The following is a 143,502-nucleotide window of genomic DNA, read 5'->3' as shown; positions in this document are numbered from 1 at the left end:
TCTCAAGGCCTCAGGCCTTTTTCTTATCTACCTGTGTCTTCATCATCAAACATAACGCCTGAAACAAACATAGGTTATGTCATCTGTCTTGATTAACTCAGGCCTTTGACAATGTAGCATTCAACTTCATGAGTTGGGAAACAGAAGAAAAAAAGTGTGAGTCTTATAGGAGTGTAGCTCATGTTGTGGTCCAGCTCGGGGGCGAGAGCTGCAGACCTCTCCTTCAGGCCGAGGTGATAACTACCCTGACTGAGGTCAAGATTTACCTCTGGGTCACCAACAACATCGAGGACTGCTCTCCACCTGCACACGGAACTCTGCAGAGCTGCACATAAGAAATGTTAATCGGATGAGCCACTGCACAGGTGTGTGTGTGTGCGTGCGTTTTGGTGTGTGTGTGTGTGTGTGTAATATGACACACTGTAGGCAGCTAGAAACCCTGAATGACATCCAGGTGGTGTAATCAAAGCAGGAAACTAGTTGTTCCAGCCTCTAGCAACTGTTCCCTTGTTCTCGCTCACCCAGTCAACTGTCAGAGCAGAAGGTGGTTTTTGTTGTGACATTCTCTATCTGATAAAACAATTATTATATTTTATAATCCTGCCAAGGCAGATAAGAGTCATCATGGCTTTTGAATCCAACTTTTTGGGATTCCCTGTCTGTCACCTTGAAACCACGACAACCGCTGAGACTTCCTGTCCCCTCAACATATTGTCATTGTGTGGTGACTGAGTTGGGTAAACCAGGGCTATTAATTTCATTTGAGCTTCATTAATCCACATTTGCCGCACGGCCCCTCTGTCTTCAATCATAATTGGTGGCGATGCCAGCCAGTACAGTGGCCTTCGCAGGGTCACACACAGTAACCACAGACCGGCACAAAATGGTCGCCAAAAACAGGTCATCCATCTCAATCACCCTGTCTTGGGCCTGTGTCATCATGTCCATCTCACTGGGGCCCAGGATGGAATGGCACCAGACTGGCTGGTCTGGGCCAGTGTGACTGAATGAATGAGTACAGCACAGATGAGGGCTTTCTTTGATACCGTACCACTTCTGTCTCGAATCCAGAGTTGAGTACCTCAGTGGTTGTGAAGCTCACAGCAGGCTCAAATATTTCAAGGGTCTGGTGAATGTTATCATAACAAACCCACAGCAACAGAGGAGTGCTGGATGCTGGATCAAGACACGACTATCAGAAGCATCCAGAGTGTTGCAGGTGAAGAGGAACTCGCTCCCAGTGAACAAGCCTGTTTGTCCTTATTTGAATACCAAATGGTTTCAATTTGCACTACGAGGGGAAAATACCACAGGCAATAGAGGGGCCCAACACACACAATGGAAAGTAGAGGAGGTAATCAGATGGAAATCTTTGACTGTTTATCTCAGCATTCAGTAAAGGTTACCCTGACTGCTATGTGGTTTTAACTGCTTGGTTCAAGTTCAATTCACTGTCTGTGTGTGGGTGTGTGGATGTGGGTGTGTTTGTGTGTGTTTGTGTGTGTGACGGTGTATGCTTGCGCCTGTGCGTGTGTCTATAAGTGTACCTGGCTGTGCTAATACCTCATTTCAGGTTTGCTAGTTTGCACTACCGACCACCAATAACACAACATTAGGAATGGAATTGCTTCACTGTAAACGCCTGTGACTTTTCCATCAAGGCCTTCTATAAAGCGAGGATGACCTCTTGACCTCCCCGAGGCTCCAGCAGTATGACTCAGACACTGCCTCCCCTGCAGTGCTACCTCCCCGCCAGCACAAACAGATCAGCCGGCCCATTCTCTCCGATGGAAAACACATTTGATGTGGCTAATGCAGCTAGCGCAGAGCTGGGGCTAGGGGACAGTGTGGGAGTGCCCCTCCGGCAGGCAGCACATACAATAACCAGCGGCCAGCCGCAGCCAGAAGCCCTTAGCATTGTGACAGAACAGATGCTGAGAGTGATGACAGTGGAGATTACCCAATAATTGTGGAAGCGTAAATCCTTTCAGTGAGGGGAGGGGGTATGGGGAGTGGAGTTGGGTGGGGACATGAGAGAGTGAGATAAACAGCGGGCGAGACTTAGAGGACGAGAGAGAGAGATGGAGGCAGGAGAGAGAAAGACAGAGGGAGAGACACAGATAAGAGATTAGATGAAAAGAAGGGAGAGTGAAAGATGGCAAGGGGAAGAGAGGCAGGGGGCGGGGGAGGAGAAATAGAACAAAGACAGAGAGCCTGTGCAGTCAATACAGGAGTTATTGTTGAAAAAATGAAAGGCTTTTGTCTCTGCGGCTCCATATTCCCAAACATTTGGCTGTTCATCTGTGGTGGCAGAGAGAGGTTCCAGAATCATCTCCATCCATCCCTCTATTCATCCATCCATCCCTTCATCCATCCGCCCTGCCATGCTGGAGAATACTATGTGTTCAAGCCTGTGTGTATTGTGTGTCTGTTTGGATCTAATCGCTGTGATGCAAGCTGTTGCCCGAGGGTAAGGATATAGGGCACGGGGACAAGGATTCTGATATGTCTCAGCTGTGATCCATCACTCCCTCCCCTTGCCCCACCCATCCCCCTCTGCATCACCCCCCCCCCCCCGCCTGACAGTCCCCCCATCTCCCCCTCCCTCATCACCCACCCCTCCCCCCCACCGATCTCCCGCCCCTGCCTCCCCACCCCCTACCCGCTCGGCCCCAGAAGTCTGCACACCTTTAAGTTTGCACGGGTCACTGGATCAGGTCCCCTGACAACCACAAACGGAGCCACTAATACTAATGTCCCCTCCTCCTTCCCTCTCCGTCTCCCTCTCTCTATCTCTCTCTGTCTCCCTTGTAGCCTTGATTGTGTAATAAAGTTTATTCAGTTGAGCGTGAATTATTGTTAATTGAACTAAAAAGTAATTTCGTTAATTGAAATGGAGGGGGGAGGGGCCACCAGATTAGCAATGTTAAGGAGAGTGCCCCCCTCTTCTCTTTCTATTTCTCTCCTCTCCTCTCAACCCCCCCTCCCCATCTTTCTCTCATTCTACTCTCACTCCATCATTTGTTCTCTTCCTGGGTTTTTCCTTTTTTCAAAGATTGCAAGGTCTAAAAATCAACATACCTTCATTCTACTGCAGGGTCTCACAAAATAACTAATGTAATACTTCCTGAGTTAGAATATTCTCATCTCTCTATGTTTGTCTTCCAAAATCCTCAGAATCAGGATTCTCACACACACTCATACACACACACACACACTCTCTCTCACACACACACGCACACACACACACACACACACACAGTGATGCTCTCACACGCCATCCTGTTAATATTGGAGGATGTCTGGCTGATGTGATCTCCGGGGTGTCCTGGGTTTCCTCAATGTAAATAATCCTAAAAGACAGCCAACATGGAGGCTGGGCTTTGCTGCAGCCCTCTCCTGCTCTTTGACAGCAGGACCTGGCTCTAGCACACATATAGACACTCATCTGGGAAGGTTTGTGCACTGGAAATCCTGATCTATCTCTCTGTCTTCCTTCTCTCTCCCTATTCTCTCTCTTTTCCTTCTCTCCCTTCTTCTCACACTCTCTCTCTTCCTTTTTTCTCTCTAATCTCTCTCTCTTCCCCTCTCTCTTTTCCTCTCATACTCTCTCTCTTCCTTCCTTTCCCTCTCTCTCTTCCTCTCTTTCTCTTCCTCTCTCTCTCATCCTCCCTCCCTATCTTGCTGGAATGCTTGCAGCTCTAATAGGCAAGAGAAACATCACTTTGGAGGAGTCTATGTCCACAAATATTAGTCCAAGTGGTTACATAAAACCCTTCATTTGTTTTGATTTCCAGCCCCACTATTCACTGCCTCCAGGGAGGGTCAGTAGGGCACATCTCTCTCTCCAGCCACTCTTGTGCTGCTTGAAGGCCTAGGTATACAGCACAAGTACACACAGGACCAACACTCATACACCACTATCACACACATACTGTATACACCACTATCACACACACATACTGTATTCAGCACAATCGCACATACATACTGTATACAGCATAGCCACACATGCACACACCACTAACGCACAAATCCAGACATACATCACTAACACACACGAGTACACATATATGTACATGTGTCAGCACACACCAACGCAGGTCCCCACCCCCCTCCCCACATCCAGAAGGAGTTCTAAGGAGGATGTTTCATATTATAAATATTTGAACGTTTTAATAATGAGCACCACAGTCCTCCACAAGAATGTTCTGACAAGAGGGAGGAGGAGCTATGAAGATGTGGGAAGGGGGGGTAAAAGTGTGGAGGTGTGTGTGTGTGTGGTATGTGTGTGTGAGGGGCAGGGGGGTTGGGGAGGGGGGGGGTTAAGGGAGGTGCCATTACCAGTGTTCAGAACCCGTGTCTTCCCCGGGTGAATAATTGCGCGTGACATGTCGTGAATAGAGGAGGGGACATTATCACACTGATCCCCACCCCCACCCCACCCCCCTCGCCCCCACCCCCCTCTTCCCGGGTAGCCTTACACGGCACACATTAGGGCCCCTTCTGAATGATTTAGGGAAGTGGGGGGTAGAAGGGGAGGATGAATAATGCAGGCGCTCCTACAGCTAATTAGGTGAGTAGCCCAAGCCGTCAGGCCGCAAGCCTCCAGCAGCACAGATATCAGTAGTGTCTGGCTCAGGTAGGCACGGGGAGTGGAGGAATGACTCCTCTCCCACCACTGGCTGTTGCACTGCCCTGGTAGCAGATCTGATTGTGGGTCTAATTGTGGTGTATTGGATTTGTCTTCACGGTGACTTCAGCTATTGATTAACCTATGGATTATAGGATGGCTAAATGAGAAATATCCCGGGGTGCTACATTTGTGATGGCGGGGATAGGTCAGGGTGTATTTCGAAGAGCTATCTGATGGGAAAGGATAGTGAGAATGCAGGCATGGAAGACGTGTTGTTGTGGCGTCTGGGTCCTGCTGAGGTTGTGACACGGACAAAAGTGAGGTTGAGTGGTAACAGTCTCTGAAAATCAATAGGAGAGATTTGCCCCAGGAGAAAGCAAGGGGAAGATGGACAGGTCTTTTCTATATCTCTGTCAGGGACACACTCTGTCACACACACACACACACTCACACACACATATTTACACGTGCGCATGCAGCCATGCACACAGAAGAAGTTTGTGTATTTGTGCACAAATACACAAACAGACACTCAAATACATGCACAGAAACACCCCAACATACAGACGCACAAATACACAAACAGAAACACAGAAATACACACATTCAAGAGGCACCCACCCACACTCACACACACAACACACTCAAAAGGACACACACACACAGCCTGGCGCCATGGCTGTCAGGTCCAGAATGCAGCACCAGGGTGATTAGAGGGAGACTCAGACCTCTCAGAGCACTGGGGAGCTAAGGCACTACCAGGACCAGGGTCAGGCTTCATCTGAGCTACATCCCCCCCCCCTCCAGGAAGACAGACATTCAGACAGAGACAGAGACAGACAGACTTGCTACAGATCTTTAGCCACTTGACAGATAAAAGGGAGCAAGTCTCCTGGATGCCTGCTTGACAGTGCTAAGAGTGTGTGGAGATCAAACATGAAAGGAAAAAACACTGGTAGACTTGTGTATTATGGAGAGACAGTGGGAGAGCAAGAGGGAGGGAGAGAGAGAGAGAGAGAGAGAGAGAGAGAGAGAGAGAGAGAGAGGGGGAGGCAGAGAGAGAGAGAGAGAGAGAGAGAGAGAGAGAGAGAGAGAGGGGGAGGCAGAGAGAGAGAGAGAGAGAGAGAGAGAGAGAGAGAGAGAGAGAGAGAGAGAGAGAGAGAGAGAGAGAGAGAGAGAGAGAGAGAGAGAGAGAGAGAGAGAGAGAGGGGGAGGCAGAGAGAGAGAGAGAGAGAGAGAGAGAGAGAGAGAGAGAGAGAGAGAGAGAGAGAGAGGAGAGAGAGAGAGAGAGAGAGAGAGAGAGAGAGAGAGAGAGAGAGAGAAAGGGAGGGAGGGAGAGAGAGAGAGAGAGAGAGAGAAAGACAAAGAGAGAGACAAAGAGAGAGAGAGAGACAAAGATAGAGACAAAGAGAGACAGACATTGAGAGAAAAATATAAACAGAGAAAGTGCTAGACAGAAAAGAGTGAAGCTGGCTGTTTCTTCACACACACCTCCTGTGACACAGAGGGAGGCCGAGGTCCTGACACCTGGGACACCATGACGTGGTACTTCCTGTCAGTAGAAGGTCACTCACAGGTCATCCACGGGGTCCTCTAGTCTACCACACCACTGACCCCAGCACACAGCCAGTGACGAAGGTCTACCAGAACACCATCCAGCTGGACCAGATAATTCTAGTTGTCTTTATTGTTCTCTGTGCTAAAGAGAAACCATCTAGAGCAGACCAGGCAGGCTAGTGACACAGACCCATTGTCAGTACAGTGACAGAGAGATGACCTTCGCAGTGTGTGTGTGTGTGTGTGCGTGTGTGCGTGTACGTGGGTGTGTGTTTGTTTAAGTGTGTGTATGTATGTGTGTGCGCGTGTGTGTGTGTGTGCGTATTTCAGTTCCCACAAGAATAGCCATGCAAACTTGTGTGTGTGTGTGTGTGTTTAATCAGACAGAAAGGGGGGATTAAGGGCCAGGCACCTGGCAGGTGGAGAGACACTCTGTACTCATCAGAGCCAGACTGCCTGTCCTTCTGTCCAACACAATATGTCACACAATCAGAATCCTGCTATTACTGCCACACTACTGCAACAGCAGTGTGGCAGAATCGGACAAATATATGGTTTACTCTGTTACTGCTCGCACAGGATGCTAATGTATTAGCAAGTGTTGTTTTCTATTGTTTTTCTATTGTCTAACCGGGTCTCCTGGTAAACAGCCTCTGAGTAACAAAGACAACAACCACAAACTCCACCCTTAAAACTACTAAAGCCCACCTCAACCCCTGTCCCTGTTCCTGACTCATCCCTCAAAAACAAGTGTGCCATCTGCTTCAGACTATCCAAACACAGTATCTCAAGCAGCAGTGATCAGTGTTCTGTTAGAGCAAACACAGCAATTAGGCTAATTAAGATCCTACAGATTCACCAGGATTTATAGCAAGGAGGAAAGGAGAGGAACAAAGTGGGATGGAGAGGAAAGGAAAAGAGAAGTGAGGAGAGAAAGAGAGAGGAAGGAAGGAGAGCCTCTGATGGGCTGGCTGTGTGAAGCCACGGGAGTAAATGGCTCTGCAGGCCCCTGTCACCGTTGAGGCCAGCATGGGACGATCAGTGATGATGACGGGGGCATGGACTGATGTCAACACGCTGGCCCCAGCTGTCAATCATCCAGAGCTGCCCACTGTGAAGTGGAGAGGCATTCTGAGTGCTGTTCAATCATGGAGAGAGGGAGAGAGAGAGAGAGAGAGAGAGAGAGAGAGAGAGAGAACAAATGGAATAAGAAAAACAAAGACGGAAACAAGACAAAAAGAGAGCGAGACAGAGAGAGAGAGAGAGAGAGAGAGAGAGAGAGAGAGAGAGAGAGAGAGAGAGAGAGAGAGAGAGAGAGAGAGTGTATAGAGTAACAAAAGGAGAAACAGACAGACACGGAAAGCGGACATTTAAAAAAGACAGAGGGAGAAAGTGTCCAGCTTGTTTCATGAGGAGGACACGACATCTTCATCCACGGGCTTTCACTCTGTGTGACCCTGTCCTTCCACAAGTGATGCTGTGTGAACTACGCTTAGTGGTCAGTTGTTGTGTTTGTGCTGCCAGAAGTTCTGTGTGTCAGAGCTGGACTGCAATCTAGGACCAAAAGCAGCAGCTCTCCGGGGATGTAGAAGAAATGACCAGAGGGGTTCAGACGTAGGGAAAGACACGCAATAACAGAAAGTTTTCTCTCTCTCCCACAGTTTCATACTATTACATTCCAACAAGCTGTTTTCAATTAGGGTGGATTCTAACTTTAGGTTGACTGTGTTTCTGCTGCTTCAGTTTGGAAACCTTTTAGTGCAGTGAAACGTTGTTTTGCAGTGTAGTTTAGCGTGACACCTGGCTGTGCTCTTCTCTGTCTCTTTATCTCTGTGTTTCTCTTTTCATCTTCCCTTCTTTTCTCTTCTTCCTCTTTGTCTCTCTTTCTCTGCTCTTTACTTCTCTCTCTCTCTCTTTCTCTCTTTTTCTCTGCCCATCTGTGTTCCATGATCTTGCCTACACTCAAAGTCTAGGCCACACAGTGAGCAGCTAGCATGGACCAGTCAGGTGGACCAGTCAGGTCGTTTCAGTCCTGGGCCCAGCTGTGGCGTCAGGGCCAGCGCGGGCCGTGGTGAGGCGGGCTGGACCCGACCTTGCACTCCAACATCCCACCACGCACGCAGATGTGGGTCATCTGACATCTGTTTCTCACCAGTGCCAGCCCCACCCATATTCTCTTTAATAACCACCCCTACAATCACAGGGATTACTCCAATATTAGTGAGCCAGCTCAAGTGGCCCCGCCCAGCCCTCTCCCTGCTCTGATTAAGGTATAGTGCTACATATGGTTGTGGAGGCTTGCAGGGAAAAAAGCCTCCAAAAGAGCCAGATTAAAAGGCTAAATGCAAGCCCTCCATAAATAATATTAGAAAATAGCTATGAGGAAAAAGAAGGGGGTTGGGGCCAGCAGAGGGGCCAGTATGACAAAGAGACTGCTGTGGCTGGAGGCTGGAGGCTGGAGGCTAGAGGCTGGAGGCTGGAGGCTAGAGGCTGGAGGCTGGAGGCTGGAGGCTGGAGGCTGGAGGCTGGAGGCTGGAGGCTGGAGGCTGGAGGCTGGAGGCTGGAGGCTGGAGGCTGGAGGCTAGAGGCTGGAGGCTGGAGGCTAGAGGCTGGAGGCTGGAGGCTGGAGGCTGGAGGCTGGAGGCTGGAGGCTGGAGGCTGGAGGCTGGAGGCTGGAGGTTGGAGGCTGGAGGCTGGAGGCTGGAGGCTGGAGGCTGGAGGCTGGAGGCTGGAGGCTGGAGGCTGGAGGTTGGAGGCTGGAGGCTGGGCGGTGTGGAGGTGAGGTGATGAAGGGTGACATTGAACGGCAGCTTGCAGGACATCGGCCTGTCATCGTAAACATGGATTATTGGCCATAGACAGGCTGTTTAAATAAAGATGGTACATGCATACACGCGTATTCACACACAAACCTCACCGATATGTGAATTTGTATATACACATACACTCACTCACACACACACACACACACATACACTCACAGAGCTGCAGGGCTGGAATCATACATGGGAATGGGTTGAGAATGGGTTGAGAGGATTAGCACGCTGTCATCCTCAGCATGGAGAAGCATACTTTTGCACTGTGGGAATGTGCAGAGTCCATTGTTGCAAATAACTGAATATATTATCATTCCAATTCAAGCTGATTTCGGAGGATGAGTCTAAAAATGCATACCTAATCTAGTAAGAAATGCAAAACATTTAATGTATTCATACTCAAACACATAGAAGTGTCTCAATATTTTTCAATCACGTCTAATCCGGGAATTAGTCATTTTTCTTGTCTTTTTCAATCTGTTTTTCTTTTTGTTTCTTGTGAAGTCTATTGCTATTTTTCTTTTTTCCCTCTGATTCTCTCGCTATTCTCCCTCATTTCCGCTCTCATCTGTCTATTTTTCCTTCCTCCTCATCCTTCCTCTTCCTCCTTACTCTCCATCTCTTCTCCTCCCTGCTCCGTTCGACTCTCTCTTAGAAGGCTATTTGTGGAAGTCATGGCCCGCTGCTGTTTACGAGCCTCAGTGGGCCCCAGTGCTGTCATTCTACCCTCTCCCCTCCCTTTCCCTTCTCTTCTCTCCTCTCCTACCCTCTCCTCTCCCCTACTCTCGTACCCTCTCTCATACTACCTTCTCCCCTCCCCTCCTACCTTCTCCCCTCCCCTCCTCTCCTCTTCTTCCCCTCATCTCCTCTCTTCTCCTATATCCCCTCCCCTCCTGCTGCCTCCCTCTCCTCTCCTCTCCTCTCCTCTCTTCTCCTCCTGTGTGCTACAACTTGCCCCTCTCTCTGCTGCAGCTGCATCTGCTGTCACCATGGAGACCTTGTTTATTACTTAAACCCCCCTCAGACATACACACGTTGCACGCACATGCACACGCACACTCAAACACGCACACATACACACATACACCCCCCTTTCCGTCTCCTTGTGGACAGAGGGTGAGGCAGGCAGCTCCTTGTTCTGGGTTTCTCTCAGGCATATAAAGCCCCCCGGATAAGGGACCTGCTGGATTCAAGCCCATATGCTGCCACACACATACACACACACACATACACACACACACACACACACATACACACCCGAGCTGACCTGGGCTGGGTCGGCTGGAGGATGCTATATAAGCACATAGCCTAATCACCTCCAGACTGGACAGCTAATGACCTTTGTGAAGGCTTTTGACTGGCACTGGATGTGTGCAGGCAGGCTGGCCTTCACTGACACACACACACAGGCATACAGTACATGCACACACACAAAGATACACACGCAAATACACACACATAGACACGCACACGCACACACAAACAATAGTGAAAGGCCAATCCTACTTAGCGGACGGCAGCAGACGGCAGCAGACGGTTTTCATGAGAGAGGGATCTGTTACGCAACATGTGAGGAGCTGTAATCTGCATAGCTCCTACTAGCTTTTCCAGCCTCTTCCTGGCCAGACCAGCGCTCGGCCACGCTTAGCCCCACACCCAGGTGGCCTTAATGGGCTTAAGAGTAGTCTACAAGTCCCTCTTACCTCCTAGCTTCCAGTCACCAGCCGCCAGCCTTCTGTTCCTGCATGTGACTGGAGACCTTCCCGTGAAGAGGTGTGTGTGTGCTTGATGATGCTCTGCTGGGCTTTTTAGACTTTCACTACCTGGACTGAAGAGCTTAGCCCCACGTGTCTGAAGCCTTGTCTACCTCTCTCCATTCACTTCCAACCCCTCTCACCCATTCTTATTTCCCCCTGTACCTCTCTCTCTCTCTCTCCCTGTTTTGGCCCCTCTCTCTCTCTTTCTAGCTCTCTCTCTCTGTGTTTTAGTCCATCTTTCTCTCTGTGTCTCTCTCTCTCTGTCTCTCCCTGTCTCTCTCTCTCTTTCTCTCTCTCTGTGGTGTCTACAAATACAAATATCCGGTGATCTGGGCTGAGGCCATTAGCGTCCATGCTGCCCGTACAGGATTACTTAGCCTCGTAGCATATGCCAGCGCCAGGCTCCAGGTGAGGGGGCCCTGCTGCCACGATGCTGTCTAATACCTGCCCTCACATGGGGCTGACACATGACAGGGCTGCTGGCCGGCTGCTCCAAGTAGACCAGTGGTCACTCGCATTGCACCACAGGTCATCAGAGATTACACCAGTTGGTTCCGACCAGGTACAGTACCAACCGGACTAAACCATAACCTTATATTTTGTGTTGAGATGTTTTATCTATTTAATCCATTCATCTGAAGCAATTCAGGTGGAAAAAGTTGGGTTTTGTAAAAAGGAAATACAGTAACCAGCTGGCCCAGATTAGCTGTTGGCTATCAGCAGTGTGCTGTTGATGCCTTTGAAAAGGACAGCAAACCGATAGTTTTTTACCTCTTCCATATTTGCTCCCGTTCTGCCTCTCAGACTCAGCGGAATGCTTGAAGTCATCCAGATAGGTGCCGGGCCTCACACTCTTTCTGCCATAAGAAACACACTGCGTGCACATGACACAATTAATACTTTGATGCCAGACCATTTGTAATTCAAGCAAAACAAACCTTAAAGTCATCCTCACAAAACGTCTTTGTGGCCCATCCTCTCAAAGCAAGACCAGAACGGAACGATTGGTTCCAGAAATGACTACTTGCTCCCTCAGGCATCTAAAGGAAGATGAAGAGGAGGTAAGAGTGGGCATGCGAGAAGAGTTGGTGAGAAATGAAGAGTAGAGATACACTGAAAACATGGAGAATGGTCAGAGCCATAGATAGCTGGGTTCGGGATTGGGAGCAGACAGTTAAGGAGAGAGAAAGAAAAAAAGAGAGAGAGAAAGAAAGAGAAAAAAGCTCTGGAACTGGTCGCCTCTGGTCTCCTCTCTTATCTCTTTCTCTCTTTCTCACTTTGTCTCCCTCTATTCCCCTCTGTTGCTCCATTCTTCCCTCCTCCTCTCCCTCTCTTCGACATCCCTCAAGTGAGTGCTTCATTCTCAAGAGGACCAGCCAAAATGGACCTGTCAAGGGTTTGGCTGGTCTCCAGCTCCTCACAACACCACCACAAACACACACACACATACACACATACACACACATGCACACACATACACACATCAGGCACACTCCCCATCTAGGGTGATTACATAGCCTTCCAAACTAATTTACACACACAGGCAGTCATGCTGAAAACTAATTTGTCCCAACATACACACAGCAAGGCGAGGTCAGGACAGGAGAGGAGGAACAATCAGAGAACACCCTGAAAACATATGTCAACACTTCTGCACAAACAATCTTCCTGAGTCACTGCCATGCTCATTTGACTGGGGCGATAATTGTATTAATTAGGATTTGACAGTCAGGAAATCGTAAAATTGTACAAGACATTCCCAGAACATCTTCAATCGAGGCAAGGCCGTCTAGACTTGGTTTTGATTTCCTCCGTAAAAGCGGAATGTATAAATTATGAGTGTATTCCTCCCTTCCTCCCTCCCTCTTTCTCACAGCTCCACCCCACCCCACCCCACCCAGCGCTACCCCTCTGACACAGCCACAGAGCTCGGCAGCTCCAATTTGGCTAGTTAATTAGTCATTATTAGAGTCCCATTATGTGAGTGTGTGTGTGTCTCTAACAAGCCAGCAGATGTATACAGGGAGCGGACACTCAGTAGGAGGAGAGTGCCTGTCGGCTGAGCATCCATGCAGGGCGCCGGGGGAAATGAAGACAAACTGCTGCCACTACGTATGGAGGGGTGTGTGTGTGTTTATGTGTGTGTGTGTGTGTGTGTGCGCGAGTGGGGGTGTGTGTGTGGCAGACAGAAATGAAGAAGAAGAGACAGACACATCTACAGTTGTGTCCCAGAGATACTTCCTGAAGCCATCTGACACCTCCTTCCTGTTTGGAGAACACAGCTCCCTGAGGCGACATCCAGCTGGGGACACATAACACACACACTCACCTAAACACACACACACCTACACACACACATACACTCACACTATCACACGCACTAGCATGAAGTCACCAGCAGACAGACAGCTACACATGTGTGATGACACACACAATCACAGACATAGGCTCACACACACACACACACAAGGAATCACATTCGAGGTCTCCCGGGACTTCAGTCTCCTATCCGGTAGCCTTGGTGACACAGTTACACTGGAGACATCCCGGCTCATGGTGTGGTTACATGAGTGTATGTGTGTATGTGCATGTGTGTATGTGTGTGTGTGTGCATGTGTGTGGGTGCGTGTGTGTGCATGTGTGGGTGCTAATGACTTGTGTGTGTGTCTCATGGTGTGTGTGTATGTGTGTGCCAAACAGCTCCATTCCAGCAGCGTCTTGTCACTTCAGTGAGACTATGTGCATGAGGCCCATAAAAGAACAAGTGGAGTGTTGGAGACAACAGCTGCAGCTCTTGGGAGGAGTCAACAGTCAGAGCAGAGAGACAGGAAGAGAGGAGAAAAGAGGAAGAGGGAGAGGAACAGGGAGGGGAGAGAGAGAGAGATAGGGAGAGGAAAGGGTGAGGATAGAGGAGAGTGAGGAGGGAGAGAGACAGAAAAGACAGAAAAACTGTGAGAAACAGAGAGGGGGAGACAGGGGGAGAGAGAGTCAAACAGAGAGGGGGGACAAAGAGAGAGACAGAGAGGGGGGACAAAGAGAGAGACAGAGAGGGGGGACAAAGAGAGAGACAGAGAGAGGGGGAGAGAGAGAGAGACAGAGAGGGGGGACAAAGAGAGAGACAGAGAGGGGGGGAGAGAGAGAGGGGGGAGAGAGGGGGAGAGAGAGAGAGACAGAGAGGGGGGACAAAGAGAGAGACAGAGAGGGGGGGAGAGAGAGAGAGACAGAGAGGGGGGACAAAGAGAGAGACAGAGAGGGGGGACAAAGAGAGAGACAGAGAGAGGGGGAGAGAGAGAGAGACAGAGAGGGGGGACAAAGAGAGAGACAGAGAGGGGGGACAAAGAGAGAGACAGAGAGAGGGGGAGAGAGAGAGAGAGACAGAGAGGGGGGACAAAGAGAGAGACAGAGAGGGGGGACAAAGAGAGAGACAGAGAGGGGGACAAAGAGAGAGACAGAGAGGGGGGACAAAGAGAGAGACAGAGAGGGGGGACAAAGAGAGAGACAGAGAGGGGGGACAAAGAGAGAGACAGAGAGAGGGGGAGAGAGAGAGAACCGCAATAGTCCAGTAGACTGGACATCGTAAGATGCTTCAATCAGCTTAAGAGCCCCTAAGCAACACACACACACACACACTCACTCACACATAATAAAAGCTGGGTATACCACAACACCACAAAACCGTGACATTTCCTTTAGGATTTGCCGGAGGATTTCACCAAAAAGGGAACATTTCACTCAGGCCTACCACTTTGCTGTCAGCACACAAACCCAGCAGCACCACATGCATTGTCAACCAGTACAGGAAGCGATTAGCCTAGCATAGCATAACAGCCAGTTCTGCCATGCTGCCATCCTTGCTCCAGGCCTGGAGGTAAGGAGAGATATGAGAACCTTCAGGACTCCAAAATCTTGTGCAGTAGGATTAGACTCTGTTTATACACTAAAGTCTTTAGTTACGGTTCAGGTTAAGAGCACGCACACACACACACACACACACACGTTTATGTGCATACAAACACACACACTAGCTAGTGCCGACCCAGTTGGTGTGGATGCTGAGGTCTGCACCCATCTGCTCCTGTGTGTGTGTTTTTGTGTTTGTGTGTGTGTGTGTGTGTGTGTGCGTGTGTGTGTGTGTGTAATCTGCAACAGCCAGGCCATGGAGCTTAGAGGGGCAGACTGCAAACACTGCACAGGGATGAGACACCTGCCACAGGGCTAAGACCAGGGCACTCACTTACACACACATACACACACACACACACACACAGACACATACAGATGGTTATGTTGTTCGGTCGGTCATGATTAAAATGTGATTTTTCTCAATGTTCATTTAGCTTGTCTAACTCTCCAGTACACCATTTGCTTACTGTGGATGAAGAAACTTTATGGAGTTGGATAGCAAGAAGTTAGCTATCCTCCTGTGCTCTCGGTAAGAAAGCTTTCGTCTTTGAATCAGACTTGGGAGAGCATCTGTTGTCGGAGTGTCATGTCTGAATTTAGAACGTGTCCATGCACAAGGTGGTGGCTGAATTCAAAAACACCAATGCTCAAAGGAGCCTCTGTCGTGCTTCAGCACGGCATGCCAACTCCGAGCTGGCTAGCAGCTCTCCATAGGAGAACAGATGGCCATTACTATCATTTATAACTTATTAGTGCCTATAATCCTACCTGCGTCAAACACAGACGAAACGGGCTGCTTTTCCCCCTCTTAGTTATTCCAAACAATCTCTTGTGCCAAATCATTCACCACGATTTAACGTCACTTTTTTTTTTCTTGCCGCATTGATATGTATATATGTAGGATAATGTATGGTTATCCTGTCCTTAGATCAACAGCCCACACATGGCCCATGTGTGTTAAGCCGGAAGAAGCCATCATTTCGGAAACTTCAGACGTGGTGTAGCATGTGGCAAACGGAGCCCGAGGTGCTGTAGGAGAATGGATGGCTTCATTACCTCCTGAACAGAGTGTGGAGAAGACTGTGCTAATCTGGGAAGCCTGATAGACTACAACCCTGCTGCATTAAATGAGGGGTGTTCTCCTGTCAGAGGCACTCCTAGGGGGTATTCACGTATAGAACTATAGTCGAATGGAACAGAATAGAATGGACTAGAATGGATTTGGTTTGCTCCAGGTGTGTAGAACCTTGGTGCTCACCAATAGAATGGAACGGAATAAAAACACAATCGAATCCAAAAGAGTTGAATGCGTTTGAACAAACAGAACGTGAACCCTTTCTTTTGCTTACAGGTGTGTGGGTTGCAGAACTTTTAACAATTACCCAAAGAATCCAACGGAACAGGACAGGATGGAATAGAATCCCTGCCTCCTGGCTCTCGGTGTGTAAACCTGTGATGGGTGCAGCAGGATGTTCAGTCAGCCTGGCAGATGTGACCGTCAATGTGTCTGTCTGCGGTGAACACGTTGCATCTGCCATGTGGCCAAGCAGAAATAGCACCAATCAATGTCCCCCCTCGGACACACACACGTGGGCACACGCGCGCGCCCAGTCACACCGACACAGGAAGACACACCTGGCCTCCCGTAGGGCAGGATCAATCAACGCAGGTGGACTGGGATGCCAGTCTAGCCTGCACACCTCCCCCTGTGCTGCCGTGAGACTGGAGAGCTCCACGACAACAGCCCAGACTGATATGTGGTTACACAACGCATTCAAGGAAGATGCACAGTAATGGATAGTTCCTATCCACGGTTTGATTGATAGAAAGGTGACAGACGAGCTGTCAGACAGACTTGGAGAAGGTCATATAGAGTGGTGGGGGCGTGTGTGCGAGCTTATGTGTGTGTGTGCGTGTGTGCGAGCGTATGTGTGTGTGTGTGTGCGTGTGTGGAAGCGGATGTCAAAACAGGTTGTGTGTCCCTGCAGTGGCAGAAAATGAGAGGATGGAAGCAGGAAGCTCTCTGCTGGAGACAGATGGAGGCCCATGCTGAGGAGAAAGAGAGAGAAGCAAAGCCACAATCACACAAGACTCCCTTCTCCCTACCTGTCCCACTCAAGAAGCACACATGGTACAGCACTGTCGTGCGCGCGCTTACACAGACTAACGCATTCTCTCTCCCACAAAATCATCAGTGCGATCACACTCAGGCACACACAAACGTTCTCTCCGCACACACAAACACGCACGTGGCAAGTGTCAGGTATGATGACAACCTGCTCACACCGACAAAGAGAGAGAGCTCCCAGATCTGCACCAGGCATAGTTGTCATGCCAGGTAGACATACGCACACATGGACATACTTACACACACTTCCATGCACAGTTTGCAAGAAGGGGCATGGAACGTGGGCAGGGGAGAGGTGGGGGAGGCCTTTTGGCAGCTGCACTAGCAGTGTCACACCGTGTGTGCGTGTGTATGAGAGACAAAAGCGATAGGAGTGTGTGTGTTACTCAAGGTGTGTGTGTTTATGTGTATGTATGTATGTATGTATGTATGTATGTATGTGCGCCTGTGTCGGTGTGTGTGTGAGAGAGTGCTTAGGTGTACGTGGGTATGAAAGGTGTGTGTGTGTGCTAGGTGTGTGTGTATGTGTATGCTTGTGTGTGTGGGTGTGGGTGTGTGTGTGTGCTAGGAGTGTTTCACAAGATTGCCAACACATTTCTGCTGCCTGAGACCCCCGCAGGAAGACAGACATCTGCAGTGTGAGAGCAGTCCAGCTTGCAGCTCCATCTCCTCAGGAGGAAGTGTATGTGTCTGTGTTTGTTTGTGTGTGTGTGCGCGGTGTGTGTGTGTGTGTGTGCGGTGTGTGCAGGTGGTTAGGTGGCGGGGGCGGCTGGAGGCAGGGACATGTTCACAGGAGTCCTCAGAAGTTCAAAGTTCCACCCCTCAGCTTGGGACTGGAATTAGTCTTAAAAAGGGCTATTAAATGATGTTCCAGTTTTGCAAATGTAATACAATAAGATATCCTTGTGCATGCTCTCAGGTACCCACTCACACAGATGAGCTCTCTCTAATCTCTGATTGGTTCAGAGGACAGGCCGCAGATGGGTTCGATGCACAACTCGTACATTTGAACCAATGAAATAAGGATTCTGAGATGTGGCCCTCAGGCACAAATATGACTCAAGGATGCGCTTGCTCATGTCATCGCAGTCTGAACAAATAGGCCTCTCTCCATTGTGTAGTCAAAGCTATTCACTCGAGCTTATCTTCCAAAGACATCTGATGGCAATGGGCTAGGCTGAATCTCCAACTCCTTGGGCAGAAAAGGCATTCTTTCTGCGACGTGTGTGCCAGCTGAGAAGTCTGGCACTGTGTTCTGATGTGATAAGATACAGTAGAAAGGTTTGCTGTTCATAACGGTGAACAGGCACATCTTCTTGTATTGTGGGACACAGAAAGAGAGGAAGACACATGGACAGAGAAAGAACTGGAGGGAGAGAGAAAGAGAGGGGGGGACAAGGGAGGGGGGAAAGGATTGAGCATTGCTCTCTACAGCTGGTAGAGGGATTCCCTGAGCCAACTGCCAGTGTTGCAGATCTTAACAACTTCACAGGCCAGAAGGAAGGGGGGGGGGGGGGGGTTCTGAGGAGAAAAAGAAAGTGAGGAGAGAGACACACAGAGAGAGACAGGGGAGAGTTAAAGAGAGAGATAAAGAGGAAAAGAAAGAGAGAGAGGGAGATAGTCAGTCTGAGAGGGTGAGGGGAGCTTGGGCTGCAGAGTGGCAGCTTTACAGAGGCTCCTCGGCCCTCACCACCAGCTGCTGCCAGGGTCTGGAGAGAACACAGCCATCAATCTGGCTGTGCGGGAGTGTGTGTGTGTGTGTGTGACGTGTAAGTGTCTGTACTGTAAGTGTGGCTGAGATCGACAATGAAAGAATGAACAAAGGAGAGGGAAATTGGTTTTGTTTATAACTTCCACATACATGGGCAACACACTCTATGGAGTGTAGAAGCCATTCACAAGAGATAGATTGTATTTACCCTCGAACTACTGCCACTGTTTGCTCATTAAACTCATCAGACATTTGATACTGTGAGGCTCCCAGTCTTTGACTATTCTGTGGCCCGGTGACATCTCTGCTGTGGGAAACAGGAAGAGAGAGACAACAGGAAGAACTAGACATCAAAAGCATGCATATTAGCCTTGTCCTTATTTATATGTACTGTACATCCAGAGTGCATCCACAGGTCGAATGACAAACTGTCTCAGGCAAATACTTGTTTGTTTGTTTTCTGGCGGCCTTGTAAATAGAAGTGGGAAGTAGGCTGGGGATGATCAAGGGTTGCTCATTATGCAGAGGATTTAAAGCCTCTAATTCTGGTCCACCAGCCAGATCCTCTAAATGCAGATGATTTAATATGAAATAGTAATTGGTTCTTTTCCTCTATTCAGATTCTTAATCATTATTATCCCGCTTTTCAACTAAACCCTGGATGGAGTGGTGGCGGTGTTGGGGAGGGGGGGGGGATGAAAGCAGGATGGGAAGGCGGAGAATGGGGGGGAGGTGCAGGAGGTGGAGGGTTGGGGGTGGGTCAGTTGTGGAGGAGATTCCATTACAGTTGATCTGCGTGTGTGGCGGGACTCGGTCCAGAAATGTGTTCTTGCTCTTTTGTCTCTCTTGGCTTTTCTCCTCTCTCCAGTAGCCTCTCCCTGTTGGAGCGCTCAGATGTGTGCCCCGGTCCAGCATGTTTTCAGGGGTCTCTCTGACAAAAGAGCTTGGTGAGGATCACAGTCCTTTCCCACCATCACTATGCGTACTAACAGACGGCATTAGCATTTCAAGGAGCCTTCATTAGAGACGGCAAGAAAAGCTGCTCTCCGTGGGGGGAAATCCATTTTGTCCTCGCTCCCAACATCTGTTCCAAGCAGAGCAGCCAGAAGGGGAGCCAGATACAGCCAAAGAGGCTGCTGATTTACAGTAATGACATCGCTGACCATCTCTCTGCTCTGACGCCTGGGGGTGGGGGGGTGGGAACAACATACAAAGACAGAAAACAACTTTGTGAGCTCGATAATTCCCCCCCAAAGGCTATCACTGTAATATTTGTTTTACTTAATCTATGTTTTACCTTTAACCCATTGTAAGAACAACATTTTAAATCTGTAGGATTCCAGAGAATTAAACAAATTACATCTCACTGTAGAGCAGTAATTTATGTTCTTGTAGATGGACATGCAATGCATATGCTTTCAACGTCATTGTGCACTGCTAATAATAACTAAATAACCTTGCTGGCAATGCAGAGAGAGAGAAAGAGAGAGAGAGAAAGAGAAAAGATAGTGGGAAGCAGAACCTTAATCTCACTCCCATCTGGCCTCCTTAGAGCGCTCTCTCCATTTATCTCTCTCCCTCTCTCTTTCTCTCTCCAGGGGGTCTGTGTGACGTGGCTGACCCTAAACCTCCCCGGTCATCTAAAGCCTGAACAGCATGAAGGTGATTTCTACCAGGCTCCAGCCTGTCAACCCACTGCCCTACCAGTCAGCCAGTCAGGTGTCAAAGCCCCTAGCAGGCTTCTGTACACCAGGCGTCTCTGGCCTTCAGAGGCCGCAGAGACAGGGACCTGGGAGACTTGGGTGCTGGGAGACAGGGACCTGGGAGACTGGGGTGCTGGGAGACAGGGACCTGGGAGACTGGGGTGCTGGGACACAGGGACCTGGGAGACTGGGGTGCTGGGAGACAGGGACCTGGGAGACAGAGAGTGCCTGGAGTGGAGCTACCTGGTAAGTGCTTCTCTATGCAGGATCAACACTGGCAAAGGAGGCGGATGGCTTGGCAACAATATTTGACCTTTCCTAAATGCATTTTGCAATATGTTTAGACACATTGAAATAAAGGTTGACGGCTTGAGCAAAGAATAAACAGCACCACGCATAATGATAGATGTTATTATCTGATTTCTAAATGTACTACTTGTATTGCTTTGGATAAAAGCCTTTGGTAAAATAATAGAGTGTCAAAATATGAAGTGTGTTCAGCTGTGGTTGTCTGCGAGCCAGATCTTCTGTGTGTACAGTTCTGTGCTAGGCTGTGGTGACACAACCCTGGGGAGGCCCACAGCACTGCAGCGTCTTTGTGATGGTTACCTATTAGCCTGTTGCTGTGTAACATAACAACACGTACCAGAACTGATAAACACTGCTTTGCTGTATGCAGCCTCATCCACCCGTCTGCCTGGCTGGCTGGCCAGCTGATTGGCTGGCTGGTTGATTGGCTGGCTGGCTGGCTGGTTGGTTGGCTGGCTGCAGCATATCAGTTGGGTAGAGGTGAGCTGAGCAGACACAGGGACAGGGTGTCTGGCTGAGTCTAAACAGACGAGGGCTTGTGCTGAGCAGTGAACATTGAGGGTGGCTTTTAAGCCACTAACACACAACTCATTTACCATAACAAGCTTGTCATGGAGAGTGATGTCATCAAGCCGAGCCGGTGGGTAGCGCGGTGCGGGTGCCTGTGGTGAGCACCTGGTTGCTTTCATGAAGAGAGCCATTATTTGTCGGGGGGTGGGGGTGGGGGGGGTGGGGGGGGGGGGTGTACACAATCATTATGACAGCTGCGGTTTGTGTAACTGGAATAGGACAAACAATGAATGCGTCCGACAAGACTGCGTACACACACACACATAGCAAGGCTCTTTTAGGTCCTGTGAAAGCTCTCTCTGGGTAAAACGTAGGACCCCTGGCTGGTGTATGCACGGCTGGTAGAGTGTGCCAAGCCAGGTGCCATCTTGTCTGAGTGCGCTGTCTGGCGTGCGCAGGAGTGGCTGAGTGATGCCGGAGCGTGTGTGGTCCAGACGTGCGGCGTCCGTGCAAGCCTGCCGTCGTGTTTATGACTGGGCTCCATCTGAAGAACATCACTCCTAATGATTATCTTAGGTGCTGGAACACAGAGACAGCAACGCACAGGCTCAGGGCCCGACCAGACACACACACAGCAGCAGCCACACACCTCTATTTACAGCAGGCCCTTGGCCAAGTGTGTGTGTGTGTGTGTGTGTGTGTGTGTGTGCCATCAGAGTAAGTGCAGGAGGCCAGTGCAGTTCCACAGTCAGCATAACTTTAAAAGGAAGGGCTGTGCAACCAAACCTTGTCCTACAGCCCTCCAGACACACATACACACACATACACACACAAACACACATTCACGTCCAGATGGACTGCTGTGCTAAGGCTTAGTTTAATGACAAAGGACCCTCAATCTGGACAAGCAGGGAGGGATTTATCTCTCGCTTTAAAGTACATCTGTGAGACGTTTCGACTCAAACGCTAACTGCTCAACCTCCCAGCCTCAGCCCAGGGCTCAGCTCCAGCCCTGGCCTCAGCCCTGGCCTCGGCCCCAGACCAAGGCTCAGCCCTTGTGTCACACCATACACAAACAAAAATAAATACCCTAACACACAAAGAGCACTAAACTAATCCAAACCTGTTTGACTGTTTGCTGTGTATCCATGACTATACATGACTGGATTCTTACTGTTTGGCCAAGGGGCAGAGTTAGTCACAGAGTAGCATGTGATGCAGCCAGCTACCAGGGACTTGTAATCACTGATCAGAGCAGAGCACAACAGAACAGAAAGGAGAACAACAGAACGAAGCAGAACAGAGCAGAGCAGAGAAGTAGCAGAGCAGAGCAGAACAGAGCAGAACAGTGCAGAACAAGATGGCTTGGAGCAGAGCAGAACAGAGCAGGACGAGATGGCTTGGAGCAGAGCAGAACAGAGCAGCGCAGAATGGAGCTGGGCCCAGCCTGGGAAGTAGAGAGAAAACCAGGCAGAGGCAGAGCAGAGTACAGCAGAGTACATCAGGGAGATAGGCAGGGTTGGCAGCAGGGAGATAGACTAGCCACCTATTTATAGCCTGGGCCATCTGCAGAGCTCCCTGTTGTTTTTGGTCATCCTGTTCACAAAGGCCGCAAGCAGATTCCAGCAGCAGCCGACCCATTCACTATTCATCCCAGAGCCGGGGGCACCATATGGATCCGGCCCACTGCTGGGCTCTGGCCGGGGCCGGCCTCTGCCAGGATTGACATGGTAATGAAGTCTTGGTTTCAACCAGCGCCCCCCTCAAAGGCACTGGGCACCAGCTCTCCACGCCTCCTTCACTGCTTTTTTTTTCTCTCTCCAAATGCTCAATCCTTCTATAGAGGGATTCCAGTGTAGCCTCTTCATTCTCTCCTCTCTATCATTCCCTCCCTCCATCCCCCACTCCTTCTCTTGGCCATCTAAATGATCTCATAATTCACTCGGGTCTGTGAGGGGCTAATTTGTCCTTTGGAATGTGGCCTTCTTCTTCATATTATTACTCTCCTTCCATCCACCACGGGAGTCCCACATACAACACCAGCATGCCACTGGCTAGCAAGGTCCAATGACCAATGAGGATCTTTCTCTTTCGATGGAACATTTACAAGCTTGCCTCGTAAATGAGCGGTGGCACAATGAGGTCGCTTAGGTCTGGCAGGGCAGTGAGAGGCCCTGTTCTCCACCATCATGGGGATCTGAGAGTTCAAGCTGCAGCCAGAAGCGTCCGGAACCACCATGTGACAGCAGAGAGGTGCAACTGGACAGGCAAGAGAGGCACCGCCCACATCCCCTTTTCACATCTCACTTCCTCTTTTCCATGATGAGCTGGTCAGCCTGAGATTGCAGCCAGGGAAACTAAGACTGACAGGATGCTTGTTACTAGACTGGGGGCAGGCCTAAAAGCACTGTTAACTTGCTCGTAACGACGTGTTTATTTAACACTTTTTTATTTAGCGCTTTCATTGAATTTACATTTTTATCCCAAACAACTTACAGGGGGGATTTGAACCAGTGGCCTCTACCACTGTCAGTAGTTGGGTAACAGTGTTCTCCCTCAGAGTTTAGGCAAAACGTACAATGTATTTTTAAAGCATAGTGCCTCTATAAACATGATAGAGGGAGCATTTAGCAGGGTAGCTGTGTGGTGTGTGTGAGGGGGGGTGGCAAGCTTCAGTCTCTTCAACAGTCACCTTGGGAGCCAGCGAGAGCCCCAGGCCCAGGCCAGCCTAGTTAACCATGCATGCTGAGCAGGGCCTAACCTAATTAGGTACCAGCGCAATGTCAACACTGCTGCTCTCACTGATAAAAGACTGGCTTTTATCCCTTGTTTCACACAGAGAGAGGGTTACACTGGGGAGGGGGGATGGGGGGGTGAGGGTGAGGGACCCAATACCTTTCAGTGAAAAGTATTGGGTTTTCGCAAACTGAAACTAACTTGGATGTATAAATGTTGTGAAATGCAACCAGACTCATGTGGAGGAGTAGCTCTGCCAGGGAACATCCCCCTATAGCTCCTCTCCTCCTTAGCTCTTAGATGTTGGATTTCATGCTGTGTGAATGTTGTGAATCCAATCAAAGGTCTATCCACATAGGCTCTTGTTTCCAACCAATATTTCCCCTTTATCCATGGAGATGTTTTATCCCACTTCAGCATCATTACGCCACATAAACATTTACACAAAGATCTCAATTAGAGCCAATCCAATATGCCTCCCCTGAACTGGCAGGCAGGCGCCGCTTGCTTTTAATGCGTCAAACCATTCCAGTAATTCCATTTATACGGATAAAACACTCTCACAAATAGATTACCTGCTACATGTGATCCTCTTCTCTGTGAAATTGTGGCACAGAGCCACATCCTCCCACTGCCTCTAAGTCCATTAAAATACAGATGAGAGCGTTTTACTACACGGGCCAACAGCAACGCCTCCTACCTAATCCACTAACAAATACAAACATCAAATGAATTATCTGTAATCGAGAAGAGTAGTTCTGGCACGCGCAATGGGGAACAGAAACAAAATGAGGGTTTATTTTGGTAAATATTTGGATTTCATTTGATTTTGCTTTTCATGCACATAATTAGCTGGTAAATATGAAGAATGCTCGAGTTAGGGGTTCTTCCAACTGTCATTTTTGAAAGTGCTGCAAGGGTTCTGCTCCCCATATGAAGAAAAACAAGGAAGCTGCATATCTTGAAGGTTATAAACTACTTTACATTTTCAAGAGTTCTTTTAAAGTGTGCAGAGAATCTTTTCAGATGCCTCGATCCAGCCGTATCCACCAGAACACCTGAAACATTCAGTAGCTGCAGAGCCCAGCCAAACTAGAATGCTTTGACATGCCAATCTCTCCTCAGTTGGAATCTCATCTACTTGAAGCACTATTTATTCAGCACACATCCTTTTAATGCCCAGTCTTGGCAAGCGTACATGAAACCCAGCACCTTAATTCCATTAGCTTGTTACTCTAATAAGTTCCAATAATATAAAACTAACAGGAACACACACAGGCTCGTCCCCATCCACACAGAGACTGCCTATATTCTCTACTGAGCATTTTAATATCACTAATGGTCTCAAAAGTTTAATAGAATTGCTGATATGAAGTACTGCTTAAATTACTGCCTGAGCTAGTCTGCTGGCTTGCTGTGTCTCTAATCAGTCGAAGAATATACAAGTGAGCTAGTTTGTGTGACAATGTCCGACAAACTTCTTGAACATTATGCAAATGTATTACGACAATACCCTTAAAGTGCCTATGACAAATAACTGTTGTGATTGAAATGGGGTGTCCAGTTAAATCAATGTCCCTCTGCACAGTTTCCCTCCCCCTTCATGGTTAAAGGACAGGCGGTTAATTGTGATGCTCTTGAGGAGGGAAGCTATTGTTGATAAAGAGACTGAGGCTTCACTTCAAATGGGGTTCATCCACAGAGGCTCAAAGACTGAGATCTTTATTTCAAATGTGACCGTGCTATTGTTGCTCAAAGACTCCAGAGCGCTTTGAGCCCCAGATACCCTTGGTGAGGAAAGGGCAAAGAAAAAGGGACAGAAGGAAAAGAGGGACAGAGATGGAGAGAGAGAGAGAGAGAGAGAGAGAGAGAGAGAGAGAGAGAGAGAGAGAGAGAGAGAGAGAGAGAGAGAGAGAGAGAGAAAGAGAGAGAGAAAGAGAGAGAGAGAGAGATGGTGATGGTGATGTGTTGAGACAGAAAAGAGAGAGAGAAAGAAATAGGGTGTTGAATGCATGCCAAAGGAGAAAGGCCTGAGAAAGTGTCTCGGCCTTTACATCTGATCCTGCTGGAGCTGGGGAAGAGGGGGAGGGAGCGGTGGGGATGGGCGAGGAGGGGTGAGAAGAGGTGAGAGGGAGTGAGGACGGCTGTGGAGGGCTGAGGCTTAAGAGGATTAGGTACATGAGACCTTTGTTGTTGTGATCAGATAAAAAGCACTGGCTCACAGTCACCCACCTGATCACCTGAATGTCCCACGCCAGCACTTTGGCTGAGTGGAGAGGAGCAGCGGGAAACCTTGGGAGAGCTTCCGCAAGACAGACGACTAACTGGGCTGTACATGGAGCTTGCAGCTGGATAGCTTAAGCAGGGTGATAACATACAGGTCATAAAGAGAACATCCATTGCTCTTGCTGTATTGCTTGCTAACCCTAACCCTATATTAGTCAAAGAGGATACACACATTCAAATCACTTCACCTCAAAACATGGTACGAGAACCAAACACATGACAGAAACCCATGACACACAAACGGCGACGAGGCCGTGGATTTGTGTCGGTTTGTCCTGACCTGTTCTCTGTTCCCTGCTGGTCTCACACACAGCCAGGCTTGTTTCCTACATTAACTCTCTCTTCCTTCTGGCCTGTATAAATAGATACCGATTGAGTAAGAGCTACATGACTGCGGGTGAGCCCCAGAAGGAAGTAAGTTGTGCTGCTGCAGAGAGATAGGCTGTCGGGGAAGGGAAGCGGAGACTGGCCTGGGGAGGCTGCAGTAAGACTCCAGCCCAAGATATGGAGCCGGCTACCGCAGTATCCACAAAGGGCGGGACAGAGGGTGAGGCAGAATCACAGGCTGGTTTCAGGTCTCATGCACACTCTCAATTCCCCTTGGAACAGAGGAAGTTGAGAGGAGACATCCTGGGATTGAAATGACACCGGCGTCACAGATTCACCAGGCAGATACTAACGTTTCGGTGCGCTCCTGTCAGGAAGGTGACAAGACAAAGGTCATGCAGGAAAGGTTCTAGTCGTCACCACCATTGAACCCACGCAACTGAAAGAAACCAGCGCGCACATAAGACACACGCGCGAACGCAAACACACACCAGAACACTACTCGCGCCAGGCCTGAGAATTGTTGTTATCAAGCCTCGCTCTCTCTACGTTCCTTAGACATCCCAGCAGTGTGCCAGTAGCAGTGAGGATGTGAGGGAAGACTCTCGAGTCACTCAGGGGCTGGAGTGGCCTCTCCAGGCTCAGCCAGAAGGCTGAGCCTCATGAAGCCAGGGGCCTTTTGTCTCCTCTCCAATCTGGCCACATGTCTGCAGCTCTACTGCGCTCACAGCATCCTGCCTGCCTCTGTGTGCTGCCTGCTGCAGGCTCTCACATGTCAATGGAACCAGGCCTGAATGGCTGGTCAAACAGAGACCCCCAGCTGGACCAGAGAGAGAGAGAGGGAGAGGGAGAGAGAGAGAGAGAGAGAGAGAGAGAGAGAGAGAGAGAGAGAGAGAGAGAGAGAGAGAGAGAGAGAGAGAGAGAGAGAGAGATAGATAGATAGATAGATAGAGAGGGAGAAAGGAAGGGGGGAGGGGCGGCGGGAGGGTGTCTTTTCCAAACCAGCAGCTGTCTCTATGGAGCTACAGGTCGTGCTTTCAGAAAGAGAGCAGTGGAATCAAATATCATAGGAAAGCAATGTGAGTTTACGAAGTTTTATGTTTTTCAACTTTGAAAAGGATAAGGGGGGTAGTCTAATTGTTAATTGCCTGAATGATACTGTTCCTCATATAGGATGCACACATTAGCTCTGTCTGGTATGAGAATCCTAAACTGCTGATTTAATGTATTTGAGAAAAGCCAACCGTCGCGCCTTTTTCTTTAAAGTCTCTTAAAAGCATCATGCGCGTCACACGATAATGAAGCTACTGAAGTTTGAGGGTACTTGGGGTAAAACCCTTTTTTATAGGTCGAACAATAGAAACACATGAAAGCCCCGCCCCTAGGGTCGATGTTGCTACAAGAGTCGCGCGCCACTGTTTTATGTACACTGCAGCACGCGACAGGAGCGTGGTACCCTCTTAACCGACAGCGCACTATGATTTTACAGGCAACTTATCGTGAAGGGGAAAGAAACTTATTCGCAGCAAACCGGTACCGAGGGAAAATGGATCCACATTTCAGTAAGCGATGGGAATGGAGAATTTGTTCAAAGCCAGTCAGCTCTGGTTACTAATTCGCTCTGTCGGGATGATGGAACTAGGAGTAACAGGTTTTGAACAAAGGCACAGCTTAGACTTCCTGCAGTCATGAGACACATTTTGAATCAGGATTCGTTTTGAGTATTAAATTGTATATAAGAACTTCTTTAAACAAACGCACTTATTCTAATATACTTTATCTATAGTCATAATTGTGGTTCATGCAGGTAATCATCCTTCTCATCTCAAAACTTGTAAAAGTGGGGTAGTGTATTCAGTCAAACTTAAAGTAAGATGCAGACAAAATAGCTGTGCATTTATCCAAGGTCTCCCAAATGAAGATATAAAAATCCCGGACCTCATCTTACATGAGGGTATCTGAGTGAAACAAAACGTTTTGGGAGAACATGCTAGTGTGGTCGTGTAGATAGTGCAGCTGCAAGGACGTGCAGCTGCGAAGAGCTGGATCAACAGTTGAAGTAGGAGGCACAGACTTTCCGACGCCGGTCTGCAGGGCTCACTTCAACTAGTTGGCAAGCTCTCTTTGTTTCCCAAAACCTTATCTCTTTAACCCAAACCCATAGGTTTGTGACCGAGAGATGAAAGTTGAAACTTCAGCTTCGGTTTGTTTTAGCGCGGTGGGAGAATACTTTTGGGAAGACATGACAAATAGCCTACTACTTCAGTCCGAGGGAAAATGGCTATAGGCTAATAGCCTTTTTATTAAAATTTGCTGTCGAACTCTCGAATGTCGCAGGGATTTATTTTCAAAGTAACTTTTATGATTTTGCAAAAGAAAAAAAACTGCACTGATCTAAACGGGACAGTAGTTCTCCTATCTCTTAACAACTTTGTTAGGCTACGCTGCAGGAGTAACCTAACTGAGCCTGTTTATTCATACACATCTGCAAAACAAGGCGATACTTTTCCAAGCATAGTGAAACTTTAGACATGTTAATCGATGCAGGTGTGCGGGGCCCGGAGCACAGAAAGACCGAGGTGACGAATCAAATTCCGATCTCCCAGTGTTCGGCCCCATTGATCAGCGGAGACCTTGTGCTGACTGACAGCTCCCGTCGCCATGGTAGCCGCCTGAGCGGCGCCGTAAGGACTGCCCGGAGGACTGCTGTGAATGGGTGACGTCACGAGGCAGGCGCCAGAGAGTCTGCGAGAGTATGGGCTTGCGGCGCTGCTCTGTACTGCCGCCCGCTTGGTGCCAATTCATCACCTGTCAGGGATCAGTCAGGGTGTCATGCGAAATGTACACAGCTGGGGGGACAAAAAGAAGAGGAGAGAAAATGGAAAAATCCGATTGCACCAGATGTGGACACCACTGCGAGAATTCGTGAACACATTAGAAATGCATAGAGGGTGTCAAATAGGCAGACCAGTGTCTGAAGCTGCAAAACTGTTTGCCACTCAGTGCGTAAAATTGGACTGAAGGACTATTCAACTGCGGTCTAAACCCGAACATAACCCACCCGTTGTACAGGGCGTTCTCTTTGCAAGCGATATACATTCAGGCTACTGTATTTACATTACAATATTAGCCAATTATAGGCTTATCAAGTCTGCTATTCTTTTTAGGCGAAGTGTTTTGATGGCAATAACGGTTTGTCTTGTTTTCTGCAAGATGCAAAATTAGTCTAAAATGCCCGTAGGCACACTAATGTACAGTAGACCAATACGTGTATTTACTCTGCCTACTACATAATTCAACATTGACGCTTATATTACCCCGATGAGCACCAGATTTCCCAGTAGGCCTTTGGAGGTTTAATTTTGCGACCGCTCACGTCTGCTGTATGCAGTTTGTTATGAACGCATTTCATCCGCAAAGCAATAAAAGCATCATGACAGACCGAATCAGCCCTGGAGCAACCAGAATGTGCTGCATCCATTCGCACTCCAAGGAGTCCCGATGCGCGCCGCACCAGAAAAAGAATGCAGCGTGTAATTTATACGAATAACAATACAGGGTCAATGGTGGCCAATGTATTCCCATTGTGAAACGTAGCCTACAGAGATGGAGGCTATTCTTTCACATATCCGTGATGTTCCCAAACCATGACACTTCCAAGTTGCTCTAAGCACACAATGTCGTTCAACCATCCCCATATTACACCCTTTCTAAGATGACAATTTTAGTGATATCCTGTCACCTTTTACAGAGCCGGATTATACAATCCATTCACTTTGCAATCAGTGGTCCAGATGTGTGGAGTGCCATTTATTGTTCCCAAAACACGCAAATCATCCATTCAGCACACTGATAAACAAACTTGTCGGAAGCCAAATTCAAGGCTGAGCTAAAGAATTAAATGAAAACAACATATAGCCTATAGCCATTGTGTAGATGCACTAGTCATAGTCTACATAGTTTTGTAGTCGAATAAACAGTTTTCAGATTAGAGACCAAATTATTATCGATACAGCGCCATTGCACAACCGCACACGAGTGTTTCACTTAAACTAATGGAATGTTGGAGGAAGCCGTATTAATCTTGGTTACATTTGCTCCAATTACAATTTTACTAATCACATGAATTAATCAGTGGGTAGTGACTTGTGTATGGAAGCGTAGATGTTATTCTTTTTATAACTTTCTACTTTAAAAAATTATAAAAAAGGAAGCTGTTTTTGAATTGAACTTTTCCACCTTATCTTGAAATTCCATCAGTCTTCCGGAAAGTGCACGCTCCGGCTTGACATTCGCCTGGTGCAAAATTAGGAATCATTAATTTTCTTGATCAGAAACAGGTAAGGGCTCAATTTTCCGTAGATAAGGGAGGGATTCTACGTGTCGAGCACGATAAGCCAATAAGGCAGCTTGAGAATGGTGACTGACGTCGTCTGTCCATCCAATCAAAATACTCGAAAGCCCTGCGTAGCGAGCCTGAGCGGTTGCTATATAAAAAGCAATGACAGCGCTGAAAGCCAGTCAGTACGCTGAACGATCGTCTGGAAGGAATAGGAACGAGCATTGATACAAACCTTTCAACGCCAGCATTGACAGCCTTGTACGAAGTGTCAACATGAAAGCAATAAGCCCAGTAAGGTCTTTCCGGATAAACAGCGCGAATCTGTCTGATCACACGCTCGGAATCTCACGGAGCAAGACCCCCGTGGACGACCCGTTAAGCCTGCTATACAATATGAACGACTGCTACTCCAAGCTGAAGGAGCTCGTGCCCAGCATCCCCCAGAACAAGAACGTGAGCAAGATGGAAATCCTGCAGCATGTCATCGATTACATTCTGGACCTGCAGATCGCACTTGACTCCAATTCCGCAATAACAAGCCTCCATCACCCACGGCCGGGGCAGGCGATGTCCAGAACACCGCTGACAACTCTTAACACAGATATCAGCATCTTGTCATTACAGGTAAATCTATTTAACAAAAACATACGATGTCGGTTGTTTACGGTGCACACATTAGTGGTTCAGTTTTCCTTCAATACAAAGGATCTGAATATTTTAAATGCGTTTTGTTCAGGTCTTATGAGAGAATGGCATCTTGCCTACGATCGACGTTGAGAGGCGGAGACATTTTCATTGTAGCCTACATGATCACATACATCTTCTAATGTAATGCGGTTGTTTATAAATTAACGTTTGTTTGTTTGTTTTCAGTCCCCGGAGTTCCCGGGAGAGCTGCTGACAGATGACAGCAGGACTCTTCATCGTTAAAGCGGTAAGTAGGCTGTCCTCCTGTCCGCTCTGTCTGCCCAGATTCTCGTCTGTCAGCCCCCATCGGGCACAATAATAGTACATAAATACGTCAGTTCGCCGAATGTGTTTCCATCTTTCGATGCTAATCGATTCAGAATGTGATATACGTGCATTGCAGATGAATAATTTTGCTTCAAAGAAGGCCTCTTGTTTTATGCTCTGTATATGAAAATAATCGTTATCTTCGTCGTAATAGCGCCATTACTCGGAGCCGCTCGTGTTTCATTAGGCCTATAGCTTCTGTAATAGAACACATAATAATAGTTGTTTGGATTATACTAGATGTCTGCAGATAATTGGTGCAAGAAGAGGGTAGGCGCCGACTGAGCAGCAATTACGCAGATTCTTTGCCAGATTGTAGGCTGAAGTTGTGAGAGAGTGCCCAGTGCAGCGTTAGTGTGTGTGTGCTTGTGTGTACATCTGGAGCCCAGGGTTTGCTCAGTATTTGAGTGTTTGGTTAAATGTTAAAACTGCGGCTTCCTCTCTGGCGCCAGCCTGTCCGGATCTCTGCCCTGTTTGCATTTTCTAAACACGCCTCTCTTTCTCAATCTTTTGCAGGTGTTTGGTTAAGACGCAGAACACACGGGACCTGGGAACAGGCCTTTTCTCTTCAGTTTTGGTCCTCGGGTCTGGATTTTTTCTTTAACTCAATCAAGAGACTTTGCTTATAAAGGACAATCTATGTGATGTGTTTTCTGTTCGGGCACTCATATTATTTATCTTAAGACTTTTTTGTTGTTGTCCTTTCTTGAAATGGAAGGCGTGCTATATTCCCAAGAATGGGAGAAAACAGAAGAGATTATATTGTCACAAGGATTTCCCCCCTCCTTGAAGTCTTCGCTTTTTTTGCGGAGGTGGAACGTGAATAGAATACAAGTTGGTTAGTTGCTGTAAAAAGCTGAGTCTGTCTTGTCAGAATTGTTACTCTTTTGGCACATGAAGGACTGGACGTTGTAAAGAAAAAAAAAAAAAAAAAAAAAGGAAAAAAAAAAGAAATGAAAAAGAAAAAAAATGAATGAGTGAAACCTTGTTAACTCCTCCGGAGTTTTATCTTGTATAGTTGCAGGAATTGCAAATTTCTGCAAAAGTGTAATGCTGTACTTAATTATGCTGAGACTTTTTATAAAAGTAATAATGTAAATTGTACCTTTTTTATACAAAAAAAATAAATCAAATGCATTATTTGATCTCGTTGCAGTCCAGAGTCTTAAGAGAAAGTGAAGAAAATTGGGTTTGAGAGATATAGTGTGACGAAGGATAGACTACAATCAAAATGTGATCACAGTATCCAGTACGTAAATCATCATGCATTCAAATAGCAGAAGTGACACTATTTTCTTATAGGCTATTAGTCTACTGTAATTTAAGATTCTTACTGGCCCATATAAGCTATGCTTTATTATTATCTTTTGAGTTGCGCTGGACAAAGAACGGGTCGACTTCAGATCTACGGGAGGGGACATTTGATAGGGTTCTTAATACATGAGAGGTGTTGAATACATGGAAAGTACACATGAAATGTCCTCCACATTTCACCGCAAATAGTGATGGGCAGCAGGTATAGTCTTGGTTGATATCTGACAGAATGCCACCCAGTGCCATGGCAAGTGTCAATCCTGTTAATTCTGGTTGAGCATCAAAGCTGATTGTCAATGCAGGCCTATACTCACTTCTGAAAGCTCTCAACGCACTGAAGACATCGATTCTTAGATCCTTCGCCTCAATTAAATATACAGCTAGGCTATTTGTACTTAGAACCCATTGGCCGATGTAGGAATGCCATTTATGACCCGTTGTCAGGCCATTGCCTCAATGGACATGAAATAAGTGGCGCTTAAAGTTGGAGGACAACCAGTTTGTTCCGACGAGGTCAAGAAAGCTATAAAGGGGGCTACCTTTTCATTAGTCAAGGCACACTAGTTGTCCCTCCAACTTTCTCCTTTACTTAATCGGATTACCCTTTTAACTACGTCATCAGAAACTATTGCTTTTAAAGCAACAGGGGATTTTCGAAACGACTATCACATCTTCAGTGACTTACAATCAGGTGCATTCATTTCCCACTAATGGGTCCCTTCAGAAAAGTTCAAAGTCACGAACTCTGCGATAGATGGGGCATACGTATATCACAGATTTGACATCTCAATGCTAACAACTTGTGGCTAACCCCAAAACAATGGTAATCACTTGCTGTTCGGGGAATACTTCACGCCAAACAAACACAAAATAAATGGTGACAATACCTCACAATCATCCAAAGCTTACATTCTCACCGACATGCTAAAAGTTAATACCCACGACGACGATCCAAAACCATCTACAGTTGCCGGCCTTCCCGTCTATCACGGGTTTGTATGGATAGTCTGCCACCTACTGGAGAGAAGAGCATGTCCCCAAAAGCATGCCACCCCTCTCCTAGTGGTGTGAACTGTTTGTTGACTACTAGACATAGTTAATATACTATATAACAATGTCGTAAATACAGTATATAGTTGACTACACTTATTTCGATTTAAATAAGCCTTCGATTAAAATAATAATATTAGTCTTCTCTGTAATCATGTGTGTTCATGGAAGTTGATGTTTAAAATGACAGTTCTTCAACCCTTGTCAGCAACACTGTTACATTATGTGCCTTCTGTTATAGGAGTAAGAGATCAACTGTAGATTGTATCTGGAGTTCAAACATCCAATAGGTTTATTTTCATTCACAAAAAAAGAGTCATCACATTGCACCTTAGAGAAAAGCACTGTATCAGTCAGGGCACTGTATGAAGAAACCCTTGTGTTTTCTACCAGTCACAGTAACACACAACACCACGGTTTACAACTGAACTCCCCATCTTCAGCTGTCTAGCACAGCACTAGCAGCAGATCTAGTTTCATTTGAGTAACAATGTGGAGAAAGGTGTCGCAAGAAAAAGATGCACATTGCAAGACTACAGAACATGACCATTTTAAATGGCACTTTTTTTCAGTTGATCTTTTTGTCAATATTTTGTTTGCAGAAGTTAGCAACACATGGATCAAATGAAGCACAAAACACTGCACAACATGCACACCACTGTACATTTACCACCAATGCATAAATCCACAAGCCAACGTGGAAAACACAGCACTCCACAAAATGGTTTCTACAGATACACCACAACATTAAATTGCAAATGTGAACTTGACAGCAGAAGGGCCAACTCGATAACAAAGTTTGAATTTAGAGATGTTTCTAATTAATATAACCTCTTTGTTTGTTAAACATCATTAACATACAATTATACAATCAAATTATTTTAGTTTTAGGCTTTTTCACAAAACAGGCAGTTATTTCTTCATCCCCAAATTAAACATTTTCATGTCAGACTGAAAAAGAAGGGTAATTTTCTGTGATACCAACCATTACTGCTTTTCTCTCTGATTCAATTTTTTAAAAGTAGCTTACTTCCACTTAATCAACTTCAGATATATTTTTAATAATCTTCACATTTAGGAACAACAAGGTGGTGGTGGTGGGGGGGTCCTACCAATGTAACTGCAAACAATTTCTCTACATCCACACTTAGAAACACTTCACAACATCCAACAACATCAACCCCATCCTACAAAGTAGAACTCCCTGCCTTCCTTACAGGACGCTCTCTCTTTCGTCCCCCAGGGCCTCATCCGTGCCGAGGCCCCTCTTTAGAATGATGCCCCTCAGGTTTTGGTTGCGGAGGCCCACGGTATCGGTGCTGGAGCCCGAGGTGATGATGACCGAGGGGTTGAGGGGTGAGGAGGTGGTGGATGTCTCCTGGTCTGGGATGATGGCCTGCTGACTGGTGGTGGTGGAGTTGTTGGTGTTGTTGTTGAGCGTGGTGTTGCTGGGGGTGCGGTTCAGGTTGGTGAGGCCTCCCCCGGGCGTGGCCGGCCAGGTCTCGTCGGGGCTGCTGGCCATGAGGCTGGCCTCGGAGGCTGCCTCAGAGCAGATGGACATGCGGGCCACGACTGGGTCCTGGAGCCCACTCAGGCTGCTGGGCAGCAGGCCGCGCTTCTTCACCAGCCCCTCCAGCTCCAGCTCTATCAGACTGGGCTTCACGGCTTCCTCCTGCAGATCCTCTTCCAGGGAGTGGACCGAGGAGCTCTCCTCAGAGCGCACCCCAGAGTCGGAGGAGTCCTTCTTATCCATGGCTAAGTCGGGGAGCAGGCTTACCTTGGCCAGGGAACTTGGGGCCTTGGTGGTGGTGGAGGGTGTGTGTGTGCCCTGGTGGAGAAGAGGGGTGCTGTCAGAGGACTCATCTGGCCCAGAATCCTCATCGCTGGGCAGCTTATGGTAGAGGGGACCAGCTCCTTTGGCCTTGGAGCCTGGCTTAGAGGAGCTGTGGTCCAGCTTCTCGTCCTCCTCGCTGATGGGGTCCAGGGGGAGGCCGTCGGCTGCACAGGGGAAGTCTGGAGTGTCGGAGGGCTTGGTTCCTCGCTTGGGGAAGGGTTTACGGCCCTCCTGGTCAGCACCTTCTTTGGCCTGAAGAAGACGCGAGTTAGAATTTTGTCTACCCCTCAGACAGGAAACCAACACGTTAGAAGAGTAGACAAACAGAACGTACTGGATCAAAATCAAGGCAAAATCATTAAGCTGGTTATTACCCGTCTCTGTAAACACCTAGACGCCTTGAACCAAACCCCCGCCCCCCCCCTCAAAACACACACACACACACACAAGACCCAGTGTATTTACATGGCCTTTTATAAGATCAAAACCTTCCTGATCACAGGCTGTCTACAGCCACCCACCTTGTCGTCGGGGGCTGGGTTCTGGAGGAACTGTCCGGGGAGGGGCAGCACAGGCCTCTCTCCCCCGCTGCCGGCCAGGTCCAGCTGGGCCATCTGGGCCACGTATTCCCGGTAGGCGTCACGGTACTCAGCTTGGTGCTTGTCCGTCAGCTTGCAGATGTCGTTGGACGACTCCTGGGAGTTGAGACTGGACATGCTGGAGGTGCGGTGGCCGGGCGCCTGGGAGAGGAGGGGGAGGAGAGGAATGGAGAGCGGGGGAGGGATGGAGGAATTATTTGATTTTGATGTGAGATGTTAAGGGGGGGAACTTACTTGTATCATTTGTTTGGAGCAAATTAATTACAAGTGCTATGCACTGAACATTACCTCACCATACAACCTACTATGACACTGAGTTGTACTTGAGAATGTGGCCTTGTTTGTGTGTTAAGACAGTTGAGAACATAGAGGGCAAAAATAACAAGCGTGAGGCCCTCTAACACCTTGTCTTTTGGTGGTTGGTGTTGTGTTGTGTTGTGTGTGTGTGTGTGTGTGTGTGAGCAGGCACGTCCAAGAGCTCCATTAACTTCCTGCACCCAAAGAGGTCAATGCAGCCATGTTCTCATATCTGCCCAAACCACATGCTAATAGGCTTCTGTTGAGGTCACAACCACTGACTAAAACGGGTTGTAGTAACTGCTTGACTGAGCTCGTATACATGTGCGTGTTTAACTGCTTCACACCACCCCGGGCCGACAAACCCGGAGCAACTGTGCGTGCCTGTGCGTGTGGAGCCATATTTCCGTGCAAAAAACGCGTGAGCTGATAATTCGCTTTATGCAAACGTGTATTCATATGCAGTGTGTGTGTGTGTGTGTGTGTCGAACTTCCCCACCGGCCAGTGTGTGTGGCTGGTGTTTCGGGGGGGCTCCTCCAGGCCGGCGGTGCTGAGCTCCTCGAAGCTGAGGTTGAGGCTGAAGCCCGTGTCGTGGTGGGGGAGGGGCCCGGAGCGCCTGGGTCCTGGGTCTCCATGGAGCAGGCTGCTGCCCTGCTCGCTGCCCGCCCGAGAGTCCTCCTGCAGGGCCTGGCTCTCAGCCTGACGCAGGTCCATCACCTGGAGACACGCACGGGGGCAGACACACAGTCAAATACGCTTGGTTGTGACAGCGTCGCTTTCTGTAATTGGCCGACAACAGACTAGAGATATAAGATGTAAAGGGGAAAGAGCAGGACAGTTATAGAGCATGTGACTGCACACCCTGGGGTTTCAGGTTCGAATCATTCCCCCTGCAACATTGCTTTGGGTAGAAGCGTTTGCCAAATGAATACATTGTTCCATTATTAGGATTAACGGTAATGAAATAGGTGGGTCGGTTAACCCATGTGGTCAAGAGGTGAAAGTTGTTGGTTTTAGCTAGGCCCTGGGGAACCTGCAGTGGAGCCGACACAGGAAGCCAAACAACTGCAGCGATGTCTGTTCTGAAGAGGGAGACAGGCAGTCACTCGTAAAGTTAAGAGTGATTCAGATCCCTCGGCTTGGGAGGCTGCTCGCTCTTTTCCCCTCTCTCCCTGACAATACCCCTCCTTCATCCTCCTATCAGCCATCTTGGACCAGATGGCCCGGCTCGCCGCATCCTGGCAACACAACATCGTCTTGTAGAGGCACAAACGGACATCTGATCAACCCAGCTACATGTGCTCCTGATTTCAGGGCCGCCAGCATACCGCCTTCTCGTAATGCGGATTATAAAATCTCCTTATAACCCCAGAGGGATCTGGACGGAGACGATCGCAAGATGACGGATATTTTGGCATTAAAAAAATGAAATAAAAAGGAAGGACACAACCCATGAACTGCACACAGATATTAGGGTGGTGAAAGATGAGAAGAGGAGAGGAGGAGGAGGGTAAACACACATGGGAACCAATACTAAAGCTTCAACAAAAGAGGGGGGATGTTTTTAACGATGTGGGGGGGGGGGGGGGGGGGGTTCTTCTTACCGTGGCTCTGAACAGCTGCCAGTCCCCAAAGTTCATGTCCATCTCCTTCTTCAGCTCGTCCAGGTTACACTGGGACAGAACGCGCCCGTTCACGTTGGCCTGGGCGGGAGAGCACAGGTTCAGAAGACGCAGGGACATGTTAGCGGGTCGTGGGTCAAAGGTCATACAGTGAGAAGTGTGGTGGAGAGTGAAGGTAAGACGCCGGGACAAGCTAGGATATCGATACAGATCTACTGTAGGCAGATCTCTCACATAGGACCTTATACTGAGTAAGAAAAGGTGATGGGAAGTGTTTTCCGACGGACAGGGAGAGAGCCCCACCTTCTTGATGGTGGTGGTGTACTGACACAGCATGTTGGGCTCCATGCCGTCTATCTGCTTGACGCGCTCACACACCGCGTCCACGGTCAGAGAGCTCAGCAGGACCACGGGGGCCCCTGGCACCCCGGAGCCACCCTGTCACACACACAGACAGACACAGACAGACACACACACAGACAGAGTAAGACACTGAATTACAAATACCTTTGCGTTAATGATTTAGTCAGGTTTTCCAAGCTCAAAGTCAAACTGTTAGAACACTCCAAACAGAACAGTCTGTTATGGGCTCTTAACCAGAACCTGCTCACTACAGTGACATTCAGCATTTCTGGTTTTACAGGCGGGGAACAAACGAGGGGGCGCACCACTACAAAACCAACGGTCTTTGTGAGAGCAAGCACCTGCAGAGAGGACCTGTGTGTGGAGACCAGCACCAGGTGTGCTGTCTGCAACAGACTGCCATGGTTGAATTCCCTTCAATACACATGTACTGACGTATTGACCTCAGTGTGTGTGTGTGTGTGTGCGTGTGTGTGTGAGGCCTGCTTTCACTCTTAAAGGCTGCCGCTGTCCTACAATTCTACTTTCCTTCCTTCACCCATCCATCCATCCCCCTCCCCCCTCTATCTCCTTGCCTCCTTCCCTCTCTCCCCCCACGTGGTAGAATGACATGGAGACAGTCTCAGCCTGGGCGGCAGCTTTGTTTGTTGACTCAGGCCAGACTGCGGCGGCTTAAGGGACAACTTCTGTGCTCCCACACTTGTGGCCGTGCTGTGAAGCTTGTTGGGGGTACAATAGGCTTCTCATTAGTGAGCAGACGTGGGAATCCGTTTTCTAATGCATGCTGGGTAGCGGAGGCAGAGGATGGGTTAGTGCTGGTGGTTGAGTGACGCATGGGAAGAGGAAAGAGAAAGATGGATGGAAAACCCACAGAACTCCATGTGTACCTGCTTGGCTTTGTGAGGCAGCAACTTGAACTGCTTTAGGGGAAAGAGATAGATGGAGAAACAGAGACAGACAGACAGACATGAGCGGGACATTAGGTCACATGCTGAACTCATCATCCGAGCTCGAACAGGAGACATATTGACATCAGACCAGACCAGCCCAGAGCACACATAAGACATTTATCTGTACACAGCAGGGAAAAGCTCTTTTACAGCTGAACGACTTGAGGCTATTTGACGAAGAATTACGACAGAGGGAGATTGAGCTTCTCTGGAAACAGTGAGCGAGCATTCAGAAGATAATCTTTACAGAGAAAGAGAAAAGAGCAGAGCCGAGAGCATGATTGTTGAAGAGGAAGAGCAACAGAAAGCTAAGAAATGGAGTTGAGACACACCCCCGACACACACACACCCCCCCAAAAAAGCAGAAGTTTCCATTCTAAGAAAGCCTTTAAACGAGTCCTCCCCCCAGACTGCCTGTGTGATAAGGCTGTAATTACAGCTTGCTACGGCGACAGAGTGGAGGGATGGGAAGGAGGAAACACAGGCCAGGGAGGGAGGAAGCGTCTCAGGGAGGAGATAAGCCCTGCCTCATTGTGCCCTACCGCCACACACCCTCCCATGCTAATCCTCCCTGCCAGAGCAACACACACTCACACCATCGGCCAGCCAATTACACTGGGCCGCCCACTGCAAGCACACACACACACAGATACACACAGAGATACACACACAGACTTACACACACACAGAGATACACATACACACAGAGATAGACACACATACAGACAGAAACAGACGTAACTATACCAACATACTGGGAGGGTGGGATTCAGACAGAGGAAGGGCGAGGAGATGGGAAGAGATGAGGGAGAGGGAGGAACAGAGCGGGAAAAAATGGAGTCAAAGATGGAGGGAAATAGGAAGAGGAGACGGAAGGAGGTAAGGAGAGATTAACAAAGCACATTGGGAGAGAAAACATTTTGCCTGAACCCCTTTGCCTCCCTTCCCAAGTCCTTACAAGCAAGCAAGTAGTCTGAGAAGGAGGCGTGACAAAGGTCTGCACTGAACACAGACTCACAGAGAGCTCTGTCTCTCTGGGTCTCTCTGCACGTGCTGGGGCTCTGGACAGGGAACATTCTCTGCAACAGATACCCCTCACCAGAGCACGGCATGTGAATGGTCCTCAATGTCAAGTCCCTTCATACTCACCACAAGGAGCCCCTGTCAGACAGTGCACCTCTTTTCCAGTGTGTATCCAGTACTGATGACTGTGTTAATGACACCTGGGTTCACACTGGCTCTGCTGTTCTTTGGGTGTGTCTGGGCGTGGGGTGGAGGGGTAGAACGGGAGCAGTGGCAGTCTGTGTGGCTGGTTCCCTCCCAGCATGCTGCTGGAGGCCGTGGCTGGGATGTTGGGCTTGGGTTTACACATGCAACATTTCTGTTGTGTGTAAATGTTGAGATAGTATTATGGAGAGGCGTTAGTAAATAGGGGGATTCATGCGTAATCTGTTGTGACAGAAAGTCATGACAGCTGAGGCGATAATCTTAAACTTCACAGCTGCCAGTCCAACCAGTGTGTGGTTCAGTGTTAATTCACTGGGATGCCGGTCGGTCATTCAGCTCATACAACGGTTATCTGGGTTGCTGTGTGTTTTGTGGGTTAGTTGCGTTGTGCATAGAACTAATCAGAGAGGAACAGAAGCAGCGAAACACACAGGACACTGCCGGGCCCGTTAGAAACTTCTAGATGGCAAGTCCACTTCAAGTCCAAGGCCGAGAGTTAGTTATCTACTGTGTGTGAGCTGGCAGGGTTACCATGTGGGGCTCTTGGGGGGAGGAGGGAGAGGGGGGGAGGTCCTCTCTGGCATCCTCTGGAATAACATCCTGACACAGGGCCCAGGGCCCAAACAACACAGAACGGGGCAGAGAACACAAGAGAAGGGGGCAGAGGCAGGGTGTGGGTTTGGCTGCTGGCTGCACATTGAGGGCTAGGCTAATCACAACTAGGGCTGACAGGAAGTGGACCACTGGGATGATAACACATGACTTCATCCCTTCTGGGGGGGGAGGGAGGGAGGAGGAGAGAGGGGGATAGTGTATGTCGTTTAGAAGGTTTTCACCACGGCCTGTGAGATTGTTAGGAGTCAGTATTATAATCTTACAGTGACCCTGAAAGGAGAGGGGCACAGATCACAAGACGGTCAATCCTTGACTGTTCACGTGGCTCATTCGAGGAGGAACAAAGACAAACAACAATGTCGAAAGTACACACCTGCTTAAAAAAAAGCCATACAAACAAACACAAAGTTGAAAGATAAAGACCAGATGTAAAGTGTACATGTGACTGTATTGACTACTACAGCTACAACTAACATCTAGAGTATCACTACACACGACCATGAACACTTGTTTGGCTGATTGACACGTCTGTACTTACAAGTCCACCGCTGGCTTCCCTGGGCTGGCCGGGTTTAATGAAGGGGCGGGAGGAGGGGGCATGGAGGGAGGGGCCGGCGTACTGCCTTGGCAGGTGATAGACATGGTGGGGGAAGTATGGCTATGGGGAACACAGCCAGGACAACACAACACAACCAGGGAGAGGGTTAACAACCACAACAACAACACCGCCACTACATGCCATGGAGATCGTATGAGGGAGCTTGCACACACAGACAATCACACACACACACAGAATCACACAAAGAGAATCGCACACAGAGAACCATCAATGAGCCATCACTCGATGGGGAACAACGTGAGGTAGGTTAGTTTTTTTTCTCCACGTAAGGACACTGGACCCTAGTCTACGGTGAAGCATAATGAAGTCTAGTGTCTCACAAGGGAGCATTGTAATGTTAACTGTCATTGGGACACATTCTAGAAGGCGGTGCTGTTTCCAAAAGCCACCCGGTACTTAGTGGAGTCTTGCATTATGACTAGGACACAGTGAGCTACGTTCAGGAGCAAGCGGGGAACTATCTGAGGCGGGGTTATGGGCTGCTGCTGAAGCCCTGCGGAGCGCCTCACCCGGTTGTAGAAGGGGTGCTGGGGTCCGGTCATGCCACTGAAATAGCTGCTGTGTGGCTGGGGGGGCATCACCCCTGGGGGGGGCATGGAGCCCACAAAGGAGCCGGTGGGGGAGCAGGCCGACGAGTGCTGGCCGTAGATGGACGGGGCGCGGGGCGGGGCCTCCTGCAGGGGCAGCGTGGGATAGGTCACTCCAATGTGCATCTGCTCCCTGGCAGCGCGGACGTCTGGGGGGAGGGAGAGAAAGAAACGAGAGGGGAGAAAGAGATGGAGAGAATGAGATGGAGGGGAGAGAATGAGGGAGACAGAGAGGGGGAGAGGGAGAAAGAGGGGAAGAGAGTGAAAGAGAGTGAGAGAGAAAGAAAATTTTTATTTTATGCGAGACGCCGATGTTGATCAGAACTTGGCCAGAACTATAAAGCCCCTCAGATCCTCCCACTCCAATCTGATTTAGAAGAACAACTCATCTGATCACTCTGCTGAGGGGCTTTAAATCAAACAACCGACAAGCTTGCACTGAACTGAGATTTGAAGGGGGACTACAGGGAGTTAAGTGGAAAAGAACAACGCCAGCATTGTTGTTAGCAGTAGAATTAAACAAGACCATTTTTGGTAGCCATCCAGGAATGATTCTACTCTGAACACTACTCAGCTGGATAGACATCAAAATGAGAGTAGGCCCATCTCCTAAACGTTCAGTCATAATTGTTTTCTTCCGTCTCCCTGTTGAATGGAGCCCGGCTGAGTGGCAGAGCCAGCAGGACAGACTGGATCTGTGTGGCCCGTTAGGAACAGGCACCAGAATGTCTCAGTCAGAAGTGTGTGTGTTGAATGACGTGCCGAGTGAGACCCAATCCTGCCGTGAACACAATGAGGGCTTTATGACTGACTCAGGCTCAGGGGCGGGTATCACTGACAGGGCCTGCCCACTGGCTGGGCACTGGGCTGGATGACTAGGCAACGACACCGCTCACCTTCTGCTGAGCTCACAGACCTGCACACACACACACAGACCTGCACACACAGACCTGCACACACACACACACAGACCTGCACACACAGACCTGCACACACATACCTGCACACACAGACCTGCGCACACACACACAGACCTGCACACACAGAGCTGCACACACACAGACCTGCACACACACACACAGACCTGCACACACAGACCTGCACACACAGACCTGCACACACAGACCTGCACACACAGAGCTGCACACACACACACAGACCTGCACACACACACACAGACCTGCACACACAGACCTGCGCACACAGACCTGCGCACACACAGAGCTGCACACACAGACCTGCACACACAGACCTGCACACACAGACCTGCACACACACACACACACACACAGACCTGCACACACAGACCTGCACACACACAGACCTGCACACACACAGACCTGCACACACACAGACCTGCGCACACACACACACACAGACCTGCACACACACACACAGACCTGCACACACAGACCTGCACACACAGACCTGCACACACAGACCTGCACACACAGACCTGCACACGAGCACATGCAGATAAAAATGACCTTCTGCAACCAGATATGCAAATAGTCAAAAACAAGCTAGTATGGAGTGATGCTACACACACTCATAAATATAGTCTAGCACCTCTATATTTACGTCTGGTCAGAGGCCTTGGTGAGCTGTATTTTCTGTGGTCAGTATGACTAAGGCCTGGACTGGTGAACAGACGGCATGTGTATGTGTGTGTGTCTGTGGATCTGGAAGTGTGTTCTCTGTGGGGGACAATAACAGCATGGTACTGCAATCACACTTCAAGTCACTCACAGTTCTCTTTGACACGTGACATCCCCGCTCTGGCCCATAAAAATATGGTGGTTGTTATGTCACGCACACACACACGCACGCACTAACACACGCACACACACACACGCACTGTACTACAACTTTGAAACTATGAGGATAGTGTTTGATACTTGTAAGAGGATTTGGGAAGCGTTAAACAGTGACATGCAGTTGAATAGTCATGTCATCACTTCTGTGTGACTGTGAGAGGACTGTGATGTTTTTACGGACGGATGTGGCCTTTGAGGTAAAAAGAAGAACTGGATGACAGTTGAGATGGTAAGTGATAAAGTGTGCGCGCATGTGTGTACATATGTTTGTGAGTTTACGTCCACGGGTCTGCATCGTATTCAACGTCTATGTATCTGTGTTGTCGTCGTGTGTGTGTGTTGGTGTCCGGATGTGTGTGGTTGCATGGTATGCAGTGACTGTGTCTATGTTGTGGTGGAGTCGAAACATGTACGAGGGGCATTTGCGTGGGGTGCGCGGAGCGCATAGGGGGCGTGTGGAGCGCGGCGGGGCGTGCCCCACCTGCGATGATCTCCCTGAGCTTCGGGTCCAGGTTGACGGTGCAGGGCAGGAACATCTCCACGTCGCGGGCCGTCAGGACCGGCGTCCGAGAGGACAGGAAGACCTCAAAACTCCGGATGTCTCCGTCGATCTCCAGCAGGGGCTCCACGTCCTTGGTGGTAGGGATGTTCTTGGAGATCCTGCGGGTCACAGAGGAGGAAATGGCAGAGGGGCTGTTTAGATGGCAGAGATTACCTGAAGTGTAAAGGTCAGTTCCAAGGAGAGGAGGCGACGCGGGGAGAGGAGACAGAAAGCAGAGGGGAGAGATAACTCGATTAAAAGAGGGAGATAAGCAGAGTGCGTTATCTTCCCTCTGCAGCAGAGGAAACATGAAAGATGACAATCAGGAATGAGAGCGAGAATTTGTGTGTTTGTGCGTGTGTGTGTGTGTGGGGGGGTGCAAGCTAATTTGTCCATCTTCAAACGGAAGCTCAAAAGAGACAGCTGCTCTCAGTTGACAAGGTTTGTGTTTGTGCACTCTGCATAAACCTCCGGTCTTGAAAAAATGTTTTCGACAAACACAGTTTTCACTTAAAAAGGTACATTAACAACATTCACAAATTACACTGTAACAACACCACTGTGTACATATTCAACAGATCTTCATGTACGAGAGCCGGAAAAAGGGCCCACTATATTTCCTCCTATTTTCCCTCTCTGACATGCTGCTTCTGATGATCGGCTTCGATGAGAGGGCGTTGCAAAACCCTATCATCCACATCTAAATGATGTTCGCTCGGAAATATGAAAGGAAGCAAACAGGAACAACACGCCGCACTAATCTGTAGATGCGACCGTGATAATCCTCTAATTCAGACATGAGCATATGAAGCAGTCCGATTTAGGGTTTAGGACATTCATCACTAGCGTGGGCCTGGTCTTATCTGATGAAGGAGGGGACCCCTCCAGAATGCAGACATTTGGGGCTTATCGCCTCTCGCTCTTTACATCTCTCAGCCCGCTCCATTCCTCCCTCTCCAGCTCCAGCTCTCTCCGTTTCTGCCTCCCCCCCCCCCCCCTCACTCCTCTGCTCACTGCCTGTCCTTCTCTCCCTAAACTGAGGGGCAAGCTGGAGGTCTGCTCCCCTTCCTGATCGGTTTAAGAGGGGACTTGAGACCAACACAGCACCACACTAGTCCAGGCCGCAGTGCAATGCCAGTGATCTTGGATCAAACTTGAGAGCCCGGCCTATTAGGTCAGTGTGTGCTACCATGCTCACCTAATTAGGACAGGGTGTGTAACCATATTAGTGAGGTACCTAGCTAGGCCAGGGGGAACTACCTAATGAGCTGGTGTGCTACCATGCTAATAAAGTAATGGACTATCGTGCTAGTGAGCTACCTAGCAAGGCCGGGGTGAGCTCAGCACCCAGATCTAGGGATCAGCGTGCCGCTGGGCTAATCAGATTTATACCGACCAAATGGCCTCAATTTACCAGAAGAGAGTTTGACACAATGACCCTCAGATTCCTTAATGGCCAGCTGAGGTAGATCTGCAGGGTAAACAAAATGCAGTAAAGACCTTAGACTCTGAGGGCATCACGCACACACCCACGCAGTACACAGTGTTCCAAGTGAAAATATACCCTTATCTGCCCTCAAAACCAGGAATTTATCTGTCAGAATCTGTTTCCTAGGGAAGCTCATGTGCTGACTCTGAGAATCAAGAGAGGAGAGAAGAGGAGATGACAGGAGAGGAGGAAAGGAGAGGAGAAGAAGTGGAGACAGGAGGAGAGGACAAAGCCTCCTAGTGTGCTACAGCACAACCATCTATCAGAGGGTCAGCCAGGGCTGCTGGGAAATACCGCCATGTTGACTGTTAACTGACCTCTCACATGAGGAGCATTACACACACACACACACACTAGCCCACCACCTGGCCAGTGAGGATGGGGATTTCCATGGACGAAGGGCTGGCTGTGAGGGAGTGAGGTTGACGTTGTGTTTCCCACGCGCTGCAGCAGGCTTGTGATGCGTCGGAGCTCCAGCTGTGTCCTTGTTTATTTGTGTGTGTACGGAAACAGACCAATAAGAGACAGGCACAGCACACGCACGAGGCAGAGCGCGCACACGCAACAACAATCTACCCGGGAATCTCCTCTGTTGTCTATCTACAGAATCTAGACTCTTCATATGGAAAACTCATACAGCCATAACTCAAACAGCTGTCTTGATGGGTCCCAAAAACAATTCCAAAACACAGGCCATTAATAACACGATCTGATCTAATCTAAATCTCAAGAAACAGATCATGTCAGGTTTTATTTAATCAAAACATCACAACACTCCAGGATTCCTTTGCACAAACAAAGTCTGGATTTATGATTAAATCATTTAATTGTATGACTCAATTAAATGACCGAGTTTGTGCTGTCCTGTCACTTTGAATGATGTGTATGACCTTTCACTACCAAAATGCCATAACTAATTCACCGGAAAGGGACAAATGATCCAACTGTTCAAAAAGGAGGCTGGTCGAACACATCAAAAATGTTAGTTTATGATGATATATGCCTGTGTCAGAATCATATAGAATATACACACATACATATACACACACGCAAAGATTGATGAAGCCTCTGATGTCTTATCCTGGTGGGTTACATAGTATAATTATACTGGTAAGCATGTCATTTTGACTTCTAATATCCCAGCTACCATTTTACCTGGGCTGGCCAAACCTTTGTGTACGTGATGGTCCATCTTCTCCCCCTGGTATGCAAACACACAGTCACATTAGCGCTTTCCAAAGACAACTGGAGCGCAGAGTGAAGTTAGCATAAGCATCTATCAACGTGGCACCCAGACGCCGTGAGTCCATTCCTAACATTCACGTCAGCACGGCCGGTCAGAAATGTCTGCAGGCTCCGTCAGATGGTCGCCCGAGGCCTGACTGGTCTAGATCCAGAATGTAGGACATCCCCTATGTCTTTATCACCGGCTTTGTTCTCAGAAACAGACACAAGGCTGGAGGTCACTCCAATCCCATCCATTTAAATGATGCTAATCAAGAGCCCAAGCCCATCAATTGGTGTGGTGTAACAAAGTGCTCCCTGTGAATGACTTCTCTTGCCAATGGCGCTCAGCCACTTCAAATGACAGCTTTTTGGGGTCAATTGATGAGAAGAGGCTGGTAATTGTCACTAACAGCCTCCTCATAGTGAAGGAGATAAAAGTGAACAATGAACAGAGTGAACAACCAACAGCCATCCTTCTCCTCAGATGGGTTTCCCAGGACTGCCTGGCCGATCCTAGCATGTAAGGAAGCCGGTGTGCTACTCCGTTTAAAAGGCAGAAGGGCAGTGGTCTCTTCTCATACAATAGTCCCCATTGATGAGGCTGGTCTCTGCTAGCTGGCTAGCGGCAGAGAAGATCATGATACTGCCACAGTGTGTGTGTAAGGCTGCTGGGTAAGTTAAGTGCTCAGGAGGTCTCTGGACTTCTCCATATGCTAATGGATTGCAAAGCTGGCTGCGTTCAGGCCTTTCTTCTCCTCCAACACTTACTCCCACACACTGCAGCTGACAGGAAGAAGGAGAATGTATCCCCCTTTTTTCACTCTTTTCATTTTCAGTCCCTCTCTCTTTCTCTCTCTCTCTCTCCCTCCCTCTCTCTGGCTGAATGCGCTACTTGAATTTGCTTACAGCCACCCTCTGTGCAGCCGAACGCCTTGTGTATTTGTCCATGCTTGCTTCACAACAAGGCACGGCTGACCATGTCCATAAACGGCCTGGAGTGAGCTGCCCAGCTAAATGCCAACACATTTGTTTTCAGAGTCTCATAAAGAGAACCAATGTTCCGCAGTGCGAAGAACAACAGAACGTCACAGTTCGGGACCAGCTCCGGCACATTCCGTGGGTGAACCCAGCTGGGGCGCTCTCAGGGCCAATGCCAGGCTGGCTGACGTGGAGACAGTCAGTCAGTCAGTCAGGCAAGCAGGCGGGTAGGCACTCGAAGCAGGCAGGCGAGCAGGTACTCGAGGCAGGCAAGCAAGCAGAGAAGGAGGCTGAGAAGCAGGGAGGGAGAGCAGGCCAACATCGGGCCTCCGTCTGGCTGGCATGGACCCCAAGCGTCAACACTCCAAAGTGAGAGGGTTATTGTAGAGGCAGGGGAAGCTGCCAAACACTCAGCAACCCAAAGGCGGCCCGAGGAAATATGGTTCCACTTTAGACTCCCGACGCCATGTTCTAGTCTGCTAAAAACCGATGCCGTTCTTGGAGCGAATGCTTCCAGTTACGCTCTGGTCTCGTCTTCTCTGTGCCATGCCAGCGCACATTAAAACAAACTCTGCTTCCTGTATACAACCATGGCCGGGCTGAGGCCAGTAATTGTCATTCCTAGGTAATAAACTGGACTTTAGCATTGCAAGGGGACCACAGACCAATGCTGAGTAATGGGAACCATATCGTGCTGCTATAAAGTAAAGCCGACGGCCTCAGAGTGGCCTCTCTGAAACAGGGCTTGGGCTTGTACATTTCTCTAAAATGATGATCAAACTCATGTGTAAACAACCCCCGGCCGCCCAGAGTCCAAAAGCCTCAGCTGAACTACACCCAGAGAAGCTCAATACCCGTTCCGGACTAACCCTCTCCAAGGATATCAGAAAACTGGGCCTTGTCCTCAAGATTTCTGTGAGAGGGAACGTTGTGAATATAAGACCCATGCTGAGGATTGTGGCTGGATACTCATGGATGGGGAGACAGGTCTGACTGAGGTCGGGATGAAGAGAGGTGTTGGGACATAGTCGATGTGGGGTTTGAAGATTCATAAGAAGCTGCCTGAGAAGTCCCTTTACTGCTGAACTAAGAGATAAGAGAGGTTCAGTCACCCATGGAGTCCTCCCAGGTCAGTACAGGGTGTTATTTAGTAGCATACAGAGAGGATGGGACTTGTAATCCTGCCCTGAAACTCATAGAGAGGGTATAGAACACATCCTGTAGAAGGAGAGAGAGGGGGAGGGAGAGGTGGGGAGGAGAGAGAGAGAGAAAGAGAGAGGAGGAAGAGAAAAAGACAAATATGGAGAGCATTCTGTTTTACTTCAGTTTCTCCTCCCTGCCTACAATGAGAAGGGGAGTGACCTAACGTAGGGTGATAAAGTTCCTGAGAACTACTTTCAGAATGTGTCATTCAAAAAGTCTTGTTTAATCTGATAAGAAAAAAAACCTCTCCATAATCACCTTTAGAATTAAAAGCTGCTTCTAAGGAGCTGTGCAGCGAGAAAGGAAAGGACGACTTCTCCTTGACGCCTCAGAGATAATTCCTTTGTCCTGGCTGTCGAGGGCTTTTCCACAGGAGAGCTCTGCTTTCAGCCAGCTTGGCATTTTCATTTGTAACCTCTCACTTTCCACACGTGCACCCCTTTTAATCTCTCCCATCGCTCCCTCCATCCTTTCCCCATGTGCGGAGTTGACCCCAGTTGACCTTCATGGGCCCTGGATGGCACATCAAAGTCAGTGTGGGACCAGTATGGCCTGGGTCCCGTGACTGGGGTACCAGCCTCTCTGTCCACTTAAAGGTCACTGCTGACCCCTGCAGCCCTACCATGCTATTTATACCCTCTCTACCCACCCGCCTCCCAGTCAAAGCATAAAGGGAAAATAGAAAAACATCACTGATATGCCTATAGCCGCATCCATAGGTTCAACCAAAGCCTTCTGTGTCTGACTCTGTAAATTGCCCTCCCTCCCCCTCTCCCCCCTCCCTCCCTCTCCCCCTCTCCCCCCCCCCTCCCCCCCCCTCCCTCCTCCCTCCCTCCCTCCCTCCCTCCCTCCCTCCCTCCCTCCCTCCCTCCCTCCCTCCCTCCCTCCCTCCCTCCCTCCCTCCCTCCCTCCCTCCCTCCCTCCCTCCCTCCCTCCCTCCCTCCATTTCACCCAGTATTTCTCACCCAGACTTGCATACACCAATTTTGTTCTCTACAGGAACAAAGTAGTCTGCTTCTCCCATTTCAAAGTATTTAACCTAATCCCTAAACTTCAGCTTATTAAAAAATGAAAGGGCTTAAGGATTTGGTAACAAGGAATGCTACATAACGTTATTCCCCACCCCCCCATCACATGCTTGACCACAAAGCCACACACACACGGGCGTACACATGGGATGAAACTGGGTTTGGTGGAGAGTGCGTGTCCATGTTGCTGGAGTAGCTGTGGAGCTTGTGTGGTGGATGGGGTCCCCTGTGACTCCAGTCTTAGAGTCTTAGATCATGAAAGTCCCACACCTGAGGAGGGACCTGACACACGTTAGGCTTAACCAAACACACACACACACTTACCAAACACACACACACACACAACTTCAGGCCCCAGCCCTTACTCAGCTACAGTAAACAGATGGGCAGAGCCAGGACAGCCCAAGACCGCTATCTTTGGACAAACATGACCATATGAAAGCCAACGGGGTGGAGGAGGGAGGTGTGTCTATGTGTGTGTTTGTGTACGTGTGTGTTCATGTATGCGTGTGTTCATGAGCACCACCTGGACAGACTACCACCAAACTCCAAGATGCAACACCTGAGGCACATGACAACATGTGGACACTCCAGACAATGAACTACACAATCTGTCAACAGTCATCCCACCCTTCTCTCTTCTTCTTGCTCTCTATGGCACTTTCTCTCCTTCTCATTTGCCCCTCTTCTCTCCAATCCAAACCCCATTATTCCTATCTGCAGGTCAGACCGTTTGTCACGGAGTATGTTGACTCAATAGAGCCCCCAATCACAGAGAGAGAGAGAGAGGAGGAGAAGAGGTGAAAGAGTGAGATAGTCTTCACTGTGGGGAAAATAGAAGGCTTTTCAGCAGCTTTATCATTTAGAGAGCTTTAGGGCCTCCTGGTAAATAACGGCAGCAGCTATTGAATTACAAGTTGTCTTGTTCCTCCCAGCGAGCTGGCTCCTGGAGGATTTAGCTGAGGGACAATGGCCCTCCTCTGAGGAGGGGAGGCGACGAGAAATGGCACCACTGTTAACCGCCACTCATCGAGATCCTACAGACAAGTCTCCTACGTGACGGAAATACGGATAAACTACAGAGAGAGACAGAGAGAGTGAGAGAGAGAGAGAGAGAGAGAGAGAGAGAGAGTTGAAAGATGTTTAAGACTTCATTGCAGGGTGAAAAAGTTCAGAAGTATTCTAGGGATAAAAGAGATCTTTTCTTTCGAAGCAAAGCATTTCAGAGCTTATTAGGATTTTACATAAAGGGAATCACCCACATGCGCTTTAGAAAATGCTTCTGTTTCAACGCGTAATTGAGACCAAATTACAATAATTGTACCAATTAAAGTAATCCAGAATGAACAGTGTGTCATCTTAATGTTTCAGTACTTGGGAAAAGAGTCTACCTAATTAGACCAAATTGCCTCGCACGTATTCATTTCAAGTGTCATTAGTTAAAAGTTTTGAGGTGGCCGTGGAAGGGCTTCTAAAGCTGAAGAGAGAGAGTGAGACAGCGAGAGAGACAGAGAGAAAGACGAACACAGAAAGAAAGGAGAAAAGCTGATTGTTCTCTGGATGAATGCAGGAGGGACACAGAGAAAGCAAGGGCCCGAATAGACAAGTGATTTCATCCCTCACCAGACCCTCCAGTGACAGCACACTGATAAACAATCATGGTTCCATTTCTGAAGCCATAGTTAGTACAGTGAAATGAGTACAGTACTCATGTAGCTGTTACAATTCAAAATATGACTTCAGTCAAATCAAACTGAGAATTCCATTAATATTAACGTCAATGTTTTGTGAATATCTGGACATTAACACTAGCCAATTTGGAAAGCCATGACTGTGCTGTCAAGCTAAAGGGCCAAACATTTTGCAGACCCATTTGGATGGAATGAGACAGTCGTGACCGGTGATCTACAGCCAGCCCACTACAACCATATGGTTAGAGCTTAGAATAAGTAGCTAGAGAGGAAAATAATTTCTCAGGTTCTACCAAGCCTTCTGCTTCTTCAGGAGTGTGTGTGTGTGTGTGTGTGTGTGGGTCTCACATCTCAGGGTCTGATAAATTACACCGATACCTAGAGGAGCAGGGGGTGACATATGCTCCTGCGTCGGTGTGAGAGCTTGAGGTGTGTGTCAGGTGTTGGTGTGTGTGTGCGTGTGTGTGAGAGAGAGGTGTTTGGAAGTGTGTAAGGTATGTTTGTTTGAGCAGTGCGTGAGCGTGTCTGTGTGTGTGTAAGGAGCGTGGTTCAGGTACCGCGCCAGGCACACACGCGTACCACAGAGGGGCATCTTGGCACAGACAGGGCACCAGATGTCAGAACCAGACCAGAACCTGCTCTGCGAACCAACAACACTTTTCACGCTGAAAATCTCGGATCTGAGCTCCAGAAATAGACTCCCCCGAGGCCCTGATAGGACTCATCCTGCCCCGAACATCCTGACCAGCACCTGACCGCCAGCCAGCCTGAGATCTCTGCTCCTCTTTTCTCTGTCATCTCCAAACCAGGCTGTGTTAGCGCCCCTGGTAGCAGGGACAAGGTGGAGGGTGCGAAGACGCTGAGCGCTGACGACGTGAAGTGAATCCTGAAGTAAAATCTGCTTTATAACAGCATCCATACAAAAGTACAGTATCTACACTTCTAAAATATAATATTTAGAGAAGCATAAATGTACTTGTATACAAACCACTGAAGTAGGGAGGCTTTGACCTTTCTACACTGCGTCACACAACTCTCGACTCTTAAATTCAATTTACCCAAGATAGAAACAACAATTCCCACCACCGTGTTGAGCGGGGCTCTAAACCTGACAGCTAGAAATGCAGAGCTCTCCGTAATACTCGTCATCTGTTTGGGTTTCAATTTGTCTAAGTGTGTTAGGCAGCCCGCTTGTCTGGCTCTGTGCTCGAGGTGTCATTTGTTAGTTTTCCCTGCGGTGCAAGTGAGACAAACAAGTTAGCCGTGCTGTGTGTGTGTGAGAGAGAGAGAGTATACACTATATATAGTGAACATGTGTGTGATTTGGACCAAAATCCCCCACAGGACATAGTCATCTTTGTTTGACAAAAGAAAAACCTCACCCATTAGACCATCTTGGCAACACCGTCGGACTGTTAATGGCAAAATGGCTGATATTATTAGCAGATTATACACATTCTGTATCAGATTAGACGGAGGGCCTATTTTGGCAGGGGTATAATCTGTACAATTTTCGCTGTGCTCCGAGAATGACACTTCCAATATTTCACACACGCAAGCTGCTGCCACACAAGTTGCTATAAACAGCTTTTGACTGCCTGTCGGTGTGAGATTGAGTTTTTATGTATTTCGTTTTCTGCTCGGTACTTGTGCAAAGCGGGGCTACACTCAAGTCATGTGGTGGGGATGGATGGTCTTTCCTCTCCTGTCGAAACAAACGCAGCAACGTCACCGGCTGGGCCCCGTCTTTGGCTGCTGTCTGATGTGGTGAGAGAGAAAGAACGAGAGAGCGAAAGAGGAAGAGAGGAAGAGCGAGAGATTCGTCCCTGTGACTGAGATGTGGGTCGACAGTTGACCTATAAGGGGCTGACTCACCCATACACACACTTCATCAGTAATATATTCACTTATTAGTGCTCGTGGCAGTGGGAGGAGAGGCAGGACACTGGTGTACACATAAATGAACATCACACCCCCCAGCCCGTTTCTCGTGTGTCGCACTGGCAACAACACATCCCACTATAAGGCTCTGGTAGAGCACAGAACACGCTACGGGGAGCTGGCCTCGCACGCAAGGGCAAACTTAGAAGTCGAGATGGGGTTATTCGATTAGGCCTTTGACAACTACCTAAATGACCATGGTCTGACAGGCATTAGAACACGAAGCCTGATGCACAACTGGATCAGAGAGGGGGGATCTGGAATGAATGGGAAGGAGGGGTGGGGGTGCAAAGGGGAATGGGAGGTCAGGTGGAGTTACATGCTGACCGCAAGAAGACCGTTCGGAGGGGAGAAACCCCTACGTCCTGCAGCGGGCATGCATCATCGGGGGCCTGGGGTCGAGGGAGGCGGGAGGAGGTGTCTGTCCGACGCAAAGAGACCCATGCAGTGTGAGTCACACAGTCAGCTATAAAAAGAGGCTGGTGGGACCACGTGACAGAGCCCCAGCTAGGGGAGGAAAGAACAGCAACAAGAAAGAGAGGGGGTTGAGGGGGGGGGGGGTGGTAGTCGAGGGGACGGATACAAAGAGATAGACAAAGAAAAGATGGAGACCTGGAGCAAGATGCAGACCCAGAAACAGAGAAGAGAGACGCCTCAGTGTTATCAGGGAGATGAGTCCTCCAGATAAACACCTCTCAGCACTGCGTCTACATTCATCTGCAGCTTCCTGTCTTCACCTAACTATAGATACACCAGAACACACACACACTAACACTAGTGTGTTGTGGTTAAGTCGGCAAGGACAATGCCACTGTGCCTACATTTGACCAGAGACTAAGCCCAACAGGATCCACTGTTTTACTACGGCTACTGAGCCGATGAGTTTGATGTTTCTGACTATATCAAGTCCCTATTATCTACCATCATTTGTTACAACATTCCTAAAAGGCTGAATGTTCAAAGAAAAAGAAAAAACTACAAACACATCTGTCTGCATCCAGCCAACAGCAGCCCTCCAGCAGGCTAGGATCCGTTAAGTGTGTTAGCCAGGCCAAGTACCGTAGTGTGGTAGGGTTAGGCTGGGCACTGCTGTGTGGTAGGGCTGGGCTGGGCACTGCTGTGTGGTAGGGCTGGGCTGGGCACTGCTGTGTGGTAGGGCTGGGTGACACTGCTGTGTGGTAGGGCTGGGTGACACTGCTGTGTGGTAGGGCTGGGTGACACTGCTGTGTGGTAGGGCTGGGCTGGGCACTGCTGTGTGGTAGGGCTGGGTGACACTGCTGTGTGGTAGGGCTGGGAGACACTGCTGTGTGGTAGGGCTGGGTGATACTGCTGTGTGGTAGGGCTGGGCTGGGCACTGCTGTGTGGTAGGGCTGGGTGACACTGCTGTGTGGTAGGGCTGGGAGACACTGCTGTGTGGTAGGGCTGGGTGACACTGCTGTGTGGTAGGGCTGGGCTGGGCACTGCTGTGTGGTAGGGCTGGGTGACACTGCTGTGTGGTAGGGCTGGGAGACACTGCTGTGTGGTAGGGCTGGGTGATACTGCTGTGTGGTAGGGCTGGGCTGGGCACTGCTGTGTGGTAGGGCTGGGCTGGGCACTGCTGTGTGGTAGGGCTGGGTGATACTGCTGTGTGGTAGGGCTGGGCTGGGCACTGCTGTGTGGTAGGGCTGGGCTGGGCACTGCTGTGTGGTAGGGCTGGGCTGGGCACTGCTGTGTGGTAGGGCTGGGTGACACTGCTGTGTGGTAGGGCTGGGTGACACTGCTGTGTGGTAGGGCTGGGCTGGGCACTGCTGTGTGGTAGGGCTGGGCTGGGCACTGCTGTGTGGTAGGGCTGGGCTGGGCACTGCTGTGTGGTAGGGCTGGGCTGGGCACTGCTGTGTGGTAGGGCTGGGTGACACTGAGTCCTACTGACACATCCATGCCCCAGGTAGGCCAGGCTCTTGTGGACTGTGGCAGGGGCCAACCTTTAAAGGCCAGCTTTAGATGAACAGCAGCTTCAATCCTAATGACTCAGATTTAGGCTCCCCTCCTCCACCCTTCTCCTCTCTTCCTCATCTCATCTTCCTTTCCCTCTCTCCTCCTCCTCCACCTCCTTCTTCACTTCCTCTCCTCTTGCTTTAGGCCTTGATACGGTCTGAAGAGTCTAAGCACCACTTATTGTTACTTCCTCCTATCGTTTAAATTTTAAAACGGTCTCTGACCCATTTATCATGGATAGCACTAAATAATTGAATGCATGAGAATAACTAAAGATACGCTACTTTTCATTTAAATCCCCTAGACAACATGATCAAGTACAGAACTCTGCCAGTATTGTTGCTCAGTGGTTTAGAGAGATGCTTCAGTATTCCTCGTCGTAAGAACGCGGAAATGAAGATTGCCTACTGCCATCTAGTGGTCAAAATCATATGTATAGAAAATGTTCTATAATGTTCTAAGTGTTTTCTTATCGACTTTGTTTGTCTCATACCCACTAGAGCAACTCCCTTTAATAGCTTTGGCTGCCCATATATTTGCCATCTTGATCTACACCAGTCAATTCATGCAGAGAGAGTGTGTGTTTTGTACACGTCGTTTGCTGATGATACGTGAGAGTCTTTGGCCTGAGTGTGCTGACCTCTCGTAGATGGTCTTGAGGGCGACTTGGTCAGAGATGCCGTCTGTTTCCTCCAGGAACAGGATGAGCCAGGATGTCCGGTACGGCCACTCCTCTGTCAGGTTGATCCACGATGCCAGGCGGTCCCAGTTAAAGATGATCTGATTGGCTCTCAGCAGGCGACCTGGAATCACAGCCAGTAGCAAACACTGATACACCGTTGATCTAGCGATAGAAATTCAGTACTTTGGAACATAAGCTTCCTTAGTTCACATTGTACTTTACCTTTAAGTCTATTGGCAAGGGCTTGAGAGGAGACCTGCATATAATGTAGCTCCAAAGAAGTACCATGGCCTTTGAGTAATACAAGCATTTGCTGTTGTATTTAGTTATTTGGCGGTTTATTCGGAAGAGTATTTGGTGTATTTGGATTAGTATTTGGAACAATCCTGGAAGCAATGTTTCCAGGAGTCTCTGAAGGAGTACTTGAAGGTGTATTGGATGAGTAATTGACAGTAAAAAGGTCCAAGTCTCCATGTATGTTGTGCGGTGTACCTGTGACAGAGACTATGTTGAGAAGCCTCCTCATGGTTTGGGGGCTGATGTCACTGAACCAGTCCTCCGTCACCAGCAGCTTGGTCAGGTCAAACGACATCTGTCTGGTCACCGTCCTCTGCATCTGACGACGACGATACGTGTCCTGCATGTAGGCGCACACACACACACACGTTCATGTCACCAAGACAGTTAGAGGCCAGGGTTAGACCTAGTGGTTCTTCTCAGTTTGAATGTTCTGAGATCCGGCATTCATCACAACACCAGTATTTGTGTATAGAAGCTTTGGCCCCCCCCCCCCCCCCCCCGCTGTGATCTGCATTCCGGTTGACCCTGACAGAGTTAGTGACCATGACATCATTGCTGCCTGCTGGAGGCTCCAGCATGTGACAAGTCTTCTGAAACGGAAATGTTGTCTCACATTAGAACAAACTCATCCCCACCCTCCTCCTCCTCCTCCTCTCATCCCGTCTGCCACCCTTCCTCCTCCCTCCCTCCCAACCACGCCAGCAGGGGGTTACCACAGCCAATTACCACGTGGAAACACATGCTAATGTGCAGGAAATGACCATATTTGGACATAAGGACACACTTTTATCCATTGTGGATAACAATGAACCCCCTGTTTGCAAGGCCAGGCCCCACAGCCATCAGCACACTATATGTTGTGGACAATCAAAATGATCCTACAGAATGAAAGGCCCTGTTGTGTACCATTGGACACGCTGACAGTTTATTCATCCTTGGTTAGTACTCATCATTCAAAGACAACAGCTGTGATTGCAAAATGGTGTTCCCATAGGAATTATCAATAGCAAAATGCTGCTGATAAATGATCTATTTATCAGCAACATGAATCAATTTATTTCATTGCTCATTTATTCATGTGACATAAAAAGGTTTATTATAACTGTAAACTTCCAAAAGCCTGGAATTTTGCTCCGCTAGTAACAGCTCTAATTGACAACACAGTTTAGGTGTCCCATTCTACTGGGCTACAGTAGACTAATCTCCAGTCAGGTAACCCAGGCTCCAGTGTGTGTAAACTGTGAGCTGTCTGGAATCCAGGGCTGGCAGGTACACTCATGGTACAATGGGAGAGGGCTCCCTGAGTCACGGGAGGCTTTAGGCTGTCTTGGAAGCTGTAAAGCCTGCCTTGTGACCTACCTCTCCGCCCAGCCAGGATGGCCCTCGGGGCCCCCACCACCACGCTTGGACTGGCCCTGAGTCAACTCCTCTACTCCGGGCTCTGACTGGGCTCAGCGTTATATGGTCTGATCTGGGGATGTTGTTCATATTGTGCTGTTTGAAGTCAACATGCACCGCATCGGAAGTGCTGACGCAGTTCAAGTGCTAACGCAATTAGACTTCTCACGAGTTCACGTCAGGCTAGAAAGGAGCGCCCAGACTGTTTACAGCTTCCCTCCTCCTCTCTCCTCCATCCATCCCGTACCATTGAGTAAAGATAGACTCTGGTGCGGCAATCAACGACTCTACAATTAAAGGATGCTTTCCTCCTCCGCTGTTGAGCAGTGCTCACAAAGAGGCTCCGCTGAGCCGTCCTGCGAACGCCAGGAAAACAAAGCCCCTGCTCCACAACGCAGCCACACAGGCCACGACGACAGACAAGAAACGAGGGCATCTGAAAAGAAGGCAGATAAATCAGGAGCTCCCAATAAACAAACACGGCAACAAACAGGCTAGCTGGGCGTCGCGGGGGGAAGATAGCGAGCCACTTAGCCTCCTGCCGGCAGACCTGGTGCCAGTGTTTTGTCACAGGGACCACCGCTGCTCCGCCCTGTCATTAGGCAGTGGCATCGCAGCAGGAAGGATAAACACATATTACATCAATTACCCAGGCTCCTCTGGGACATTCTCTCTCTCTCTCTCTCTCTCTCTCTCTCTCTCTCTCTCTCTCTCTCTCTCTCTCTCTCTCTCTCTCTCTCTCTCTCTCTCTCTCTCTCTCTCTCTCTCTCTCTCTCTCTCTCTCTCTCTCTCTCTCTCTCTCTCTCTCTCTCTCTCTCTCTCTCTCTCTCTCTCTCTCTCTCTCTCTCTCTCTCTCTCTCTCTCTCTCTCTCTCTCCCTCCCTCCCTCCCTCCCTCCCTCCCTCCCTCCCTCCCTCCCTCCCTCCCTCCCTCCCTCCCTCCCTCCCTCCCTCCCTCCCTCCCTCCCTCCCTCCCTCCCTCCCTCCCTCCCTCCCTCCCTCCCTCCTCCGGCTCTCTAAACCCTACCACACTTACCACCACAGTGCCGGGGGGCTGGTGCTTGTAGTGCATTGTGTCATCCATTATGTGTCGAACTTATTACATGAGGCCTGTTCTGTGTCACCGTGGGAAAATCAAATCTGTGTTTCGCTGAAACTAGATTGGGAACTTCGGAATGATAGAGCTGGGCATTTATTTTAACCATCCGTCACTGTTGGGTGAGCTGGGTGTAACATGCAGGGAGAATCAAAGAGTAATAGGGGGAACATGGGGAAAAGCCAGGGAGGGGTAAGATGGAGACAAGGGATAAGAAGGAGAGGATGAAAGCCTAGTTAGAAGGGATCTTACCCTACGGTTGAGGGCATTCTTGCTGCCAAACTTGGCCTGATCTCCCAGGCTGTTCTGGGACAGCTTCCTGTCAAAGTCCTCGTTCCAGCCTGGACAGAGAGCAAAAACGAAGTTACACACAAGTGATGAAGGTCTTTTTACACATTCTCTAGTTTGCTTTCTTTAACGAATCACTGCAACTCCTATAGGGTGTGCCTATCCCAATATGTCTATTTGTGAATATGTGTGTGTGTTAATATGTGTGTGCGCGTGTGTGTGTTCCTGCCGTACCCTCTGCTCCAGCCAGGTCTCCGTTGGTGGAGGCAGCCAGACACAGCTTCTTGGCAGTGCTGAGGCCCCTGCTGTTCAGGAACACAGGCAGGTGGACGATGTTCCTCATGTAGTCGTGGCCGTTGATGTTGGAGTCACGCAGCACACTGTTCAGGTTCTGGTTGATGGCCTTGATGATGATGTGGGGGTCGCTGGCAAAGATGGAGATGAAGGGCCCCTTGGAGAACAGCACCCTCACCTGGTGGCGGAGGGGAACAGCAGGTTGGTTTGGTACAGGGGTGAATGAGGACAAAATGCCTCCAAGTCAAGAAAACTTCAGTAAATATGTTGTATGATTGGGCTGCCTGTATTCATTGGCTGGTCAAGGGACCAACGACTGATTTGAGTTCCTTAATCATTTCATTAATTAACTCAATTATTTGTTCATGTCTGGGGGTTTTCCAAATCTGTGAATCCAAATCTAGAGGGAGAAATGAGGAAGACTGCAGAGGCCTGAAGGGCAGTGTGAGTTATCCAACAGGGGAATCTTTCTTAGGTGGAGGGAGGGAGGGAGGGAGGGAGGGAGGGAGGGAGGGAGGGAGGGAGGGAGGGAGGGAGGGAGGGAGGGAGGGAGGGAGGGAGGGAGGGAGGGAGGGAGGGAGGGAGGGAGGGAGGGAGGGAGGGAGGGAGGGAGGGAGGGAGGGAGGGGACTCATCTTGTGGAGAAAGAAGATTGCATTAACACACACATCAGGCAGCCAAACACAGGGGGATTACCCCCTTAAAATGACATTTGGACGAAAGGAAATTCTATTTCCCCAAGCTGGGGTAAAAGAATCCGAGTGAGGAGTTGTAAGAGGCGGCAGGCAGGGACAGGAGGGCTACTGTGTGGACTGTCTTGGAGAGAAGTCCCTTTGAGAGGCAAGTCCTACTTTCCCCCTCCCTCAGCCACTGTAAAATCACCAGATGGGCACTTGACCATTTAAGTTTGAATATTGAGTCAATGAAAGATGCCTTGTGTGTTTTGATAAGTGATAACGGCTAAATTGGCCATTTCCCCAGTCCCCATGGAAGCGTGCATGTTTTGTGTTCTGTTGTGGCATCTTATGTGTGTGCAGACACACACACACACACCGTGTCAAGCATCTGCAGAACTTTGTCCTGTTCGCAGGCATCCAGTCCATCAATGATGACCGCCATGCGCGTTTGGTTCTGGGTGAAGCCGTCGATGGTCTTGGCCATCTTGGACATCAGCTCCACCTCATGCTTCAGCACCTGGAACAGGAACAGCCCATTTCAGTCCATCTAAACATATCAATACAGATTGATGTTGTATCTATCACATGAAGAGCGCTGTAGAGGGTGAGGTGACAACGGTGACATCAGTTCATACTATTTCAGATAAATGCCTGTGCAAAGTGGGATTTCTTGTCCTTGTCATGTGCTGTGCTGTGCTGTGCTGTGGTGTGGTGTGCTGTGCTGTGGTATGCTGTGGTGTGCTGTGCTGTGGTGTGGTATGCTGTGGTGTGCTGTGCTGTGCTGTGGTATGCTGTGGTGTGCTGTGCTGTGCTGTGGTATGCTGTGGTGTGCTGTGCTGTGCTGTGGTGTGGTATGCTGTGGTGTGGTGTGCTGTGGTGTGGTGTGGTATGCTGTGGTGTGGAGTGCTGTGCTGTGGTATGCTGTGCTGTGCTGTGCTATGGTATGCTGTGGTGTGGTGTGCTGTGCTGTGGTATGCTGTGGTGTGCTGTGCTGTGCTGTGGTATGCTGTGGTGTGCTGTGCTGTGCTGTGCTGTGCTGTGGTGTGGTGTGCTGTGCTGTGGTGTGGTGTGCTGTGGTGTGCTGTGGTGTGCTGTGGTGTGGTATGCTGTGGTGTGCTGTGGTGTGGTGTACTGTGGTGTGGTGTGCTGTGCTGTGCTATGCTGTGGTGTGGTGTGGTGTGCTGTGCTGTGCTGTGCTATGCTATGCTATGCTATGCTATGCTATGCTATGCTATGCTATGCTATGCTATGCTATGCTGTGCTGTGCTGTGCTGTGCTGTGCTATGCTGTGGTGTGCTGTGCTGTGATATGCTGTGGTGTGCTGTGGTGTGAACGTAGACGTGAGATGGCGACATGTCTCTACCTTCATGAAGCCCTCGCTCTTCAGCTTGTGCATGTTGTTGGCGGCGCTGTGCAGCCTCTTCCTCTGGGAGTTGAGCACCGAGTCAGCAACCTGCCACCAGGTGCGGAGGTTCAGCACCAGCGCCAGCCCCACCACGCTCGCCATGGCGATGAGCACGGCATTCACCGTCAGGTTGGCGCCGTCCACCTTTGAATTTATATTAAAAAAAATAGAAATATCATGATATATATATATATATATATACACACACACACACACACACACACACACACATGAATGTATTCAAAAAATACATGGGGATAATGTATTGAGATGGTGGATTTGGCAGAGTGTATCAAATGGTCGTACTTTGAAGATGGCGAGGAGGGTCATGCCTGTGATGAGACAGCCCAGGGTGACAACGAAGAGCACAAAGGACGGAACGCAGCAGGTCTTCTTCCACTTCTTACCTGAAGAGATAAGAAGAGGGAGGGAGGGTATACGTTAAGTGGTCTGGGGGGGAGGGCGGGGGGCGGGCTAAAATAGGCCTTACGTGAACACTGTGTGAGGAAAGGAGAACAGTACCTTGGTTCTCATCGTTCTCGAAGACTCTGAAGAGCCTGGTGGCCATGAAGCCAAACTCCCTCTCACAGGCGTCTGAGAGGGTGGCCACCATCTCTGCCATGGACGTCTCCCCTCCCACACTGGAGAGACGGTTGTAGTCTGTGAACAGGAATCTGACACACACACACACACCACCCACACCATTAAAGACAAACAGAGAAATAACAATTGATCCCACATTGTGTAAGGCAGCAGTATGTGTTTCTCAGGCCGTTCATGTTTTCTTTTCTGGTGTAAGTGTGTGTGTGTTTGTGTGTTTCTAGGGTGTGTGTATGTTTCTCTAGTGTGTGTGTGTGTGTATGTATCCTACCTGACAGGCAGGGCGCGGGTGGTCTGCTCCGGCAGCTCGGGGGCGTTGACAAACATGAGCTTGAGCAGCAGCTCCAGGTATCCCACTTGGCGAGCCAGCCGGGTGCTCAGCACCCAGGCCCAGTTCCAGCTCTCGCCCTCCCGGCGGCCCCCGTAGTACACCAGCACTGGAGACACACACACAGGGAGGGAGGCTTCCAATAACCGCCCACAACAACTGACAATGACACACTCCAGAACTAAAGGGAGCTATCGCACCCTGTGGTGTCACCTTGAATGTAAGCACACCACAGCTGAGGTCTGAGGGGCTGTGTTACTGTCAGGAAAACCAAGGTGTTGTTATAAACAGTAACTCTAGCTGTGTTGAGTGGACAGGTGTCTGAGCGAAAGAGCGGTCGGTTTCTCACCAAAGAAGATGTAGATCAGGGCCAGGAGGCTGAGGGAGACGGCGATGGTCAGCTTGGGGTCGACGGTGAAGCCAAGGACCAGGGCCACGCTCCCGCACAGGAGCATGGTGAGGAACACCACCAGCCAGGAGAACTGGAACAGTGGCTCCACCTGCTGGCCTGCAAACGTCTTCATCTCATCTGGAGGAGGAGGAGGGTAAGGGTGGGAGAGGAAGAGAAGGGGAGAGGGAGAGGAGGAGAAAAGAGGAATGTGGAGGATGGGAAAAAGGAGGGAACAAAGAGACAATAAATTAAAAACAGACCTTTCAAAATTGTAGTTTTTCTCAATTTCTACGAAACAGAGGAAGACTGTGCACACAGTTTCAGCAGTCAGCAGTGATGCCACAGGTGGATCTATACACAAAGCCAGTCAGCACGAGTCTCTCACCCTCCAGCTTCTTGAGCAGGAAGGACTTGCCGCTGCCCCACTGGGCGTACAGGCCCACGCAGATGGGAGGCTGCATGGTGGGCTCACTCAAGATGTCCGCCAGGGCGCTGCTGTACAGGTCGTAGCCCAGCATGTCCCCATCAGACTCAGAAGGAGACAGGTGCTCTGGGAGAAGGGAGGGATGCAGACAGAAGGGGAGGGGGGAGGGGGTGGACAAAAAAAGAAAAACAGAGAGAAAGAGTGGTAGTGGATGGATATGGAAAGACAGAAGACAGGGAGAAAGAGAGAGAGATTTCATAGGTCAGTTGTGAGGCCACATACTCGTAGGCTGAAGTGGATAGTGGAGATGGCAACACTTGGTGGTCTGATGCAGTAAAGAGTCATGTCTCACTGGCTCCAAAGATCTGGGTGAGGATGCTCTTCTGGTGGGTGCAGTCGATGTTGTAGGGCGTCTCCCCGGCCTTGTTGGGCCGGTACAGCAGACGGCCATCTTTAGGATTACGCAGGAGGAGCTCAGCTAGCTTGCGGCTCCGCCCCCGGATGGCGATGTGGAGAGCCGTATCTCCTTTCTGAAAACGAGGAGCCGGAAGAGGCGTGGGAGGAGGAGTTGGAGGAGGATTGGAGGAGGGGGAAGATTCATTTATTTTGAATTAGAAATGTTAAAATTCATGTTCATGTAACCAGTCAAACGTTGCCATAACTGTTCCTAATGTTATTCATTTATACTAATGTTATACATGTTGGTCATTTTCAGATGAAGGTGATGGTTCTCCACAATACCTTGTCCACAGCGGACACCTTGGCCCCTTTGTCCAGGAGCAGCTCCACAATCTCAATGTTCCTCATCTTGGTGGCTTTGATCAGAGGGGTCTCTGCATCCTGAAAACAGAACCAGCATTCGGGATCAGACTTCCAAGTACCGAATCAGGTAAAGCAGAGATTCTTTATTTTATTTCTTACAATTCAAACACTCCACATTGGAGATTGATGGAAGGTGTTTTGAGTGGACAGCTCCAAGCTGCTGTGTTCCTCACCTTGGTGCAGCTCTCAGTATCGGGGTTACACAGCAGGATGTCTCTCACCATGGTGGCGTTGCCCTTCTCCACCGCCCAGTAGAGGGCAGTCTTACCATCCTACAAGACAGAGTGCAATGTCATGTATTTGTTTAGGAGACGCTGTTATCTCAAGCAACGTACAGGGAGGAATTTGAACCAGCATCCTCTAGATCTGCATTAAAATGCTCTACCCCTACCCATCCCCAGCCAAAACATTCATAGCAATCACTGGCAATAGATACAAATGATTAACTATATATATAATTGTGATTTCATATGTACTTTCATTTAATTGTTAATATTATCAAACAAAAGAGTCAGTGTTTGGCCGGCATGCAGTGTTTGTTCTCAATACTGGTTTGGCTCAAGACTGTGGTTTCATGTTTGGAGGATATATGTGCACCATTTGATCTGCAGCTATCCGATGTGGAGAAACAGACACAGGGTAAGCTGAGATGGACCACTACCTGTCCTCTGACGTCAATATCGGCGTATTTGTTGAGCAGGGCTCTGACGATCTCCCCATGGCCTCCTCTCACGGCTCCGATCAGCACGGTCTCTCCACTCTGGGAAAACAACACACACCATTAGCACACACACACACACAACACAGGGGAGAATACCGTGGCTACGCAATATCTTCTTCAAATATATTTTCTTTATCTCACACTAACAAACCCTAACAAACCCCTGCTGAGAACTCCTTTAAGTTGGGGTTTCCCCCCCCCAGACCCAGTCACATGTTTAGGACCAATTCAAAGGCCAAGGCTAGCCCAATGAGAGCCACTGTTTAGATCCAAAACACAGTCTTGACTGCCTGGGCAGCGGTGCTTACCCTGTCTGGGATGTTGACGTAGGTGCCTGCGTCCAGCAGGTCCTGCACGATCTCCGTGTAGCCCTCTTTAGCAGCGATCATCAGGGCCGTGTTGCCGTCCTTGTCAGTCATGTTGACGTTGGGGTTCCTCTTCAGAAGCTCCTTCACCACCTCAGTGAAGCCCCCCTTCACCGCCACAATCAGAGCCGTCATCGAGTTCTGAAAGGATTACCAGACTTGCTGATTTGGGGAGAAAGGATTTTCACCCAGTGCTATTGACTGACAACAGTGGCCTTTTTGTTTTATATGACAGTGCAGGTCAACAATGTGTCAACAATGAAGGCTGGAAGATAACTCCTGCATTCGTTATAGTGTAGGTCCTGTATGAGAGGATGATGTCACAGGTCAGCACTGACCGCTCCCTCCTGGTCCACGTCTGCGCCGTTCATCAGCAGGTGCATCACACTGTCATAGTGACCCTTCCTAGCGGCCCAGATCAGAGGAGTGGTGCCATACTGAGGGGGGAGAGAGAAGAATGGACAGAGATGGAGGGAGAAAGGAAAGGAAGGGAGGGAATAAAGGGAGAGAGAGGAGGAGGGAAGAGAGACACAGGGACTTAATAATCCCATTGAATAAACACTAGTCAGGCGCTATGGTATCTTATTTTTATCTTTAGATTTAGCCTACTATAAATGTAGGAAACACCTACTAATCCTTACATTTAGGAAACACCTACTACACATTTAGGAAACACCTACTAATCCTTACATTTACGAAACACCTACTTGAATTCAGGAAACACCTACTAATCCTTACATTTACGAAACACCTAGTAATCCTTACATTTAGGAAACACCTACTTGAATTCAGGAAACACCTACTACCTACTTTGTCGGAGCAGTTGACTTTGGCTCCATGCCGCAGCAGGAGTTGGACGATCTCCGCGTGGCCTCGTCCTGCTGCCCAGATGATGGGGTAGACGCTGTACTGCTGGGGCACAGGGGCGCTGGTCAACACACGGCCCCAAGGCAAGGTCTACAGCAGGGTTAGATAAGAGCAGTGCACTCTACCGTACGTTACCTGGCCAGTGATGTTGGGGTTGGCTCCCTTCTCCAGGAGCATCTGGGTCACGGTGACCCGGCCCTTGTAGGCCCCCCACATGAGGGCACTCCAGCCCCCCTGGACAGACACACACACAGGGACACATACTTGAAGTATGAATATGCATACTTCCTGTAGGCAGAGCCAGGCCGCAAGCAAACTAGGTATCCATACAGACAGGAGGAGGAACAGCTGCACGCACACACAAAGACTCATGTAAAAACACAATGCCCAGTCATATTCACACAGGGAGGTAGGTGATATTCATAGACTTGCGTATTTATGGGACTACAGATGTGAATTAGTTTAAAACTATAATCTGGTATGGTGAATTACATGGTTACATTTATGTTTTAAACAACATGGTCCCTTTTAAATCTATATTTTTTGAAAAATATATATATCTTTCCCTAACACCATGGAGTTATATATACTGCATGTCACACTGCCCAGTGTAATCTAATCTAACAGCACAGTAGCCAACCTGTGGCTCTAATCTCATCTGTCATTATAGATAGTACAGACAGACAGGCAGGCACCAGGACAGCTTAGACACACAGTTCTGTCCTTACTGTCTGCCTGCCAGTCCGACTTACTGGCTGTGTCTTTCCTGCCTTGACTCCTGCCTGAGTCACAGTTTAGGAGTATGAGGTCCTAAATAAGAACATAGGCTAGTATATTAGTCTTTTTCAGACTGCCGGCCTTCATCAAGACTGCTTGTTCCACCGGGAAGAAATGCTGTACTGGGAGTGATTTTAGTCATCGAGAGGACTCATTCACAGTCTGCATACAGAAGTCAATAATAGGTTTGAATTCCCCTCCTGTATAATTCACATAAAATTCAAACTTTCAACAGGGATATAGTGATGTTTTCCTTTCCAGAGATGTAGAATTAGCCTCACTCATTAGCATTTACTGAAAACAAAGCACTTCATGTTCCTGAGTGGGCTAGCATGGAGATTCAAGTTAGAACAAACTAATGGATTCATGCAGTCGGCCATCCAGAGAATGGCAAATGCAATTTCCCAAGTAGAGACATCATATTGAAAGTAATGTGATTTGTGTCTCTCACTGGCTAATGCTTGATTCACTACAATCCAGCCTAGACTGAACAGACTGAACATGGAACACAAATCACATCCTGTGGAGACCATCTATGTCTGATCGACAGTCCCCTATCTTACCTCCTTTCCTCCCTCACCCTCTCTTGTCCCTATCCTCTCTCCTTCACTCCCTCCATCGCCATCCTTCTATTTGGCCCTCCTTCCTTCCCTCCCTCAGTCAGGTACGGTATTTTCACCACTTCCCTCCCTACCTCCAAACAATTCTCCATCTCCCCCTCTTCCACCCTCCTCCTTGTCCCCTAGTTCCACGCCCCTCTCACCATGTCTCTGTGCTCCAGGTTGGCATGGTTCTCCAGCAGCTCCTTCACCACCTCCACGTGTCCCTCCTTGGCAGCAGAGATCAGAGCCGTCCAACAGTCCTGTAGCACACCAAAATAACACCGCCACTTAGTCCGTTACCACGGACACTCCAATCAACGGGAGCGGACGTCGCCGTGGACGACCACCAATCACAGCACTGTCCTGGTAGGCGCTGTACCTACCAGCTGGTCGTACCAGGTGCTCATGGATGCGGGGTGCCGGAGGCAGAGAGACATGTGAGACAGAGAGAATGTACGCTGGTCTGACTGTCTTCTCTCACTACAGGCTACTGAGAGTCACAGTGGGTGTGTTTGGGAGATGTAATAACAGGTTGACGGTGTGTATGAGGTGAACAGAGTTTCTTTGTGTATGTGTGTGTTTTGATGGCTAAAGGTGCGTGTGGGGTGGGGACAGATTGAATACCCTGTATTTACCCCAAACTAGTGGCATATGGCCCTCAGAAGGTGATCATTATAGAGATAAGTATCAACCCACAGGGGTGAGTTCAGCAAGCTAGGAGTTCTAAAGCCTATTGGTCAGCATGCCCCCCTCTATACCATGCGGCTACAATGACCCTGTTCTAACCTGCGGTGTTGTGCTTTGTGCATGAAAAAGCGGAGAGCAGAGAAGATTTAAAATTATGAGCTACCTGACCTGAGTAGTCCTGAACCTTGTGGTTGTGATTGGGAAAGTACGAGGTCTGACTCTCAATAGAAAAACAAAGTCTTAGGTTTGGTTTCATTTTGGGATTGTCTTATGTTTGGTGTGTTGTGGTGTGTGAGCGTGTGTCTGCGTGTGGGTGTGTGAGCATGTGTGTGTGTGTGTGTATGTGAGAGAGAGAGACAGTGTGTCTGTGTTAGCATGTGTTAGCATGTGTGTGTGTGTGTGTGCATGTGTGTGTGCTCACCACGTCATCCAGGTTGACATTAGTTCCTCTCCTGATGAGCTCCTTCACTATCTCTATGTTGCCTTGCTCTGAAGCCACCATCAGAGGAGTCTGGCCGTTCTGACAAGAGAACAGAGACTCCATCACCAATCACACCTCGCTCATAAAGCACCGTATGCAATATAGAAAGCTGTCCCATGCTGACAATGGTTTAACACAGAGAAAAGGTACCATTCAAACTAGAACTATATCAAGTGATTGTGAAGACATATATGGACTAATTGTGTACAAAGCCACTGTGTGGTAGTGTAACTTGGATTGGCCTAGTGATTTGGTGTACTTGTAATCCCAGAGAAAGGCACAAGGTGCACCATCTCTACAGGGCCTCACCTCGCTGCGACTGTCCACCTCCCGGAACTTGTCCAGGTGCAGCTTGATGGCGGCCAGGTTCTCATCTTCCACGTAGCTGAACAGGCTCTGGATGGCCAGGGTGGTCATCTTCAGAGAGGTTGTGGTGTCCATGACGACGGCAATGGGTCACCTACCCACCATCAGGTACCGAGAGGATACAGGTTTTTTTTTGGAAGGGGGGGGGGGGGGGGGATGAATGAATGAGTAGTCTTAAAAGGACATGTTTTCAGTCTTGATCCATTATGTAGTGCAGGAACAACTTTCCGACCAACGGTCTAATGGTGTTTCACATGTGTTTAGTGTTATTTTCTCTTTGATGAGTTGGGCTTTCAGATAAAAAAGAGGGCAGGAAAATTACTCTTTACAGTAGTTTTCCCTATCCATCTGACCTGAATCAAGTCATGCATATGGCCCTGTGAGCTAATAGGACTGAGGCTACGTAAATGCAAGCAGAGCCAAGCAGTCACGTAAAGTAGGGCTGGGGGACAAGACACAGAAGCAGACACTAGGCTAGGAAGAAGGCAAATTACTGTCCTCATTTTGGAGCTCTAGACGAAATCTAATCTATGGTAAGAACAAAGATTAACCTAGCTAGATAATTGGTGTTAAGGCTAGGGCAGTGTGTATGCTCCCTTAGTCTCATGACATGGCTGAGCCTAGTTAACTATAAATTGGACTTTTATTGGAAGATGCACAGACATAGTCTACTACTGTAAGGCCATCAGACTGGAGATAGGTTTGTCAATGGTTCAGTAAATTGTCCTACAGCAGGGGGCAGTATGCTGTCATTTAGACAAAAAAAAACTAGAGGAATAAGAACACTGAGCTGTCGGGAGATCATGGGATTCTTAGGGTATCGTCAGTGTTGAGTTCAACGGGTCAGTAATCATAAAATGAAGGTTTTGGATGAGCCTAGATATTTTGATTTCCAGAGAGAGATGGGTTTAGTTTGACATTTTATCCATATGGCAGATGCTTTTATCCAAATCAAAATACAAAAAGTATCTTGCATATAGAGTGCAGCAGAAGATCAAGGATGAGTGCAAAGTTTTCACAGTGTTTTGGTCGTCTAAAGGACAGGCTTAAGCTTTTAGATCCATCATTTTATCATGCTTCTAAGCTACCACAATAGACACAGGGCTATCTTGGCTAACTCATGATTATGTCTGGCTAGGCATCCAGACAATGCCTTACTCCTTGCAATACATCATCAAAGATTCATGAATGGTTTGCTCATGTTAGGCCAGTTGCCAGCTACACTGCTCCTCATCACTCATCATAATCAGCAAACTGTCCTGGTCCTCAGACAAATTTGCAATCATTTTCTGAACTGTGATGATTCAATTTATTACAAACCTCTTGCAAGAAAAGTGCATTCCTCTCATGACAGAAGTGTTACAACTCAATCTAATCACTGTGTCATATTGAAGCGAGGAATATTTTTTGGAAGAACATGACAGCAAGAATAGAGGAGGTCTCTCCAACCGCTTCCTTTAGTTCACAGATTAGGTTTAGCAGAGAGCCAATCAAATCCATCAAAGCTAATCAACACAAACAGAATCAGATGAGGCTAGTTTACAGAAACATAGGCCAGTAAACCCTTGACCTCAACATAGATAACTGACATTAACTAAAGCTCTCATTATCTCTATGTGACAAAGAGGTTCTTCTGAAAAATCCCAAATCAGACCAATCACAATGGGCACATAACATGAACCCAGTGACACACCCATGTCTGTGTCCTTACCGGTCTCAAAACAACTCACTGGACAAAGACCATTCAGATTACAGTGTCATCAATAAATCAATCGATCAATCAACCAATCAATAATCCTGTCCCTTCTCTGCTCAGCATTGATCTGGAGGAGGCCACACTTACACATAAAATCTTTGATACAAAACACACAGTGAGGATGCACACACACCACCAACAAAGAGAACAGCAGAGATGGAGCCAGTAAAAGAAGCAATAATTCAAGCACAACTAACATAGCAAAACTCTAGCAATCAACATATTCATGTGAAGCTCACCTCCGCAGATGCGATCTCTGAAGTGGACTGCACTGAGTGACACTGGCTTGTTTTTCGATTACTGTCGCTCAAATCGTCTGTAGTATCAACAAGCGATCCTGGGCTACACATCCCCCTGCCTATAATGAATAATGGATGAGGAAGAGGCAGAGCAACGCCCCAACCCACTCCCCCCCCCCCCCCCTCCCTCTATACACAACACAATAGAGGCACACAACTAGATTACCAGACATAAGCCTTTACATGTTCAGCTCTTGTTGCTTGACTGTTTTATTATAAGCTCAAGGATGAGGGAGTTGTTGGGCAAGGTGACAGGGACCTTTTGTTGGACTGTATAGTGCTGAATAAATTGTTGATAGGTAGCCCTGCTTTAAAGTACAGCTTTGAGAGCACTTTGGTAGTATTTATGCAAATAGACTGCGGGGTAATACTTAGTTTGTCAGGGGGGCTCAGATCCAAGACGGGTCTCTCCACACTGTTGACATCAACAACGTGAAATTCAATTCGGACTTTTTATTGGAACTTTGCTGGGGGTACATTGGGTTTAGTAATCTCTAAAATTAAACAGTCAGCTCGTAAGTCATGCGGGTGTGAAACTGCTGAGAACACATTTCCATGGAAAGAGTTGGTCACAACAAGGTCGAGTCTTAATTTCAGTTGCAAGCTTACATAAAACAACAGAACAAGCAATGGTGACAGGTCACGTCTGTTTCAATGACACTGACGCAAGCACATCTATATGCAAATCATTAATACTAAGCTCAATACCAAAAACATCAACATCATTACGTCCTATCCATATTGAATGATTATATCAGACATATATTGACGGTAAGTATTTAAGTGCAAAGCCTGGCCAAGAATCATAAAACACCTGGTAGTCCAGATAATGTGTAACGCGCGTTAGCTCGAGCGAACAACTTTGTATTTTTCAACAAGTAGCATTAGCGTTAGTAGTAATAGCCAACAAGACCCCCAAACTATAGCATTAACAAGCATGTCTAGACAGTTAGGTATGGATTCAACTAAGCATTCGTCAGACATAGCAGCGAAAGTAGCTACATTAGCTAGCTAGACTATCTATCTAGCTACCACTGTAAATTAGCAATTAAGCAAACAAGTAACTAGCAGGCAAAATATTCTGGGTAGACTACTGTAGCTAGCTACCTACTAGTTTCGCGTTATTGCTTACCTTTTTGGCTTAAACTTTTAGAAGTTAACACAATGGCGTCACAAGTGCCAGTGCTGTTTGCATATATGTTTAACAACTGGATTAATAATGTCCACAATATGCGTTAGGTGTCCTCTTCAAGCCATCGTGTACAATGTGTTTTTGCTTGGCAGCTACACTGGCTCGTACTAGCTGTGTTGATTTGATTGGTTTTCAAACCCCTCCTACCTAATAAGGCCGGTCGTGCCATGGGATTTGCCCCAAACAACAGTATCTACAACAATATATTCAGTCATATAGAATTTAGGTATTTACAAAGTGAAAAGAGAGGTGTAATGTTGGACTTTTCAAACTAAGCCCATGATATCTCTTTCTCAGTAACACACACAGCTTCTACATGTAACACTGTGTAGACACATTCCCTAAGTGTGTGACAAATGAGACAACTTCTGTTTTCAAATCTCTCTGTATTAGTGTTTAAAAATAATTCTCTTTATTTAACGACATAAATCAGATTTCAAAGTACTGTTATACAAATCTTTCCATAAGTTTCCTTTTCCTGACACAAAAATAACAGTTTTCTTCACACGAACATAAAACATATATGCGCCATTTATGATATGGCACTTTGGACATATGGAGCAGTTTGCATTGTTCTGCTGGTTGGGGTGGCCATGCAGTGCAAAAGTTGCCATGTTGGTAAAATGACATTCCTTCCCTTCGTCTGGGCTTACAGGCCCTAGCTACAAATACAGTGTACTCTGACACCACACCAACATCTAAGAATCACAGAAATACACACAATTATGGCAGGAGTATGCACATGTTAGGAAGAAAAAGGTAAAAGAGTTTACAGTTAGAACAATTGTGTCTGCTACTTTGCTGTTACTCTTCATTAAAAAATACTTCCCCCAAAATGGTTGATATAGACTGCCATCAGATTCACTGCCTCATCTGCTCCTCTGACTGCCCAAGGTTAGAATAGTGTGCTTTGAAACCCAGAAAAGCCTTCCTAATATCCCTCTTTTGTGTGTACCAGAATACTGAGGCCAGGAGTAGTTTATTTTCCCTAACAATGGTTTTTGTAACTATAGAGGGTTATAAGGTGATACAGAAGGCGATAGGGTGTTTGGGTCACAGTACACAACAAGACTAGGGCCCTGTCTTATCATACACCACAGGCAGTCCCAAGATATGGTTACCTACCTAACCCTAACATAAGAAACCAACAAACACAGAGCAAATTATATACAGCAGGTTTCCCCACAGCCAAATGTTGTTGGCATAACAATTTTCATTTTATGTTTCTAGTCTGGCTGATGAATGATTTCACCTTGACAATATGAATGTAAGTCTTTATCATTGACTTTGTTATGAAGCGGTAAGTGACTAATTTTTACATACATGTTATAACACATACATGTTATAACATACTGTGAGCCACATCCCACATTCATTTACTCATACAGTATGGTTACATATCATATGTTCATCTCATGTCATCATACAACTCAAATCATACAGTTACAAGCAAACTGTACAGACTTACAGCTGAATGTTTTCAACAAACAGTATTTAAATACTGTAAAATCATGTTGTAAACAATTCTTTATCACCCTGATCATAGCCTACTTGTAGATTTTTAAACAAATGTAGCTACTCACGATATTTGATATTGCAGAGATTATTAAAACATTTGAACTAAGAGGAAACCTACAGTTTGTTGAAGAAGAATAAAGACAGAGCATTAACTTCACCTAAAAGCCCTTCAAACAAATACAAAACTAAAACTTAAAAAGCAACTGTCCCCATAATTACCCTCCCTTTCGAGAATCAATTGAAAGCAGCAGATATGAAAAACAGATGTGAAATCTCCCCCCCAAAATAAGCAAAATGAAAGTAATTTTAAAGAAAGTTTAGAGTGTCCTAAGGCCTGTTTGAAATTGGCAACTGACAAAAAACGGTATATTTAATTTGCACACTAACATTTTTGTGTTCCGCCTCATTTAGAGGCTTTCAGACAATGACAAAAACCCTCTAATGTACCTTGATCTACAGTACCTGTCTGTCTGTATAATCCCAACTATTCCACTGTGGTAATAGTGCATCACATTACCTAAAGCTACAAGCCACCCAATGCCCTCCACAACCACCCCACCCTGAAATATCTGCACCAGGCCACAAGCCTACATCTGAGTACAGAGAGGGTTTAAGGCAACTTCAAACATTTAGCATTCTTCTGCATCCTTTCATTTAACAACTCCAGGCTCAATGTAAGTATTATTCCACGTATCCTTTTATAGGGCTAAAAAACACCACTGTCTAAATGATCCTTTCTCTGTGTCCGAGTGATTGCTGTTGTCCTTGCTACTGGAAGGTCTTGACATGTTGTAGACGCCTGCATGTTGAATCTGTTTATTTGGTTCTCTGGGGGTGAAAGAACCCACAGTCGCCACACTTGTCTCTGTGTCCGATGTCTCTGACCGGCTCAGCCTGTGTCAGCCTGTGTCAGTCTGTGTCAGTGTCTGTGTGGCACGGTGGGCTGCTTTCCGTGCCTCATGTGCTTCTGTGTTTCTGGTTGCAGTTCTTGTCTGTGGCCGAGTGGTGGTTGTGTTTCCCGCTGTCTGGCTGCTGGCTGTCGCCCTCCAGGCTGTTGACCTGCTGCTCCTTGGCCCTCAGGTGCCGGGGCTTCACGGGGAGGACCAGCACCAGAAGCAGACAGAGCAGGTGTATGCAGAAGTACCAAGACCTGAGGGGAGAGAAGGACGGACAAGTTTAGTTCACTGAAGGAAGGCTCTGTGGTGAATATAAATGAGGATCTGTTTGAGGTGGAGAAATGAGATAGTGCCCATCTGATGTCATTCTTTACTGAGTATTATGAATGGCCTAGTTCAAAGGAGAAGGTCATCCTGTCATTGACAGCCTCAAATATAGAGGCTAATGCCACAGTCTGGAGATGAAAGGTCACATTTTACGCAATCTAAAATCAATGCCAGTTAATCCCACTTACTATGCATCCAGTCATCACATAACCCCGCTTATTATGGGATTTTAAGCTTTCCCCTCTGGTCGCTACCTTGGTAACAATGTACAATGTTCCAGAACCTACTGGCCTAGGTCCCACCCCCTAACATTCCACCAGCCGGCCCCCTTAATTCTACTTTATTTAACGAGCCTGGTTAACGAGCAACCTAGACAGGATGATTTAATAACCACACCCCCATCCCAACGACCCCATAGATCTGCCTTCAGTCCACCGGAGCACCTCCTGCACATGTTTTATCCCTGCTCATGAACGGTCCCTGTCCCCGAGTCGTTAAACTGCCTCGTTAACCGCTTGAGGATGAGGTGAAGGCAGCTGAATAATAAGACAGCTCGTTTTCTCTCCGTTTATGCCATCCTAGTTTTCCATCTTTACGGGCATTGAGTAATCCCTCTGTTATAATGACAGGTGTTTGGACATGGCTCTGCTTCTGCACCCAGGGCCATATGCTCTGGTCATCCACTGGGATCCATTGAGATGCATTCTTTTACGTTCAAGGTCAGTTTTGGAAAGATGGACAGACGTGAGACTTGTTGACCGTTCGTGTGACGTCCGTGCAACTCACTTGTAGAACTTCAGGGACGTCTCCACGGCCAAGAGGACAAAGGGCACCACAGTGTAGCATATGGCCACCTGCGTCCCCGCCCACGTGATGACGTCATAGATGCGCTGGTGTGTTAGGGAGCCCTGGAAGTGGGGTCTAACGTTGTGTCTTATCTGCGGAGAGACAAAGGAAGATGGGGTGAAAAACATGCTGTAAAGACGTCCGTTGGATGATGGATTTGGGGTTAAAGGCAGGACAGTAATAATGACCATGAAAATAAAACACAAACTTTAGAGTTTAGAGAGCAATCGTTAGCCATCAGACATCTTAAGTTTGAGGAAGTTGACTGACCCACTTCTCAAGAAAAAACTGAAACTACCAATTACTAGAGAAGTAAAGCACTTAAACGCAAGTTTGAAGAAGAGATATCAGGCCTCATTTATACTAAACTAGACTCCATTAGCTAGAGCTTTGGCTTCAACCCATCAGACCTTTTCAGAACACATTCATTTATTTTAGTTTCTGTCACAATTATTCTTGGAAGCGAGAGAGAGAGAGACAGAGAGAGGAAGAGAGCGAGGAAAAGAAAGAGACTGAGGCAGAGATAGGGGGAAAGACAGGGAGAGCAGGAGAGATAGCGAGGAGAGAGAGAGAGAGAGAGAGAGAGAGAGAGAGAGAGAGAGAGAGAGAGAGAGAGAGAGAGAGAGAGAGAGAGAGAGAGAGAGAGAGAGAGAGGGAGATTTGAAGTCCTAATGGCACTAGACAGACCCTTAGGAGAACAGGGTCAGTACCCAGTGGCCTTGCTGCGTCTCATTACTGTCCTCCTTCCCTCTACCACAGCAGGGGAGCTGTGCTCCCTCTCATCCTGACAAATTCACCCATTCTCAGCTCTCCTCAATTACTGTAAGTATTCCAGCAGTTTACAGTATGTACTTTAGCTCAAGGTGAGCTAGAACAACTCACTGCGCGTGCGGCCATCGTCATGGCGATGCCCGTGAGGAAGGTGAGGTAGTACCCCGGGTACACTCCGTGCCATATGGCTGACAGAAGGAAGGTGGCCGCTGTGGGGTTGATGGGACAGCGTTCGTAACACACCCTGAGGAGAGGTCAGTAGGTACCCAGAGTTACCATAACAACCAGATGTTATGGTGGCTACACACTTAAAATCCACACAGCTCTAGCATGGTTCCTCTGCTGTTTATCCTGGTCAAGTTGATCTGTTTACCTTTTGAGCCAAAGTGCTGTTTGGATATTCCAGTTGTCCAGGAAAGTTTTGAAACTGGTGGCAAACTGGAATTAGAAACGGAGAGATAGTTACTGGTCTTACTGTCAAATAATCAGATAAAAAAATGTGATGTATTTAAAAATAGTACAATAACTGACTTCAATGTCCATTATTCTGAGGTTTGATATGCGATCCCATCGCGGGATACCCTGTCTGGTGTAGCCATTGAAGCCGAAGCCTGCAGCGTTATTGATGGCATCAGCTGTATGAAGGAGAAAAGACCACTGAGTCGACTGAAAAGAAAGATAACTTCCCTTCATTCTACATATTACCATTCCATACCATGCTAACATCACCATGCTGTTGGAGTGAGTACAGACTGACTGGTCCTGTAGCTGTCCGAGAATGTGCTAGTTCCTAACACACCCACTAGAGGGCAATGTAACACAATCTACTGTGCAAACAACGTCAACTCTCAAAAAAAAAGAATATCAAACAATAAAGAGAGGGATACTGCATTTGCATAGTTTCCACTAGTGTTCATGAGTGGCCAGCCAGGGCCCATTCCACTCACCCAGGGTCCAAACAAAGAAGTACTTGGGCCGCAGGGAGAGCATGGAGAGGTAGAGGTAGATGACCTGCTGGTAGAAGGGTGTGGAGGAGATGAAGCTGTCGTCTATGGAGCGCTCCACTGGGACCAACTTGTAGATGGACAGGTAGACGCCCAGAGAGATGACACACGTGCACAGCTTGGAGATCACGTCATTCTGAGGAGGGAGAAGTCAATTCAACGATCAGATCTCAATATGGATCTCAGATCTTATAATTCAATTAAGTTCCACTCTATTCCCTTTATTAATCCCAGGACCAGTAAAAGAACGGTTAATGCACTCAATCGGATTGTACGCAATAGCAGCAATGAAACATCTATTCAGGTTTGTATCGACCAGCAACAGACACAGTGACAACCGAGAACGCAGATACAGCTATTGGGATCAAACGTGATGGAATATTTCGGTAAAACGTCTATTATCTTTGACAGCAGAAGTCCCTCTTTCTGTTCTGTTGAGCCGTTAAATCTAGCATCTCGCACGCAGCATGGGGCTGCGGCCCGTGCACATCTCTGAGCTCAGGCGCTATCTTTAGCACTGCCTGGATTCCTCTTCTCACCAGCTCCTCACTGGACCCAGCCTGCTGGAGTGAGACATCCATTATTGATGACTTGAGAAGTAAGAGGGTGTGGAAGATATGTGGATGATACACAAACTTTGCAGCATTGCTCACGACAGCAGAACACCATTCAAAGGAAAATTGGCTGGTAAAAAAAAAAAAGATATAGTAGCCTTGAATGAACAGAATAATGATAAACATGAAGGTACTTCTCAAAGTTCCAAACGATGCAGTCCAACAGATTGTTGTGGGCCTGGCCTTTGATGAATACACACATCTAACAGAATTGCCCTTCACAGAACTCGTCCATTGAAAGTGCACAGGTAGGCTGCTATCGTGTTTTGTTCACTATGTGTTCTCTGGTGTCTCTGGTGTTATTGTGTGAAGGCTACAGGCTAATTGGCATGCAGCAGAAGAGATGCGTGCTCTTCAGTCTAGTCGAAGTAGAGATAAGAGCATCATGGGAGGTGCACCACGAAACACTGAATCATCACTATGGTCTGTCATTGAAAGCTTTCATTGGTATCTACTGCATTATTTATACAGCAGTGACACGAGTACTGGATCTCCCATCCAGAGGCGTTCCCACAATAATTGGAATCCATTTAGTATTCATTCTCCTCCACCAAGCGAATGTCTTGGTGGAGGAGAATTGCTTTTTCAGGAGCCTTTGGGATAACAAAGTAAAGATGTACAAAAGCATTTGTTTATCTGCTCAAGCTCCTGAAGCTCAAGTCGTGGCCACCAGAGGGTGCTCTAACAGAGGCATTGCTGAGGTTGCCACAGTAACTACATATCACCATCAGAGTAGAGTCTTAACATTCACATTTGTCAAATATAATTACAAAAATGATTGTAACCATTAGACCCGTCAACGGTTAGGGTCATCGAACCTATTCTGTGAGTAACATTGGTCATGAGGTTGTTTGAGGGACAGTGCATGGTAGTAGCATGGCTCCAGTATACTAGCCAACAGTACCTTAGGAGAGGGGTGGTTGATCTTGTACTTCCCGTTCTCCTTGCCGTTGGCCTCTGTGATGCTGTGGTAGCCCGTGCCCTCCATGAAGGCCATGTAGTCGTTGTAGGAGCAGGTGGGGCCGGCCAGGATCCCCATGAAGTTACAGCTGTAGCTCAGGTACTCCAGCAGACTGGGCATCCTCCTGGCAGCAGGGAAACACACCCCCATACACACGCAGGAGAGAGAGGGAGACACAGAGAGAGGGACAGACAGACAGACAGACAGACAGACAGACAGACAGACAGTTAGATAACTAACCCTTGGAATGATTAATGGACTAAAATCCAAATTGGAGACATGCAGTTTAAGATGGTCAAATATTAATCTAATACGTGGTCAGATGGGATATACAGAAGACCATAGATCATGATGCCAAGTGAATAGGGCGGGTGCTTTGAGCTCAAGGGATGTTTTTTCCTAAATGTTTGTGGCGTCTGTTAGATGTCTTGTCTCCGTGTGAGTCTGGAGAGGGTCGCTTGGCATTCTCTCCGTGCCAGCTGTACTGTGATGGATATGCCCCGCAGCGTGGTCAGGAGAACATGGTCTGATTGCTAATTTCCCTGCGACCCGTCACTGCCTGCTGCTGAGTGGCTCAGCCACAATGACCAAGCCTTCTCTGTTGTCTGGTGCAACGGGCTGGATCTCATAAGTGAGACTTTAGAAAAATAAAATGAGGGCAGTGCAGATCAGCCTCTTGCACCAGGCAATAGCTTGATGTTCCTGTCCAGGATGACTTGCATAAATTCAGTCATGTCTAATGTCCTGTTTAAAGGCATTTCCTTCCGTATTCTTGAAGTTAGCTTCCAGAAATACAGTGCAACCTTCTACAAAACAAACAATTGAGTTACATGAGCAAGACTTAGCTCATTTCAGTGTTGTTTGGCTGGGTGTTTCAATCCCTCTCCTCCCTGAACTCTATTGTGTGATTCGCTGGTTTCTGACAACTTCCTGTCTGCATTAGTCACAAGGTACAGTGTGGACGTGTGGTTGCCTGGCAACTGCTGGGAGTCCTTCAATAGCGGGGTACATATTCCTTCACAGTGCAACACTGCAGCGTGAGCATACTGGGGCATTATGGGATGGTTGTTGAATAATCAAATCTAATCACACTTATATGAAGACAACCCTGATATCTAATCACACTGATATGAAAACAACACTGATATCTAATCACACTGATATGAAGACAACACTGATATCTAATCACACTTATATGAAGAATACACCGTTCACTGAGGGACAAAACAATGAAATGGGTTCAAGCTTCTGCCAATGCTCGATCTCTCAGAAAATCCTGTTTCAGCTTTTGAATAGTGCATACATGAAGCAAGATTTTTTAAAATTTGATAAAATAATTCAAGACTCGCTGCCACGGAACATAAGATCAGCATCAACATAGATGAGAGGCTTTGTGGGGACTGAGGAGAAAGTATAGTTTGCAGGTTATCCAGGTGCAGGTGTACAGATAGATACATGGTTCCATCACAGTGCAGCATAACAGCTGGTCCTAGGCCAGCTGAGAGAGTAAAAACATACCTGAGTCACATACCTGACAGCTAGGTATCTCTGACTGGAGCTCAGCTGCTCCTCCTTCTTGGCCAGACCTGAGTGGGGTGGTGGGTGGGTGGGTTGGAGGGAGGGAGGGAGGGAGGGAGGGAGGGAGGGAGGGAGGGAGGGAGGGAGGGAGGGAGGGAGGGAGGGAGGGAGGGAGGGAGGGAGGGAGGGAGGGAGGGAGGGAGGGAGGGAGGGAGGGAGGGAGGGAGGGAGGGAGGGAGGGAGGGAGGGAGGGAGGGAGGGAGGGAGGGAGGGAAAGACAGAATGAGTGGGAAATAATTATCAGTGGTAATCTGTGGTTGAGTGGTCTTAATCTCCTCAAACACAAACGCTCCAGCAAACAGCACAAAACACAGGCCTCAAACAGGGAGTCAGACATGGAAATCCCATTTTGTCTCTGAGCCAAACCACATAAGGGTGGACAGCTCACGTGATTCCTGGCTGTACCTAACAACCAGTTAAAACAGGTGTCAGGGGTCATTTTCATGGCAAAAGGCAGGGTCAGGGGTTAAGAGGAGTCACTGACTGTAACCCTGGACTGTGACAATGACGAGATCCTCCCTGCATCAGTCAGCTGGGGCCAGGGAGGAGGGGCTTCTTACATAACCTCAGAACTATGAATGATCACACACCGTATGTTAGCCTTTTTGGCCCACAGAGAACCAAAGCCTCAAGCTCACAACTAGGACCCAGGGATGGGACAAACTATAAGCGATGGAACACTGACCAAAGATGAGAAAAGGCTGAGATGTAACAGTAGAAGTAAAAGTAGCATGAACCTACAGTAAGAGTAGCAGTAAGTCACAGTAACAGTAGGTCACAGTAACAGTAGCATTAGGTCACAGTAACAGTAGGTCACAGTAACAGTAGCAGTAGGTCACAGTAACAGTAGCAGTAGGGCACAATAACAGTAGCAGTAGGGCACAGTAACAGTAGCAGTAAGTCACAGTAACAGTAGCAGTAGGGCACCGTAACAGTAGCAGTAGGGCACCGTAACAATAAGTCACAGTAACAGTAGCAGTAGGATTAGCAATGGCTGTATTAGCACTGTGACAGTCCACTGAGACGGAGGATTATGGTCTTATGAGGGGGATCAGTACCCTAGGAGAGAATTAATACACCAAACACACAAGGATATAAACAGTAACCACCAACGCGCATGCAAAAACCAAAACACTTTTCTCAAAAATAAAGAGTCTGGTCACCCTTGCTTTTTTCTTTAACTCATTTATTCTAATCCACCAGTCCCATCGCCCATTTTCCCTCCTTCCTTTACTCCCTCCCTATCTCCCTCCAGCTTTAATTAGTTAGTGTGGCCTTTTGGCTGCATCTGGACTTGTAACACAGACACGAGAAGCAGTCAGAGGCCTGAGACTTCAAAGGAGACTAAAGCTTAGTAATCTTCTCCACTCCTCCTTCCCCCTCTCCTCCTTCCACCCCTCCTCTATGTGAATGTGCATTATGGATGCTATAGGCTAGACAGGCACACAGAGAAAGGGGTGGGGGAGGGAGAGAATGTCACAGTCTCTATGTAATGTCCATTACATAAGGGTGTTATCAACCTAGCCATGCTCTCTCAACCGGAAGACCAATGTCAAACCTGCTCGGAGTAGAAGCCCTGAGGCTTACCGCATCACGACAAAGATTGTTAGGGAAAAGGGTTGTTTCTGAATGACACTCGAGCATGGCTAGATAAGCAAACAAAGTGATGAAACAGGAATGTGTATGTGCCTGGCAGAGCAAAGGTGTGGGGTGTGTATTCTGTTCTAGATAGAATCTCTTTGTTGGATCAAACGGCAGACAGGAAGTGTTCTTATCTGCTCTCAGATTTATGAAACGCACAAGTGCACACGCACGCACACACACTCCAACTTGAGCTCACCGTCGTGTATCTCAAACGCCAGGCTGGTGATCTTCTGTGTGATGACCATCATTGGTCTGTGAGAGAAAAACAGGTAAGAGACATGGTGAACTGTTAGTGGGGCCGACTTACCCTCCAACAAGTGTTTCTGTACAGAAAACTCACATTTCTGAACGTCTATGACAGAAATAAAAAGAGAAAGCAAATCAAAGAGCGAGAGAGAGACAGAGATAGAAAGAGAGACAGGGAGAGAGACACAGAGATAGAAAGAGAGACAGAGAGAGACACAGAGATAGAAAGAGAGACAGAGAGAGAGACACACACAGACAGCAGGTGCAGGCCTCTCAGTGTGGTTGCCTAGCAACTGGCCACCTTCGCCCCAGCCTGATTTGCTGTCTGGTTCATCAGACGGTCTGAAGGAGAGTGAACTGGGAACTGAAGTCTTGATCAATGCCCCCCCCCCCCCAGTGGGCAGATAACACTATGACACTGCCTCTTCAGTTATATTCAATATCCAGTATCCAGCCGTGACATGTGAATGCTAAGAACTTACCCAGTGAAATCTGCAGAGTACATGCTGTAGTCAAAGACATAGACGCGTGTTATCTGACAGAAGCTGAGGTAACCCAGAGCCACCACAAAACAGTACCTGCAGGGAGAGATAGAGAGATTATGAGGAGGAGAGAGTGTGGAGGGTGAAACAGAGAGAACGAGAGAAGACCAGGAGAAACAGGGTCAATATTTACACTTTGAAACAAAATGCGACAGATTCTCATAACCATGACTTGAGCACATGTGGTCACTCTCATGGGTATCAGAGGAACTCTTGTTTGTTGTCAGGTGGGTCATCAAGAGCACATATGTTATGGCACCACGGAGTCCATCTTAGTGTGTCCCAGTAGCAGCCAGCTCTGGAAGATCCCTGTTATCCTGTATCCTGTATATTGGGTTTTGATTTGCCTCCAGGAGGCCACCCAACAACTTCCTTCTGCCAGTGTTTCCCCTAAATTTCTGCTGCCACGGTATCAGAAATAGGGCTGTACAAGATTTTAGGCCGTCTAACAGCAGTGATTGTTAGAGTGCATGTCGGAGAATAGCAAGGACCCGCGCTTCACAGCGCAGTTGAGATTGCGTGGGTGCGTCCTTGAGAACTGTAAGTTGTATAACTTATGTTTTCAGTTCATTAAAGCCTGTTATTGTATTAGTCTACAGTTATTGCAAATTTAATTTAACTGGTGATTTTTGTTGTTTGTATTCTTCCCCTGCTAGCATAATTGCATGCATGTTGATTCGATAGCGATTGCTGCCCTTGCTCACGTTTGTATTTTAAGGGCATTATTAAGCTGAAGTAGTTTTAATTAATAGTGGGTATATTGTTATTATTTGCTACAGAATGCTTAGCCTATCAAGATCAAATGAAGCCAACAGTGTACATGCTTTCGAGTACCTTGATCGATAGGCTAGGCTACTGACCATTTACAATAAGTGGTTACATCAATTATTAATTGGCAGCATATTTCTGCCATTTAGAAAATACTTTAAATAGACTAACAGTATTGCTTTACGGAAAAGAGGATATATATATATATATATATATATATATATATATATAAATAAATATATGCAATATTACATTTGTTATTAGACTGTTACATTAACCTACTCCAAAATATAGGGTTAGAACTTTACTTCGGCCGAGGAGGGGGAGGGGGTGGGGGGGTCGTTCAGACCTGCCCCCACTGCTAAAAAAAATCCTAGGGGAAACACTGCACCCCATTGCCACCCCGAATGAAAATCGCTAGATCCGCCCCTGGTGAGGAGAGGAAGAGGAGGGAAGGCGAAGAGGAGAAAAAGGAGAGGAGATGACAGGAGGAGGAGAGGAGGAGGATGGAAGGAGAGGAAAAGTGTGCAGGAGCCTGCTGTAGTCTGTCAGTTATAAGAACAGAGATCAGTGGTTGAATTAGAAAGGCTTAGAATTAATCTACTAACCACTACAGCTGGGGCTGTGGAAGCCTAAGAGGCTATAGGACATTGTATGACTTTTTTCAGACACAAGACAGACTGTCAGTAAGAAACTGTGCTTAAACAAAACCAGTCCCAAGTTCAGTTTTATTACAATAACGTTCAACAGAGAAATCAAAATTCCTTTTTTCAATCAGCACTCACTTAAAGAAAGTTCTAGGATGTGACCTCAAGGATCAAATTGAACACAGAGGGTGAAAGTAGTTACAAGCATTCTCTGACCAGCAGCAACCAAAAGAGGCTTCAGCAACTTATCAAAGCTCATGATTTGGCCAGCATCCCAACTGACAGGCCTGCTTTAGACCACAAACACATCTGCAAACATTTCAAAGACATTCTGACAACCCTCTGACAACAATGTCACAGCCTGCCTTTCTCTGTTGCTCTTCGTTTACAGTGTGCGAGTGCGTGCGCGGGTGTGTGTGTGTGTATGTACTGCTAGTGTGTGTATACAAGAATCTCATTGTAATACCAAGCCATGCTTGGTCTGAGAGAGATACAGCAGCAATAGTCCCTTCCCCCCGAGCGCTCAGCATTACAATGGGCATCTCAGAGCAAATTGTGCCCACACTAGTCATGGTGCAGGGTACCACCCTCCTTCCAACACTGTACACTGGCTCATTGTTCTCTATTAGCAGTCAGTTCAGAGAGAATCCTGTTAAAATTTTGTCTTCACTGCAAGAGCAGCCGTAGGGTTTAACAAGGCAGGCTGGGGCAAGAGTTCATGTTTGTCTACTTAATGTCCTGGCGTTGTTAGCCATTTTGAGGTGGAAAGTTTTGAAACAGGAGTGAGGAAGTTGAGAGATAGGGAGAGGGACAGAGAGAGAGAGAGAGAGAGAGAGAGAGAGAGAGAGAGAGAGAGGGACACAGAGAGAGGGACACACAGAGAGAGAGAGAGAGAGAGAGAGAGAGAGAGAGAGAGAGAGAGAGAGAGAGAGAGAGAAAATCACTTATCACACCCACTCAGTTTCCTTGTGCTCACAGCAGTATGACAGCAGAGGAGGTTATCAAAGTCGGTCAGAGACTGTGCTCCTCCACAAACACCCAGCCCCCGCCCTCAGCCCACAGCCCCCACCCCCCAACCTCACACCCCACTCCCTATCCTCACCCTTAATGACGTCAAAGCCAGCCAACGGTCCCTGGGCCACCACAAACATGAATTTGGTGGTGTTTGACCTTGGGGGAGTCAAGACCATAAGGGACTTTCCTAAATAGCCACCATCAAACTACCCAGCCAGGAGATCTTTTCTGGCCAGAGCCATCGTTATAGCTCTCAGCAATCTCCTGCAGTATTTGCAGTCTCAGCAGCAGTCAGGATATGAAAAGCGTGACAGTGGGATATATTTAAAGCAGTCCTATGGGGAAGTCTGTCGTTCTAATGTCCTTTGTTTTTGTAACATTCTTTTTTTCCTGTAGAAGAGGAAATTCATTTGTTTCCTTTCTGTCCTCAGTCAGTTAGCCTGCAGGCCTCAGATGCATCCTCAGACTCAAGGAGCCTGGCTCCCCGCTGAGGGAGGCCTGCAGACAGGCCAGCATGCAGACCGCTGGCCCTAGGGGACGCCCTGGTGGGCTGCAAACACTGCAGGAGGCCAGCATGCAGACCGCTGGCCCTAGGGGACGCCCTGGTGGGCTGCAAACACTGCAGGAGGCCAGCATGCAGACCGCTGGCCCTAGGGGACGCCCTGGTGGGCTGCAAACACTGCAGGAGGCCAGCATGCAGACCGCTGGCCCTAGGGGACGCCCTGGTGGGCTGCAAACACTGCAGGAGGCCAGCATGCAGACCGCTGGCCCTAGGGGACGCCCTGGTGGGCTGCAAACACTGCAGGAGGCCAGCATGCAGACCGCTGGCCCTAGGGGACGCCCTGGTGGGCTGCAAACACTGCAGGAGGCCAGCATGCAGACCGCTGGCCCTAGGGGACGCCCTGGTGGGCTGCAAACACTGCAGGAGGCCAGCATGCAGACCGCTGGCCCTAGGGGACGCCCTGGTGGGCTGCAAACACTGCAGGAGGCCAGCATGCAGACCGCTGGCCCTAGGGGACGCCCTGGTGGGCTGCAAACACTGCAGGAGGCCAGCATGCAGACCGCTGGCCCTAGGGGACGCCCTGGTGGGCTGCAAACACTGCAGGAGGCCAGCATGCAGACCGCTGGCCCTAGGGGACGCCCTGGTGGGCTGCAAACACTGCAGGAGGCCAGCATGCAGACCGCTGGCCCTAGGGGACGCCCTGGTGGGCTGCAAACACTGCAGGAGGCCAGCATGCAGACCGCTGGCCCTAGGGGACGCCCTGGTGGGCTGCAAACACTGCAGGAGGCCAGCATGCAGACCGCTGGCCCTAGGGGACGCCCTGGTGGGCTGCAAACACTGCAGGAGGCCAGCATGCAGACCGCTGGCCCTAGGGGACGCCCTGGTGGGCTGCAAACACTGCAGGAGGCCAGCATGCAGACCGCTGGCCCTAGGGGACGCCCTGGTGGGCTGCAAACACTGCAGGGAAACTAGAGAAGAGTAAATAAAGGTTTTATTCTGGCTCAAGGGATCCTGACCTATGCTTCACCTCTCTGGATACAAACACAAACATTTGCACACGCTACCATTGTTGTTTTTTAGGCTTAGTTTTTAGCAAGGCTGCCAGAATTTCATGGCCTTATCTGTGTCAAATCTGCCTACATCTACTTACTTATTGCACACGCTATGTCTGTCTCTTCTAGAGTGTTTGGCATCACACAGACACAGGCACACAAACACACATTATAATGTAATGTCATGTATTCATTATTATGTAAATCAATTATATATACAAAAACTCACACACACACACAGATAAAGTGTTCAGTATTCAGCAAAACCATGTTTGTGTCTTGCTACTCTGTCGTGTGATTCAGGGGCGGGATCGGATCTGCAGGGTATCTGAGACATTGGGTGCGTTCGACTTCATGCAGCGCCGGCGCCACCGAAAGCCGGCTGCAGTCGGCTGCCTTGAAGCTGAGAATGCCATTGGCTGCTTCAAGTCAGTCGGGCTGCAGGCGACGCCGGCGCTGCATGAAGTCAAACACACCTATTGACTGATTGGTTGTGTCAGCTGGGGATGGTGTGACCACTCCCCCTCCTCCACACATCAGGTTCAATCAATCAGTTTAGACAGCTGGTCAAGCAGCCATGACTTGCAGCTCAACCATTGGCTGGCTGATCTGGAATGTTTAGAAGCTGCTGTGGAGAGGTATAACACTTCAGTTTGAAGTAGGATTGGAACACACTCTGATCATGTACTTATGCAAACTATTCTTTTTTATTTCTTTTTTACATTTTTCACTTTAAACAACAGTTTTTTGTTTTATATGTCTGACCCCTGTCTGTACTGAAAACATATACAAGTCAAATAGTCAGTCTGAAGACTGTGGAGGTGGGTTTTCCACCACAAGTAGGCGGCACTTGGATTACATTGGAGACCAGGCCATACTTTCTAGGTTAAGGCATTCATTGATTCATTCAAGGCATCTGTTCATCCACCGAGAGACAGTTAAACATTACTCAGACGGACATTACCCATAAGGACATTACCCTGCTCTCCTAGCCAATGACTGACAGGAGGTATGTAGCCAACCTCTGAACAGGAAGACAGTTAGAGAATCCTGTGATCCGCTGTGCCTGGCCCAAACTCCTCATCACCTCCTGTCAACTGTCCCTCACAGGCAGGTCTCCTCAGCCAAGCTTTACCATGTATCTGACATGGGTAGACTGTACACCTGTGGCCTGCAATAGAGCTGTGTTTTGCCCAGTTGCTCCCCATTGCATGGCAAGCTCATTTGTTTAAGTGCCCTCCACGAAAGGATGAGCAGCTAGCTACAGTGTAAATACATATCTGTTCCGCTCCATTTCATCTCTATGGATGGGGGGAGACAAAGACAGAGGGGAGAGGGGGATGACTGAGCAGAAAACAGAAGAAGGGCCATCTGTAATTTCAGCACATACAGCGTGAGTCGAAGCTCAACCCCTGGTCCAGATAAACAAACACAGATACCCACACATACACAGTTACATAAACCTCCCACCTTCCTGCGGTTCAATGCCATTCCAGGCTAATTATGACACAGCACCCCCCCCCCCCCTCTCTGTCTCTGATCTCTGAGACTGACCCTTGAACACTGTGGCAAGGTTGGCATGGCTTGGAGGGCAGTCATCTTCCTTCAACTACAGTTAAGGCAATGTGCTGACCTTGTGTCTACCAGGAACACTAGAAACAAATTACCCCACTGATACAAACACAGTATTGCTTTGAATAGTCACGTTAAAAAAATTAACTGCACAGAAAATTGATATTTAAATATGTGTTGTACAGCCCCTATTACAAGTCACAAAGGGCTTCACAGATGCCTCCAGTGCAGCATCCATAACCAGCCTAAACCCCAAGAGAAGAGAAGGAAAAACTGTGTGTACATGTGTGTGTTTATAAGTGTGTATGTGTTACGAGTGTACATGTGTTGAAGAGTCACAAACACAGATGGAAGCCTTGGGAGGGGGGGGGGGGGCAAAGCCATCACTATGAGGAGTCTACACTCTCCAGCTCCAACACAGCAACGCGGCAACACAGCAACGCAGCAACGCAGCAAGCTACTACCACTGCTCCTGCTGCTCCAACCCTAACCCTCCCAGTTCTACTCTTCAGCAGCCCGACTCTACGAGGCACCCTCGCAGAGAGCTGCCTCTCCAGCTGGAGGAATGGTGACCTGGGGAGAGGGAGGTAGACACTCACTTGTGCATGTGCTCCAGGCCAGCGAAGATCATGATGCTGTAGGACAGCCCACTCTGCACCAGGAAGTGTAAGGCATACCTAGAAACAACAACAGCAGGAAGAGGAGTTAGAAAGATGGAACCTCTTAACATCTACATTGATAGAACCACTCTCATTTTCAGCAGGGTGGAACCCTGAATGATTATTTCCTACAAAAGAGCTCTGAATGTGTTCTTACAGGCGCGGGGAACATTCTGTCAGGAAGCCGTTTACCAGACGGTTCTATTGTTGCCGTCAGGTCCTACAGACAGTATTGCCCTTCCTTTGAAGAAGACATGTCTCACCCCCTCATCAGACCCACCAGCCTGTGAGCTATGAAGGAGGTCTGTGATGATCTAACACTCCCTTCCGGGGGGGGGGGGGGGTCATATTGAGTACGCAGCAACACAACAGCAGGGGGTGGGGGGTGTCAGAGGAGGAGCAAGAGGAGGGTGTTTTAAGAGGAGCAGGAGGTGGGGGGTGTTAAAGGAGGAGAGGGCGGTGGTGGTGGTGGGGGGGGGGGTGTTTGAGGAAAGGGAAGGGGTTTTAAGAGGATAAGCAGGGAACAGGTTCTGTCAGACACAAGCGGAGGCCTAGTCTTGCTGTGGCAGCTGGAGGTAGGCGTGCCACCTGCAGATCAGTCGTGTCTAGAATATGCTAATGGCAGGGACTGCTCATGTGACTGTCACACTTGAATGTATGTGGCAGGCTTGAACCTGCAGCTAAGAAAATGCCATCCTAGCCTCCTAAGCTAGGCCCAGAACTGCATACGCCTGGAACTCAGGAGAGACTGCTCATCTCAAGAATGATATGAAAATATCCTTGTGAGAGGTGGGGGTGCAAAAGATCCTAAAATAACCCTACAGAATGCAGCATCTGCTGGAGAGATCCCCCAGGGCTGTGTGTGCCCTCTGAGGAACACTAGTCACTGTGTGTGTGTGTGTGTGTGCGTGTGTGTGCGTGTGTGTGTGTGTGTGTGTGTGTGAGTGTGTGTGTGTGTGAGTGTGTGTGTACATGTGTTTGCTTGCCTGTGAGCATGTGTTTGTCGTCACCAAGGATCTTGTACAGCACAACTTATTTAGTTGGTACTTAATATTACAGACATGAATGTGTGCAGCCTTGTGGAGTAAACACTGAAATGTCTGTGTTGGAGCTCCTATGGATTTATAGTGTAGACTTGACTGTCGCCATTTATAGCTTTTGGCATTATTACTTTTTTTTATACTCCCTATTATACTTTTCATGTGTTCACTGTTCATGCAATGATTTGTGGTTTCGTAGAGCCTGTCAGACAGCCAGAGTCTGCACCTCTAACCACATTGCAATATCAACTAACCACAACAGTCTCAATATTACCATGTACAATACAGGTCCATTATCTATATCCTCTATCAGACTTCCAGCTGCGTTGGAACAGTGACACGGGTACCACATCCCAGGGTTCCTGTTTCACTGTTTTATCCAGACAGGGAGATCAATAGCTGGCTAGCGTTTTTATTGTCACTCACACACATATATACGTATCCATCCTCTGCTCCCCTAGAACAAAACAGTCTGTCTAAATAAATATCAATTACACATGCATCGACCTGTTTACCTTGGCCAAGGGTGTACAGGAAGAGAGAGAGAGAGAGAGAGACAGAGAGAGAGAGAGAGAGAGAGAGAGAGAGAGAGACAGACAGACAGACAGACAGACAGACAGACAGACAGACAGACAGACAGACAGACAGACAGAGAGAGAGAGAGAGAGAGAGAGAGAGAATAAGATGAAGGGACAGAGAGGGAAAGACAGAGAAAGCTGCAGAGAGAGCGAGAGAACGAGAAGAAGGAATAAAGGAAGGGAAAGAGGGAGAGAGAAAGATGACGGGAGAGGAAGCGACAGAAGAGGGAGACTCACCAGCCGAAGCAGAAGAGAGCCAGGTAGAAGCCCAGCAGCGTGGCCACCACGTGTCTGACGAAGGTGCTGGTCTTACTGGGGTGGAGGTACAGGCGGAACCACACAGCTGTCAGCAGGGCAAACAGCTGGCACACTACAAAGTTCACCTGGAGCAGAGACAGAGATGGGGTTCAAAAAGGAGAGTTCTGTTTTTCACTCTTCTTGAGTAGGACAAAATAAGTAGGTCAAGATATGATAAAAAAATATACATTGTATTCTTTAGCAGACGCTAAATCATCTTTATTATTAACTAGATATTAATGCATGGTGAACAAAAATACTAATACTACAGTGCAATAATGACATCTCAATTCGTCCAGACTTCCTCTCCATGCTAGGTTCCTGTGCAGGTAGACTCATGGAAGCAGGAAGGAGTCTGAGGGAGGACATGCTATCAGTGGTCCTCCAAGCCCCTCTCCTGTCCCCTCTTTATCACACAGAGTATACAGGGATAACTGCACACTCACTGCTATACACACACACCTTCGGCCCACTGAGATGAACTCCTGTTATAAAGAGTCTGACACCCACACTACAAACACATACACAACAACGCAAAGGCTCAGAGAAGCCAAGCTAATGTAGAACTTCTCTGCACAGAGCACGCCCTCAGTGCTGAGCAGTTTGAATATTTATCAGCAATGCATTCATTTGTGTGTGTGTGTAGTCTAAGTGCAGTTCCACAGATTGTTCCCATGGTGAATCTCATTCATTAGCATGGGCAGATTAACAAGCACAATTTCAGCAAGGCCAAAAGGCATTTGGATGTTATTCCTCTCTACTCTCTACTTCAGATGAGACATCTGCTCTTATACAACACCTGCCCCCCCCACCCAGCCTCTGTGAGTGTATGTGTGCGTGTCTGCACGTTCACAAGGGTGTGTCTTGCTTGTTTGTTTGTTTGTTTTGCGAGGGTGTTCACTCCTCTAATCACTCTGAGCGGTTGCTTACAGAAAATTTAGCGATGCAAAAACTGAGTTGAGCAAGAGGCGAGATGAGGAACTCCACACAATCTTCTGCTGACTGATGAGTGAGCTCATGCAGTGCTACATGGGGATCCATGGAGAGCTGGGGGAGGGGGGGGGGTCACATCCTCAAACCCCTAGTCAGGTGACTCCTCATGTCACCAGTCTCAGAGCCATCTCTGGTCCTGGGTGATACAGAGAGGCCCTGCCTTCCTTCCACATCTGGAGCCATTAAGTGCTTTGGTAACGACCACAGCGAGCGCTGACCCACGACAAGCACTGCCCACTAAGGCAGTCTACCACCCTGCGTGTGTGTGACTCTATCAGAACCCTCGGCACGGACACACGCAGTAGGCCAGTCTGAGATGAGTCAGCAGTGACAATTGTAGTGGCGTCCTCAGTGCTATACACACACATGTACCCCCCCCCCACACACACACACACACAGCCCAATGCTGCCAGACTAATTTCACTCTCAATTTCCTCTTTAATACACTTGCCTCCATGCCTCCTTTTTCGCACAAACACCAAACACACACACTGGTCAGTGCAGACACAAAAATACATGTTTCTTGAGATGCCATGATTCCATATTATGGACTGTGACACACACTAAAATAATGGAGTAATATACACGTTGAGGAGCAACAATATGGGGCCTGTCTGTGTATTTGGGTCACTTTAACACATCTAGTGTGAGACAGAGGAAGAGAGACAGAGAGATAGCTAACACATAACAAACGTAGCAACAAAATTAGCCCCTGCTGTTGTTTGACATTGGCAGCAGAAGTCTGTGTGCATCATATCATTATCTGCAGCATGTACAGACATCCTTCAACTCAAAGAAACAGAGTCCCACAGTGCAAACAAGCAGATAATCAATTCAAGGTAAGCTAAGACAAAGCTTATTAGGCTACAGGCCAGAAACAAAGTCATTTTGAAGGAAGAAGAAAGGGAATATGCATGGTTGAAGGCAGACTGCTGTTCATTACAGAAAGAGGAGGGAAAGGGAGGCAAAAAGGAAGCGAGACACAGTTGAATAGGTACAGTACTTGGTAGAGGTACAGTACAGAGGAGCACCACTTGGTCTGTCGCCATGTAGGGGGTTTCCACACAGCCCCCGGCTTCACATGTGTGCTGGGTTGCTATGGGCTGATTGTCATCATCCAGCTGACAGTTACAGGTCATTGCAGACCCACAGCAGCTGCTCACTGCTTCAGCATTGTGTGTGTTCTGGTCTTGGAAATGTCTTACCTATGCAGCTTAAATCTGTAAATCGTTATAAACTTGTGTTCACACACACACAGACACATTTAGGTAAACATCTTCAAAAGCCTGGGCTTTATAGTATGGGTTTGTTATTCTATAACAGCCACCAAAGCGGCACTTTGAATTGGTCTACTGTTCTATGTGTTTCATAAGTCAGGCTAGCCAGCTCGGAGTCAACATCAATCACACAATAAACAAAAAGTCAAACAGAGAGCATCCATGGCCCTGTTTTCTCCCTCTAGCCACACTTCAAACACACTAAAAGGACTCAAGATATAATTTGATGCTTCAATTACTCTGAGCTGCTTTCTTACCAAAATGGCTACTGTAGTCCGTCTGTCAGGCTGTGCTGACATAACATGCTTTGGTTCAGCATTGACTAATCTGGGCCCTGCAGAGGTGAAAATTGCAGCTCGGTGCAACAACAACAACAACAACAAAGCCTTCGTGATGACCCACCAACGTTGAGGCAACGCATTATTGATCAGTTGGTGAGTACGATGGGACTAGGAGGAGGACAAACAGGAAAATGAGGAGGAAGGTGAGGAAGAGAGGAGAGGGGGGGGGGGGGGGTCGTGTCCAGGAACAGGAACAGCTGCCAAGCCACACAGAACATGGCACACACAGAACATGGCACACACAGTGTTTGTGTAGGTGGCCACAGAGCCACCAGAGTGGCTGTTGGAAGCTCTGAGGTAGAAGGCCATGCTGGGTATTGTAGTCATGGTCTAGTCTAGAGTTTAACACAAGCAGGTTTCCCCCTGATCCGCTGACAATGCTCTAAACACAAGCCCTGTTGCTATGGCAAAGACCAAACGTCCAGCTGACAGTAAGAAGATAAGGTTTTCTATAAGAGGCCCTGATGAAAATGCTGTTTTCCCTCCCGCTGCTTGACTTGAAAACACCAGTGGTATGGTTCACTGTTGTGCATTCCGATAAGAAGTCAGCCCCTTCCTGCATATTGCACATTGTTTCCTGGAGGGTGGAATTCCTTCACGCTGACTGTAGCTTTGTGAAAAGGGAGTTGGTCCGCTTCAGATTTCTGTTGTTCCAAGGCAGACCTTTAGTCCAGGGTTCAGCACAGCCAGCACACATTCTTGAAGATTTCTTCACAGTCTTCCTTGGAGGGATTCTTCTGAACAGGGATTTGCTCAGGTATATCAGTCATATGCGGAAATCCTCCAACATTTCCCTCCAAGCAACGTGCTTGTTGTGGAAACGCTCCTTTAAAGGAACACGGTGGACAGAGAGAACAACCGCTGTCAGTCCTTGTCAGGAGAAGTGTCAGTAGAAAACCGAGTAAACTATTTGCCGTTCACTTTAGGCTTTGTTGTTTACGCAACTCCCCGCCCCAGTTTTGCGGCGTGCGTAGCATGGTGACAGGTAGCTCGTTGATAGCTCAGTGATGACGCCAGCGGCAGCCCCTCCAGTCCTGGATGAAAGCTTTGCCCTCTGCAGTAGTTTGACCTTGGGAGGAACATGGCTAGAGCTGCTGTTTGTTACAGGGATCTGAAGACCGGAATGGTGGAGTGGCGTCTTCAGTTTGCCAGTCACAGTCACAGCAAAGCTTGAGATTGAGTGATTTCATCCTCACTATGTTGAGGTAATTATTATGCGTCAGCAACACCACAGGCAATCTGTAGGTCTGGATGGGAAATACATATATTTGTAAAGAATTGTTGTTTGTAGCAGAACTAAAAGACATGTCTATTATTTGACACAAATATCATTGTTCCACTCTACCCCAATGCATTTCTTAATATTGAAATGACCAGTCAGCATCCAGTTGATAAGATAAGCAAAGCCTCCTTTCAATTCATGAGATGCATGAAAATGATTCTCTCTCACCATGAAACTGCCAGACTGTTGTCCTCTGGGCTGTGCTGTAATCACACCTGTTGATGGCCGGTTGATTTTGCAGTAATCTTGTCTAGGCTAGGAATGGAAGCCAGCCAGGGAAATGGAGGGCATAAATGAAATGTAACATGTCTGTCGAGTAGCGAACGAGGCTCTTATCACCTACTCAGGGTTAAAATTAGCACTCTTTACTCTTGCAGGTAGATTTCGTTTTTGGCGGGTAAATTATGGAGATTACACGCCACACTGGCGGGGAAAAAAAAAATCTTCTACACAGTAGAAAACTGCTGGTTTGGTCAGTGGCGAAAATCAGCTATCAATTTTGGGGGGGACAATTATTTTACATTTTCTCAAGAGCAATTCCTGAGGGGGACACCAAAATGACTGCTGTAACACATAGCCTACATTGTAATATGTTAAAAGTATATTATTAATATTATTTAAATTTAATCAAATTATTAAATTATTATGTTTACAGTGTTTTATTGGGGGGGGGGACTAATCATATTTTTCCCAGGATGGGGGGGTCATGTCCCCCCCGAGATTTCCGCCTGTGACTGATATACCTGAGCAAATCCCTGTTCAGAAGAAGCCCTCCAATGAAGACTGTGAAGACATCTGACCTCTTAAGATGATGCTTAGGCAACACCCAACACACACACACACACACACATCTTCAGGCATCTATCATCACTCTGTGTTTGCGTCACTTGAGCTTGGCTGGCAGCTTAGAAGATAATTGCTTTAGCGCAAGTGACACCAGTAATTGAATTCATAAAAAGTCTACACACTGAACTCAAGTGGCCATCAGAAAGAGGGGAGCATGTCTTGCCAATATCAAGATCACATTGTTCTGCTGAGAGGGAGTTGAGCTCTATGTCACGATGGCACTAGCAACACATCAGCATCATCTGAAGCACCCACTGTGAAAGAGCGCATCTCTCTGACTCCCCCCCCCCTCCTCTCAGGAATGTCTTTTACGAGGTTGGAAGAAAGTCTAATATATGTTCTTTAATGGTACTGTAGAACAAACATGCTGTATTCAATAAACTCCTCGGTCGGGGTACATTGAATCTTCACCATTACTAATGAATTTGATCCAGTGGAGCTCATGCCAGGGTGCTGAGTTCTCTCTATATGGGTTCTATCTCTAGCACTGACACAGTCAAATCCACCAAGATAGACATTCCAGGCAGAACTACGGAACGTCCAGGATGGGTCTATGTAGTAGAACAGTCCTAATAGTAGTTTTTGGGGACTGAAAGACAGACATGTATCCAGACAGACAGTCAGACAGTCTGGTAGTCACAGATACAGGTTGACAAGCAGTTTCAGAGTCAGACGGGTATGAAGAGAAACAAGTATGCAGTCAGACAGGCAGTCTTGTAGTCAGAGAGACAGGCAGTCTGCAGAGAAATAAGTGCTGAGTAGTTGAGGGTCTGGTTGGTAGGGGAGTCTCAGATAAGAAGTTTTCCTGAAACTCATTATTGGAACCACAGGAGACAAATGCTCTACAGCCTTCCCCAAACCCCTCAGGCTTTGCCAGCTAGAGCAGTGCTCAACTGCATCACTCACGTATACTCCATTCTCCCACTCTGCTCCTCCCTCTACTTCTCTCTCTCTCTATCTCTTCTTTCTACTCTCCTGCAAATTGTCTTCCCATTTGACAGGATCCAATTCAGTGTTCTTTGTGCTTCTATATGTTCTAGTTTCTCCCACCCAATACTTTATTTCTTCCTTCCTTTATTTCTCCATCCGTATCCTTGGTTCTGTATTTCTTTCCCACAGTGGGTCACAGTAGATTCTCCAAAGATTTCTCCTCCTTTTAATCTCCATCCCCTTACTATTTAACTCCTCTATGTGTTTTAGTCTCCCTCACTCAGGTTTGAATTGAGCTCGTCAGCTGGAGTTGTCAAGTAGGAGGGGTGTGGAGCCAGATGGCTGGGGTGTGGAGGGAAGGGATAGAGGGAGGACACAGAGCAGTCATCTTTCCTCTCCTCCTTTCCTGCGCTCTTTCATGCTGTCTCTTTCTGTCTGACAGAGGTGATACCAAAAAAGTAACAGGTACTAGGTACCAGGTGCCCGATGGAAAACCAGAAAAAGGAGAGAACAGTCGAGTCCAGCAGGTACGATTAAGTGGAAAAGCATCATTTGTTGTGAGGACTTCTGGTCTGTCTACAGAACATAGCACCAAGAAGATTTCCTGGCAGGCCGATGCATAAAACTGAGTGGAACTGCTCTCTGTGCTACAAAGTGTGGTGCTCTCTGTCCCTGTGGGAGACTGCCCATGAGATACATATACACATGTAAACACACACATCTAAAAAGTTGCAACAGAACTGAATGCCACCCATAGCTCTAAACACACACACACACACACCTCTAGATATATTAAATCATCCCGAAAAGTGCTCTCTCCCTCATAATGCCCAGGATTAGAGCCCACCGAACAGAAATAATCTCTTTGAAGGAGGTAGCGCTCCCACCAGGACAATCATTTTACAAGTAGCTGTCAGGGAGTTAAATATAGCACCTCATTAGCATAAAGCTGCTCCGCCATGTCATCCTCGTCTTACGTCATCTGCCCAGAACCCTCCCTCCTAGTCACCTCCTCTCCTTATAGACTCCTGTTCATCATGACTCATACACAATACTTAGGCTAATACCTTAGTGGCAGTGGGGGAGGTAAGGATGGTCTACTGAGTGACAACATCTAGACATTCATCTGCTAGACGACCGAGAGAGAGAGAGAGAGAGAGAGAGAGAGAGAGAGAGAGAGAGAGAGAGAGCTCTCCTTCCCCAGTGTCCAAAAATTCACTATATATATATATATATATATATATATATATAAAAAATCCTCTCCTTCACTTTCCATCTCTCCATCTCTCTGTTCATCTTTCGCTCTCTCTGGTGACACACACAAATAAACATGAAAGCAGTGCAGAGAGTCAGAGACTTGGGGGCCGGGCCGTCAATGCTTATTGTAGTCTGCAGAGACAGATGTCGTGACTTCTCAAGACAGTCTCTGACTGACAGCAACTGTCATCAACACTATCTGGGAGGAGTAGGGCTCAGGGAAATTCTAATCTGCAACTTAAATTCTAAATTCTGTGATTTTATTCCCACACTGTGTTTGCTTGTACAACAATGCACCAGTATAAAAGGAGAGGACTTAAAGCACTACTTCAGCTCAAACACCCAAGCCTGGTAAAATACTGACAATATCGATGCAGAAAGAAAGAATCCAAATGTCAAATGTCTGGACCAAAACAGAGCATTCCGCTGACATTTGGGCTGCTGTGGTTTAACCAGAAAATATCTCTCTGGAGCCTGAGACAACAGCAGAGGAGCACACCTGTCCCTTGGTGCATGTTAGCAGGCTCCCTCTCTCTATCCCTTCCCTTTAAACCCTCTTCTCTCTCCCCCTCTCCCTCTCCCTCTCCCTCTCCCTCTCCCTCTCCCTCTCCCTCTCCCTCTCCCTCTCCCTCTCCCCCTCCCCCTCCCCCTCCCCCTCCCCCTCCCTCTCCCCCTCCCTCTCCCTCCCTCTCCCTCTCCCTCCCTCTCCCTCCCTCTCCCTCTCCCCCTCTCCCTCTCCCTCTCCCTCTCCCTCTCCCTCTCCCCTGTCATGCTGCCTCTCTCTATCCCTTCCCTTTAAACCCTCTCTTTTCCTCTCTCTCCACATCCTCTCTCACCCTCTCCCCTGTCATGCTGCCTCTCTCTCTCCCTTTTTTCCTTTCTCTCTCCCTCTCTCTGCTGAACCACATATCCCAGACAGGCTCTGCGGTCGGGCAGGCTATTAATAGCCTGACAATCAGGCATTCCTCATAGGGCAGCAAGCACAGGGTCGGGTCGGACACAGACGCACACACACACACACACCGATACGGGTCATCACTACTAAAACACACATTCCCTCCACTCCCAGCTCCCATTGGCTCATTAGAAACAACACACATCCTCTATCATCGTACAGCACATCACCTTTGATGTGGCAGACTACATGTAACATTAAGCTGAGCCAAGAGGAATGATAGGCCATACAGCGTGATGGCTACGCTGCTTGGTCTGAAGTGATGTCTCTCATGGGAGGATCCAGGGAACGTCAAGCCTGGCTGGATCATAGGCTAGCCCGAGATGGGACTCAACCATGAGATGGATTTCAGAGTTGGACGGATGAGCGTTCGGCTTGGTGTATACACGAGTGTTTCTATAGAGTGCCCACTGTGCTACCATGGCAACGGAGAGCAAACACCGCCGCTGAGAGCAACACATCAGGAAATGAGACATAGAAGGAGAGAAAGAGAGCGAGAGACAGACAGAGCCTGGAGAGAGTGGCAGATTACCAAGTGATGAAGACAGAAAGCGAAAGAGAGCAAAAGAGAGGCAGAGACGGAGAACAAAGAGAGAGATTCTTCTGTGGGTTGCTTCAAATTATATTCCTTCCTCCCTTAACATAGATGGACAATGTGTTGGTGAATGTGCAGTGTGTTGGTGTACAGTGGGTAGGCCTAGTGGGGCCCACAGAGCCAAGCACGGTCGGTTCAGATGCAAACAAATGTGTCTGTGTACTTGGTCAATATCCCTCTTTGTCCTGTCTGTCCCCTCCATCAACTAGCCTTCCTCAAGGCTGCGGTTAGACGACCTCTGAGCTGGAGCTGTGCTCGAAGCAGAAAATTCTCAGAAATAGATGATGTGATTTACTGTACTGACACAGATCTAGTCCACTGCCTGGCTGACAGCTAATGCAGACAGTAAACACAAGGAGCAGTAGAGAGAGAGAGTTTGACTTGGAAGATGTCTTTACTGGGCAGTCAAGACTGCCAGCTACACCAGAACAACCATTTTGGATTCTACTTACTCATATTGGGCCTAGTGGTATTACTGTTTGAAGTTATTAGCTGTGGGAGGGACGGGGGGAGAGGTTAAAGTTCTGCCGAGTCGCCCTTGCTCAAATCATCCCCTCACAGTCAATGTTGTGGAACAAAAATCCCATTACACGTAAGAAACTGCTGGTTTCTTTGTGCTAATGTTTGAAATACATAACCCCGGTTTTACCACACACTTTTCACTCAGACCTCTGTCGTCCCCATGTATTTTAGTAGTGAATCAGCAGAGTGGTACAAAGGAGGGCCGTTTGGCAGCACTGCCTGCTTTCCTCACCCAGCAGCCAGTCGACCAGTAAAACTGCTCAGAGTTCAGTCAAGCCTGACCATCTGGGTGGTCATTTACACTCCCGAAGACCCGACCAGCTCTTCTTTCTGGTCCTCAGAACAGAAACCAAACCTTTCTTGTCCTTCCTTCCTCCATGCAGATCTCTGCTCTCAGAATCTTGCTTCAGCTCACTCCGTGACCTTGCAGGAAGCTGCGTGCGACGACTACTCGGGGTAAGGCTGCAGCTGGCTGAGCCACACAACTTTGTGTGTTTGGCTGATTTGTGTGTTAGGACGGCGATATGCAAAAAGGCTTTTTCCTAAAGCAGACAAGCAAATCCGAGAGCTAGTCAGTCAGAAGTTGTTGGAAGGTGGGAATTGGTGTGGGTTGAGATTTGCATAGTCTGGGCTTTGGCCAAACCCAACACACTACATCACAGACAAGTCTCAGGGTTTAAGTATTTAACTAACTAGGATGATTGCAAGCAATTAGCTCAGGGTGGATCAGTCAGACTGTAAGAGCTCTTTAATGAGAGGGCCGTCAGGGTAGAAGTAGTATGGATTTAACAACCATAAGCCTAAAAGAAGCTGGTGGAGGCCCACATAATCCTCCAACTTTAAGATCAGCAGTTTACCTACTGAAAGTGCAAACGACAGCATCGTGGATTTAGAAAGAGAAGAAATATGATTATGGTCATATTTTCACTCAGATCTCACTCTAGGATGAGGATCCACCCAAGCTCTGTGGCTGGAAGGTGGCAACAGTTATCACCAGACATTCTCCTTTTTCAATCGCACAACCATCTCACACAACTTGACACAGCACAAAAACACACACTGAGTCCTGAGTACCGCACACTCTGAAAACCATCCATTAGCACGGCTGATTTGCAGAATGCAATGTCTCTTTGACAATGTCGAAGGGTGCTGAACCTCATGGCAAAGTCTGTCAATGTCATGATTAGGTTGTACATGGTAAGGTTATCTAAGACCATTGACCAACTGAAGTTTGCTCTAAGGGTGATGATTCTACGGTTTATGCAGTTCACAGGCAGATCTGTCACTACATCCAACCAAAGCACAAGCCTTAGAATCTTACTCAGAATGTTATTTCTGCACAGCCAAGAGGGATGAAAATGTTCTCCTTTATTGCACAGGTGACTACATTTAGTTGAGTCAATGCAATGGAAGGCTGAGGTACAATCACCTTCAATTGATTTGACACAGCATGTACAAAGTTTTCAGATGACGTTGCAACTTGCACTTAAAGGAATCGATACTGAGATTGACTTGCTATTGGTGTAGAGGCATTACAGGGACCTATGTGAGTAGGGAGAAACCTGGACGCACGTGTCAGACCTGGTCGCTTTCAGGGACCACTGCATCCAAATCAGCGCTTTAAACATCGACACTAAAAATGTTTGAATATTCATGTGAATTTATAGCATTGAGTATCCTAGGTTCCTTTCAATCTGAGGCAAGGTGAGTCAGCAAAGACGTATCGCTAGTGTTTGTACTTTCTGTCGCAAAAAACACTGGGCCTCTCAATGATATATCTGTCCAACACCCCTGGGTCAACCAATAGGAAGCCTGAAATCTAGAAAGGAAGATATAGTACAGTTGAAAGCAGTGAGGGGCTGGTAACACGTGTTCAATCTACTGCCAGCTGACCGAGGGACAGCCCTGCCATGTGGCAGCTGGCAGTATGTGTCACGTGTTGGACGTGTTTAACTTCCAGCTATAGAGAGGCGTTGAGAGACGACCATGAGCAGGTGCTGCAGAACCACAGACACATTATCTCCTGGTGATGGGGACGGAACACGGTGGGACCCTTCTGGTCCAATCAGGATCCATACATCACATACAGCAGATGTGGGTCTCATTGACTCAAGTCTGCAACAGAGTCAAATAGCAGACGAGGGTCGAGGACGGATTCTTTCGTCTGGCACGCCAACACTTTACAGTGGGCTACAGTGACAGCTTACACAACAGTGAACTCTGCATTCCAAACCCACAGCCAGGGGGATCTGCATGCCATGGACACCCAGCACATGGGTGGCGGTTTGGATATCCATTGTGAGGGGCAGGGCTAACACCTGAGGGGGTAATGAGAGGAAACGTAAAGGACTATTCTGCAATAGAACGAGTGTTTGTTCATTCATGCAACATGAATGATTTGGAATCGGTAGAGATAGCGAGACGAGATTTCACAATGAGTTATGACATTTTAGCATGATTTAGCTTAAGTTCAGCATGATCATGCATAGGATTAAGACGAGATGTGCAATGTTCCTGCTGAGTCTCAAAGATATAGAGTAGTAGTAGACAAGTTCAAATCCCTTCCTGACTGAGGAAAAAAAGCCAGGTCAACCTTGTGAAGACAGCAGAAACATCCAGACATGAAACATGGCAGCAAGCCATGACCAACTGATTCAGGGCAGCAGCAGAACAAGGATCATGTCCGCTTTATGTATTGGTCCAGGGCCTGATCAATACAGGTTATTTGATCTCATCCCCAATAGATTGCCCCAAGTGCAACAATGATGTTTGCTTAGAGTAAACACAAGCTTGCCCTTTGAAGTTAGACTACTTACAGATTCCTGGAACTGAAGCATGAAACCTTGTCAGTTCAGATTATCTTGCTTGATGCCAATACACAGTCCATAGATCTCATTGCATCTTAACCAATTCCATCATTGGACTCCCACCACCTACTTCATTATGACCAAGTATCCATACTCCCTGGGGTAATCACACTTGCTCATCGCAGCGCTGTGGTTCATAACACACTGCAACTGGGAATCCACAGGGATGAGAAATCAATTGGAGAGAGAGAGAGACTCCCCAGAGAAGTGCCAATTAAAAAGAGAGGAAAGGGGCACCCTGGTGGCTCACCAGGTAGAGTGTGTACTACATCGGTTGAGGCCTTGCCACAGGGGCCTGGGCCATTTCCTGCAAATCATCTCCCCTTTCTTCCTGCCTCCAACACATGACAATGAAGAGGAGGTTATGAACTACAGAGTGGGTGAGTGGCAAGTGACAGTAGGAGGACTGTGGTAGAGATATGTTCCAGTGATGTGATAGGAGCAGGCAAACCAGTCACAAAGTTAAGGGAGTAATTGGTAAAATGACTCAAACAGGGAGTCACAGTCTAATGCTTCTTTATATGATACCTATAACCGGGTTCTCACAAGTACCCAAATCTTTTGCAATCTACAAATATGCAATCCAGTCATGAGAAAAGTACTAGAAAAGAAAGGTGTATGGCATGTGATTGAAATCTGATCTTAGTTTTATGCATGGGTAAAACTTTCCAGTCTGACTGGTATCTTTACAGACTTTCTATACCCCAAATGAAACTGCTGAGACTACATATACACACACAAAAGTCTAGTTCAGTTTGAACAAACGAAAGAAAGAAAGAAAGAAAGAAAGAAAGAAAGAAAGAAAGAAAGAAAGAGGCAGCACTGGTGAATTGACTAGTCTGCTCAGATTACACAGCTCCCATTATAGCTCCCACACAAGCCAGTATACAGGCCCAGTCATATAGGAGACATCCTGTACCAATGTAGGCATCCAGTGTACAATATACACAGACACACTCAATATGCATGCAGGCACACACACTAACACACTTTATGAAATCAACACGTTTTCCTGTCTGTGTAATTGAAACAGAAACAAGCATGTCACCAGTTAGTGCTTTATTGATTCATGTCACATTAACAGTGTTGCTCACACTGCAGGGCACTATGTTGGCATGGGTACTAACCATGAAGGGCAGACCCTCCTCCTACACCTCAGCAGGGAGTCTTGTTAAGGTGATGTCATTGGCCCAAAGTACATATTCATGTACTTTCCTGTAACTGAAGTGGACTTTTGGTCACTTGCCTCCATAAAGTAAAAGGACAAGTAAAGGGTACGGCAGAGTTTAAACATAAACAAGGCAGTGATTCAAAGTTTACTGACCTCTGACGAGATGTACAGGAGAGAAGTCAATTACAAGCATGAGCCTCAGACAGCCAATCCCAATATTTACTATTTACTACTATTTACTACTAAATATAACCGCAACACCTCAATGCAGATGGTTTCTACTTTCTGAACGATGCGTATGCTGAACGCCATTCAAAGACTTGATCGGTTCATTCAGAAGCTCCAGCGAAAAGGCTAGAAGACAACTCATTAGCAGACTGAACTATAACACTGCTCCAAATCAATGTTCACTTTGTTTCTTTTCAATATAAACATCTGTTACTATCGTGTTACACACACGGCACATTAGTTGCCATGGCTTGGGGTTCCACTCCCATGAACTGACATGGATGACCTCCTAGCTACGCAAATGTCTACGGCCTAAAGAATAAACAGAAGTCGCTGGCATTCCAGTCATGTGTGTAGGAAGGAGGGACTGGCATGGTATCTGGAGATAACTTATAACCCATGCCATTGTGGTGTGGCAATGGAGACATTTACATACGAATGAATGGTAGTTGCACAACTGTAGGCCACCTCCTTAAAATAGTATTATGGGATGCAGTGTTAGACTGAGTTACCATGGCAGCCGATCTGTCGCCGGTCCGTTGTGCGATAAAGGTGTTTACAAAGCACACTGATCTTCCCCATTAGCAAATAGCCAGTATCCCAGACAGAAGGTGGGATAGAGAGAGGAGTGCAAACACGCAGGGGTGAACAACATGAAACTCTCTCAAACACCTTCATGGTTGTCCTTCTGGAGATAACTTGTTGCAAGAGGATGAGAGGCAACACTATGTTACTGGAAGTTTAAGTTAGAGAAGTAAGTGTGATATGAATCATTAATGGATTATGCCAAGGTTTACGCATTTTATGATACAGCAACAGATATCACACAATTAAATGTGAATGTTACCAACTTATAAATGTTTAAATGATGTAAGCAAGCTGATGGTCACAAAGCCAGGACATTTTGAACAACTGCAGTTAAAATGTACAGTGTTCATAACACATTCATTAACTTAGGTTTTAGTGTTTTGGCAGATTGGCAGGCCTCAGGGAAACTTTCTCCAACTGAAGTTATAACTGACACAAGAAAAAATATCTGACCCAAGAACACACCTACATAGGCTATCTACCTTTAGAAGCTCCTTGGAGAGACAGCTTTGTATCATTACTGAAGGAACTGTGTGTGTGTGTGGGGGGGGGGGGGGGGGGGCTGTGTGTGTGTGTGTAAGCAAGAGAGAGATAAAGAGCAAGGTGTGTGTTATATTGTAAAAGCCTGAACAAATATGACTGCATGCAATAACATGTAGGTAATGTCATGGGGAATCTGTTTTCATTCAAACGTTTTTTTTTCTGCAAAGATTGTCCATGGACCACACCTCGTTACACAACCGGGAGCTGGCTACGTCACAGCTCCAACTGAGAGAGAATTTATGGGTTTAATCTGATTAAAACGAGAGGTGATTAGCTGCAAGGAGACGACGGTATCAGTTTAATTGATTCGCGGGAGGACAATGACATGGATGAGCTACGGGTCTATAGGCTTGAGACAGTTTTCCATAAGTCCTCTTTTCGGCTCAAAGCAAATTTATAACGGAGTTCAAAACAGCAAATCTTCACTTCGTGTGACCACATCAGCCAACTTAAAATGGTTTATCATCGTGCGTGCAACTCGTACGCAACCCGGACGCAACCCGGACTGCCACCTTGAAAATGAATGAAATTAAGTTTCTACAACAAAGACATCCTCGAGGTAGCTTCGGAGTCATTGCAGCCCATTTTAGGAAGTTGTCATTCTATAGTCTGATTTGCTGCCTTCACGTGACCGAATGTACAATGACATAATATGCGCAATCCGAATGAAAAAAAACAGACATTACAGTTTAAGTCTAAATAGCTCTAGAGCCCGATACACCTATACTACTGAGTCATTTCTCATACTTTGGGCCTATTATAAAACCTTTCAGGACCCCATTATAACAGCAAACAGAGCCTACAGCCTGCAATTATCGTTCTGCTGATGACCATAGTGGCGCGTGGTCCGTCACCATGGCTAACCCCTCTGAGTGGCATCTCTGAGGGAACATACAACTACTAAATAACCAAATTATGTTATGGCTCAAAGACCATATCCTACCTGGTCCAATGGGAGATTGATTATATCGCTAATCGGTTGCAGTAAAGTAGAACCAGTGCAAGTCGACGCTGTTTCAGTAGCCATGGCTGAGTCAATGAGTTCTCGCTCCGCGTCGCCGTCCCCGTTTCTCCTCCGCAGATAAACCGCAGGCTGCTGTTGCTGCAGGCTACCACACCAAGCAAGTTAGAAGTCTATCCTCCGTGATACAGGACCAGTGAAAGCCACATAGCGCGACAACAAAGATTTGTGGGCGGAGAGATTCCCCATCCTCTACAACGTCCCTCCATCTCGACCTATAGAGTGGAGAAAGTGTTTTCTACTAGCCAATAAGATACTGCAAGACAACAAATTAACGATGATTTACAGTTTTTGAGACAAATCATATTTGAAACGTCTGATAGTTGTTCCACCCACATTGATGACATTCCTTTCGCCCAAGAGCGCTGACGTTGATTAAAGGGACAGTTCACACCAAAATCGAAAATACATATTTTTCCTTCTACCTATAGAGCAATCTACAGTATTTAGCCGGTATGAGTTAAGATGCCACTTTGTTTGTGGTGCCCAAAGCCCACAAAAATACATTTGAAAAACTCAACAGTAATGTCTCTTTCCAGAAATCATGACCCGCTTACTCAAGATAGATAATCCACATTGTGAGCAGATTCATGAGGGAACAATTTTCTTTTTTTCTTTCTACTGATCTGCACCTGTCAACCGTATCACCTCGCAGAAGGAAGCGGGCATGATAAGTAAAATGTGAACTGTACCTTTAAAACAAAGATTCTACATTTAGTGTTATTTTATTTGATTAAACTTATTCAGAACAAAAACAGTGCTTTTTTTACGATAGAATTCAGTGGACGGGAGATGTTTGAGAGTGTGAAAGTCTAGTAAAATACCATGAGGGCTACCATATTGTATTGCTTTCAAGCCGTGTTTGAGGTTGTATCATTACTCCCCGTATAGTCATGGCATTTTTCTATGATGGGTTGTCTAACATTTTTCTAAAAAGCAACTTCAATTTCAGTTTACAGTAGGCTAATTCGACGGACTCTTTGACAGACATATTTTTGTAATCTAAGTGCGTCACCCGGTGGTTGAGAGCAGTCCTAGCAGGCCAGGCCCTTTCTGTGTTTAGCCACTCAATCCACCAGAGGACACTGTCTGTGAATATTTTGTTATCATTCCAAATAATAGACTTTCTATTTTTGCCTATTGCTTTAAATAATAACACACAAATTAACGTAGCCTAATTATGCACTATGCAGTACGTAACATGTAGATCCTTAGTCTCCAACAATGACCTGAGCCTGAGTCTGCATACCACTGGGCTGCTGACCCCTTACTTATGTATTTTTGCTGTTACACCTCATGACGTTTTCAAAGCCCTATAGTTAGATAGTTATCACCCACTATAGCAGAAGGCATCACTACTAGAATCTGCATTCAGACAGGCATGGCTGGCAGAGCTGGCTGGCTGGCTGGCTTAGTGGCTGATCCTAGGCACTTAACCAACTGATGGAAAGGGGGCATTTATGCCAGTCATCCATGTCTCCACCCTTTAATGAGGGAATGTGTTGTATATTTATTTATGCGGTATCTCTTAGTGGACCTTGTTTAGCATGGATTGGTTATGAAATTGACCACCTTAGTAAACCTTCAGAATTTCTGACTTGGGCCTCCATCTGGACACAAGATTTCTGCTCTTTATATCCTTGTGTCAGTCAGAGTCACAAGGACGCCACTCTAAATGACTCCTCGGGGTTCTTGAGCGACAGTGATATTTTTTTAATTGATTGATGATGTGCATAATGAGATACTTTGCTCCAGTACCGTATCTCTATTATCACACTGTAATTTTAAACATCTTAACAACATGAATGGTGTAAATACATTGGGAATTGTTTTAGTGTCTAGATTATTTATTCAAGTCAAAAATCAATTTTACCCACCCAGACATGCGCTCACTTGTGAGTTTGTGATCAACTTCTTGTGGTTCTACAACTCCATAATCTTGAGACAGACAGAGGGACAAAGAAAAGAGAAAAAGGACAAAGAAAAAAACTAAAAAGGAGACCAACACCATCTATTCCTGTCAGTCCAGTCTGCTACTGGTTTTTGTCTGAGTCTATCTTAAGAACATAGGAAAATCCATCAAGCAGAGACACCATGTTAGTCAAGTTGGCATCACCATGGCAACACCACCAAGCCCCTTGCTGAACCAATCGCCTTCAATGCTTCTGAGTGTGTTTTTACATACTCTTCCTAAGTGAGAGAGAGAGAGTGAGAAAGAGAGGGGGGGGTTGACTCCTCAACTTCAAAAGGCCAGACCATGGCATGTCAGAATGATGACCGGGCTACACAACAGTCCCACTCAGACTCTCACCCACACAATAGAATGAGGACACTGATGTACAAGGCTGAGCTCCACACCCTGACAAAGAGCTAGGAGCTTATTTACTTCAGATTGTGCGTGTCTGTGTGTATGTCTGTGTGTGTGTCTGTGTGTGTGTAAGTGTTCATGTTTGTGTGTGTTTTACTCCCCATCATCAGCCCTAAACTCCAACCACAATCTCATATCAGTGGCCTATACTGTGAACATGCCTGTGCTGGACTTTCATGGAGGAAAGAGGTTGTTCAGTTCCAGTCCTTATATAGTAGTAGTTAGAGAGAGGTTTTCTGGCAAACCCAGCCTCTCCAGGGGAATGGCTTTTTATAAAGATGGGACAGGAAGTGTCTTTGTGTAGGAAGGTCGAGCCAGAGTTCACCCACTGCACCTCATATGGAAATAGACCAGAGACAACAGATACGGACACTCAATGTTTATTTACAGTCTACATCCCTTTGACTGTTATGACTTATGCATGTATTTACTCATCTCCTAACCCTATCTCCCTTTGTAGCTCTGTCTCTCTGTGTCTCTCTCTGTCTCTGTCTCTCTCTCTCTCTCTCTCTCTCTCTCTCTCTGTCTCTCTCTTTCTATCTCTCTTTCACCAACACAAAAACACAGCAATGATGTCACCGATTGTCTAGTACTGTCTCTCTGGCTGGCCACTCTAATGGCTGTTTCATCTCTGAGTGGATTTTAACCCAATCACAATCACTTACATTTTTCTGTCTGACCTCCAGTAGCCAATTGAATCTGTCAGGGAAGTGTCATCCAATAAAAAAGCTATTTGTTCACTAAATGATCCTACTTACATGTGCTACATATAATGTAGCATGATTATGTCCATTACAGCAGCTGGCTCACTGTGAATGTAACATTTGATAAGAATGGATATTGTTGCATTACCTGAGACGCTTTGAAACCTAGTTGTCCTGTCTATCTTTACCTTGTTATAGCATTTTGTAAACACAGAAAAGAGTGAGAGAAAGAAAGACAGAGAGGAGAAAGGGAGAGGATTGGAACACTGAACCTCATCATTAGCATGCGTTCCCACACTATACAAACAGCTTGAATACACCCATTTCTGCATAGTCAGTCAGATCCATAGTTTATACCAGCATCTATTTCTGCTAAGGAAATATGAGCCCTTTCAGATCGTTGTTTCTTGGCTTCTGCCCGTAGTATTCAGAGGAACGGAAGGGCGTTTACTTTTCATCAGCCTGACTCCTCTCCCTTTCTCTCTCTCTCCTTCTTTCTCAAGCTCCCTTTCTCTCTTTTTCTCTCTCCCTGTATATCTTCCAAGCCTCTCTCTTAGCCTTGCTAATTCAATAGTATACTGTGTCTCTTAGCCTTCCCAGGAAGATGTGTTCTCTGTTCATCACTACAAAGAGACATCCTCTATGTGATGCTGTATTGCTGCTACTGTGACTACCACTGCTTTTGTGAGAGTACCTTGAATTACTAAATAGATTCTACCTCTGCTGGTTTTACAGACTGTGTGTTCAGTGTGATAGTTACCGTAATGAGAGTTTTGGAGAGTGTAGGGTCCTGTGCAGCAAGTTATTGAGGTGGTTTTGTTCAAGTTAGTGGTATCATATAGACAGATGAAGAGATTAGGCAAAATGACAGGTTAAATCTTGTCCAAGGTGACTTCGAACAAAAAATCTATGAATAACTGTGGTCTATCCTACAAAATCTACCTTACCTTAACTTTCGTGTTACTCATTGAATCAACGGTTTTAACCTTTAATACAAATATTGATTGTCAAACCTGATTCTTTCAATTATGAAGTAATGGATGCTCTATTATAGAAATTCTTTACACACACTTACACTCTTTCTATATTACTGTATATATATATATTGTGTGTAATCTGTTATCTCCCCAAAATAATTTCTTAATCCTTTCACATTATCAATCTCCTGCCTGCCTGCCTGCCTGCCTGCCTGCCTGCCTGCCTGCCTGCCTGCCTGCCTGCCTGCCTGCCTGCCTGCCTGCCTGCCTGCCTGCCTGCCTGCCTGCCTGCCTGCCTGCCTGCCTGCCTGCCTGCCTGCCTGCCTGCCTGCTTACTCATCAAACCCCACCTTACTTTGAATGCAAGACTGAACAAACCCCTCTGTGATCATTTTCACCGAGAATTGAAGTGGATGCCACAAACAGAATTTAGTCCATAAACACCCATGGTATTATAAGACAACACAGGTGTCCTGAGTAAAGTGGCAAATGGTTGACTGACGCTTTTCCTTGCAGTGCTACCCTATCTTGTCTCAGATTAAAGAAAATCCCCCAGAGGTACTCATCTCATCTTTCATCTCCAACAGCCATCATCTCTTCAGTGGATCCAGTAGATTTATGCTCCCAGTTCAAATGCATGTCAGTCCTCCACTCCTTTTGTAGTGGCAGACGTGCTTACTGGAATTTTCCCTGTGACAGGAGAACATATTTAGGGGGTTCACAACACTGTCAATGGGCTGACGTCAGGTCTACATGCTGATTCTGATCTTGTGGAAAGTGGAAACCCAGAAAGCAATCCACTTTGAATGGGTAACCCAGGGTTACATCAAATTAAGGTGAATGGCTGCCATGGTTTTTCCCATTAGGCCCTGAGAGTAGAGTCCCTCCCTTAGGTCTTATCAATTTCTGCAATTGGTTACATGTTAGCCAACTGACAGTATATGAAAGGGTCTGTTCTCAGGGAGCCCTGCACTGCTGCACTGGCACATCAGCCCAAACCAGGCCTGATGGAACACAGAGATGTACTCCTTTGTACGGATGCTTCAGTACGTGACTAGACTTCTTAGCTTCTGCCTGTTCAATCTCTCTGACATTGTACATTACCTTTGACACTCTGAGTGCATGAATGTTCCACTCTTCCAAAAATCATCTAATTGATTGGAATGAAGAGAGCAAACAGGATTGAACCTGTTTCTCCCCATTTCTGTATATACATCCAATGTGCTGAGAAATTGTTTAAAACAAGTATGTAGTTCAGACATCTTGGAAGATTGATGAAAATATGAAAACTGAACAATGACTCTTCTAAAACAATTCATATAAAAAAATATTTATCGACACACAATTAAACACATTTCTTGCATGAGTGTTAAATCAACCTACTCATGTGGATTAAAGAATATTCTGTTTGTGTGATGATCTGTGTAATTTCTGTGACCTCTACATTTAAATGCACTGTCCTGACTGTCCTTGTGGATGTGTACACATCATGCTGTCTAACAGGTCAATCCATTACCTGAGGGCCGATGAGAAATGACTGAAAGAAATAAATTTATAGCGACATTCGAGGCACAAATGTTGAGACAGAAAGATAGGCAGGCTGGTAGGCAGGCAGGCCGTTTATCTTTCAGTGACACTGAAAGTGACCTCTGGAATGTGACAGGGAGAAAATTGAGTTTTGCTAGGTGGTAAATGGAATAGAAAAGTGTTGCAGAAACCAGACCCTGCATTACTGATCTGTGATATTTTGTTTTATATTACATTAACCGCTTTTCTTTATTATTTCATTTTATAATATATGATGGGGTTTTTGTTGTTGGGGTTTCTTCCGATGGCTAGGAAGCATTGAGGCATAATAACATTTGGGGGGTGACTTTTGGTATGTATCTAGGAGACCAGAAGCTGATTAGGTGGGCTGCCATGTCTAGTTGTTGATAATAATGAAACTAACAGAAATTCTATGCTTGGGAATGTAAGGGTGAATCCTTGGGGAGGTTGAAATTCTATTTCAAATCATGTGGTTTCTGCACTTTATAACTGAATTTGTATTAAAGACCTAACTAGCTACAACACCTGACCTCTGACCCTATTGATGTTTTCACCTTGGCCAAAGGAAAGATATTGATTCCTCAATCCTAGAGTACATTGAGCTAAAAAGCAGAGACATTGGTAATGAAGAGCCAATGACCTCATGTGTCAGACAGCTTCTGTACAGGTACATACTGTATGCAGCTCATTGATTCCCACATTCAAACAGACCTATTCTCTCCAAGGCCATGTTACCACTCAGACTCGTTCATGCCTCTTAGAGAGGCACAAGACGAGAAATCAGAATCAGCTGCATTTGTTATGAATAACATTCATCTCATAATTTCCCTTGGTGGTAGTTATGTTCTGCCACGATTGGTTTTTAAATATGATTGTACAGGACACACTTGGAATCGATTCGGCAACCTTCTGATTACTAGCCCGACTCCCTCACCGCTCAGCCATTTGGGACTCAAATGGCTGAGCGGTGAGGGAGTCGGGCTAGTAATCAGAAGGTTGCCGAATCGATTCCCCGCCGTGCCAGATGACGTTGTGTCCTGGGGCAAGGCACTTCACCCTACTTGCCTCGGGGGAATGTCCCTGTACTCACTGTAAGTCGCTCTGGATAAGAGCGTCTGCTAAATGATTAAATATTTTAAAATAATAATATTAAGATACATACAAAAAAATCATGATTATCAACAGATACAGTTACATTACAAAGGTTCCAAATCAACTGATTGACACAGATGGGAAATATAAGAAATTACTTTTTCTGTGGTTCTTCCACCTGTTACACAATACTAGGCATGAAGTCATGGCACAAGAGTTAGGAAAAAGTGAGTGGGAAACCACCTTCTTTCTTAGTGGTCTGGCATATATAGTGTCTGTTTCCAATAACAGGGAAGTGCCAAGTCAATAAAAGCTACCATATTGGATATATTGGATGTATGTGGCTCTTGGTTGGACTAAACAAGTCTAAACTGTACTGGAGAAGCCCCACCCAAAGTCTTTCTTTACAATGACTGAAACTTTCAATGCAAACAATACCCATACTTTCCATGAGGTCCATTCTTTTGCAACTTTTTAGATGTCTCTTGGTCTTAGCCTCTATGACCATTCAAATGGTTGTAAGCCAAGGAGTGTAGAAAGAAAGAAGTTAGCATACATTACACATGCAATGTGCTCTTTTATTTCAATTCAACAAAATTCTTGTCCAGCTTTGCAGAACTAATTTATGTCAAGCATTGTTGTCTGCAATAACTAATAGAATTGGGCATAATGTTGAAAAGAGTCTTAGTTTGCCAGGGTCCATTTCGAGGATGCCTGCTCACTCACAAACAAGCTGTTTATTAGCCAGACTGTCAGCTCTGTGTGCTCTGGCAATTCTTTATGAGCTGTGGCACCTACTTTGCTGTAAAATAAAACACATTTAACAAGTCTTAGATTATAATGAAATAATATGCATTGTGGTTTTATATCCTGGGTATCATTTGTTGTAAACATTTACTGGAATACAATGGTCGCTTGGTGGTTTTTTTGCACAGTGTTTGTTGCCTTAATATAATGTTAGATATTTCCTAAGATGATCTTGAACGAATAATGCGGCTATGGACCACATTTACATTTAGTCATTTATTTAACACATTCCAATAATTGATGTATTTCCAGAAATATTGGAGACGTGTCAGTCGGCCTGGATGTATGTTGCTGCACTTAGCCTTACTGCTGTAACTCTGAAACAAAGATGTGGAGCATCTCATTACATCTGGAAGGAAAAAGAGCCTTGCAGCGGGGTGGTCAGGCTAGGGTCAACTCTGGCCTCAGCCCTGCTCATTTAGCAGCTAGCCAGGAGACGGCATGGACCTGAAAGAATGTGTTGGGGAGAGAGGAGTGCTGAACACAGGCCGAAGGGTTGTGATTTAGATCCTGCCCGGGGTTTCAGCCCGCCGCTGAGCTGCTATTTATACCACTAGCTGTCCTACCGAGGCTGAATGAACCAAGGGACGTCAGCAGATTCTTCATCACAAAGCCCAGGAAATACAGTAGTGCTTTGGGAGTTGAGTGTGTCGCTCCTTTGGGCTCCTGTAAGCGTGGGATAGTCTTCATAAACCTTGGTTTAATGATAGGATGGTTTTCTCTCTCTGTGTCTCTCTTCCTGTCTCTCTCTCTCTCTCTCTCTCTCTCTCTCTCTCTCTCTCTCTCTCTCTCTCTCTCTCTCTCTCTCTCTCTCTCTCTCTCTCACTCACTTCTTACCAAAGTGTGAAACCAAAGAGTAAGACACTTTATTTCTGTTTCTGTGCCTCATAAACAACAACCCTATGTTTACTCTCGTGGGGATACGGTTCTTCATCTCACGACACTGTGAGTATCTCACGATGCTGCTAACCTGTTCCTTATTATAGCACATACCACAAAGATTGAGATGGCAATCATTGTTTAATTATCCTTCTAATTAGTCTTTTGTTCCAGTGGGTGTGGCCCTTCCGAGACAGAGCAACAGTAAGGAGACCTCCCATTATTGGTTATGCTTCATTGGTTTGTTATAAATACATCCGAATTTGTGTGCATGTCTTGTCTTCTCTGCACACTTGCCTTCCCTTTGAGCCTAAGATGAATAAAGGTGAACCCATGATACTCGCACACTATATCACAACTCTTGATACATTTTTGAATTCCATGCATCAGTTTACACCCAGCAGACAGTCACAGCACATTGCCAGCTGCACAACTAAAGATAAAAAAAAAATTATTCAACCGCTTATGAATAAAGGTTTTCTTTGATATGGCAATCTCAAAGCAGCAGCTAAACTTTCACAATAGTCCCATATCAGGAACACAGGCTTTTTCTTCAAGATATCATGTTAACCAAAATATTTGTCTCAAACAATAGGCCTATCTGTAGGCCTAACTGTCTTTTTGCTATGTGACCACGGAATATTGTATAGACAAATTGGAAAATGTTATAATTTTGGATGGAGTAGGAGGATGTATGTTGTCATCGGTCGAAAGTTGTCTATTTCTACGGAGCTTTCTAAAAAGCTCTGGGTGGTGCTCAATCCTTAAAGCTACGTTGGTGCCGTGATAAGGCCCGACACCACGCCTTCCATAGGCTGTGATTGGGTCACCACGACCAGCTGGTGTTCTCCATTGGATAGCGCACATCCATTGAATCCCTCCTTTTACCTTTGTCACTTTCTGCGCTTTCATTGAAGTGTCTTGGTGTTTTCCATACCGAAGTTATCAGGACTCATCGGAGCATTGTCTTAGAAACAGTATAGGAAAGCACAACAACGCCGCTTTTACAGAAGACGTCTACCTGCAGCGCGAGCTCGACACTAATTTGGAGGGAGAGCACAGATAGAGCGCGAGGCGCTCGGAGTCGTTACCGTCTGCTGTGTAGCTTAAGAATTCAATCGTAGTTCCACTAGGGTTTTCAGTGAGAGCGCTCAATGAACCAACATTTGCCAATGGTTAACATGGGAGCGTTTCATTTGACTTTTACTTAGTGATTTTTTCTCTCCAACAAGCACCACGGGAAGACTGCAGGAAAACGTGTTCTATATTTTCAAACAAGGATTAATTATGCCTGACCAAATAACAGTTTCGGAGTTCGTGGCAGAGACGAATGAAGATTACAAAGCGCCCACTGCCTCGAACTTCACCACCCGAATGTCCCACTGCAGGAATACGGTCACTGCCTTGGAAGAGGTGAGACTCGATCAGACCCTTCACTGTCCTCATTCGGTAGCATCACCCGTTGATTCACGGCTTATCACGACTTCACAGCCTACTACGTCTTTGCAGACTGCCATGCAGAAGCATAATTGCCTAACTGGCGAAGCTTTGTCATAGTTCTGAATGGTTGGGCGTTTTCTCCATAGATGCACCATGTGCAGAGGAGAGCAAACTTCTCTTGGTCTTTGATTTTACACTTCATAACTAAATATCAATAGACCTCAAGTGCTAACCTATATGAGGTCGACAAAGGGCTGTACGCCATTTATTACTATGGTAATTAAGGTCTATAGTTTAAATTCCCAGCGAATAGAATAGTTTGCGGAGCACCTGTTTCAACGAAACGGATGCATTCTTTGTCTAAATGCTGCACTGTCTGAATATGTTTTTCATTGTCCGACGCGTTAGTTCCACAAACTTGCAGATCATAGACTTCCGCTTTGTAGTAGGCTACTGTGAAAAACCGACCACCCTTTCTAAGTTCTGTGCCTATACCGTGAACCCCATACCGTGTCCCTTGTAGGACAGTCTCATCCTATCAGATAATACAAATAAGCATTTTCATACGGTAAGCTATCTGTTTGTGTAGCTTATGATTATCTAATACAAAACTCAGGCTTGTCTATGGATTGTGAACTATCTTCAAAAAGCTCTGCAAGGAAAATATTAAGATTTTCTGAATTAAAATGTTCATAGCTGTCATCTTGAACTAGCATAGTAAGGAAAATACTTCTCTTGAAGATCGTATCGTTGTTGGAACGGTGGTCTATCCGAGATCGTTACATTTCCATTCATGACTAAGTGTAGCACAGAAGGCAACACTTAATTTCAAACAACCATTTCTCAATTACTATGTGAAATTTGTAGGCCTATACTAATACTAACTATACCTTTATACACGACTGAACACACATTGTTTGTGTGTGCCTGTGCATGTTGTTGTATGACACCCTGACAGTAGCAGGGGGGCTAGGACATTAAACATTTGGCACTATGAAGACCTTCTAGATAAGCCTGTGTTTCAGGAGTTATGAGTGAGCCTGGCACCTGTTCAAACTGACAGGTGCAACATGCCTACAAACACCTCCAGATGGAACCTTTTTGTTTCTTCTATTTTTCAGTAAAGTTAGTTGGGCAGACCTGCTCATAGTGAGACTTAGAGAGTGGAACTCCTAGTTGAGAGTGGAACTGATGTGTGCAAACTTCTGTTTTCTTATGATGACCTTCCATTTCTGAGGCCCAGAAAACACACAGCCATTGTTTTAGAGCCAAACAAGGCCTTGCGTCTGTTTGACCAATTACACTCAGCAGTGGACTAGGAACACTTCCATGTATTGTGTTCATGCAGCTGTCCAGACTGAGCTCGTTTGCTTCGGTTTTCAGGAGAAATGCTTTTAAACATGTCCAAGTCCATAAGGCATTGTATTGATATAGCATAGACTGAATGTTGCCATTTCAATAGAAATACCTTTTTAGATTTCTGGAATTATGACAAGTGTATGTTCTTATTATCCTCACACGAATGATAGCAATTTAGGCTAGAGCTAGGCTACAGCTTTGAAAGGATACTGTACCTCTGTGCAGATGTAGAATAGACTACATGATAGGACTTGGTAAGAGTTCAAATCTCTAACATTTTGCTGATGCGGCTGCTGTTGTTTGGTATAAAAGTGCTAACGTTTCAATTTTCCTCCTTCATCTGACAGCTGAACGTCTTGGATGGAACAGGAATTCCCTGGCTAGCAGAGCAGCACTGGGATGTGCATTGTTCACCAGTAGAATACATAGTGCTCTCAGTTTTGACAATTGCAGACATCACAAGTCTCCCGGAAGGTCCGGGAGTCTCCCGCATTTCAATAGTGGCTCCCTGACGCCCGCAAATGCTATACAATCTCCTGGAAATCGGGGATTTTGTATTTCGAGCGAGCCAGAGATATGGTCATATCTGGTAGATATAGGTGCATATTGCGCATTATGACACGTGTGTACGTGCTGGTTGAGGGGGTACTTCATTCGTCTGGATTGCATCCCGGGGGGGGCGGGGGGTGGAATCCACCTCCCGGAAATGAGTCTCTGCAGGTTGGGATGTCTGCAATTGTGCCAATGTGTTATAACTTGAGTGATAGAGACCTGAGGTGACTAACACAGTAGCAGCTTTCTAGAGAGTCTTCTGGCATCAGAGAACTACTAGCCTAGCAGATGAGTTGGATTCATTCTGGGAGGGGAAGATTTCTCTGAAAATCCTGTCTGACCAGATGGTCAGAGTTCCCGTTTTGCTTGTGAGCTGATTCGTACAAAGGACTGGTCCCAACTCTGTGACAGTATGGTAAACAAATGAGAAGCTTGTCTAGTCTTTAGGGGTACGGAATGATTTGTACTCTCATCCCTTACCGTCCATCAATATAAAATTGCCTCTATCTGTTCTCTATATATTGGTCTTTTAACCCTGTATCAAGTCGGGGGAGAAGACATGATTATTCTTAGGGCTTAATGGACCCCAGTCTATAGTGTGATTATTTCTACATAAACCCATTACAGTGGACATAACCTTAATTAGCCTTGTGGCTATAAAAGCTTTGTCTCTTATTGCCAAATAAATGGGCTTAATGTGTCCAGCAGAGAGAGAGAGAGCGGGGTAGGGGGGTGGTGGTGATGGGAGTTTACAAGCCTCTCAGATTACTGTGTGTGTGACCTTAAAGCCACACGACTATAAAACCAGTTTGTCCAGAGAGAGGATGTTTGTGCCTGGTGTCATTAACCCCCCTCTGGGTTCCTGTGGAACATGGCAACTCCTCCAAGCTGGGCCTTTTCTTCAGCACTTACCTCAGCACTTACCTCATTTTATAATACCCTGGCTCCACACGTGACTGGTGATGCCAGTGCAGTACAGTGTTGCATTGTCTGGGATTACCAGGAAACCTCAAAGCTCAAGACAATGCACTTAACACCAAGGTCAAACCGACCCTTAGGGTAGTAATAGTTCAAGTAAAAGTACTTCCATCCCTTTGTTGACATCAGGAAACCCCAGGTGAAGGTAGTCCCTCATACTCCTAGCTGAGAATGACCCTCACTTGAGCCCTCCTTCTATGGGCTATGAAGCTGCCAAGCACTGGCATTACCCATGGTTTTGTAAGTCTCTGCCAAAGGGAAGATGAAGAGCTAAGTGGAGGATCTGAATGGAATCAATATTCCTTGATCTGATTTCTACCACATCCACCTCCAGATCTGGCTCGGAGCAGAGCCTAGTGAAACAGGAGATGTATTCCCCTGACCCCTTAATGTTCTACTTCACTAATAGCTGTGCTCCTATCACCCTCCCTGTTGGCTGCAACGTTGGCAGTATTAAGTCAATAGTGGGTCTGTTTCATGGCGTCTATACAGTTCAGCAACAACTTCGCCAGTCTTGTCATTTTGTGAATGAAATCTCCTATGACTCAGTTAGTAGATGACTGGTTTGGTTTACTGTCAGCATGGCCTCACAGGTGTGTGATTACTGTTGTTGTGACGCCAGCATTCTGTCTAGCCAGTGTGGTATACATACAGGGAAGTAGGCTATATCACCATGTTTTTTCCCAAGTTCTAACTCCATCATTGGGAACTTTATAAATAACCGCAATGTAGTTTGAACAAGTGAATTGATGCTGTATATGGGAGCCCATGAGAATGTAAAGGCACAGTGTGCTGTCAAGATGCCACCCAGGATTTCCATTGTGTTGGCTTTTGAATGATTCTATGAACCGACCAAACCGAACCACCACAGGCCCTCCTTTCACAGGGAGACATTCCAGGACTGTGAGCATCCCAGGGGCCCCAGCCTCTTCACACATCCCTCCGACAACACCACCCCCATAACCAGGCCAACACCAGGCACACCAGGCCTTAGCTTCCCTTCATTCACTCTCCTCATTTTTTACTGTTGAATCAGGGTTATTTATAGGCGGCGCTCTGCAAGGGACATTTTTGTCCTGTATTTTTTTTTTTTGGGGGGGGGGGGGTATTTAATCCCACCCTAACTGAAGTCCTTCACGTTGGTATTCCAGCAATGTGCTGTGAAGGCATGTTGTCCAAGACTGCATGATTCTGGAGGGAGATTATTGGGGAGTATCAAGGGGATCGTGCTGGCATTCCTAGAATCTGTGGCAACTGTTGGTGCTAGCTTTAGCCATGCCCTCCCTGCACCCTCTCTATAGGACTGGTTCTCAGGGACTGATTCCTGGCTTCGTTATACAATAAGGATGAGCCTCCACTAGAATACTCAAGTGGTTTCTCACAGAAACTCAGGAGTTTAGAAAAGAAATGGGGCAAAGCTTGGGTGAATGTCAAGGCTGGCTGCATTGTGAGAATGTTACCAATTAAGACACTCTGTCATGCTCTTGGAAACACTAGGCGGAACTTTAAATCTAAAACCCAACCATTTGTTGTTGGTGCTGTTCTGTTTCTTTCTTTGCCCCAGCTCTGAGAATTGGATCCCCTCCTTATCTTGTGTAAACTGATGATGATATCAGTAGTTTAGTTTCCAACTGGCCAATCCAACAGACAAGAGTTTGTTATCAGAGTGAATGAGCTGAAACAGCAGTAGCCTTCCTACACTTCAACTCATTCTCTCCCTTTCACTAAGAGTAATAGTTTTTTATCTCCAATAAGATAGGTTTATAACCAGGCTGGAGGCAACAGCTGCCCTCTGGAACAGGTGGTTTGGATGAAGGGCAGTTTTAACAAGCCCTCATAGAGATTAGATGCTATGACAATCAAGGCGTAATGGCTTTAGGGACCCTAATGTGTGGACACACACAGACATACACTCACATACACTATGAGGGATGTTGACCTATTAGCCTGATCTGGCCTGTTTGCCGGCCACCTTGGCCTGTTTTTTCCTCCTAAGAGGCTTAATGTACTCTCTGTAATTGAAATGAGGTCGCTGGTAGGATCAACAGTGTCCAAGTCTGTTCTCTCTTGTGTTGTATTCCTTAAAGATCTGCTGTCAGACTTTAATAGATGCAAATGTATCCAGTTCTTTTTCATTTTTTTTCGAATTTGGTAAGAGACACATAGAACTGGGCACAGTGCTGTCATGTCCTCTCAACGTATTAGATGTCACACTAACCCTACTATAAAAAAAACTAAAATCCTTTCTTCCTGTCTGGGAGATGGGAATTCCCTCAGTGTTTTCCTTCAGGATTTATCTTTGAAGCATGAGGTGTGTCCCTCCAATGATCTAGGGGCTACAAGCCCTTTCTGTATCACCCAGGCTCAGACTGGGCTCCCACGCATATGAAAATGCTTTCCCATGGGGCATGCTGATGGAAGGGTGTGTTGTGTTTGGAGGGTGGGGGTGGGGTGGGGTGGGGAGTCCTGTCCCAATCGAGTGGGTCCCGCGTGATGCTACCTGACTGTTGGGCTGTGTTGCAGTATGATCACACACACACACAGGACATCGGAATGAAGAAGTATGCTCAAAACTATCTCAGTGGACTGGAGGCGGGGGAGGGGCATTTATTGAGGAGGAGGTCAAGAGTGCACTGGCCTTTGTTTAGCTGGGGGTCTGGGGTCCAGGGTGGGGGGTGCCCCATCTGAAGCCCTGCCCCAGATTGCCTGGGACATCTTCTGTTCAGTGCCTTTGTTCCACGACAGGCTATGCCTCCTCATTAATGAACTCCCTCATTGATTTGTAGCGCTGCCCTGTGTTCATGACAACAGCAGGCTCCTCAGGAATCCTCCTAATAACGTTGCTGGGCCGTCACTTTCACTTAAGAGTTGCTGCTGGCATCCCTTCTCTTCTGAGGACCAGCCCTCAGATGTGTTCCTTAAGACTCTCAGGGGAGCTTTAGTCAGGTTCTTATAAGCTTAATGTAACCGTAAGCCATCTAACAAGATTGATGTAGGAACAGATGGCGAGATTCAAAGTCAGGACTCGTCATGCATGACTCATTGATTATAAAAATGGGAGCATCTATCATGTAACAAACATGGCAGGTATGACTGATCTCAGTTTTTCTGTTTCATACCATATAGTTCACCTGCAGCCTGTTCTGTCCTCTGACTAGTTCCAATAGGCAGGCTTGGGAGGCCCCTGGAGGACCAGGAAAGGCACAAAGTAGCCCTTCTCTCTCAACCCAGTCCAGAGCTGGAAAACTTTACTGACGGGTGCTGAAAACCGTACAAAAATATGATGCTGCTGGTTGACCTCAGCTGTGTGAGCAAAGCTCTATTTTCTTTTACCTTTACCACGCTGAATGTTTCATGCCTTGGTACAGTACAGTCTAACCTGCTGTGGGGCAGTAATACAAGGACTCCTCTCTCACACTTCATCTGCCTCTTCTAGAGACGGGATTCACACAAGATGAGACCCAGTAGAAATAATCAAAGTTTCAGAGGACTTCAAAGGAGCAATGTTCTAGAAGGGTATTCCATTCAACTTGCACACACACACAGTCTTATAGAACACACACACACACATCCCTCCATATAGCACACATGTTTTCCACATTCGCCAGATGATCATTTCCAGGTGAATATATGTCTCTCTCTCTCCCTCAAACTATCTGCAGATTGCTTCTTGTGTGCACCTCTAGCATTGTACTCTTGGCATGGCTACGTTTCCGCCGTGACTCTTGTGCTCTGCTTTACTCTGTTCTACGCTTCTCTATTCTCCCCTCTCCTCCTCCTCGCTTTTCACTGTGTGGGAGAATTTTTTGAAAAAAGTTTGGAAGGTTTGAAAAATATTTTCAATAGAAAGTTTTGAGAAAAGTTGAAAACCTATTCAAAAATAGGTTTACATCATTGATGAGTATTTGATGAGGACTCGACTAAACTCTACTGTACTCATGAGGCTTACACATGCTTGCAGACGCAAGATGCCAGAATCTTCAGACAGGAGTTTCTGTGACTACAGTGAAGAAACCATGCCACATTTGGTCTTCATTTCCCCAGCCCCCTTTCCTCATTCCCTTGCTAATATACTTACTTCATTAAGTAGTACTCCACTTAACAACTCAGACAGTCTTTAAATTGGTGCCTCTGGGTCTTTTCAGTTATTCATCCCTTAAGTCTCCCTTTAAAGATATTCTTTGAAAGAAGTTGACCTTATCTGTGTACTGTAGCCCATGCTATGCAGCATATAAAACCAAAATGCCAACATCTACATCAATTATTTATTTTATCATACAGACTTCGAAGAACAGACTTAAACCCCATCCAGCACGAATCGACCTGTTAATTTACCCTTTAAACAACTTGAAAGTGAGTTGATGTCTTAATGTTGATGCTCCCCCCCCCAGTGACTTAACATCTAAGCTCATCCAGTAAAACAGTGAAAGTGTCATAAACAGCCTTCAAAAACAAAAGAAGGACTCAGAGGGGTAGGGTAGTCAGATGGTGGCCTTCTTCTGGTCACAAATGGAGCCATATATAAGCCATTGATGTATACAGCCTAGAAGAGCACATGGGAAGCCTGTAGATCTAGCAAGGTTAAGGTACTGTGTGACTTTCTCCATTAAATCCTACATTGTTTTCTTGAGCAGTTTAAGTACCTGAGTTGAAGTCGTTACCCCAGTGTGAGTGTGAGCTGGCAGGTGGGGAGGGCTGGGGTCCAGGGCTGCTGTTTCCGCTCTATCTGAGGAGCAGTAAAGAGGCGTAACCACTCTGGGCTGTAGCAACACAGCGTGGACAGGGTGAAGAAGTGTGTGTTTAAGGAAGTCAGGCAGTACCTTGTATATTTCACCAGATTGTTAGAGAGAGGGAGAAAGAATGTTTTTCTGTCTTTGAGAATGTCAAGAAGAATGTCTCTGACAAAGGGAAATGTACTGCGTTCGTCATTGCGCTTGTGTTCAGTCAAGGACACAGACTGTATTGGTCTACAGTTTAGAGCTTTAGTTTTTTTATGTGTTTGTGTCCAGGAGCAGAGATCTCCTTTTGTCCTATGCTCCCTCCTCCTCATGGCTCTCCTAATCCTTCATACTATACTCCAGGACCCTGAGTCAGGGCCGGCTAAATGTTCCACTCTGCCCCAGGGCTAGTCAGCATAGCTGCATGAATTACTGCTCTGAGTCAAATACTGGAACCACAGCTAGTTAGCGGTCTGCTTAACGGCACACAGCCTTATTCTAATGTTGACTCTGTAGCTCAAAATGGCTCAGATGTGTGAAAGGGGTGTTTCAAAGGGGGTTGACTTGTATTTTTAGAATCAACATTTCCAACCTAATTTTTTTGTCCTGTTGAGGGCTACTAACTGTCTGTGTGTGTGGTGTGTGTGTGTGTGTATCCGTCTGAGTGCTTGCCTGTGTGTTTTCCCATAGGTGTTGTACTGCAGTGCACTGCAGCAGCCGGTTACCACATAACAAGTCATTTTCCTGTCTTTCTGAGGGAGTGTTTTACACTCAGTAGCCAAGTGAGTGTGTGTGAGTGTGTGGGAGGTCGAGAGCACTCTCTCCCATGACGGAGAGAAGGTCTCCTCCTTTCACATCAGACCAGACCGGGGTGATGAAGAAGAAACCATGCAGATGGATTAGAGGTGCCGCACCACCCAGCCACCACACCAGAGCTCTGCCCCTCTCCATCTCTCTTTCACTCTCTTTCTCTTTCTGTCTTTTTTTGGCGCCGTCTCTCTCTCAAACTCTCCATCTCTTTCTGTCTTCATGGAGTGTTTGTTTGCTTTAACTACAACATCTGGTGTCTCTGTGAAACTTAGATTAAAATCAGGCCTCCCCTGCACGCACACACACACATACACCACCACCACACACCCCTTTCCCAATTCAATTGGATAATTATATCCCAGACTGCCACATTCTTTCTGGCTGAGATCCAACGCGTGGCATAGACTCTCATCAAGGGGGGAGGCTGGGTGTAGGAGGAGAGGGAGGTAAGGGGGGGCGAAGTGTTGTAAAGTGACACCAAACAGGAACCAGACTCGTGTACCATGGGTGTTCCTGCCTCCCCTGATCCTCTGCCGTTCAAAGAGATGCGGTGTTGAGAGTGCACATTATCTTCCCGAATGTCGCAAAAAGAGCAGCCCAGCTCGTGCAACACCAATGCGTCTGTGCGTGTTAGACTGCGCCTGTGTTGGACTGCGCTCGTATGTGCTGAAAGCAGAGGTTAGGGAGGTGGCAGTCATGCTAGACATGCTGTCATCACCAGACACCTCCATGACTTGTCTAGAAGCAGAGATGTCCCTGTCAGTCCAACGTGTAGCATGCAATCATCCAGGAATGTCTTCCAGTACGTTCCTGGAGGCAGCAGATACCCAGGGCCCCAGGGCCTCAGGGCTGTGGGTGGGACCAGCTCCACTCTTCTCCATCCAGTTTGGCTACTCCAGAGCCTAAAAATACCACTTTCTTTTTAGGGAAAAAGTTTAAACAAATCGTCCCGTCTTGTTATTACTAGATTTCCCCCCTTCATTCTTTGCACGCGTCCCAGAGGGACAAAAAAACCATTGAAAAGCAGTGCAGTCCACCAGGAGAGAGAAACAATGGGCGTGCTATGAAAAGCTCATGAAATATGGATGGCCCTCCCTCCTCTCCTCGCTCATTTCCGCTCTTGTTTTGGTTTGAAAGACCTTGGCAAATGCGGGGCCAAGTGCTCTGGGGTATTAGGCCTGGGTGTGGGCGTGACCGGGCCTGAGCTAGGCTCAGCTAGCTGCCCAGACAGACAGCACAGACCATTGCCTACACCATTGACCCTGGTCAGCCAGTCTGAGGGATGATGACTAAAGGATAGCGAGCGGATGAGGACTTGCCCCATCATCATCAATCAGTGTTCTTGTACCTCCAGACAGAGCCAGCTGGTGCCCACTGATGATGTCATGTGTTTAGAAGACTCATTCATGTGCTGGACCGGTAGCTCACCTAAGCAGGGTCATTCTAAGTACCAGTGAGTCTTGAAACATCGTCTTCTAGGAAACCAAACAAAATGCTGATTTGACATGGCTGTGTGCAGTGAATTGTAATGTATTTCCTTGATGCTTTAAGGCCATCTATTATGTTGTTGGTGTGTGTGTGTGTGTGTGTGTGAGAGGGAGTACCCTGCAGCCTCACCGCCCTGGAAGTCCCCCCTTGTAGTTTTGGGTCAAAAGTGTTTCATTTTAGAATGGTTCCTCTTCAGACAAGAAGGCACACAATAGGCTGCCCTGGTTCTTGGAGTTGTATCAGCAAAACCCTGAATACTAAAGGGAGAGTGAATGTATGTGTGTGTGTGTGTGTGTGTGGTTGTGTGTATGTGACTTACTGAATGAGTGAAAGCCTGTCTGAGACTGAATGCTTGGCTGAGTAACTAAAAGAGTAGGAGAGAGAGAATGTGTGAGAATGATTTATAGGAGTGTGTGTGTGTGTGTGTGTTCAGCTGGGTCTGGTTTACAACCTCCGTCTGTCCCCTTCTCATCCAGCTCCCTGACAGAGCACTCTCCTCAGATTGAAGGGGTCTGCTGAGGCGTGGTGTGCGTGCCTGTGTGTGTATGTGTGTGTGTGTGTTGGACCGATCACAGTAAAACATCCCAATCACACCTTTTCTAAGATTTCTAACTTGACTGCTTCTTGACTAGAAGATTGAGAACATCAGCACCTCTGATCATATGTGTGTATGCTATCGTCAGCAGTCCAAACATTATACATCCTCTCTCCACGTAGACTACCTGTCCAGCAAAGCAGCAGTGCTCTGGTGGTCAGCTCCTGCTGCAGATGTCAGTTTGTCTGCTGGATGGGAGGCTGGCTGGCCGGGAGGAGGAGGAGGAGGAGGGCTGTCACTCAGCTCAGCACATCCCCTGGGCTCCCTCTCTGTCCAGTCCAGGCTGTTGTAGGGCTTTCCTCCTGAGCCCCTGGCCCTCTCTTCTGAACACGGGGCATGGCGTCTGCAGGGTGAGAAGCAGAGACCAAGATCACCCCGATGTAGAAGGATCAGTTCCTCTAGTCTCCGCCTCAGATAAAGTCTCCCCTTCCAGGACCAGAAAGACGATTCCTGAAGCTTAGTTTGTATTAAATGAATGCTGCTGCTGCAGTGTGACATCACTGTTGGCCAGGCTCAGGGCTCCTGTCCATCAGGAAGAGAGTGTGAGGGAGAGAGACGGAAGACAGAGACAGGAAGACGGACAGAAAGAGGGAGCGAGGTGCAGAGAGGTAAAGCTGTAGGCTTGATCAATTAGAGATCTGCTGTAGAGATTAGCTGGTCTACCCTGGGAGAAATGTGATGTCAGCAAAGAAGCTTTTAGAACTGTTCTTTTTAACCCACAGGTCCTCCACGACTGAACAGCTAAGAGGTGCCTGAGTGTGTGCGTGCGTGTGCGCCGTGCATGCATGTCTATCTAGTTTACACCAAAGTCAGTCATCCTGAACACCAGCGCCGGCCCGGAACCCACTGCACATTTAACTTGTAGTACCGGTACTTTTTATATTGGATGTTAATAGATAACAGAAGTATGCTATCTGTTGTTGTTGTTTTTGTGACTCAGCCTAGCTGACTGAGTGGGATGGGCCAGGTGGAGATCTTGTGAATGTCTGTGCGATGACTAAGTGTGCTTGGCTTACGAGAGAAGATGGTGAATTTCTCTCTTTGTTTCTCGCTCATATATACTTTACATACATTTTATTGATTTATCTGACGCTTTATACAAAGTGTATATGGAAAATACAGCAGAATATCACTGATCAGAAGTGCAGAGTTCTCACAGTATTTTCTGTGGTCAAATGTAAAGAATGGTCTGTACTAGCCACATTGCAAAGTCACCACATCTCAGCCACCCGGCACGGTGAACAAAACATGTCCGGATTCAGGACTGGGGCTGTGAAAGGAAAGTGAATAAGCTCTCACACAATAGGCCGGCCAGAGTCCCTATCCCTGGGACTGCTGCACTGCTTCTGATTGGCTGACGCAAAGGTCAAGTTCAGGTCAGAAGAGGAGGTCTTTCTGGTTCTTCAGAAAAAAGAACTCTCTGAAGAACAAGGCACTGGCCCTGTGATTCATCTTTTCTTTACGACTTCTTCCACCGAAACGACACTAAAGAAGCCTCCCATCCTCTCAGGGTTCTTCCACACGTTGGGAACCTTGCCAGGGAAGTGCATGGGAGCTCCTAAATGCCAGTGACACCCAGATAAGTGTCTCGTTGTTCTTCCACCTCTTTTTAATAACGGTTCTGCGTCTCATTCCTCGCTACTGTAGGTGGGCCAGTGTGTGTCAGCCAGGGGCCAGGCCTGGTCAACATGAAGAAGTACATTGTCAGCTGGCTGCTCCAGCGCTGTGTGTAACAACGCTGCAGCCCGGCGACGGACAACATCACAGCATACTGACTCACTAGCACTGGGGTTTTCCATGTTTTGGTATCTTCTGTAACATGGCTACTTGTTTGGCATTTGGACTAGTGTGTGGATGTGTGTGTGTACTGTATTTGATGAAAGGAAGCCTTTGTGGATGTCTGGTTTTGTTTTCAGTAAGTTGGTGGGGAGGTGGGGGGGGGGGTCTGCTCTGATGTGTTGGGGTTGGGAAGGAAGGAGGGTAGAGTGGACTGGCGCCGAAACCAGGGAGGGGGTGGGCTACTTAATCATCAACCGGACTCATTTCCCTAATTCCCAAAGATCCCCTCCAATCATCAGTTGGTACAGTGGTGCATTGTCTCCGCATGGTGTGTATGTGTGTGTGGATGTTTGTGTGAGGGAGTCACTAAGTGAATGTTTGCCTGTGTATGTTTTAAAAGGTATATGAGCACGGATATGTGCACCTTCTGCCCCCCTGCTGTCGCTCACACTAACACACACACCCACACACCCACACAAACACAATGTAATGTAGGCTTCCTGGTTCTGATGAAGAAGGGAGTGTAGCAAATCTATTTATAGCATTGCCCTGAATAATGAATTGCAGCAAACAGAATGGATGCTGCCCGCTTCAACACACACAAACACACACCTGCTACCCGCAGACCGTGCCACACATGCCTGAGTCCACTGAGGCCAGTGGTGTGAGATGCCTCCCAATGTGCCTGGGAGAAGGGATCCCTACGTCTCTCCATCCCTCTTTCTCTCCATCCCTTAGAGGTCTCAGGCGATGACAGCCTTGGTCCAGTTTTGCCCTCAGATACTGCTGAGAAGTATCAGGCAGCCTAATGAACCGTGGGTGTTCTCCTGTGCTTTGTTCGGAGAAACGGCAAACTGCTTATTAACCCCTCTGTCCTCCTTCCTTCCTTCCCTTGCTTCCCTCTTTCCCTCCCTTTGTGCAGGCTCTGGATGTGGATCGTAGCGTTCTCTACAAGATGAAGAAGTCTGTCAAAGCCATCTACACCTCTGGTCTGGGTGAGTAGCACGTGTGTGTGTGTGTGTGTGTGTGTGTGTGTGTGTGTACAGACATGTCTGCAGTGTGTGTGTGTGTGTGTGTGTCACTGCGGCCGGCTCTGACTCTTGGGCTGCTTAATGTTTGGCCCGTCTGCCGAACCCTGCTGAGAGAGAGAAGAAAAAAGAGATTGAAAGAGAGGAACAAGATAAAAGGAGAGAAGACATAATATGGAAAGAGTGATAGAGAAAGAAAGGGAGAGGGGGAGAGAGCAGGGAGGGGAATGTAATGCTGAGCTGGTCTTTTTTGGGAACAGTGCTCCTCTGTTCAGGGGGACAGCTGTCTGCTCCAGACCCCCATAGAGGAACAGCTGTCTCAGGGCACGCCCTGCCTGCCTGCCTGCCTGCGTGTGTGTGTGTGTGTGTGTGTTTTCCTTTATACCTCTAATGAAGTTCCTAGCAGTTCCCAGCATTGACCCCATCTCCTATCCTATCTAACCCCTAACCCTCTCATTCTGAAGAACAGGAGTAGTTGTCACCTTACACAACATAACTGCAGTGGACCGCTGTGTGAATGCCTCTGTGTGTGTGTTTCCAAAACAAATTAAGCCTGCTTTCAGTACAAATCCACCTATTTACATTTTACTGGCCGTTTCCTTGATAACATCTGAGGTTTGGGAGTATTTCCCTAACAGACAGATACTGGAGGTTGATACTGTCCTGGTTTGTGTGTGACAGCTTCCACACCTGTCTGTGCTCCTCTCACCGACACAGACTCAGCTTTATCATAAAGGTGTGTGTGTGTGTATAGTTGCTAGGGTGAGGAGTATAGTTGCAGGTGTGAGTATAGTTGCTTGGGTGAGGGGTATAGTTGCTGCGGTGAGAATAGTTGCTGGGGTGAGGTGTATAGTTGCTGGGGTGAGGTGTATAGTTGCTGGGGTGAGGTGTATAGTTGCTGGGGTGAGGTGTATAGTTGCTGGGGTGAGGGGTATAGTTGCTGGGGTGAGGGGTATAGTTGCTGGGGTGAGGGGTGTAGTTGCTGGGGTGAGGGGTATAGTTGCTGGGGTGAGGTGTATAGTTGCTGGGGTGAGGTGTATAGTTGCTGGGGTGAGGGGTATAGTTGCTGGGGTGAGGGGTATAGTTGCTGGGGTGAGGGGTGTAGTTGCTGGGGTGAGGGGTATAGTTGCTGGGGTGAGAATAGTTGCTGGGGTGAGGGGTATAGTTGCTAGGTTGAGGGGTATAGTTGCTGGGGTTAGGGGTATAGTTGCTGCGATGAGTGTTGGTTTTTCTCTGCCAGTGTTGGCATATCACTGCATTATTCAACAGAGCCCTGATAAATCTCCATGTATCTCTCTATTTCTCTCTTGCTGTCTCCCTCTGCAGTCTTCTGTCATCTAACAAGGCAGCAGCATCCCAGCAGCAGCCAGGATCCAGCCTGCTGGATGTGCTGGGCTGTTTCTGTGTTTGTGCAGGTGCCCAGCTGCTGTCAATCTGAGCCACTCCACGTATGATACATGCCCACACACACAAACACAGACAGACACACACACACACACAAGGGACACTGATGCACACACACACACTCATTGTCTGCTCACGCATAGACATGAAGATCTCTCAGATGTTATTCCCCTGCCTCTCTGTTCCAGATTTGTAGTTTTCCATCACAAGTCACGACACACACGCACACACACACAAAACAGGCATTCTTGCTGCTGCCAGGTAACCAAGAGAATGAGGCTACCATAAGCACTAATGTAATTACCCAGTGGATGGATGTGTCTGTGAGAGAGGCAGCAGAGACCACAGAGAGACCACAGAGAGAGGCCAGCCAAGCCTCACTAAGTACATCTCCCATATCTCATAATGCGGCGGCCTTTAACGATGGCCCATATCTATCCTCCACCACTCTGTCCTCTGGGTAAACTTTTACAACCCTGAGGACCGCGGGCGGCCATCTTGTTAAAGCGATGTAACTCCAGTGTTTACCGGAAAGAGAGCGGCCTTAGGCTGGTAAATCGATAGGGATGTTGACATTAGCCACTGCTAGTAGGCTCAGGAATGAATTGTGTGTATGTGTGAGTGAGTGTATTTGACTGTGTAAGGGAGATAAAGAGACATTTGGAGGCATGGAAGAGAGGAAACAGCAGTTGTGTGTGCTATCTGGTGATTAAACAGTATGTGTGTGAGGGATAGAGAGGGCTGCAATAACAACCTCCATCACCCCTGGGCTCTTAGATAATACACAGCAAGCAAGAGTGTGTGTGTGTGTGTGTCTCCATTTGTTGCTCTAAACACAGAACACAGGGACAGTGTTTCCTGAGGGACAGTGACAGGATGGAACCCCTCCACTTTGCTCTATCCACATCACTGCACACACACGCGCACACACGCTCACACACAGCCTTTGCTGTCACAGTGCCCTGCTGTCAAAGAGAGGCAGACAGTGAATGAGTTATGTGATGCTGATCTCTCTAACTACAGGGGGTTTATGCTGTGTGTGTGTGTGTGTGCAGTCTTGCATGATGCCAGTCACAGGTGAATAGGTATGTTCCTGAGCTCCTGTTTCTCTTCAAAACAAAAAGCACTCCCCCTGGCCATGCGCCACAGATAAGGCAGCTGTGGGTGATGTCAAAGCAGAGTGTGTGTGTTTGTGTGTGTGTCCTGTTGACATGGCAGCATTGTAGCCTATTCCACAGTGAGCAACAGCCCCTCCCTACAGAGTAGCTGTAGTGTTTCATCTCCTGGAGGCTCCTGCAGGTCGTGAGCTCTCTGCTCCTCCTCCACAAACCACCTCCCCAAACCACCTCCCCAAACCTCCTCTCCAGCTGCTGGCTCCAGCCCTCACCTTCTCCACCTCCAAGTCTTTACCTTCTCTCGCCTCTCTCTACTCTGTACCTGTTTGTGTGTGTGTGTGTGAGCGTGTTTGTACGGGCGTGCATGCATGTGATGAGTCATTATGGTGGCAGGTGTCTGGGGGGTGTCTGTCTTCTTCACACTGCTTCAGTTATGACACAAACTCACACGTGCACACACACACTCCACTAGTGCCCTGGCCATCGTCTTTCTGTGTGTTAGCGCTGTGTCTCACTGAGCGCTCTGTGACTCTGGTGACAAGCTGCTCCCTAGACGCTTGGCTTGCTGGAGCTGAGCTGGGTTCTAATGAAGCAGGCTCTCACACACGCACTCTCATACTCACACACAAACACACACATACGCTGTCATCCCCACACAGTTCTCAGAGGAGGGGAGGGTGCAGCGTCGTCATGGTAACGCCCGTTGGTGTCTAAGCGAGCTGCTGTGGTCGGTGGTCTCCCCAGCCCTCCCCTGCTTAACGTGCATCAGCTGCTGTGTGACTCGAGCATCTGTCCCCCTGCTGGCTGGATGACTGGCTGGATGACTGGCTGTTTTGTTGACTTGTTGGTTGGCTGGCTGACTGCCTGGATGGCTGGCTGACATCTTGATGACTGGCTGGCTGTTGGACTAGAGGGCTGGCTGGTTGGCTGGCTAGTTGGCTGCTGGGGGACGATCTGGTGTGCACTGGTCTGGTGCATGCTAGAATGGAGCCTTTCTTTTCTCTGTGATTGTATTTGGGACAGTACCACGCCTAGATTCTGCAGCTTTAGTCTCACTTCGATGACCAGCACGTGATAGCTCGTACACTGCTCACACACACACACACACACACACACACACACACACAGCCATGGCGAGTCATACCTTCACTGTTGCTCAACGTTTGACTTGACATGAGACAATTTGTTACTTGACCTTGACAGACAATGACTGCTCTGTCCTTCTTTGTCTCTCTGTCTCTCTTTCTGTATCTCTCTGTCTCTCTTTATCTCTCTCTCTGTTTCTCTCTGTCTCATCCTTCTGTTCTGGAGTTGCTCTATTCTGACACTGCAGCCCTCTTCCTGTCCTTCCCTGTGTCCTTTGCAGGCAGAAATGACTCTTAGAGGAGAGTGTGCGGAATGGAGAGAGAGGGAAAGGGGGGGAAGAAAGGGAAAGGAAGAGGGAGAGCTGGATCTCATATCACGTACGCTGCACTCTTAACGAAGGCCGTCATTTATTATTTATCAGGAGGATTGATTTTAACCTTGTAAAGATCAGAAAAAGGCCTGTCTGTGTGTATCTTTGTATGTGTATGTGTGTACGTGTGTGTGTGTGTGTGTGGGGGGGGGGGTTCTGTGTGTGTGATTGGTGTACAGTAGGACAGTACGTGCTTTGCTGACTGCTCTCGCCTAAAGCTGTTTCAGTGGTGAAATGTTACTGTCACCATGACACCTCAACTGGCTGCCATGCCCTCTGTCTGTCTCTCCTGTCGTTGTCTCCCATGTTCTGACCTGTCTGTCTGACTTGTCTGTCTGTCTCTCTGTCTTTGTCTCCCATGTTCTGACCTGTCTGTCTGACTTGTCTGTCTGTCTCTCTGTCTTTGTCTCCCATGTTCTGACCTGTCTGTCTGACTTGTCTGTCTGTCTCTCTGTCTTGGTCTCCCATGTTCTGACCTGTCTGTCTCTCTGTCCCATAGCTCATGTGGAGAACGAGGAGCAGTACACGCAGGCTCTGGAGAAGTTTGGGGAGAACTGTGTCTACAGAGACGACCCTGACCTGGGTTCTGCCTTCCTCAAGTTCTCAGTCTTCACCAAAGAGCTTACTGCCCTCTTCAAGAATCTGGTGAGATGGCCTAAGTGGTGTGGGTGGGTGTGTGTGTGTGGGTGAACACTCTGGAAACCCTTCCTCAGGGCCAAATCACTTCCCCACTGCTGCGACCAGCGTGCTCCTCCACCACCAGCATCTCAGCTGGATCTACTTTACTCTGATCAGGCTCCCACTCTGAATCCAGCCCACGTTGAAACAATCCCCAAGTTTTATTAGAACCACCTGCTACCCCACAGAAATCATGTCCATGAACACTCAGGGCTCAGTGATTAGAGATTGTATTGTGAGCGGCCATCTTGTCTGAGTGGTTTCTCTGTCCAGCAAGGATCTGTATTTCCTTCCTCTGCCCCATATAGAACTTACTGAATGCTACGGAAAGGACATAACTATGTTATCACAGGAATTGTGTGTGTGTGTCTTTGTAAAGCTACATGCATACAGTATACACACATGGGCACACACACACATCCCGGCAGCCGAGGGTATCAGATTATCTCAGCTACCACCTCTCATTTCTGTCTGTTATTCGGCTCAGTGTTAAACCCTGTGATGTAAACTCCTGTCTTCTCACCCCCTCTCTCTATCTCCCTCTCTCTACCCCACTCCCCCCCTCTACCTCTCTCTATCCCCCTCTACCTCTCTCTACCCCTCTCTCTCTCTATCCCCCTCTACCCCTCTCTCTCACTCTCTCTCTCTTTCTCTCGTCTGTCTCCAGTTCCAGAACATGAACAACATCATTACCTTTCCCCTGGACAGCCTGCTGAAAGGAGACCTGAAGGGAGTAAAAGGGGTAAGAAGCATGACCTCTTCCCCTAACCTGCCTCCCCCCTAGCCAGCCTGACTTTAGAGACGAGAAGATGTTGAGTCTGGTTGATTAAAGATCATCTGTCGTAACAATCTGGGTGTTCGTAGATGTTCTTGGAGGTGGAAAGAACCACTAATCCGGCCTCACTCCTAGACCAAGAGTTGCTTACGGAATCAGTACTGGCAGCCAAATGTAGATACCATGCCCATCAGCCCCAGTCCTGCCACTCAGAGTGCTAACCTTTCCTCCCTGATACAGGGTTGGTCAGAGCTGTTGCTGTTGCCCAAGGTGTTTTACCATTTCTAATGAGACTTTCTATTTTCTCCCTCCGTTTCTGTCTGTGGGTCTCTCTCTGTCTCTCTCTCCATGTCCCAAGTGACCCTTCTTTATGGAGACCATAGCTTTTTCTCTACTAACTCTCACTGTCCTCTCTTCTCTCCCTCCCTCCCTCCCTCCCTGCTAGTTCTCTTCCCTGCTCCTCTGGCAGTGCTGTACCAGGGGAAATGTGATGCATCATGGGAATGCCAGTTGTAGTGAGGCTGTAGATCAACTCATTACACCACAACCAACGCCAATCACACTGCTGATGTCCTCCTAATGAGGCTCTGGTCAGGGCATCCTCTACCAGATACATGCATACAGACACACACACACACGCACACGTGTGCACACACAGTACTACACACCACTATCTCACCTACAAAGCCTCAGGCACTTTCTTATTATTCCTCCTTTTCCCCTAGTCCTCCTCCCCTTTCTCCTGCTCCTTTCCCTCCTCTTCCTGTGGAGAGGAGGAAGCAGGGGGGGGTCTAGAACCCACTAGAGTGGCTGGAGATTCTCTGAACACCCTAAGGCCACTCACCTACTTTGGTATGGAGAAATAAAGGAATGAAGAAATAAAGTATTGGGTGGGAGAAACTAGAACATATAGAAGCACAAAGAACACTGAATTGGATCCTGTCAAATGGGAAGACCATGTGCAGGAGAGTAGAAAGGAGAGAGAGAGAGAGAGAGAGAGAGAGAGAGGGAGGGGGAGGGGGAGGGGGAGAGAGGGAGAGAAATAAAGGGGTGGAGGAAGGGATTGAAATTGAGCTCTGTTTCCAGACACATCAAGCTAGTAACTGAATAAAACATTTCCCCAAATTCCCCACCCTGCCATCCTATAATTTTCTATTGTTTCCCTCTTTATGGGGAACTCTATACTCCTGCATAACGGAGGTGAGATATGACATTTCACTGTTCCAGTAAATGCTGATATTCAGTAAAAAATAATGTCTGACAGGGTTTATGTCTGAGGGAGCTATTACTGTCTAAGGTAACTATTGCTATAATTGTGTGTGTGTGTGTTCATGCAAGTGTGTGGTGTGTGCACACCAAGAGCCTTGTGAAAGGCTGACGCTGATAGCTGTCAGATGACATACCTCTCAAAACCAGACCTGTCACTAGAAACAGTCATTTCATGCCCCACTCGTCACTTCCAACTATTTTACCTTGACAGGTGAGGAAAAGAAAGGAAAAGGTAAAAAAGTTGTTTTGCAAGGTTATGGCGCAAAATGACCCGGTCAATTGAAGTTTCCTCTTCACTTCCTGTCATTTTGTGTGAACTTCCTTTGCTCTGTGACTGGTACAGGATAGAGGAAAGTAACTTACGCTGCAGTGACCCAGTGCTGCGTGCATCCGTGGAAACCACTGTGTATGTTTTGATTAGCTGAAACACCATTTATCTTAACTTAGGGAGGTCTGGTTTGATTATGACAACAGCATCCCTGCCTATCTCCCCAAGACCATTATGACCCTGTTAGCCCTGTGTTATTGTAAAACACACACCATCGTCAACAGAGGGTTGGAAAGTGCTGAGCCCACCAGATTGGCCAGCCAGGGGATTTACACAGCGGCTATGATGTCATTCTCTCCAGCCCTGGACCTTCTCATCCTGTCTATATATCCCCCCTCTCTTCCTTGTCTCACAACCCCCCCCCCCCCCCTCCTGTTTTACCCACTATGAGTCATATCAACCCATCTGTATTCTGTGTGTGTGTGAAACAATGTGTGTGTGTTTGCACGTGTGTATGTTGGGCCTGTGTCTGTGTATATAATGTGTTTCAGGATGGTCTGGTGCACTTGCAGTGTAGTGTGAGTCCAGTATAGCCTCCCCACAGTGGCTCAGTGAAGTGTGAAACCCACCCACTCATACAGAAGGACGACTCCCCAGCCCTTGTGCTCAGCTCAGTGACCTCCACCACAGGAAACAAGCTCAGAATCGACATTGCTACTAGAAATGTGCTCAGAATTCAAATACATACAATTCTATGCAGACACGAACCAATTAAGAGACAACTTAATTGAGGCACATGCAGATGAAAGTGTCTCTTTGTTGAGGACTGGCCATTGTGTAGGGCATGACACAGCCACCACTTCACCTGCTTGTCTGCCTGTCTGCCTGTCTGCCTACCTTTCTGTCTGTCTGCCTGCCTGTCTCCCTGCCTGTCTGCTTGTCTCCCTACCTGTCTCTACCCTGACCTTGTATTTTTAGCCAACACTCCTTTTTTCCATGGCTTCTTCTCTGCCTCCCGCTTCGCCTGCTTCTCTCTCTCTCTTTGTTCCTTCCTCTATCTCCCTGTCTATTTCCTCTCATGCTTCCTTTCTGTCTCGTCCCTGGCCTCCCTCTCTCGCCGCTGCCTGTCTAGTTAATGGCTGACTGGTCCTTCTCCTGGACATTCAATAGGACTTCCATCTGCTTGACTGCCCCCTGCCTGCCAGCCCCCAGCCTGCCTGCCTGCCCCCAGCCTGCCAGCCTGCCTGCCTGCCTGCCCCCCCTTACCCAGCTCCCCCTGTCTGCCTGGCACTCAGTCTTGTTGTCGGAGAACACGAGAGCGACCATATCTGTTAGATGTTTTCAGAACCAGACTGCAGATCTGTTCTACCCAATGATTGTGTAAATTAAAACAAACCTGTTTTAACTGCAATTTCAGAAGTGGCAACAGATGTCCTCTGCAATTTGTGACTGGCACATAATCAGAGAATGAACATTAAATCAACTGCTAATTTACAATCCAACCGACTGTTTGTGTAATGCCCCTGTTCCCTCTCCCTGTTCCTCTGTCGGTCTGGCCTTTTCCCTAGCCTTGGCACGGGCAATTATGGCTGTTGTGGTGTTTTTAGAGAACGACACGGACAATTGCACCAGTTAATGTCTGTTTTTGTTTGTCCTAATCACTGTTTAATCAGTGGGACAGGGGTTGAAAGGAGTTGCATAATCTAAGCGTTCAATGAAGCAGCTGTTGACCGCACCCCCATAATGATGGGAAATGTATTAATCTGCTCAGCTAAGCAGCCAACGAGATCCGTGTTCTGATAGTAAACAGCGCAAGGTCTCTGTCCAGAGCCTGAGGCAGAACCCCGTCAGCTCCCCAGAGAGACGGTGGTAGCACTATAAACACTTCTGAATCAACAAACACACTCTGTCTTTCTCCCAAACACACACACGGTCACACTTATGCTGACAACATGCTTTGTGTGCACATGCTTAGTTAGCTTAGGGTAAGATGGACAATTTAAAAGTAATAATTTTAAAGTAATTTTCCTTGTTTGTGATATTTCCCATCACCCCTGGATACAATTCAAATTGTTGCACTAGGTTTAGAGGGGGTTGGATGTTTTGATGTACATCCATGATGATACGAGCCAGCTTGATGCTGTTTTGTGGTCTCTTATAGAGATCCTCAGATGTGGTCTAACATAATATTCCAATTCCCATCTTTCTTATCTCACTCTCTCTCTCTCCAACTCAGGACCTGAAGAAGCCCTTTGATAAGGCATGGAAGGATTATGAAACTAAAGTGTAAGTATTACAAAAAAATATATTTCTGTGAACGGAACTTTGTTGAAGTTCAGATCCTTGCTTGTTATGTTGTGGCTTCATATTGCCATAATAATTTGGCCCATCCTCACTTTCGTTGGCCTTAAGGCTATTTGGGTAATGCGGTCAAAGCTTTTGACTGATGTACTACATGACAAATAATTTGCATTTGAACTAATATTTGCTGTGTGATATTTGTGACAAGTCTTGACTGTTGTCGGTCTGTTCACCGTTACTCCAACCCCGGTTCAGGGTTCATCCATACATTCTTCTTATCAGCACCACCTCACCTTTACTCCACACCCCTCACTATTGTACATGTAAAGATTGATGACATTTCATAGTACTGTGATATATATTTTACAAGCTGCAAAGGACATTCTTTACTGAAAGGGTAATGCATTTTCTTCTCTGAACAAAATCTGCTGAGAGACAGTGCTGACTTTGTACTACTAAGTTCAACCGGATGCCATGTGACTGCTCCTGACCCCCTTTGCCTACCCCCCCCCCCCACCCCCTCCCCATGCCAAACCCTTTAATTTACCCTCCATTGATGTTCTCTGTCTGCCCAGCTATCAATGGGGTCCAGTTACTCCGCGTGACCCAAGACCATCTGTACCACCCCCCCCCTCCACACACACACACAAGCTGGGGCCTAACTTCTCCTGGCTGGCCTGCTGCTCTGACCCTAGCTAAATGACCAGTCCTATCTCCCATCTCTTTTCACACTCATAACCAGTCCTTTCATATTTGCAGACAGAGAGAGATGAGACAGTTTGGCCCAAACACAGCAGCAGCCCTCGCCCCGACCGCCCTGAACTGGTTCACCAGCTCTCTGTCCACGTCGTCCTCACTACTGACACAGTTTAAGTTCTATGACATCCTTTCTCGCTCTCTGTAGATGTATATCTCTCTCTCTCCGCCTGTCTTTGTACAGCACTCTCTGGTAGGCTCCAGGCTAGTGTCTGCTTCATGTGGCCGTTGTCTCAGTCAGACTAGTGCTTCTTGGCTGAGGACTAACACAAGCTAGCGAGGCACATGCCCCCCTACTAAATCACCCTCCGCAGCTCCCTGTGCCGGCAGAGGCGGCTCCGACCCCAGGAATGAGCAGATAAACGCTGTCTGAGCGGTCACGCTTAAAGGACTTTGCTGGAAGGAGATTAGACAGGAACTGTGACCTCTTCTTATTCTGAGAACCTGTTTTAATCAAAGTGGTGTCGTACCATGAGTCACTAGGCTGATGGGAGATTTGCGGCCCAGTGATGATGTTGGAGGACCATGTGTGTCCCCCCGTGGCCTACTCAGGCCTTTAAAGAGCAGAGCAGACCACAGTGCTGGCTCATGCATACGCATCACTTTCTCAGCTTGACCACTGCACCCCCTGCGTGTCTGTTTTGGTTTGATACAGTTCTGTTGTTCTGTTTTAATTTGGAATGACCTTGATTCATCTGTGTTGATTCTTCTGAGCCAGGCTGCAGGCTGAGAGGTGCAGACAACTGGAGGGAATGATCAACCTTGGTTTCTGTAACCTTGGTTACACAACCGTGAGCCAGTAGCCTGGTCTGGTCTGGCTTGGCCTGGTCTGCCTTAGTCTGGCCTGGCCTGGCCTGGCCTCTGACCTTATTGGAGTCAGTCAGGAGTCCCTCTCTTCCTGCAGAAGAGGGAAATGCTGCATCTGTGTCTGTCTGTATATCTGTCTAGGGGGATATATGCTGCAGCTCCAGCATATGGAAAAGAATGCTGTGCATGGAATGGTGCCCCCTCTGTATGTTTCCTGTTTTGCGTGTCGTGTGCGTATACGCCAACCCCACCCCTATATAAAAACACACTTTGACCCCTGGCTGTGATGTCACTTCCTGCCAGCACCAAGATAGAGAAGGAGAAGAAGGAGCACGCCCGGCAGCACGGCATGATCCGCACAGAGATCAGCGGAGCGGAGGTGGCCGAGGAGATGGAGAAGGAGAGACGCTTCTTCCAGCTGCAGATGTGTGAGGTCAGTCAGGGGGTGGAGCTACAACACAAGAAGTGTGTGTGTGTGGGGTGGGGGGGGGGGGAAATTGAGACAACAACGCCATCACAACGGAGAAGTTCGGATTTCACGAGACCAGCTGTAACTCATCACCTAAGCAACGCAAACCTAAACCGTTTGCTAAAACCGGTTGCTAAAACCGGTTGCTAACTGTCCTCGCTTAAGAAAAATATGCAAGTTATCACACAATATATTATAAAAAATGACTGTAATCCAGTGAGAATTATCACATGTAAAATTCTACATTATGACAACCAACTATGTGGTAAATACACTGGGCCAAATGTAGCTAATCTTGCCATCCACCGTAATGCATTCAGTTAGCCAAAGCTGGCTCCATGTCAATGTCCATGAGAAAAATATGCAGAGACTCATGGGTAATTAGATGTGTCTCATGCTTCATATATTTATCTTAGAGTGGAGTCAGGCCAGGGTTGCCAAGTTGGGTGAACACCTGTTAGAAACTGACTATGTGTAACGGTAATTGGTTTGACTTCCTACTCCAGTATCTGCTGAAAGTGAACGAAATCAAGATCAAGAAAGGAGTGGACCTGCTGCAGAACCTCATTAAATACTTCCATGCACAGTGCAAGTGAGTGGCCACACACACACTCAAACAGTTAATTAATAACACAGTCAGCAGTGAAAGATTTCTTATTTATGTATCTCTACTTGTACAGTTTCTTCCAGGACGGCCTGAAGGCCGTAGACAACTTGAAACCTTCCATAGAAAAGCTGGCCACAGACCTACACACGGTGAGATGGCACTCCTGTCCTCTGTAAACATTGGATCTAGATGTCCTGTCCTCATTGGATCTGTCCTCTGTAAACATTGGATCTAGACGTCCTGTCCTCAATGGATCTGTCCTCTGTAAACACTGGATCTAGATATTCTATCCTCTGTAAACACTGGATCTAGATATTCTGTCCTCTGGGTAGATAGGACGTACATGTCCTGTTCCCTGGGTAGATAGGATCTCGGCATGCCGTTCTGTGGGCAGATTGGATCTAAACACTGCCACTTTCCTCTGACTCCAGATCAAGCAGGTTCAGGACGAGGAGAGGAAACAGCT

At 47.4% G+C, this 143,502-nt stretch overlaps 4 protein-coding genes across 9 annotated transcripts in view; 2 read left to right on the top strand and 2 right to left on the bottom strand.

The window, feature by feature from the left end:
* Nucleotides 1-30,878: 30,878 nt before the first annotated feature.
* On the top strand, nt 30,879-32,880 carry id2a (inhibitor of DNA binding 2a). Its single transcript, XM_084676773.1, has 3 exons — nt 30,879-31,345; nt 31,595-31,655; nt 32,252-32,880. The coding sequence occupies exons 1-2, from the start codon at nt 30,995-30,997 to the stop codon at nt 31,649-31,651; spliced, it is 408 nt and encodes a 135-aa protein (XP_084532899.1). The 5' UTR covers nt 30,879-30,994; the 3' UTR covers nt 31,652-31,655; nt 32,252-32,880.
* A 1,481-nt stretch (nt 32,881-34,361) lies between these two features.
* kidins220a (kinase D-interacting substrate 220a) lies at nt 34,362-73,714 on the bottom strand. Of its 4 annotated transcripts, XM_084676739.1 has the most exons (34): nt 73,458-73,714; nt 72,697-72,740; nt 72,266-72,384; nt 70,214-70,364; nt 69,845-69,943; nt 68,898-68,996; nt 67,493-67,591; nt 67,301-67,399; nt 66,829-66,927; nt 66,434-66,631; nt 66,066-66,164; nt 65,578-65,676; nt 65,324-65,422; nt 64,935-65,112; nt 64,544-64,708; nt 64,117-64,296; nt 63,711-63,876; nt 63,362-63,513; nt 63,146-63,246; nt 62,798-62,983; nt 61,811-61,951; nt 60,699-60,936; nt 60,429-60,517; nt 57,877-58,021; nt 57,343-57,505; nt 45,112-45,290; nt 42,736-42,962; nt 42,146-42,265; nt 41,524-41,877; nt 38,756-38,890; nt 38,435-38,533; nt 37,329-37,547; nt 36,455-36,673; nt 34,362-36,185 (listed from the first exon to the last, which is right to left on the bottom strand). In XM_084676739.1, the coding sequence occupies exons 4-34, from the start codon at nt 70,343-70,345 to the stop codon at nt 35,313-35,315; spliced, it is 5,451 nt and encodes a 1,816-aa protein (XP_084532865.1). In that variant the 5' UTR covers nt 70,346-70,364; nt 72,266-72,384; nt 72,697-72,740; nt 73,458-73,714; the 3' UTR covers nt 34,362-35,312. The 4 variants fall into 4 exon arrangements, with proteins under 4 accessions (XP_084532865.1, XP_084532857.1, XP_084532873.1 ...); XM_084676731.1 differs by lacking the exon at nt 72,697-72,740; XM_084676747.1 differs by lacking the exons at nt 72,266-72,384; nt 72,697-72,740.
* Nucleotides 73,715-74,779: 1,065 nt separating this feature from the next.
* On the bottom strand, nt 74,780-108,302 carry mboat2a (membrane bound O-acyltransferase domain containing 2a). Its single transcript, XM_084676761.1, has 13 exons — nt 107,932-108,302; nt 92,534-92,679; nt 90,619-90,696; nt 84,405-84,500; nt 83,873-83,928; nt 81,986-82,040; nt 80,398-80,578; nt 78,823-79,015; nt 78,407-78,510; nt 78,249-78,313; nt 77,987-78,119; nt 77,045-77,196; nt 74,780-76,185 (listed from the first exon to the last, which is right to left on the bottom strand). Exons 1-13 carry the CDS (start codon nt 108,013-108,015, stop codon nt 75,993-75,995), a joined length of 1,536 nt encoding a protein of 511 aa, XP_084532887.1. The 5' UTR covers nt 108,016-108,302; the 3' UTR covers nt 74,780-75,992.
* Nucleotides 108,303-117,279: 8,977 nt separating this feature from the next.
* The window catches only part of asap2a (ArfGAP with SH3 domain, ankyrin repeat and PH domain 2a), a 37,689-nt gene continuing 11,466 nt past the window's right edge, over nt 117,280-143,502 (top strand). Inside the window, exons 1-10 of one of the 3 annotated variants that reach the window (XM_084676715.1) lie at nt 117,280-117,797; nt 131,026-131,098; nt 135,606-135,751; nt 136,452-136,526; nt 140,333-140,382; nt 141,157-141,264; nt 142,264-142,393; nt 142,936-143,021; nt 143,110-143,185; nt 143,468-143,502. The exon at nt 143,468-143,502 is cut by the window's right edge and continues 52 nt beyond it. In XM_084676715.1, the coding sequence (XP_084532841.1) occupies nt 117,672-117,797; nt 131,026-131,098; nt 135,606-135,751; nt 136,452-136,526; nt 140,333-140,382; nt 141,157-141,264; nt 142,264-142,393; nt 142,936-143,021; nt 143,110-143,185; nt 143,468-143,502 (905 nt within the window). In that variant the 5' untranslated portion in view covers nt 117,280-117,671. The remainder of the gene's footprint in view (nt 117,798-131,025; nt 131,099-135,605; nt 135,752-136,451; nt 136,527-140,332; nt 140,383-141,156; nt 141,265-142,263; nt 142,394-142,935; nt 143,022-143,109; nt 143,186-143,467) is intronic. The other 2 variants (XM_084676711.1, XM_084676703.1) reach the window with 2 other exon arrangements.

This window comes from Hypomesus nipponensis, chromosome 3, assembly GCF_054491055.1.
Source record: "Hypomesus nipponensis isolate SF chromosome 3, ASM5449105v1, whole genome shotgun sequence".
In the NCBI taxonomy this organism is placed as follows: domain Eukaryota; kingdom Metazoa; phylum Chordata; class Actinopteri; order Osmeriformes; family Osmeridae; genus Hypomesus; species Hypomesus nipponensis.
The sequence above is the reverse complement of the archived record's forward strand: the minus strand, read 5'-3'. Positions and strand labels throughout refer to the sequence as shown.

Coding starts and splice junctions, on each gene's coding strand:
- id2a (XM_084676773.1), top strand. CDS start 30,995: ATGAAAGCAATAAGCCCAGTAAGGTCTTTCCGGATAAACAGCGCGAAT. Junction 31,346..31,594: donor TCAGCATCTTGTCATTACAG/GTAAATCTATTT, acceptor GTTTGTTTTCAG/TCCCCGGAGTTCCCGGGAGA.
- kidins220a (XM_084676739.1), bottom strand. CDS start 70,345: ATGGACACCACAACCTCTCTGAAGATGACCACCCTGGCCATCCAGAGC. Junction 67,592..68,897: donor ACCTGGAGCACAGAGACATG/GTGAGAGGGGCG, acceptor GTGTCTGTCCAG/GGGGGCTGGAGTGCCCTCAT. Junction 58,022..60,428: donor AGAATGCCCTCAACCGTAGG/GTAAGATCCCTT, acceptor GCCTACATGCAG/GACACGTATCGTCGTCGTCA.
- mboat2a (XM_084676761.1), bottom strand. CDS start 108,015: ATGGCTACTGAAACAGCGTCGACTTGCACTGGTTCTACTTTACTGCAA. Junction 82,041..83,872: donor GGCGTTTGAGATACACGACG/GTGAGCTCAAGT, acceptor CACCCCACTCAG/GTCTGGCCAAGAAGGAGGAG. Junction 77,197..77,986: donor TGACGATGGCCGCACGCGCA/GTGAGTTGTTCT, acceptor GTCTCTCCGCAG/ATAAGACACAACGTTAGACC.